This window comes from Pristis pectinata, chromosome 17 (genome assembly GCF_009764475.1).
Source record: "Pristis pectinata isolate sPriPec2 chromosome 17, sPriPec2.1.pri, whole genome shotgun sequence".
NCBI lineage: Eukaryota > Metazoa > Chordata > Chondrichthyes > Rhinopristiformes > Pristidae > Pristis > Pristis pectinata.
The window spans coordinates 34,825,337-34,933,970 of record NC_067421.1 but is presented as its reverse complement, the minus strand read 5'-3'; the positions used below and the strand labels follow the sequence as shown (position 1 = coordinate 34,933,970).

General features: G+C 47.3%; 1 protein-coding gene across 1 annotated transcript; it reads left to right on the top strand.

Moving 5' to 3' along the window:
* Positions 1–9,451: 9,451 nt before the first annotated feature.
* sgsm1a (small G protein signaling modulator 1a) lies at positions 9,452–106,563 on the top strand. Its single transcript, XM_052031975.1, has 25 exons — positions 9,452–9,545; positions 9,683–9,726; positions 30,389–30,464; positions 46,938–47,100; positions 48,999–49,151; positions 50,852–50,919; positions 52,111–52,256; positions 56,129–56,260; positions 59,602–59,726; positions 61,211–61,278; positions 63,082–63,245; positions 67,626–67,755; positions 69,993–70,131; positions 72,536–72,600; positions 76,190–76,335; positions 80,280–80,408; positions 81,696–81,878; positions 83,545–83,616; positions 86,661–87,845; positions 89,660–89,784; positions 91,403–91,485; positions 93,134–93,243; positions 97,849–97,945; positions 99,305–99,472; positions 100,598–106,563. Exons 1-25 carry the CDS (start codon positions 9,539–9,541, stop codon positions 100,684–100,686), a joined length of 3,867 nt encoding a protein of 1,288 aa, XP_051887935.1. The 5' UTR covers positions 9,452–9,538; the 3' UTR covers positions 100,687–106,563.
* Positions 106,564–108,634: the final 2,071 nt, after the last annotated feature.

Here is a 108,634-nt window from a genome sequence, read left to right as displayed (position 1 = left end):
GCATTACAATTTATCCACTGTGTCTTAATCCCAGAGTTGAACAACTGGCTAATCTTTATTTGTTTCTGATTTATACTCTCTGGCATTTTGATTGTTACCTGTCTTTGGTTTCTGCTTCCTTTTAATTCAATTAGATGCACATGAATTTCCCAGGGAATTTGATTATTGCAGTAAGTATTGTACTTATCGTTTTGCACTTCACAGTTGCTTCTCATCGTGAAGATGGTGGATGATTATGGGAGTGGGCAGGATTTTGTCGAGAGTTCAAATCCCACCATGGCAATAAGTTCAAGTTAGTCTGATCACTAATTCATCCTCAAATTCCTGGACTCATTCTTGTAAACCACCTCTGGACCCTCTCCAATGCTGAAGGGCCTGTTCCTGTGCTGTACTGGTCTATGTTCCATATTAACAAGGCTGACTTGGTCTGGGGCACTGTTTCCGAGCAAAATTACAGTTATATTGAGCACTGGTGAGACCTCATCTGGAGTACCGTGTTCTGTATTGGTCTCCTTATTTAAGGAAGGATGGTTATGGGTTGTAAGTCATTCTAGGAAGGTTTACTGGATTGATACCTGGAATGGGTGGGTTTGTCTACAGAGGAAATGTTAGACAAAATAGGTGTGCATCCACTGGAGTTTAATAGAGTGAGAAAGGGGCTTGATTGAAACATAAATTCCTGAGGGGTGTAGACAGGGTGGATGTGAAGAGGATGTTTCCTCTTGTGGGAGAATTAGAAACAGGGGTCGCTGTTTAAAAATAAGGACATAACCATTTCAAACAGAGACAAGGCAAAACTTTTTCTCTCTCAGAAAGTCACAAGTGTTTGGAACCCTCTCCTTCAATGAGCAGTGGAAGCAGAATATATGTTTTTAAGGCAGAGGTAGATGGATTCTTGATAAGGAACGGGAGGTGAAAGGTTACCACAGTCAGATGGGAACACAGAGTTGAGGTTGCTGAATGATCCCATTGAATGGTGGAGCACGCTTGAGGGGCGAAGTTAGCTACTCTTGTTACTAATTCAGATGTTTGTGTGTGGACAGAAGAGTTTGGGTGGCACAGTGGCACCAGCTGCTAGAGTTGCTGCCTCATAGCTCCAGTGATCTGGGTTCAATCTTGACCTTGGATGCTGTCAATGTGGAGTGGCTGAGCTTGTGGTGTGGGGCAGGAGGTGGCAGTCCTTCTACCACTTACGCAAGGCTTCTGTGTCCTCCTGAACCATGGCCTCAAGGTCCCCAATCCCATCCCAAATGCTCCTTCTCCACCTTGAGTGGTCATGGGCCAGAGATTCCCAGGAAGCAGTGAGGATGTTGCATTTCCTCAAGGAAGCTTCGAGCACATCCTTGAACCTTTCCCTCAGTCCCATGACAGAACTGGGGCGAGACTGTTCCCCTGGGTATGTGGCAGTTTTTGACGGGCTACTTTGGAAGGAATCTCAGAGCCAACCACGCAAGAGACTGCAGACGCTGGAATCTGGAGCAACAAACAAACTGCTGGAGGAACTCAGCGGGTCGAGCAGCATCCGTGGAGGCAGAGGGATGGTCAACATTTCGGGTCGACACCCTGCATCAGAACTCAGACCCAACCGTCCTGCTGCAGGGTTTCAACCCAAAATGGTGACCAACCCCCACCTCCACAGATACTGCTCAACCAGCTGAGTTACTCCAGCAGTTTGGTTTTTGCATTCTTCTATAGAGTGAGATATGACCTAAACTGGGCAAGAACATTAAATAACGGATTAGTGAACCAGATGGGTCCTTATTGACAATCCACTATGTTCATAGATCGTTGCTGACAAGAGCTTTTCAGAGTTCTTCAATGAGGTGAATTTAAGCTCCCTGTCTGTCAAGCTGAGATTTGAGCTGAGTTTCTCAATTAAAGTCCAGTCACATAATTGATAGGCTACAATAGGTTCAAGCTGGGAGCTTTGTGATGGTGAGAGTGCTCGAGTTTGCAGCATGAATATTTAAAGCCCTTGGAAACCGTGTCAGTCGAGCTGCCTTCGAGTTAGGAGGTTAAGTATGGTTAACACCTGAGCTGCTCAGGGATAAGGTTGCAAAGTGGTCAAGGTGCACGATCAGCATCTAGGTGCCAGTAGCGTCAGCTTCATAACAATAAAGGGAAACACATTTACCATTCCTCGAACTGGTTGAACCATTCACTGAAGGTAAAAGAAAAGATTCACAGGCTCTAGAGGGCGCTCTCGGCCAACCTTGCGCCTGTTGTCAGGTCTGAGGGAAGCTTGGTCTCTTTCAACAGAACTTAATTATCAAAAATAAAAGAGGAAAACTCAAAGAACGCACATAGCCCTAAGGGGAAAGATGCACCGTGAATCTGGATGGCATAATGGATCTCCTCCTGACAGAAGGAAGGGCATAGATAGAGTGGACAAACAGCACCTTTTCCCCAGGGTGGCAATGGCCAATACCAGAGGACATCAGTTTAAGGTCAGAGGAGGAAAGCTTAGGGGAGATGTCGGAGGTAGGTTTTTTACACAGAGAGTGGTGGGTGCCTGGAACGCACTGCCTGCAAAGGTTGTGGGGGCAGATACATTAGGGACATTTAAGAGACTCTTAGATAGGCACATGGATATAAGAAAAGATATAAAAGATTTCTTTATTAGTCACATGTACATCGAAACACACAGTGAAATGCATCTTTTGCGTAGTGTTCTTCGGGCAGCCTGCAAGTGTCGCCACGCTTCTGGCGCCAACACAGCGTGCCCACAACTTCCTAACCTGTACATCTTTGGAATGTGGGAGGAAACCGGAGCATCTGGAGGAAACCCACACAGACACAGGGAGAATGTACAAACACCTTACGGACAGACAAAATGGAGGGTTATGGGCTGTGTAGAAGGGAAGGGTTAGGTTGATCGTGGAGTAGGTTTATATAGGTTGGCACAACATCGTGGGCCGAAGGGCTTGTACTGTGCTGTACTGTTCTATGTTCTATTAGAATGTAAGGTGGATATTTTCTTACCAAAGCCATCATGAGTACAAAGAACAAACTGCTGGAGGAACTCAGTAGGTCGAGCAGTATCTGTGGGCGGGGGGGGGGGGGGGGAGGAATTGTGGACATTTTGGGTGGAGACCCTACAGCAGTCTTGATCCAAAACACTAGTGCTAAAGGCAGCGCTGAAACCAGAAGGGTCAAGTGAATGATGCAGCTGAACTTCCTCCAGAGATCCGCACTGTTGGAGAATCCAGCCTTTAGCCGATTTGATTCACCCCATGTGATATTAAGAAATGGCTGAGATCACTGGGAAGAGTGTCAGAGAGAGATACACCATGGAAACTGGCCCTACGGCCCATCAAGTCCCTGCCAACCATCAAGTCCATCTACAAGTTTGCAGATGACACCACTGTGGTGGGCCGTATCTCGAATAACAATGAGTCAGAGTACAGGAGGGAGATAGAGAGCCTAGTGACATGGTGTCGTGACAACTACCTTTTCCTCAATGTCAGCAAAACAAAAGAGCAGGTCACTGACTTCAGGAAAGAGGGCGGTGTACATGCTCCTGTCTACGTCAATGGTGCTGAGGTAGAGAGGGTTGAGAGCTTCAAGTTCCTGGGAGTGAACATCACCAATAGCCTGTCCTGGTCCAACCACATAGACGCCACGGCAAAGAAGATAAGATGAGATAAGAAAAGATATTTATTTATTAGTCATATGTACATCAAAACACACAGTGAAATGTGTCTTTTTGCGTTACTGAGAATGTGCTGGGGGCAGCCCGCAAGTGTCACCACTCTTCCGGCACCAACATAGCATGCCCACAGCTCCTAACCCATACATCTTTGGAAAGCTCACCAGCGCCTCTATTTCCTCAGGAGGCTAAAGAAATTTGGCAGGTCCCTGTCGACCCTCACCAATTTTTATCGATGCACCATATCTGGATGCATCACGGCTTGGTACGGCAACTGCTCTGCCCAGGACTGCAAGAAACTGCAGAGGGTTGTGGACACAGCCCAGCGCATCATGGAAACCAGCCTCCCCTCCATGGGCTCTGTCTACACTTCCCGTTGCCTCGGTAAAACCACCAGCATAATCAAAGACCAGACCCTTCTCTCTTCTCCCCTCTCCCATCGGGCAGAAGATACAAAAGCTTGAAAGCACGTACCAACAGGCTGAAGGACAGCTTCTATGCCGCTGTTATAAGACTATTGAACGGTCCCCTAGTACGATAAAATGGACTCTTGACCACATAATCTACCTCGTTATGGCCTTGCACTTTATTGTCTGCCTGCACTGCACTTTCTCTGGAGCTTTCACTCTTTATTCAGCATTCTGTTATTGTTTTACCTTGTACTACCTCAATCCACAGAGTAATGGATTGATCTGTACGAACGGTCTGTACGACAAGTTTTTCACTGCACCTCGGTACATGTGACAATAATAAACCAATTCCAATTCCATCCATTTACCTTGGTGCCACCTGTTTTATTCTCCCCACTCTCTCTTCAACTCCCCCCGATTCTATCACTCACCTACGTACTTGCAACAATTTACAACGGCCAATTAACCTCCCAACCCGATGGGATGCGGGAAGAAACTGGAGCATCTGGAGGAGACCCAGGCCATCACAGGGAGAACATGCACACTCCGCACAGTCAGTAACCAGGGGTTAGGATTGAACCTGGGTCTCTGGCGCTGTGACTAGCTACACCACTGTGCCACCCTTAAGGTATATCCCAGCAAGGGTTATGGAATCAAGCAACATTCCAGCAGCAGCACTGAAAACCTAGTCTCCGAAACTAACTGTGCCTCTAGACAAGCTGCTCTAGTACAGTGACAATGCTGGCATCTGCCTGGAAACATGGAAACTTGCCCAGGGTGTGCTCCCCACACAGAAAGCAGGACATTCAATCTGGATAACTACTGCCCAATTAATCTCCTCTCAATCACCAGCAAAGTGATGGACGATGTCATCCACCATGCTGCTAGGTGGGACTTTCTCACTGATAATCCACCCACTGAATCCCAGTTTGGGTTTCACAGCACCGTCACAGCCTTGTTCCAAGCGCTGAGTTCCAGAGGTGATCCGAGACTGCCCTGTACATCAAGGCAGCATTCGACTGGCATCAAGCTGCCCTGGTAAAACTGAGGTCCACGTACATCAAGGGGAAAACATTCCAGTGGTTGGAATCTACCTCACACAAAGGAAGGTGGTTGTTGACATTGGAGGTCAATTATCCTAGCTCCAGGACATCGCTGCAGGAATTCCTCACTTTTCACCCCTGTTTGCACAAACCTACACCACTGGTTGAGGCAGGTACATTAACAATATTTAAAAGGTACTTGGACAGGTAAATGGATAGGAAAGGTTTAGATAAGATAGATCTTTATTAGTCACATGTACATTGGAACACACAGTGAAATGTATCTTTTTGCGTAGAGTGTTCTGGGGGCAGCCCGCAAGTGTCGCCACGCTTCTGGCGCCAACATAGCATGCCCACAACTTCCTAACCCATATGTCTTTGGAATGTGGGAGGAAACCGGAGCACTCGGAGGAAACCCACACAGACACGGGGAGAACGTACAAACTTTTCACAGACAGTGGCCGGAATTGAACCTGGGCCTAAATGGGAATCTCGGTCGGCATGGACCAGTTGGGCCATTTCCCTGCTGTATGACTCTCTGACTCCCCAGCCCCACGTTGCTTCCAGTTTAAAGTTCTCCATCTGTTTATGTGGATCGGACCTGAATACAACCTTGAAGTATCAAGCAGCAGAACAGGTAGGAGGGGCCGAATGGCCCGCTCCTGCTTCTAAAGCTGTGATCTGCTTTGGGTGAGCTGCTTCTTCTTTGCAGGCGGTCCCTCAGGGTTGAGGAGAACTTGCTCCCACTCTGATGTTGCGAGGTGGTTGAAGGCGACAGTAGCAAGTCTGTGGACTCTTCCACAGATGGGACGAGAAGAACCAACAGCGTGGGCAGGTATGTGGGCAGGCTGGGATGCTGTGACCCGCTTCTGCTCTTTGTGCTCGGCCCATTTGTGTTCCCAACCCAGAGCCTCGTGGTGCTCTGTGTCTTCCCAGATGCTCCTTAGAACATCGAACAACACAGAACAGTACAGCGCAGGAACAGACCCTTCAGCCCATCGTGTCTGCGCCTGAACACAATGTCAAATTATACTAAACCTCTTCTGGCTGCACATGATCCATATCCCTCCATTCCCTGCATATTCCTGTGTCTAACATCCTCGATCGTATCTGCTTCTTCCACCACCCCTGGCAGCCCGTTCCAGGCACCCACCACTTTCTGTGTAAGAAAACTTGCCCCACACATCTCTCTTCAACTTTCCCCCTCTCGCTTTAAATGCACGGCCTTCTTCACCTTGACCAGTCACGGGCCAAGGAATTCCACGTTACATTTTCTTCAAAGAGTCTCTTGAATCTTTTTCCTTTGTCCACCTGGCAGAGCCCAAAGGGGAGTGCCTGTTCGGGACACTGGGATGTGGGAGATGCAGCCTGCCCACTGGAGCTGGCTGAGTGTAAGCAGAGACTCAGCGTGGTGTTGTTGGCCTGAGGAAGCCGACATCACCCCCCCCAGTCCTACCTCAGCAACAGAACACCGTAGATTGCCTTTTGCACTACCACTGACCTGTCTCCACTTGTGCTTTTACTTGCACTAGTGTCTCGTTTGGCACAATCTCTTTTCTTCTTCACTGTCTTGTAATAATTTATGTATAACTTATGTTCTGTATGTTATTGTGATGCTGCTTGCGAGCATGTTTTTAATTGCACCTGTACCCCACCATATTTGTGCACATGACAATAAACTCGTCTCCGCTTGGTTCATACTCCTGTAATGGATTTGGAAGATTTTGTTGAGGCGGTGTTGCTGGTATCTCTCCAGTTCTTTCAGGTGCCTGCTGTGAACTGTCCATGTCTCTGAAGCAAGCAGGACGGTGGAGCTCACTGCTGTTCTGTGAACCATGGGCTTAGTGCCAGATATGAGGTCTTGGTCAAACACTCTCAGTCACTGAAGGCTGCGCTGGTGCTCTGGAGGAGGTGGTGAATTACTGAAGTCCGGCCTCGCTGAGAGGTAATCCCTGAGGTAGGGAATGTCATTTACATTTTCATGGTCTTCTTTGTGGATTTTGATTGTTGGGATCAGTGTTGTGTGATGGTCACCAGCTGGGAGGAGGAAAATATGAGGTAATCTCAGAGGTGCTGGAAGTGTGACCCATCCAGAGGACAGGAGATGTCTCGTTCCTGTAATTACCACCTGCCAAAGGGAAAATCACCACAAGGATCTTTCCTAACTGTGTCCTCCTAATGGCCTGACACCTCCTCCCAGAGTCACAGTGCTGATCCCATCCAGCAAGGACGACAACAGACATGATGTGCATCACATGGCAAATCCAAGCAAAATGTAGAAGCAGCACAACCACCATGTATGGTCTTCAACAACCTCTCAAAAGCCTTTGTCTCTACCAACCGACAGGGATTATCAATAGTCCTTCCCAGTTGCCTCTTGGGAATTTGATATCACTCTGGGTCTGATACACAAGAACATGCAGGCCATGATTCTAATCAACGGGTCCACCACAGATGCAGCCCCAGCGCAGACTGGGGTCAGGCAAGACTGTGTCATTGCACCAACCCTCATCTCAAACTTCCTCTTGCTCCTCAAGTCCAAGTAGCTTCCTGCTGGAATGGAGTTAGTTGACAGGACAAATGGAAATTGTTTGACCTTCGTTGACTCCACACCAGAACCAAGATCACTTCAACCTCTGAAGAAAGGACATCGGCCTATTTCTCTCTCCCCAGACGCTACCCGACCTGCTGAGTATTTCCAGCATTTTCTGCTTTTATTTCACTCCACCTCACAGGTGGCACAGTGACGTGGTCAGTAGAACTGCTGCCTCACAGCTCCAGCAACCCGGTTCAATCCCGATGTCCGGCACTGTCTGTGTGAAATTTGCACATTCTCTGAATTTCCTCTGGATGCTCTGGTTTCCTCTCTTATCTCAAAGAGCTATACAGCACAGAAACGGGCCCTTCAGCCTAACAGGTCCATGCCGACCAAGGTGCCCATCTAAACTAATCCCATTTGCCTGCATTTGGCCCATTGCCCTCTAAACCTTTCCTATCCCCTATCCATTTACCTGTCTAAGTGTCTTTAAAATGTTGTTATTGTACCTGCCTCAACCACTTCCTCTGACAACTCGTTCCAGGCATGCACCATGCTCTGCATGAAGAACTTACCCCTCAGGTCATTTTCAAATCTCTCCCCTCTCACCTTAAACCTATGCCCTTTAGTTTTTGATTCCCTTTCCCTGGGAGAAGGACTGTGTACTTTCACTCTTTCTATGCCCCTCATGATCTTATACATCTCTATAATGTTACCTCTCAGTCTCCTGTGCTCCAATGAATGAAGTCCTAGCCTGCCCAACCTCTCCCTATAACTCAGAGCCTCGTGTCCTGGCAACATTCTCATAAAACTTCTTTGCACTCTTTTCAGCTTAATGACATCTTTCCCTTAGCAGGGTAACCAAAACTTTACACAGAACTCCAGGTATAGCTTCACCAATGTCGTGTACAGCTGCAACATAACGTCCCAGTTCCTGTACTCAGTGCCCTGACTGATGAAGGCCAGCGTGCCAAACGCCTTCTTCACCACCCTGTCTACCTGTGATGCCACTATCAGGGAACTATGTACTTGTGCTATGGAGTACAACTATGTACTTCTACTCCTAAGTCCCTCTGTTTTACTACACTCCCCAGGGCACTACCATTCACATATTTGTTGGTTAGTTGGCTACTGTAAGTTAACACTAGTGTAAGGGTGAGCGGTGGAATCTGGGGGCGGGGGGAGTTGGTGGGAATGTGGGGAGAATAAAATGGGATTAGTGTAGGATTCATATAAATGGGGGCCTGATGGTTGGCTCTGAGGACTGAAGGGCCTGTTTCTCTGCTGTATGACTGTCAGTCAAATGGCCACAATACCTGGAGGCTAAACTGCAAGTCAGTGAAGCGTAAGACAGGATGGGACTTTAGGATACCTTACAGGATTAACAACAACTTGCAGTCCCAGTGCTCTTAGCAATGGGATGCATCGCCAAGCATATTCAAAATAATGGATTATGTTGCCAAGCACGGGAAGAAGGGTGGATTTCAAGAATAACTGCAAAGGATAAGACGCCCAGGGACATTCCAGTTGCCATTGATTAATAATAGCCTATCTCATTTCAACTTCAATTGTGAATTTACATTACTTTGATTTCACTTGGGGGGATAATTATTTTACCTACACTATGATTCCAGATGCTTTTAAATGATCCATTAATTAATGTTAAATAAGATAAAGCAGTATTAGTAAAAAAAACTATTGTTAGGACTCAATTCGCAGCGGTCCTGTCCCTTTAAATCTGGGCTCACAAGGCTTTGATTGCCGAGGCTGTCAATCAAAGGCGCACGCGGGGACGTTTCGTGGGGATCTTGACGTCACACGGGTTAGCTGTCAATCAAACAACCCAGCGCTGCAGCTGCTTCGAGGAGCCGAAGGCTTCGGTCACGGTACCTGCTGGATCATGGCAGGTAGGGACAAAAATCAGACGGCTTTGATATCAATCCAGCAGTCAGACTTATTTTGCTAAAAAAAAATAAGATGATATTTGCAAATTGTGTTTCTCTGTTGCTTATATTAAAAAATAACATCTGTCCTGTTGCAATAGATGCAGAGATGCGTCAGAGGTTGCTGCGCACAGTCAAGAAGGAGGTGAGTTGGTTTGTGTACATTGTAAGGAAATGTCGTGAATTGGAACCTCGGTACCGAGCCGTGTAACAGCTGAAACACAAGCACATCTCTGCACAGTACTTCATGCAGACTGCTAGCCATTGACAAGGACCTTTGGGGTTATCATTGCCGTGTGGTTATTCCCATTCCAATGAGTTTTCCCTTTTATTAATCCCATTAATTTGGGAGATAATTGCTTTACTTAGTTTATTGACAGGTGCATTCCATCCCACAACCCGGTGCATTTTAAATATAGGTGTGGGACATGTCGAGTGTCCGACATAATTCTACCAGGAGGGGCGATTGGTTCTCAATTCAATCATTTTGGAAAATTGAAAGGAATAAACGAGGCCTCAGATCTGTGGGGTCGTGGAAGGTGTCTCAGGTCTGCGTGTTGAGGTTGGGGAGGGAGTTCCGGAAAGAAAATAGTGAATAAATATTTTATTTATTTAAATAAAAACATGAGATCCGGGCTTTCTGCAGCATTTGAGTCCAGTGTGAGTTAAAGATTTGGGGAGGAGTGTTCCACCTGCTCGCGGAGTGTGTGGGCAGTGGGGATTGGTAAGACTTTGAGTCTGAAGCCCACTTGGATTTATTGTTTTAATGCAAAATTACACGCTTTGCATTTGGTGTGACATTTAAAGAGATGGTCAAGGCCAAAATCTCATTCTGCTGGTGAATTTGAATTGTTTGATTTGGGCAAAATTAACTATTGCATCCATAATTGATCCTCAAAGCAGAAGATAAAGATATCTTTATTAGCAGCATTTACATCGAAACACACAGTGAAATACACCTTTTTACATAGTGTTCTGGGGGCAGCCCGCAAATGTCGCCATGCTTCCGGCGCCAATGTAGCATGCCCACAACTTCCTAACCTGTACATCTTTTGGAACGTGGAAGGAAACCGGAGCACCCGGAGGAAGCCCACGCAGACACGGGGAGAACGTACAAACTCCTTACAGACAGCGGCCGGATTTGAACCCGGGTTGCTGGCGCTGTAAAGCGTTACGCTAACTGCTACGCTACCGTGCCTGCCCTCAATTCAAATTCATCAACAACCAAAAACTCACTTTTCCATGTCTATTGTATCTCCATGTATATTGTAACATGCAATGGGCCATAGTGGCTGAAGTCCGATCCCATGTGTGTGGGGGATATTGGAGGCAGTGCCAGGTGGTGCACAGATTGGGAAGCTTATCAGATGTTCTCAAAACTGAGAGAATTTCCCAGCTCCTTCTCCTTCCAACTGTGTTTATTTACATGATATCCTTCATAGGTTAAGTATCATCAGTGTGCATTCTGTTTGTACCATCTGCTTGTCAGTTACATAAGGGGTATGCTGAATTCCTTCGTGCATGGATTACATGGATTACAGTGCAGCAGGAACAAGCAGGAGCCTGGGGTGTTTGTGTGGATGGGGTTTGCTTCAGGGGCTGAGTATTTAGGATCTTACCTTGTCTCACTGGCAAGGATAGCAGAAATAAATTCGAGGGAGGATGTAGTATTGTGAGTGTTTGCAGACACCATTAGGAACGATAGCAATGCTGATAAAACTAATAGGTTTTTGAGGGTGGGGTGGGGGGGTGGGTGTGTGTAAAGGAAGCCTCACAGTGTGATAGTGTTTGATCTGAGAGCCCCTTGGACTCCTCTGAGAAATTCTTGGCCTTAAATTCTGTGGAGAGATGATATGAACTCAGATTGGATTCCCTGGAATATAGAGGGTTAAGGAGCAATTTGATTAATTTTTTTTTGGATTTGGCAATGAGTTGGTGAGATAAATAGAGATTCTCTCCTCCAGCGGGGAGAGTGTAGGGCAAGAAGACGTGACCTTAAATCACAGCCCAGTCATTCAGGAGAGAGACCAGAAAGCACCTCTTCACTTAGAAGTGGTAAAGATCTGTCTCCCCCCTGTCTCTGTCCCCCCCCCTGTCAAAAATCAGCTCTGTTCCATTATTTTAAATCTGTAATCAATAGGTCTTCACTAGACAAGGCTATGAACGGTTATGGAATTAGGGTGGAGATTATCCATGGTGATTGAACAGGCTCGAGGGACTGAATGGCCTATCTATCTTTTTTTGGGAACAATGACCCAGACATTGGTTTAAACCTTCCAACACTGCCTTCAACTGTTCACTGTTAATTCCGAATGTTGCCTTAAACTGTTTGGTCTCTGTTAACTTGCAACGCTGCTTTGAACTGTTTCCTGTTAATTCCCAACACTTCCTTGAATTCTTCAGTATTAATTCCTAACGCTGCCTTAAACTGTTTGGTCTCTGTTGATTTCCAATGCTGCCTTGTAATTAAACTGACCAGCAGTTTCTCAACGATAGGGAGGAGCAAGAGGAGGTGACAGAGCTGTCCCCCAGCTGAGGTGCTGAATTCATGCTGAATACATTGTGTTCTTTCAAGGTCAAGAGACCGTTGACACAAGATTAGAGGGCTGTGGGTGGGGAGGGTTTGTGGTGGTGGTGGCATGCAAGGCCATCGCGGGTATTACGGTGGGACGTTAAGACAAGCCTCCAGAAGTTGTGCATTCTCTTTGCACAGTGGACTGGTACTAGGGTAGGGGTCGGTGAGGTGTCAGCTGTTATGAAAGGGGTCTAACAGAGCAGACTAGGGAAAGGCATTTCCACTTACACCTGAGTCTGGAACTCGGGTCTGTAAATTTAAGAGAGACATGATTAAATCCTGCAGTGAGATCCCCAAGAGGGGGCCAAACGTGGAGTTGCCTACTATGTGGCATAGTGGAGGCGGATAGAAAGGATGGACTTAAGGAACAGCTACACTATAGGAGGATCTGTTGTCCGGTTGGAAGAAGAAGATTGGGAAGAGGCTCTTGTGGAACAAACACTACAGAGATGTTTCAGGCTGAATGGCCTGTGTGCTCTGTAGACACTGACAAAGAATAAATCCAATAGGTTGACCATTCTAGGGCATGGTAGTATAGCAGTTAGCATAATGCTTTACAGCCCCAGAGACCCGGGCGACCTGGGTTCAATTCCAGCCACTGTCTTGAAAGGAGTTTGTACGTTCTCCCCGTGTCTGTGTGGGTTTCCTCTGGGTGCTCCGGTTTCCCCCCACATTCCAAAGACGTACGGGTTAGGAAGCTGTGGGCATGCTATGTTGGCACCGGAAGCGTGGCCACACTTGCGGGCTGCTCCAGAACACTCTACGCAAAAGATGCATTTCACTGTGTGTTCCGATGTACATGTGACTAATAAAGAGACCTCATCTTATCTTCAAAATTCCAGTAGTTATCTCTATGGACATTAAGTTGTTATCATCTGCTTCACTTGCTTGTGTCAGTAGGTGTTAATTTGGCTGTGTGGTTATACTCGCTCTCCCTGAGTTAGTGTGGTTTGGGGCTTGAGTCCAGAGCTCAAGTTGAGTGTCATACCAAGGCAGCGTTCCATTCTCAGAGGTGATCCACCCTTACCAGTTCAACCTACAGATAAAAGGAACATCCACTGGGTGAAAGGAATGTGTCTCCAGGTTAACTTGTTGGTTAAACCCTCAGGATCTGCAAGTGCACTGAGGGACCAAATTGCACTTGAGAACATCAGCAAAGCCACTCAGATCATGTGACACCTTCAGTCTTACCTGTCCGACACCACCCCCCCCCACCCAAACGCCCTTCACTGTTCCAGACACTGACTGATGGGAATGATTCAGAATCCAGTAAGGCTGGATTGGTTCCAGAGAACGAGCTTGGGAATGAGCAAGCGTTTCTCAAACACTACTCCCTCGCTGATTTTAGGATTGATCAGTAGTTTGAATGAACACAGACAAAAGCAGCAAAAAATCTGTGCTCTGTGGCTGAAAAATTGTCCTGCAAGGGTTTGTTGCACAGAGTTGCCTTGGGTCAATTACCCAGGAAACTGTTCCCCTTGCTCGGAGAAGTTTGTTGCTTTGCACGGACTGACTTCCATCACTTTCTTTCTCAGGACATGTACATCTTTAGATAAGGGTGAGTGGGAAGCAGGTTGATGGACAGGGTGAGAAACACGATGATGCTGGTGGAACTCAGCAGGCCAGGCAGCATCCGCGGAGAAAAGCAGTCCTGAAGAAGGGTCCTGACCCAAAACGTTGACCGCCTGCTTTTCTCCACGGATGCTGCCTGGCCTGCTGAGTTCCTCCAGCATCGTCGTGTTTTTCATCTAGATTCCAGCATCTGCAGTCCTTTGTTACTCTTGAGGAACAGGGCAGCTGGAGAGTTCTCTATTATTCACAATGATGCCTTGGGGCATTTAGTTTATGTTGATCTAGTTTGATGCTGCTGGTATCCCCACTGTTACACTGAGACCTTGACCTAGAGAGGGACTTGAACCTACATGGAACTGCATGGAAACAGGCCCTTCAGCCCAACTCTTCCATGCCAACCAAGATTCCCATCTAAGCTAGTCCTATTTGCCCGTGTTTGGTCCATATCCCTCTAAACCTTTCCTATCCATGTACCTGTCCAAGTACCTTTTAAATGTTGTTAATATACCTGCCTCAACCACTTTCTCTGGCAGCTCATTCCATATACTGATCACCCTCTGGGTGAAAAAGTTGCCCCTCAAGTTTCTATTAAATCTCTCCCCTCTCACCTTAAACATTTTCCCTCTAGTTCTTGATTTCCCAACCATGGAGAAAATGACTGCACACTGCCCCTCATGATTTTATACACCTTAAAAAGATCACCCCCCCCCATTCTCCTATGCTCCAAAGAAAAAAGTCCCAACCTCTCTCCATAGCCCAGTCCCTCGAGTCCTGGCAACATCCTTGTAAATCTCCTCTGCACTCTTTCTAGCTTAATAACATCTTTCCTATAGTAGGGTGACCAAAATTGAACACAATATTTCCAAATGCGACCTCACCAATGTCTTGTACAACTGCAACTTAACACCTTAACTTCTATACTCAGTGCCCTGACTGATGAAGGCCAGTGTGCCAAACGTGTTCTTCAACAGAAGACAAAAGTCATGGCAACAACCTTTCCCTCAATAACAGCATAACATAAGAGCTGGTCATTGACTTCAGGAAGGGGGATGGGGCATATGCTCCTGCTTACATCAACGGTGCTGAGGTCGAGAGGGTTGAAAGCTTCCAGTTCCTTGGAGTGAACATCACCAATAGCCTGTCCTGGTCCAACCATGTAGACACCACGGCCAAGAAAGCTCACCAGTGCCTCTACTTCCTCAGGAGGCTGAATAAATTTGGCATGTCCCCTTTGACCCTCACCAATTTTCAGCGATGCACCATAGAAAGCATTCTATCTGGATGCATCACAGCTTGGTATGGCAGCTGCTCTGCCCATGAGTGCAAGAAACTGCGGAGAGTTGTGGACATAGCCCAGCGCATCACGGAAACCAGCCTCTCCTCCATGGAAACCATCCTCTCGCTACCCTGGTAAAGCAGCCAGCAGAATCAAAGACCCTGCCCACCCTGGAAATTCTCTCTTCTCCCCCTTCCCATCATGCAGAAGATACAAAAGCCTGAAAGCACATACCAACAGACTCAAGGACAGCTTCTATCCCGCTGTTATGGTATCCATACGATAAGATGGACTCTTGACCACACAATCTTGCACCTTATTGTCTAACTGCACTGCACTTTCAATGTAGCTGTTATACTTTATTCTGCATTCTGTTATTGTTTTCCCTTGTACTACCTCAATGCACTGTTTAATGTATTGATCTGTATGGATGGCATGCAAAACAAATGTATCTTGGTACATATGACAATAATAAAGCCAAAATGGAAGCCACCTTCTATAGTTGCTTGCTCCAACACAAGAGAGCTACACTGTCAGCCACTGCTGCTAGCCAAATAATTTAAAATGTTGGCGTCATTCCATTACTAGCTCGCATGCCGATCCACTTGTGGGTCTGCATGGTTTCTGCATCAGCAATTCAATAACGGCTTGTTGGGCACAGGGAGGGGCACAAGGGAAAGTCAATGGTAAAGGGTGGGGGCATCGGCACTGTCGGAATGGATTACCAAACTTCAAATGAGACAGTCGCAAAGTCACCTCAAAAAATAACTTTAAAGTATATGTGGATGTTGTTGGAAAGGGAAGAGTTCATTGCCCATTCCTTCTTGCCCTTGAGTCAGTGGCGGTGAGCAGCCTTCTTGAGCCACTGCAGTCCTTCTACTGAAGGTGTTTCCATGATGTTGTTGGGATGGGAGGTCGAAGGTTTAGACCCAGCAACCATGCAGAAACTGGGATGTATTTCCAAGTTGCGATGGAGTGGACTTGCAGGGGGTGGCATCGCTGTGCCTGCTGTCCTTGCCCTTGTTGGTGGCGCTGCCAGAGTAGCCTAGGTAAGTAACTGTGGAGCACGTTTTAGGTGACTCACTGCAGGCACACTGGAGTGAATATTTTGTGGGGTTGATCCACGTTCCCTCATGGAAACAGGACCTTTGGCTCACCGAGTCCATGACGACCATCGAGCACTTATTTATGCTAATCTCATTTTCATTCACCCCATGTTCACCTCAACTCTCCCCAGTCTGACACTCTCTCGCTCTCGCTCTCTCTCTCTCTCTCTCGCTCTCTCTCTCTCTCTCTCTCGCTCTCTCTCTCACTCTCTCGCTTGCTCTCGCTCTCTCTCTCACTCTCTCTCTCTGGTCCTTCCCTTATCAACATCCCCGGAGCCTTCAGAAAGACCCATACGATAACTTGTGCTGATAGGAAATTGGAGCATGTAGGCCATTCGGCCCTTCAAGCTCGTTCTCTCACAGTTCTTCCACTCATCCAGCTGCCTTGGGTCCACATCCTTCAATGCCATTGGCTAGCAAAAATCTATTGATGTCAGACTTCAATGACAAACAGAGCTGGGGTCTGCTTCTTGTTGGAGAGAGAGTTTCCCACTTCTGCCATGATGGGACCTCTGTGCTGGGTGGCCTTGCTTGGGATGGGCAATACCCTGTCCAGAACAGGTGGGAAGGTGTCCAGCAGGATGCCAAAATAATGTGCTTCAACAAGTGGCAATCACCATACAATGAATTCTTCTGAACTTGCTGATGTAAAAAGAAGAGTCTGGTGGATTGTTCCTCTCTCTTCCCTGCCTCTTCATCCCTGTAGTGACGGTGACTGCTGATTACCTGAGTGATTCACACAGAAAATAAATTCTCCCCTGAGAATATCAGTAGGCTAGCGAGGGACTCACAAGGGTGTAGAGTGGCTAACTTACAAGCATACATTACAGAGACTGTGAAAGGTTTTAGCATCTGTGCTTTAGTGGGATTAGAAGCATTTAGCTGTTTCCAGGAAATGGCCATCATCAGCCCTGGATGGGTAGACGGTGGTGTTGAGAGGCTGGTGGGTGTTGCTGTGGCAACCAATGGAGATTAGGCCAAATGGACAGGATAATGGAGGCCCTTGTATCAGAAAAGTCAAAATACAGGAGATGCCATTTATTTAAAAGCCATGAGCTTAAAAACATTCGCACTACACACATCCACAGTTTGTCACGACTTGTTATTTGCTTTGCGCTTTGTAAACCATTTCCCATTTGCTCTCTGTAAGGTTCTGGAGCTAGTTAGCAAAAGAGAAAAGCTTCCCTTCATAATGGGAGCCTTCCTTCAACTGTGTTGTAATTCAGAGGGATATTGGGAGGGAGAGGGGGTTTGACCCCATTGGAGGGTAAACTCGGACAAGGGGTGGTCCCAGTGTTAGAGCAGATCTCGTCAGTTGTATGACAGCTGGGTTAGGTTAACCCTGGCTCTTCCACATTAGTATGGCTCATTTCCAGTTTAGGTACAAATGTGCCAAGTACAGACTCCTGCCTTCGCTTCCGACACCACCTTGTACTGATGTTGCCTGTTGGTGTTTGTAGCCCAACCCATAAAGTCAGCTGCTAATCGAGATTTCCATTCCATTGATATAAAGTGGATTGGAGGGCAGAGTTGAAATATTAATTCATTGGATTAGACACCCGTTTGGTTATCATACTATGAGTGCTAGCTACTTTTCATATATAACCTTCTTTGCACCTTTACAGTTATACAGCATAGAAACAGGCCCTTCGGCCCAACTTGTCCATGATGACCATGATGCCTACGTTAATCCCATTTTCCCTCATTAGGTCCATATCCCCCTGCTTCTGTCCTATCTAAGTACCCGTCCAAATGCCTTTTAAATGTTGTACCACTTCCTCTGGCAGCTCATTCCATGTAACCACCATCCTTTGTGAGCAAAACCTGCCCCTCAGATCTCCTCCAAATTTCTCCCCCTCGCCTAGTTTTAGATTCCTCCACCCTAGGAGAGCACCTACCTACCCTGCCTATGCCCCTCAAAATTTTATAAACCTGGATGAGGTCACCCCTCAGCCTCCTCTGTTCCAGTGAGAACAAACACAGCCTGTGCAATCTCTCCTTATGATAAAGCCGTCCATTTCCAGGCAATATCCTGGTGAACCTCTTTCTATTGCTACTACATCCTTCCTGTAGTGTGACGACAAGAACTGTACTGTACTCCAAGTCTGGCCTGACCAGTGTTTTGTATGGCTGCAACATGACATTTTGGCTCTTATAGTCAATGCTTTAGCCTTTGAAGGCAAGATTGCCAAATGCCTTCTTCACTAACCTATCCACCATTATCAGGGAGCTGTGAACTTGCACTCCAAGGTCCCTCTGTACAACAACGCTGCCGAGGTCCCTGCCATTTTCCTTTTCTAGTCTCTCAGAATTTGACCTCCCAAAGTGCATTACCTCACACTTATCTGGTTTAAATTCCCTCTTCCATTTTCACGTTAGGATGCTTGCCATTTGGTAAAAACAAGGTCGAGGTTTATAAGTCCTCACGTGGTAACGAAAGATTTGTTAATGGTGTTTACCATCTACCTGATTAACAGTAACAGTTAACCTGTCTGTAGCTCTGCAGTTTGTCTCTTCATCCATTTCTCCACCTCTCCTCCCTTCCTGTGGGCAGCGCTCCCTGAGTCAGGAGCCCGTCGGTTTGTCTCACTCCAGAGATTCGGGCACCAAAATGTAGGTTGATATTTCTAGTGTGGTACTGAGGGATCGGGGAGAGTAGGCAGGAGGGCTGCACCCTCAGAGGTGGCGTTTTTCCCAATGAGAACACCGCCCTTCTCGCACGGGTACGGAAACTGAGAGCTGCTGTTTTGAAGAGTTTTCCCCTGGGGCCTGGCCAATGTTTATCTCAAGTTCATTGTCATGAGCGCACATACCCAGGGTATAAATGCCATGAAAATTTGCGTTCTGCAGCAGCAGCACAGTACATGACAAACATAAATGACATAAACTTAAATTATGTATAATTTATGTTAATTTACGCAACAATATAAACAAAAATAGACATAATGACAGTAGTGTAAGTGGACCGATATAAGCACCAGTAGATCTAAGTGGAAGTGGTGTGGAAATAATGGACAGAAACAGAACAAAGGCTTTGACTGATGAGAGAGGAATCAAATATTTACGGCCTTAACCATGCAATTTAAGCACAGGTCAAGCAAAGTCCCATCTCAGTGAGACAAGATGTTAATAATAAGGTATAGAGAGAATTTATTGTTTGCACTGTTTTACACAAGAGCCAGACTTGGCAACGATTTCTTCATTCACGCTGTCTCTGTTCTCCTTCACTGTTTCCAGAAGGCTCCTTGGTTACTGCTAACTGAATGTGTGTCTCTTCCATTATAATCCAAGGAGTTAAGTGTTGGTGTGCTGTTCAACTGGCTGGGACATCAGCCCCAAGCCCAGTGCTGATGTCGATTTGATACCTGCACAAGGGCTCTTTGCGGCAGTGATTAGCACGTTGTGATCTTGATCCTCTGGCTTGTTATATATATTGGCATAGATTGGGAGTGGCTAAAATTGAGAATTGGAATCAGTTTCCGACTGGCAATCAGTAAAGAGTAACACACTGTGATTGCCGGGGCCTACACTAATTCCAGTCTATATTAATGGCTTGGATGAAGGGACAAAGTGAACTGTGGCCAAATTTGCTGATGATAGATGGATGTGTTAGTGAGTTGTGTGAAGGACAGTAAGAGGATGTAGATGGGTTACGTGAGTGGGTGAGAAGCTGGCCGATGGAGTATAATGTGGCAAAATGAGAGGTCATCCACTTTACATGGAATAATAAAAATGCAAATTATTATTTAAATTGAGGCTACAAACTGTTGCAGTACAAAGGGATCTGGGCCGAGGCCCATTTCAACTTCTTCCAATACCTAGCGTCAATAATCTTACTTCATTGCCTGAGTGCACACAGTACAATTGTGGTCTTCCTGCTGACTTTGACCTAGTTTAATTGGAGCCCTGCGATTTTGCTCCCTTTGCCAGAGCTCACCAGACTGTGTTTATGTCCTCCCTCACTGATTCTGCCCTCCCACAAGTAGCCACAAACTTAATATGTACTTTGCTGCCTTCCCCAGTTGCGTTTTGCCGGAATCCAATTAGTGACTCTTGAAGAAAAAGGTTGCAGGATTTGGTTACCAAGCCGTCTGCTCTCCTGCTGCGCATTAAAATGCACTGCACTAATTCATCAATTTGTGTTAAAATTTTCTCCTTTCTAGACAGCATCCAGAATTGAACCTGGGTTGCTGGCGCTGTAATAGTGTTACGCTAACTGCTACACTACCTCTGAGGATGTAACAAGCAGGGTGGATAAATGGGAAGTGGTGCATGTTGGATATTTGGATTTCCAGAAGGCATTCCATTAGTTGCCACATAACGGGTTACTGCCCAAGCTAAAAGCACAAAGAGTTGGAGGTAATCATAACAGAAAATAATGGAAATCAGCCATATCTCCGTGCTGACTTTTGTTTCTCATGCACTAGAGCACCCAGATCCCTTTGTACTGCAACAGTTTGTAGCCTCACTTAATTTAAATAATAATTTGCATTTTTATTATTCCATGTAAAGTGGATGACCTCTCATTTTGCCACATTATACTCCATCGGCCAGCTTCTCACCCAACTCGTGTAACCCATCTACGTCCTCTTACTGTCCTTCACACAACTCACTAACGCATCCATCTTTTTATCATCAGCAAATTTGGCCACAGTTCATTTTGTCCCTTCATCCAAGCCATTAATATAGACTGTAAATAGTGTAGGCCCCGGCAATCACAGTGTGCTACTCTTTACTGATTGCCAGTTGGAAACTGATCTATTTATTTCAATTCTCAATTTTAGCCACTCCCAATCTATGCCAATATATCACCCCCAAAATCAAAATGAAAGTTAAAAGAAATTGGCAAACGCTGGCAATCTGAAATAAATAGGGCAAATGCTGGAAACACTCAGCAGGTCAGGCAGCATCTGTGGAGAGAGAAGCAGTTAATGTTTCAGGTCAAAGGCTTTTCACCTTACAAAGGATCCTGGACCTGAGATGTTAAGATTTTCTCTTTCCACTGATGTTGCCTGACTTGCTGAGTGTTTCCATTACTTTCTGTTCTGATTACCTCCAACTCTTCGTGCTTTTAGCTTGGGCAGTAACCCGTTATGTGGCACCTAATGGAATGCCTTCTGGAAATCCAAATATCCAACATGTACCACTTCCCATTTATCCACCCTGCTTGTTACATCCTCAAAGGTAGTATAGCGGTTAGCGTAATGCTATTACAGCACTAGTGACCTGGGTTGAATTCCGGCCGCTGTCTGTAAGGAGTTTGCATGTTCTCCCTGTGTCTGCGTAGGTTTCCTCCAGGTGCTCCGGTTTCCTCCTACGTTCCAAAGACGTACAAGTTAGGAAGTTGTGGGCATGCTGTGTCGGCGCCGGAAGCGTGGCGACACTTGCGGGCTGCCCCCAGAGCATTCTATGCAGAAGATGCACTTCACTGTGTTTTGGTGTACATGTGACTAATAAAGATAACTCATAAAAATTTGTCAACCATGATTTGCCTTTCATAAAACCATATTAATTTTGCTTAATTGTCTTATGATATTCTAAATGCTGTGCTATTTCTTCCTTAGTAATCAAATCCAGCGTTTTCCTGATGTTAGGAAAACTCACCTATAGTTTCTCGCTTTCTGTCCTGGAGATTGAACGGTAAATTCCAGAGTAAATTATAAATTGTGTCCAATTGTGGCATCCATGCGGACCCAAGAGAGCGGGTACAACAATGATGTATTTTGATGCCATCTAGACGGAGAAAGTACAAAATCATGGCTTGAATGTGTGGGTCTGTATTTGTTAGAGAGGGAGAGAAGTGCTTAAACCAATGAGAAGGTGCAACAGAGTGAATCAAAAGAATGATTGAAAGATCTAGAATAAAAACCTTACTGATGAAGGATTGAATCTAAGAGATTTAGGAGTGAGGGTAGGAGAAATAGTTACCTGAGAAGCAGTGAATACTCTGTTGAAGTTAATGGTTCTTTGCAGGGACTAAGTTGGTATTTAAGGCTGAAATGGACAAAGTTTTGTACTCTTGGAGATTCAAGAGTCAAAGGATCAAGCAGGAAAATGGAACCGAGGCCATTGACTATTTCAACCATGACTTTATTCAATGACATTTACTTCTTGGAGCATAGGAGACTAGGGAGTGATCTCATGGAGGTATATAAAATCATGAGGGGCATTGATAGGGTGAGCGGTCTTTTTTCCAGGGTTGGGAAATCAAAAACTAGAGGACATAGTTTTGAGGTCAGACGTGAAAGGTTTAATAAGAACCTGAGGGGCAACTTTTTTACACAGTGAGTGGTAGATATAGGGAGCCAGCTGCCAGGGGAAGTGGGCGAGGCAGGTACATTAGATACATATAAGAAGTATGTTGATAGGTATATAGATGACAACAGTTGAGACGGATATGGGCCAAGTGCTAGGAAATGGGATTAACTTGAATATACATCTTGGTCAGCACAGACAAGTATAGGCTGAAGGGCCTTTTTCCATGCTGTACATCTCTGACAAAGGGACTAAATGGCTAATTCCACCTCCCATTTCTGGTGTTCTTGTGTACACATAAGTATAGACTGGGAACTGGGCTGATTGCCCTGATACACGATATACAACACTTGTAGCTCTGGACCTACACTTAAGGTCTGTTTCACTGATACTTGCCCAGATTAGCATCTAGTCCTGTTCCCAATCCTCTCCAATCATAGACTGCCATTGAATGACAGGATCAGCCAATTTCCCTGAGACAAGTGAACATCTTCCATCAAAAAAGATCTTGCCAGTCGGGTCTGTGAGAATTCTTTCCTCTTGAAGCCAAAATGTGGCCTTCCTTTGCAGTTGCCAATTGACCACAGTCTGGCGCTCTGTAAATGGGGCAACGTACCTCAGTGATCTGCTTTCACTCATGTCACATCATGATATGCCTGTGTCCTGAGCTTGGCTGACCAACATCGCTGGGATCTTAGTATTGATTGTCGACTAACGATATAATGGATCTGAAACACACTGATTGTCAACATTCATTCCGGACATGAGGTGGGTGTAGAGGAGAGACTTCCTATAGTTTCCAAAGTATTCCAGCGGATCTCCAAGGTATTCCAAGCTGGGCCATTCACTGCTTGAGATGTGCTGGCTCACAAGGACCACAAGGGTTTGAGCTGGAAGGACTGTCCTGCTCTCATTCCCTTGCCTGGTAAGCTCAGGCTGTCAGAACATTGCAGATGATGTTTACACAGACTCGATTCTGCTGAATCTTTTAAATCCATTTTAATACCTACATTCTGAATAAATGTTTAATTAGCAGACAATTGATCTGTGAATGTGAGAATGGGTTGGGGAAGACATTAACCTGGTAACGGCTACAACAAATTGTAAGTCAGTTTCCACAGTTAGCAAAGGAGTTCCTGTAATCCTCTGGAAAGAGCTTTCATTTATCCTTTAATGTGTTAGAGTGAAGACTGAATATTGGTTCTGGTGGCGAAGACAATCTCTGGGCTCCCTGATGATGTATCCTGCTGTTGCTTTGTGCATGACAGGCAGGTACAGAGTAGCTGTCATGATGCCGGGCTGTGTTCCATTGCGGATTACAGTCCCAGAGGCCCTCGGATTTCTCCAGCGGCCGAGGGCGATGGATGAAGAAGATCGCGTGCTCGGTGCCTTGGAGTTGTAGAGCTGAGTCAGTCGATGCACCCTGTTTGAGCTCTGACCCTTTCAGCATCTTGGCTCTGCACGGGTGGTCAGCAGGGGCAAACTCCTCCAGCTTTGTGGTGGCACAGTACGGGGTGGGCCTAGTCTGGGTGCCTTGCTTCAAGTAAAGGCACAGTGGGCTGAATGGACTAAATATTTAGAACGAGTTGGCCAACCTGAGATGGTACTGAATCGGTCCGGCCTTTTCCCAGGAGAAGGATTCCACGTAACTTCCTGAACCTACTTATTTTGAGCTTGAAATGGAGCAAGGAGAGAGAGAGTGGTATCCCACTTGTGGCCTGGTGCATGGTTCAGACCAGAGGCTGCTGTCAGTAGTGGGATTTGTGTCTCTCAGTGGAGTGCTGCCTTCTCTGTATTCCTTACCTGGATGCATCACGGCTTGGTACAGCAATTGCTCTGCCTCAGACTGCAAGAAACTGCAGAGAGTTGTGGACACAGCTCAGCACATCACAGAAACCAGCCTCCCCTCCATGGACTCTGTCTACACTTCTCACTGCCTCAGTAAAGCAGCCAACATAAAGACCCCTCCCACCCTGGACATTCTCTCTTCTCCCCCCTCCCATTGGGCAGAAGATACAAGGCTCAAGGACAGCTTCTATCCCACTGTGATAAAACTACTGAAAGGTTCCCTTATACGATGAGATGGACTCTTGACCTCACAATCTACCTTGTTGTGACCTTGCACTTTATTGTCTACCTGCACTGCACTTTCTCTGTAGCTGTGACACTTTACTCTGTATTGTTATGGTTTTTACCTGTACTACCTCAATGCACTCTGTACTAACTCAGTGTAACTGCACTGTGTAATGAATTGACCTGTACGAACAGTATGCAAGACAAGTTTTTCACTGTACCTCGGTACAAGTGACAATATTAAACCAATACCAATACCAAAAAGAACGTACCACCAGGTTCAAGGACAGCTTCTATCCCGCTGTTCTAAGACTATTGGACAGTTCTCTAGTACGAAAAGATGGACTCTTGGCCTCACAGTCTACCTCGTTATGGCCTTGCACCTTATTGTCTGCCTGCACTGCACTTTCTCTGTAATTGTAACACTTTATTCTGCATTCTGTTATTGTTTTCCTTTGTTCTACCTCACTGTACTGTTGCAATGAAATGATCTGTATGGATGGCATGCAAAACAACGTTTTTCACTGTACCTCGGTACATGTCACAATAATAAGCCAATTTACCAATTTAACTGTTGGGTTCTCATTGTACCATCATGCACTTGTAGAAATCCACTCCAACAGTGCATGCATAGTTCAAATGCTATCTGTTGTGCATCGACAGGATTCTCTAACACGTTTGGCTGCCGTTACCATGGAAATCTCAGTCCTACCAAATCAAATGTAACATTTTTCATGCCTAACAGTGCGAACTGGGTCATTTTATCTTCTAGACCACACACAACCCTGTCTCCTAGTGCATGCTCCAGAAACTCCCCGATGTCACAGTAACCTGATAGGCCCTCACAGTTCACTCACGGTTCCCCCCAGCTCTTGTTTGCATGGATTGAATAAATGGCTCTCTGCTATCGCAGGCGGCTGTGGTTTGAAGTATTCTTCCAACCTCTGCGCTACCTTCACAAGTGTGACATCAGTGAGCGTGGGATACACTTTGGAACTGTTTTCTGCAAGACATATTGCTGTTTTCCATTCCTTCACCACAGCTTTCAATCACTGTGAACTTCCTGCACTTTGTTCTGCCTCAAGTGTAACTAATGGCCATTAACGAAAACTCTGCATCCTCTCCAATGTAAGATGTGAATGATCACAGGCCAATGAAGCCTTGTTTCTGAGACACCATTTTCCTTCTGTTCCCACCTTAATAGCGTTGCAGTGCTCAAGCCTTCTGCATGTTTGCATCTGATCCACCGTTTGCAGACTTAATGCTCTCTTCCTGTAATTTTATTTCAGAAATTAGTTGCTGCAGCTTTGAAATCAAGTGCTGCAGCCCAGTTGCCTACAGTTCTTTCTGTTTGTCTTTGACCCAACCCCTGCGACCCACACAACAGGATGGGCAATGAGTTTATAGTCAGAAGATTAAACTTCAGGGGCTGTTTCTGCATCTTATTTTTCTTGCTGGCGTGACATGTTCCTAAATCCACAACTCTTAAAGCTGTAATGTGTGTTCATCTTAGGATACATGGTAGAGATTCTTCCCATTTCTCCTTGTGTGTTAGGATATAATCATGTTAGTAAGTCATGTGATCAGTGATGTCACCAGGACTGCCCAGCATAAGGCCCTCTAAAAGGTCACAGAAGTAGACGATCTGGTCATTAACATGTTGGTGTTTGTGGGAGCTTGCTGTGCATACCGAGATACCACATTTCCAACTGCAATAATGACCACACTCCAAATGGGGTACACCATGGGCTGTAAGACACACTGTAGCACGTTGAGATTGGGAAAGACCTGATAAAATTCTTTCTTTCACTGGGCATTCAGCTCATGTTACAAAAACCACTCTACTCTAATTCACATACTCAAGGATAATTGACTAGGAATAATGGTTTGGATTTAATCTATTTTTAAAGCTGGGTTTTTAAAAAATATCTTTATTGGTCACATGTACATCGAAACACACAGTGAAATGCATCTTTTGCTTAGAGTGTTCTGGGGACAGCCCACAAGTGTCGCCACGCTTCCGGCACCAACGTAACATGCCCACAACTTTCTAACCCGTACATCTTTAGAATGTGGGAGGAAACCAGAGCACCCGGAGGAAACCCCACCCTCTGTGGGAAATATGTTGTGACATTTGTAATTATGGTGTAAATGGAATTTCAAATCCATAGGGGATAAACTTTGTAAGAGATGAACGCTGGCTGCTGCTACCCATACTTCATGAAAGCACAGACTGTCCAATAACAGTGTACAACTAGGAAGATAATGGGTGGGAAGTTCAAGGGAGATATCAGAAGGAGGTTTTTCACCCAGAAAAACAGGTGCATGGAATGCGCTGCCTAGGGTGGTGGTGGAGGCTGATATGTTGGTCAAGTTCAAGAGATTGTTAGATAAGCATATGGAGGAATTTAAGATAGAGGGATATGTGGGAGGAAGGGGTTAGATAGTCTTAGGCGTGGTTTAAAGGTCGGCACAACATGGTGGGCCGAAGGGCCTGTATTGTTCTATGGAAACCCACGCAGACACGGGGAGAACGTACAAACTCCTTACAGACAGCGGCGGGAATTGAACCCGGGTCGCTGGCGCTGTAATAGCATCGCGCTAACCGCTACACTACCGTGCCTGGTTCTGTCTATGAATTTTCCTCCCTTTCGCTATTTCTCGAAGTTATGAGACAACCTTCTATTAAGCGGTTCTTGAGTTGCCTGCAGTTTAATTCTTAGAGTCGTAGAGTCATACAGCACGGAAACAGGCCCCTTGGCCCAACTGGTCCACGCTGACTGAGGTGTCCATCCAAGCTAATATCTGGCCCATAAACTTCTCAGCCTTGCCTATCCATGTACCCGTCCACCTGTCTTTTATTGTACCTGCTTCAACCATTTCCTCATTCCATTTACGTACCACCCTCTGTATTTTAAAAAAAATGTTGCCCCTCAAATTCCTATTAAATCTTTCCCCTCGCATCTTAAACCTATGCCCTCTGCTCCTTGACTCCCCAACCCTGAGTGTTTTCACCCTATCTATGCCCCTCATGATTTTATACACCTCTATAAGATCTCCTTTCAGTCTCTTCGCTTTTCTCAGTATAAGTGTTGCCGCTGACAGTGACATTGGCCCTGATATAAGGCCATGCTGTGGTGGTAGAGCAGGAAATCTTGCAGCATTTGACCCTCACTGAGAAGCAGGCAGCACAGAGATTCTAGCTCTGGGTCCACATTGAAGGCATTGTACATTGAGTTAACCTATGATCCGCTTAGCTAGGTTAATCTACCCACAATAATGCAATGGGAGCAGAAAAGGACGACCCTGCAGCCTGGGATGTAATTTATTCAAAGTCAAAGTGGAGTTTATTGTCATATACACAAGTCCATGCGTGCACAGGTGCAATGAAAAACTTACTTGCAGCAGCATCACAGGCACATAGCATCAGATAAGCAGCATTCACAAGAAAAACAAACGTAAATTGCACACAATTTTTACAAGAAAAATCATGATTAGAGCAAAAAAAAAGTTCATTGTAGTGCAAAGTGATCAGAGTGGTCCTAGTGTTGCTATATTGAGGTAGTGATTAGGGTTGTGCAGGTTGGTTCAAGAACCAAGTGGTTGAAGGGAAGTAGCTGTTCTTGAACCTGGGACTTCAGGCTTCTGTACCTCCTGCCCAATGGTAGCCGCAAGAAGATGGCATGGCCCGGATGGTGGGGATCTTCGATGATAGATGCTGCCTTTTTGAGTTAGTGCCTCCTGTAGATACTACCGATGGTGGGGAGGGATGTGCCCGTGATGTATTGGGCAGAGTCCACTACTCTCTTATTTTCCTAAACATTCGAATTGCCGTACCAGACCATGATGCAACCAGTCAGGATACCTTCAACAGTACATCTGTAGAAGTTTGTTAGAGCATTTGATGGCATGCCAAACCTCCTTAACCTTCTACCCAAGATTCCAGGGTATGTGATGGATAGGTTCTGGTGAAAGCTGGCAAAAAATTTCAAACTCTGCCCTGAACATTGGGTGCCGTTCTGGTCACCCCATTACAGGAATGATGAGGAGGCTTCGGAGAGGGTGCAGAAGAGGTTCACCAGGACGCTGCCTGGATTAGAGGGTATGAGCTAGAAGGAGAGGTTGGACAAACTTGGGTTGTTTTCTCTGGAGCATCAGAGGCTGAGGGAAGACCTGATAGCTGTTTATAAAATGATGAGAGGCATAGATAGGGTAGATAGAGTCTTATTCCCAAGGTAGAAATGTCAAATACTAGAGGACTCAAGTTTAAGGTGAGAGGGGGAAAGTTTAAAGGAGATGTACGAGGTAAACACTTTTACACAGAGAGTGGCAGGTGCCTGGAACGGTGCTGCCAGGCATGGTGGTGGAAGCAGATACAACAGTGATGTTCAAGCAGTATTTCGACAGGCACATAAACATGCAGGGAGATGGATCATGTGCAGGCAGAGAGGTTTAGTTTGATTTGGCACCATGGTTGGCATAGACATTATGGGCTGAAGGGCCTGTTCCTGTGTTGTACTGTTTTATGTTCTAATATTGGCCCACAACAGCCTAATAGACAATACTGGGTTTTATGAAAGCGTGTTGGAAGCATTGTAGTGTAGGAAACATGGCTCCCTATTTATATCACAGCAAGCTCCCTCATTCTTCAGACAGATAATTTGTTTTAGTCATGGTACTGAGAGGAATAAATAACGGCCTGGTGACTGGATTTAACTTCCCTGTTCTTCTAAACAGTGCCCAAGATCTTCAGCATTCACTTTGGAGAGCAGATAATGGCTTGGCTTACATTTTCATTTTGAAAATGGTGTCTTTGGTAGTCCTGGAGTGTTGGTCTCGATTCTCTGGGGTAAGTGAGGAGGCATCGTGTGTTCTGGGGCTGTGGGGAGACAGAAGTCGACAAGACGATGCAGGACTGGTTGGAAATGGGGTAAGCATGAGAAATTATCTGCACAAATACTTGGGACCTACAGCTCGAGCTGTGGAGACACTGACCTTGCTCCAGGCGCAGTTGGATGCTGAGCTGGGATGAGCGAGCAAGGCTTCTCCAGATGGCCGTCTTTATCTACATCCGTCCCAAAAACGGATGTTGTTTACTGAAATAATTAATGTAATTGGAGACGTTTCATTGAGTTCAGATGTTTATCACTATGCAATTTTGTTCTCATTTGTTGGCTGATTGTGGAGAAATGGCTTCAGAGTTGATGAAAGATGGTTTAGCAGTTGGCAGTCTTCCCAGATCAGTTACTGCACTCTAGTATAGTGCATTAGAAGGAAGGCTAACACTGAACAAAAAGCAGTGTATATGTAGCACCCTTAACGTAGTAAAACATTGCAAACAGCCTTCCAGTTAACTTACACCAGACCACAGCGGGTGATATTAGGGCCAATGTCAAAAACTCGGTCAAAGGGGTAGTTCTGAGGAATTAAGATATCTTTATTAGTCACATAAACATTTAAATATACAGTGAAATACAGCTTTTTGCATAGTGTTCTGGGGGCAGCCCGCAAGTGTCGCCATGCTTCCGGCGCCAACATAGCATGCCCACAACTTCCTAACGCATACCTCTTTGGAATGTGGGAGGACACCGGAGCACCTGGAGGAAACCCACGCAGACACGGGGAGAACATACAAACTCCTTACAGACAGTGGCCGGAATTGAACCCCGGTTGCTGGCGCTGTAAAGTGTTACGCTAGCCGCTACACTGCTGTGTCATAACAGATTGTTTTGCAAGCTCACTGAAGAACAATGGTTGATGCGAAATTGAGCACAGCTTCATATATCCATTTCAAGAAGAAAGTACTTGTCATAAAAACTGGTGAATCCTCACCCCTCTTTCCGCTGACCTGGCCTCCTCTCCCCAACCCCCAACACAGCCGTGAATTAGATTCCCTGCAGTCCAGGGTTCCAGATTCAGGACTGACGCCATCTCTTTGTTGTTTGTGCAGGTGAAGCAGATCATGGAGGAAGCCGTTACCAGGAAGTTCGTACACGAGGACAGCAGCCACATTATCTCCTTCTGCGGTAAGTGCAGGGACGCCCTTCCCTGTTTGTGGGGAGCTCGGAGTGAGGGAAACCCTCTCAGCTGGAAAGGGTGCGGAAAAGGTTCACGAGAACATTACTGAGACTGAAGGACCTGAACTATAAGTAGAGATGGGAGAGGCTGGGATGTTTTCCCCAAGCAAAGGAGGCTGAGGGGTCACCTTATAGAGGTTCATGAAGGGCGTAGATATGGTGGATGGTCGCAATCTTTTTCCCAGGGTAGGGGAGTCTAAAACTAGAGGACACAGGAAAGATTTAAAAGGGAGCTGAGGGAACACTTTTTCACAGAGCGGATATATGGAATGAGCTGTCAGAGGAAGCTGTAGAGGTGGATGCAATTACAACGTTTAAAAGACATTGAGACAGGTACGTGGCTCGGAAAGGTTTGGAGGGATATGGGCCAAGTGCAGGCAAGTGGGACTAGCTTGGATAGACATCTTGGTCGGCAAGGACCGGTGGGGCCAAAAGACCTCTTTCCATCCTGCATACCTCTATGATTCTATGGCCTTTTTGTTCTTCTGTGTCCACATGCGACGGGCAGGCTTCCCCCCAACATTTCCCCCCCACACTCCCCCCATCCATGTGTTACACCAGTAGGGAAGTGGGGCAGGTCAGAAAGGTGATAGTTACTAAGGATGACTTGTGGATAAAGAGAAAGGCCATCTGAAAAATCCAATGACCTTCTCAGCTTAATGTGCTGAATTAACAAAGTGACACAGCCCTGCATTAGATAGTCACCTGAGCCCTCCTTGTACCAGGGGACAGTTAATGGAGATTTATCACATTTTTGGGAAGTCCACATGAGCTGAATTGGGAGGACCTATTTCTTTCTGGCCTGCAGTTCAGTAACAAGGGGGCAGTTAATTAGATGGATTAGAGAGGAGCTGAGAGTCTCACATATTTATTGAGTTGTGGGGGTCTGGAACTCACTGGGTAGGGGAAGCACATTTTAGTCAGTACCACGAAGAGCAACCTCCTGCAGGCCACAAGCCAGAGCTGGGACTCAGATCCCATTCTTAGCCAGAATGGGCTGTGCTGTCAATTTTGATGATTCTGAGTAGAGAACGATATTATTTGAGTTCACATCCTTCCACATCAAGGAACAATTCACATCCACCATCCCTGCAATTGGTTGATGGCCCTGTGCAAATTCTGGCCAGAAGCTTGTGAAATGCAAAGTATTCCAGGGGATAGAAGCAAACCAGAGGAACGGCCATGCTTTCTGATCCTAGGCATTACTTTTCCTCTTTAGATGGAACATATTTTTAACAAGAACGGTGGGATGGATTGTGTAACTGGTTAATGTTACCAGTGAACAGGCACTGCATGAGAAGGGAGTCCACCAAAGGCTAGAATGAGGGGCAGTGCTGGTGGTCTCTGTAGGAACATTCAACAAGAGTCTTGTTATGTGATGTAACTTGCTTCTGTTGGCTGATTACCATACAGAGGGGTTGCAGTGGTACATATAGACCTTCAAAAAAAATGCCTTTGATATTGGTATGTGTGAGAGAGTAGGTATAGATTGGCACCTGGGGGATAGCAAGTGTCTGACACAACACAGGAAAGGGTGAGAGGCAGAAAGCAGGGAGACTTGAACAATTCTCAGCTCTGCAGACACAAGAGACTGCAGATACTGGAATTTGGAGCAACAATCTGCTGGAGGAACTCAGTGGGTCGAGCAACATATCTGGGGGGGGGGGGGGGGGGGGGGGGGGGGGGGGGGGGGGGGGGGGGGGGGGGGGGGGGGGGGAAGGAATTGTAAAATTTTTGGATTGAAACCCTGCATCAGGACTCAGGTTTGTAGAATTTCTGTGTTCTCCCACTTTTGGGGGATCTGTTTCCTAGATACAGAAGTAGTTTGCATGTAAGTGCAGAATGAAGGTCAGCTTGGCAAAGGGAAGGGGTGATGAGGAGCAGGCAGCAGGCTGGAGAATTACATAACCAGCTTCGGGATGGACATCAAAGAGTACAAATTGGGGACCAAAATTAGTGTAGCGGTTAGTGTAACGCTATTACAGCGCCAGCGACCCGGGTTCAATTCTCGCCTCTGTCTGTAAGGAGTTTGTACGTTCCCCCCGTGCGTTCGCGTGGGTTTCCTCCGGGTGCTCCGGTTTCCTCCCACGTTCCAAAGACGTACGGGTTAGGAAGTCGTGGGCGTGCTATGTTGGCGCCGGAAGCGTGGCAACACTTGCAGGCTGCCCCCAGCACACAACGCTAAAGATGCATTTCACTGTGTGTTTCGATGTACATGTGACTAAAAATGAAATATTAATATAAAGACACAAATATTCAGCAAATGACAAAATAGATGGGACTGGGACTTAAGAAATGTGGAGCTACTGAAACCAGGGATGTGGGCGAGAAAAACCTGGGAAGAATGGAATATATGGATCATGAGAACAGTGAAATGATTGTAACTGATCTGTAGTTGGCTTCAAGACCTGAAATGTGTGGAAGGCTGGAAAGCCAATTCCAAGCACCAGCATGCTCCTGGGTATGTGGGTAGATGAAGGCTGATGTAAGGGCCAGCTGAGGCAGGGGGGCCAAATGGTTTCCTTCTGTGATGGATTATTCTGTGTAAAGTGATTTACATTTAGGGAAAATGAGCATTGAGGTCTCAAGGTACTGGACAACTCATTGTTGTTTTCCACCCCAGATATAAAAGAAAGTGGACAGACCTGTGAGCTGCCTAACTGCGAATAAAAAACATCCAGAGACCTAGCATTGTGTTATTGTGTGTTACAGGGTAAAGAGACAACTGGTAATCTCCCAATCCAGTTCAATCAAGCTTTTGTTTTGTTATGGAAAGGTTATCACTATCTAGTGACATCCATTGCCAACTTTGCTCATGGCACATTTAGGGTTAAAATTTGGTAACAGGACGGATGAAGGTGTTTCCTCTGTTTGTGAAGTGTACTTTCGTGGGAAGCTGCGTGTGTGTCCTTCATTTCACAGTGACTTGTTATTTTCGAACAACAAAGCCTTTTCGTCAGCCTTGTTCAGTATTCTGTATTGAGTGCAAGAGTAGAGACTTGTTGCTGCAATTATATGGAGCCCTGGTGAGCCCTGCATTTGTACAGGTCTGGTCACCCTACATAAGGAGGGATGTGTGTAGGAGAGTGAATGGTTCTGGAGAGCGAAGGTTCTCCAGATTGACTCCTGGGATGGTGGGGTTGTCCTGTGAGGTGAGATTAAACAGTCCAGCCTGTACTGTGAAAACCAGATGCTTCAAAACTGAAATAAAAACTGAAAATGCTAGAAACACTCGGCAGGTCAGGCAGCGTCTGTGGAGATAGAAACAGTTAACGTTTCAGTTCCAGGACCCTTCATTAGAACTGGGGAAGCGAGATAATGAGTTGGTTTCAGGTAGCAGAGAAAATGGGGGTGGGTAGAACAGGGGGAATATCTCTGACAGGTTGAGACCAAATGGCAGCGAAGATCAAATTAAGGTTTGTTGTCTGTGCAGCTAATGGTCACCGTGGAATGCGCCAAGCAGACAAGACTCTATAAAGAAAAAGAAGCTATAAAAACTGAGTCAGAATGATGACAGGAAGTCACAGCCAGGGAGATCAGGGTGCGAGTGGAGTTGGTAGAAGGATGGTCCTTCGGATGCGGAGGTTAGTGGGATAGAACGTAGAACAGTACAGGACAGGAACAGGCCCTTCGGCCTACCATGTCTGTGCTGACCGTGATGCCATTCTAACCTAGCTCATCTGCCTGCACATGGCCTATATCCTTCCATTCCCTGCATGTTCATTGGCAGAATGAATCCTTTAGCAGAGCAATGAGCATGGGCAGAGAGCTTTAATGGGGGACCTTAACTTTTACATAGACTGGCTCCTGGCTGAACTGAGGTGAACTTCTGAGATCGATAAGCCTCTTCAATAACATACAATAAAAACAAAATGTTAGAAGCTCTCGGCAGGTCAGGCCGCATCTGTGGAGAGAGGTACAGGATGGCCTGAGGACCTTCCAGTTCTTGAACAAAGGCCCAACCAGTTCCCTTCATTTATAGGGCCAGACTGGAGCAAATTCGCCTTCAACTCCACTCACTGGAAGGTGCAGCTGATGGGAACCCACATGGGTCTAAGCCAGGTCTGCCTTTTGCAGGATACATGGAACATCTTTGTTTCAGTCCAGTGGTGAGGACCAAGGGAATGCTGTTTATGCTCTGTCCTGGAGGAGAAGGGGTAAGAAAGCAGAGATATGAGCAATAGATGAGACCTGGTCAAGGGCTCTGTCCCCTATGGTAGAGGGAAGCCAAGGTTCAGGAAGACATCTCAGAGGAACCTGTGTTGAACTTAGAAGAATGAAGGTGACCTCACTGATTATTCTGAATTCTGATGCAAGGTTAGTGTTTTATCTGGGTACGCTTGCTGGAAGTAAGGGGTTGGCCTTCTAGGATGGAGACGTTGGAATTTCTTCATCCAGATGGTGGTAAAACATTGGAAAAGGGTTCTGGAGGCTCAGTTGCTGAGTATATCCTTCCTTGAAGAAATTGATAGGTTTTTGAATATCAAGGGAAGTAAGGGATATAGGATTAGTGCAGGAAAATGGCACTGAGGTAAAAGATCAGCCATCACCTTATTGAATGGTAGTACTATCATGAAGGGCTGAGTGGCCTTCTGCTTCTATTCCTTATGTTCTTATATCTCCACTGTGGATGATCAGGGACTGGGCTCTGAGGGCCCATGCTGATCAACTTGCTGCTCTTCACTTGAAGTCCAGCAGTGGCGACAACAACAACTTGCATTGATGTAAAGCCTTCAATATAGCAAGATGCCACCTTAATATAGCAAGACGCCACCTTAATATAGCAAGACATCCCGAGGTGCCACCTTGCAGTGAAACTTATCATCAGACCTTGTAAGGAGATGTTAGAAGTCAAGGAAGAAAAAGCTGGAAATAGTCAACATGCATCAGTGGAGAGACAAACAGAGTGAATGGCATGCTTGCCTTTATTAGTTGAGGCAGTAAATTCAAGAGTCAGGAAGTTACGTTGCAGATGTATAAAACTCTGGTTCGGCTGCACTTGGAGTAGTGCATTCAATTCTGGTCGCCCCATTACAGGAAGGATGTGGAGGCTTTGGAGAGGGCGCAGAAGAGGTTTACCAGGATGCTGCCTGGATTAGAGGGCATGTGCTATAAGGAGAGGTTGGACAAACTAGGGTTGTTTTCCCTGGAACGGCGGAGGCCGAGGTGAGGCCTGATAGAAGTTCATAAAATTATGAGAGGCATAGATAGAGTAGACAGCTGGATATCTTTTTGAGGTTGAGATGTCTAATACTAGAGGGCGTAAGGTGAGAGGGGGAAAGTACAAAGGAGATGTGTGGGGCAAGTTTTTTACACAGAAAGTGGTGGGTGCCTGGAATGTGCTGCCAGGGGTGGTGGTGGAGGCAGACACGATAGAGGGGTTTAAGAGGCTCTCAGATAGACACATGAATGTGCAGAGAATGGAGGGATATTGTCCATGTGCAGGCAGAAAGGATTAGGTGTCATTAACTTAATTAGTTTGGCTCAACATTCTGGGCCAAAGGGCCTATTCCTGTGCTGTGCTGTTCTGTTCTATGTTCGATGAATGTTTCATTAGAACTGGGAAAAGTTAGGAATGCAACAGGTTTTAATTTGCAGAGAAAGGTGGTGGGTTTGGGGGTGGGGTGGTGCAGAGTGAGAAATACCAGTGATATGGTGAGGCCAGGAGACACTGAGTGACACAAGGTTGTGGTGCTCGCAGGAATAGGGTGACAAAGGTGTGTGTGCGCAGGAGGTGTAATTAGGAGGAAGTGAATGAAGTCTAAAATACCAGAAGAGAAAGAAAGAAAAACAAAATTGCATCACTATAGAACTCTGGTCAGGCATCATTTAGAGTATTGCGTGCAATTCTGGTCACCTCACTACAGGAAGGATGTTGAGGCTTTAGAGAGGGTGCAGAGGAGGTTTACCAGGATGCTGCCTGGATTAGAGGGCATGTGCTATCAGGAGAGGCTGGTCAAGTTTGGGCTCTTCTCTCTGGAGCGGCGGAGGCTGAGGGGTGATTTGTTAGAAGTGTATAAAATTATGAGGGGCATAGATCGGGTGGACAAGCAATATCTTTTTCCCATTATTGAGCGATCCAATACCAGAGGGCATGCATTTAAAGTGAGAGGGGGTAGCTTCAGAACAGACGTGAGGGGTACGTTCCACAGAGAGTGGTGGGTGCCTGGAATGCGTTGCCTGATAGGGTGTGGAGGCAAATTCATTAGGGGCTTTGAAGAGGCTTGGATGGGCACATGAATGAGAGGAAAATGGAGGAATATGGGCATTCTGTAGGTAAGAAGGATTAGCTATGTTGGCACAACATTGTGGGCCGAAGGGCCTGTTCTGTGCTGTACTGTTCTATGTTCTAAAATGCAAGAGATCTGGAATAGCAAACTGTGTTGGCTGATTATATGAAATTGTTTATTGGCTATTGAGTTCTGAAAGCTGTAATTTGTCAAGTTGGAAGCTGAGGTGCTGTTTCTCCTACTTATACTGGGCTTCGCCGGAACAGTGCAGGAGGTCGAGGTCAGAGGGGGAGTGGGATGGAGAGTTAAAATGACAGGAGGCTAGGAGTTCAGAGGCACCCCTGAGGACCGAACGAAGGTACTTTGCAAATTCTGTGTTTGGTTTCCAAATGTAGAGGAAACCACATTGGGAGCACCAAATGCAGTGAAGAAAATTGGAAGACGTGCAAGAGAATTACTGGAAGGGAGACTAGTGATGTGCACAGTGGGAAAGTGGAGGTAAAAAGGCAAGTATAGAATCTCCTGCAGTGCACGTGTCCGGAGAAGGAGAGTGGGTTTCAGTGGAGGGGGCAGAGCATTGAGGGGGGAGCCTTCCCTCTGCAAGGGGAGGAAAAGATGTGTCTGGTGGTGGAAATCCCCTGCTCTCTGACATGGTGTCAGGAAGAAAGCAGGCAGGGCCTCACCGATGGCACTTCTGACAAAGCTGCACCTGCTCAGTGCTGCACTGAGATCGGCTTCGAATTTTATCCTCAAATCTCTGGCATGGGATTTGAACCTGACTTCACAGGCCTGCAGACTGAAGGACTGCTGAGAGCTACGGAGATGAGCAGAATGATTTTTTTTGAAGTGTTCCTTTTTTTCTCTGTGTTTTTTGAGGGGGGGGGGGGTTGTCAGCACCGGATATCTGGAGATGCTTGTTTTCCATGGTAACCCAGAGTAAGCGGATTGGCTCTCAGGTGGCTCCCAGAGGATTGAGGTAGAATGGCTATCAGGAGAGGGGAGATCGTTGATATTCACCGCAAGCTTTGTACGGGTGGCTGCATTATGAAGGGCCGCAGCCCACCTTGAGTTGGGAGAAATGAGAAACCATTGATAATGAACAGTGCTCTTACTATTTGGGGATGAAGGGTCCCAAGAGCTGACACTAACCCCAGCCTGCCAGCACAGTAAAAGCCACAATCCTGAGTGTATTTTAATTCGATTCAGCCTCATTTACCAAACTGCTTATCACGGCTACTTGGAGGCCCATTTGTTGTAGGATTAATATGACCATGGAGATAGGAGGAGAGAGATGGAGTGGCTAATGATGTGGATTCTTCATTGACTGCACATTAATCTGTCTCTCAGCTCCGTTTAACAACAACACTGCCAGCCCTGTGGAAGCCAGGAATTGAGAACTGTTGTATTCTTGAAAGGAGTGCTGATTTCACAGGCAACACAACAGCTGCACAAGGCAGCCCGTCCAGCTGTTTTTGGGCTGCCAGTTCTTTAAGACACTTCAGGGAAAGTTGGTTGCCAAATCAAGCTAGCTTACGCATTCGTGACTCAGCGGCCTGAATGATGAAAATTGCCTTTGATTTAAACTGGTTTGATTGAAATTCCAATTGAAGATTCCCCGTGGAAGAGAACTGATGTGAAGGAGAGCTTCCTCCACACAAAGCAGAAAGAGAGAGAAAATGGTCGATCGGAGGACTTAAAATTACTGTGCCTTTTCCTCTCTCCCTCTCTCCTCTCTGCGGTATATCTTTACAGCAACAGCATTGCCCACAGAAAATTCCTCGTGTGAGTATCATGATCTTATATCAGGAAGGGACACTACAGCTGATCCCAGTGTCTTCTGTACAGTGAAACCTTCTATTAACATCCCTCCTTGCCCTTCTCCCTTATGTGCTGGTCAATCCCATTGAATGTAAAACCCGCCAAGGCCATTACCCTGCTCCAGTTAGATCTCCCCAACTTTACTCACGCCAACACTGGCAGCCAGGCCTTCAGCTGCCAGGGCCCTGAACTCTGGATCTTCCTCTCTGCCATCTCTCCCCATTAAAGCGTTTCTTGAAACTTCCCTCTTCAAGCTGCTGCTTGAACCCGTATCCCATTAAGTCTAACAAGATGCCTGTGAAGCCTAAGGATTCTTATGGCCGTGGTTTGGCCTGCCGCATTTGGGTGCTTGGCACCCACAGGTTTGCGCGAGTGATGTCAGAACACCGTTGCGACGGTCCTGCAGCTGATGTGGTAATGCATGTCATGTGCATGGAGGGGGTGGCTGTGGATTTTTGGAGGTGCATCACACGCACACTAAATGAGACGATGTTTTCAATAGCATTTAATCGTGAAGTACACAACAAACACTGTGCTGCAGGAAAGAGTTTCCAACCCATGGCCCATTGTGAGGGAACCTGGTCACATTCCATCCAGACCTCCTCCCTGCAGCCCTGCTTGGTGTCCCAACTGATCCTGGAGCTGGAGGGGGTTCATGTTCACCTGGTGAATCTTTCCTAGATTTTTCCTGGGCATCTATATCACCAGCAACCTCTCCTGGTTCTTCCACACTGATGTGGTGTTGAAGAAGGCACATCAGCATATTCACTTTCTTAAGCATCTAAGATTCGGCTTGTCTATGAGGATTCTCTCGAACTTCTACAGGTGTGCTGTAGAAAGTGTCCTGATGGGTTGCATCACAGCCTGGTACGGCGGCTGCTCTGCTCTGCTCTGCTCTGGATGGTCGGAACCTGCAGAGAGGGGTAAACGCTGCCCAGTCTATCACAGGTTTGTCACTGCCTTCCACCCAGTCCATCTTCATGGTGCGTTGTCTCAGGAAGGCTAACGGTATCATCGAGGATGCCCGCCGCCCCGGCCATTCCCTTTTCTCTCTTTCTCCTTCTGGGAGAAGATACAGGAGTTTGAAAGCCCGGACATCCAGACTCAAGAACAGCTTCATCCCCACTGAACCAATCACCTCTCTCACATCCCCTTCCAGGTGGAGCTGCCGTGTTCTCAGACTCTTAACTCTACCTCTCTTGGTTATTCCGATATTGTCACGTTAGCATTTCTTTCTGCACTACTTCAGATTGCACTGCAATCTTTGCACCATTCTGCGGTTTTGTGCTCATTACTGGATTTATTGTTGGATTTATTATTGCCATGTACACTGTTTATTCTGTGAGCTTCACGCGAGCAAGGAATTTCATTGCATCCTGGTGTACGTGACAGTAAACTAACCTGAATCTGAATCTTGTTGCCAGCTGCAATAGCAACCTGGGAACTCCTGCATCCAGTGGTGCTCCAGAGAACAAACCATGTTGATACTAAATTTTCAGAAGCACCCAAGCCTCCACCTTTCCCTTAATGCCAAATGGAGACACTTCTTCCCTTTGTGGCAGCGCCTCAGAGTTGAGGGTAACTTGCGTTGTCTCCTTGTCTGGGGGATCTGAGGGCTGCACAGTGGTGGAGCTGCCCACCGCACAGCCCTGGAGACCCAGTTTCTGGTGCTGTCTGTGTGGAGTTTGCACGTTCTCCCTGTGACCACACGGGTTTCTTTTGAGTGCTCCCACACACCAAAGGTGTGCAGGTTGGTTAATCGGTCACTGTAAATTGCTCCTAGTGTGTAGGTGGGTGGTAGAAGCGGGGAGAATAATTAATGTGGGATTAGTGTAAATGGGTGGTTGATGACTAGCATGGACTTGGTGGGCCAAAGGGCCTGTTTCAGTGCTGTATCTCCCTATAACTCTGACCTCGAGGTGGCTGATGAGGCCAGAGTAGGAACCACAAGCTTCTTCACAGATGGGGGAGCAGATGCTTTGTCGGACGAGGCAGTGGGTTGTTTGCAAGGTGGTGCGCTCCTTCTGCCTGTGCGCTAGGCTTCCTTGCGCTCCTGATGGGGAGACTCAAGGTGCTCAGTGCCTTCCTTGGAGTTCCTTCCCCATTTAGAGCAGTGCTGGGCCAGGGGTTCCCACGAGTCAGTGAGGATGTCCATTTTTGTCCCAAGGAGATTTCGAGAACATCCTTGAATGGTTCTCTCTGTCTTCCTGGTTGTCTCTTGCTATGTTGAAGCTTGGAAGAGAGTTCCTGTTTAGGGAGTTTGGTGTTGGGCAGGCAAGCAAAGTCACCCAGAGTATAACTAGAGCCTTGATGCTGATTAGTAAGTTAAAGGCATGTCCATATTTCCTGTGGCCATTAAACAGGCAAGCAACGTGGCACTGGGAGATCCTAACTGGCAGTGGTTATGTTTACGGCCTGGTGAGGGTGCTGTTCCTCTGCCTCAGGTTCAACCAGGTCCCTAACTCATCACTCTGGCTAACGCAATCCCAGACTCAGTATTACTGGAGTACTGCAGTAGTAATCCGTGCTGAACATTTTGTTGTGGATTCCCATCAGTGTAAGCTGTGCTGGTGAGTCACCAGCTCAGACCTGGTCGCCTTCTCCACACCGATGGTGCCTGGCTGTCTGGGTCTTCCCAGCGTTCCCTGGTCCCTGCCCTCATTGTTCTATTTTACATAATGGAAATGGGATGAATTCATGCAGTAGACATTGCAAACACCCATTTAGCCTGTTTGAAGTTTTGAGGTTGCGCTGTGATATGGTTGGCTCTCACTTCTCAGGATTAAGTTGTACAGTCAAATGAATGTTACCAAATGATTCAGCACCATCAAATACATAAAACAGTTTACAATCAGTTACTTTGTTGTATTTTACATAATGGCGATGGAATTGATTTATCCAGTATACATTGCAAACTGCCATTAAGCCTGTTTGAATCTTTGAGGATGTGTTGTGTTTACACAGCTGAAATGCTTAATAAATACCTTGCACCCATTTCCTAATGAAAGTGAGAAACACCAGAAAGGTGTTAGGTAGCAGTCCTTGGTGCCAAACACTGTGGCTGTCGGTGAGAAACCTTGGAACAATTCTTTGTGGAATGACTGTTTTTGAACAGGCCAGATGTTTTTGGGGATGTTCTCCTTCCCCAGTAATGGCATCGATTGAAAAGTGGACAGGAAAGATTCCTGTGAGATACTGGCTTTATTTTTAAAGGACGAGATGGATATGTGATGCTAGAGAAATGTGCATTGGAGGAATGTGCCCAGATTCCATGCAGAACACAGGTAATGCTTTTATTTCATTGATGCATCAGTTATCAGGCAGGGAGCTCTGTAGTCTCAACAGCACCCCGAATTATTTCTCCAATGCTCTCGTTGGCCATGGTTTATGTTGGCACTTGAAGTACCCAGTCTATACTCAGGACCTGTCTCCACCCTACTCCCCGATCCTCTTACAGCATGAAACTCTGCCCCCTCCCTCCCATCCAAGAGAAGCTAAAAGCAGTACAAAGACCACTCTTGTGTAGTATTTCAGGTCAACACAGAGGTGGGTCTGTGTTTTGTGGGTGGGGGGTGTCAAACTGTGTGCAGTTGAGGAAGAAAATGTCACCTTGGCCACTGTGATGGCAGTGTGATGGGTCCTGGTTGTTACACAGTAGATCTGTGCTTAAAATCATAGGAAATTTACAAGGCAGGAGGCCATTCAGTTCAACATATCTGTGCTGGCCAATAAACCTAACCCACCTTCCAGCACTATGTCCATTTCCCTGCAAGTACACATCCAGCTGCTGTTTCAGTCTGCTCCTCCCACCCTACCTAGCAGTGAGTTCCAGTGAGGAGGTTTGTCTGGTTGAAAGTCAGCCACTGTTGGAGAGCGCGTGGCCCTGTTTCCATCTGTAACTTGCTGTTGGCTTGGTCAATGATTCCGGTCCCAGCAGGCGGGGGACCCTGAGCTCAGAGCCTGCCCATCTAAGGCACCAGCCCCCATGACACCCCCGCCTAAATCACCACTGCGCCCAACGTGTAGTTAGGTAGCTGGCTTGGCCTGGGTTGGCTTGGCCTGTGCTGGAGGGTGTGTGTGGGATAAGGGGATGGGGGAAGGGACACGGGCAATGGTGGAATAAGCAGCTTTCTCCAGCAATCATTTGTGTGCCGCACTTGATGTCAGGCTCATTTTGTCAGCCGGCAGGGAGTTGTGGGTTGAAGTCCCACTGCGGAGGCTTTGGCTCAAGGCTGCGTCTACACCCTACGTGAAACGTTTCCCACTGTGTTGGTCTGAAGGGTGGCTGGAGAGTTCCACAGAGTGCCCTGACCAGTATTTATCCCTCAGTTAATATAACTCAAACACATTATTGGCTATTATCTAAGTCCTGCTTGTGGGAACTTGCTGTGCACAAAATGGCTGCTATGTTTCCCACATTACAACAGTGACCTCACTTGAGTGGGTGAGTGCCTCATCACCATTACCTGCTCTAAGGTGGTATTATGGAATGTACAGAAAGATGTGCCACAGGAAGTGGGCATTTGGCCCATCATATCCTGGCCAGAAAAAGAAGGGGTTTATTGAAGCCATAAGACCATACAATATAGGAGGAGAATTAGGCCATTTGGCCCATCAAGTCTTCTCCACCATTTCAATCGTGGCTGTTTTTTTTCATCCCCATTCTCCAGTAGCCCTTAACCCCCTTACCAATCAAGAACCTATCAAGATTTTCAACCCCATTCTCCTGCCTTCTCCCCGTAACCCTTACCAATCAAGAACCTATCAATCTCTGCTTTAAATACACCCAATGACTTGGCCTTCACAGCCCTCTGTGGCAACGAATTCCGCAGATTCACCATCCTCTGGCTGAAGAAATTCCTCCTCACCTCAGCTTTAAAGGGACGTCCCTTCATTATGGGGCTGTGCCCTCGGATCCCAGGCTCTCCTAATGAAAACATCCTTTCCATGTCCACTCTGGCCAGGCCTTTCAGTATCCGGTAGGTTTCAATGACATCCCCCCTCATCCTTGTGAACTGCATCGAGTACAAGCCCAGAGACATCAAACGCTCCTCGTACGTTAAGCCTTTCATTCCTGGGCTTGTTCTTATGAACCTCCTCTGGACCCTCATGTGAAGCCACATCATTTACTTGTTTGATACTTCCAGTGGTAATTTATTACTGGTTGATGGTTACTTTACCACTGCCCCTAGATGCTGTTCTGGCAGAGGACTGGCCCAGCTGAGGGTCAGGCCGGAGTGCAGGGGCTGGGGCATGTGGTGGCGTTGGACGGAGGAGGGAGGTTTGGCCACGAAGCGGGTGAGGCTGAGAATGGCAGACGGCAGCGGGATGTAGGTGACGGAGCTGAAGAGATGAGACGTGATGGAGATCAGGAGCGGCATTGTTATCTGCAGGAGCTCAGGGCAGCGAGAACTGTTTGTCAGGAGCAGCGGAGATGATGGTTGCCATGGAAACGGAGCGGAAGGAGCCTCAGATAGATCCAGGAAGATTGCTCATGTAATTCCACTTGGAAATTCTCCTTGCCTGCTGGCTGTTCATCAGATTGTATCCAATGGGACAGGGCCACATCTTGCTTGTTTTTCCCTCTCAGCCTGTGAATCTGCTTGCTCACCAGCCCTGACTCAATGCCTTGCTCACACATATCGATCCTGAACTTCTCCCGGGCAGAGTATCGGCTTTATAGCTGTCATGGGTGAATTAATTCCAAATCCAGCTAGCTAGGGGAGGGTGCATCATCACATTACCCCCTACAGTGGGGAACTTGTCATAGATTCACAGAAATTTACAGCACAGGAGTCGAGTTGAGTTTATTGTCTTGTGTACAAGTACGGTGAGGTACAGGTACAATGAAAAAATTGCTTGTGGCAGCGTCACACGTAGGTACAGACAACACACAGAATATAAATTATGCCATACAATGAATAAATAGACTGTGCAAAACCAAGACCTTAGTGCAAAAAAAAACAGACACAATTGAAAACAAGTCCTTGGTAGTGTAAGAGGTGGTCCATAGTGTTCTGTTGCTGAGGTGGGATTAAGATATCTTTATTAGTCACATGTACATTGAAACACACAGTGAAATACATCTTCTTTTGCGTAGAGTGTTCTGGGGGCAGGCCGCAAGTGTCGCCACGCTTCCGGCGCCAACATAGCACGCCCACAACTTCCTAACCCGTACGTCTTTGGAATGTGGGAAGAAACCAGAGCACCCGGAGGAAACCCACGCAGACATAGGGAGAACGTACAAACTCCTTATGGACAGCGGCGGGAATTGAACCTGGGTCGCTGGCGCTGTAAAGCGTTACGCTAACCGCTACACTACCGTACTGCCCTTAGGGTTGTGCAGGTCGGTTCAAGAACCTGATAGCTGTGGGAAAGTAGCTGTTCCTGAACCAGGAGGAGGAGCCCATGATGGAGCTCGTTCGACTGTTCTCACTTCCTGGCCCTTGTGAGTACACCAATCCAAGGATTTGTCAAATGTGGGGAGAGTTTCCACTGCTGTGACAGTGAGATTCACACCCCCACTACCTTTTGGGTAAAAATAGGCTCCAAATTCCTCGAGACCTTCCAACTATTTCCATAACTCCATGCCCGCTAGTTGCTGGGACCATGTCCTTCCTCTTCGTGCTGGCTTGACCACTCGTAATGTCAATTATACCTCCTTTTGGTGTAGGACTGACCAGCATAATCCTCCCATATTAAGATACGGAGGAGACCATTCAGCCCACATGAGCAATCCCATTCCCCCTCTCCTTATTTTCCCTGCAACTTTCTCCCTCAGTTGTCGTTCAACTCCCCTTTGGCCACCCACCTACACTGAGGGGTAATTCACAGTAGCTGGTTGACCCATCAGTACATCCTTGGGATGTTATTGTTACCTGGTCAAGTCTGTGTGTTGCTCCAACCCCACGTCAATAGCATTGACTTTTAACTGCCCAATGAAATGTTCAGCTGTGTGCAAAATGGGCACGTAGGAACTGGCGGGAAATGCCTGCCTTTCCTCTGCTGGCGATGTCCCAGTAATCTTGTTTCAAAATCCACCTCTCCAGGAGGTGTGGAACCAGAGGGATGCAAAGCTCCTGAAGATTGTAGGCCGGGAGTGCCTGAAGAGGCACCAGGGATTAAAGGGTTAATCCTGTGTCATGCTGGGAATAAAAGAGAGATTGGTTTGGATTGATTTATTACTGTCTCACGTACCGAGATACAGCGAAAAGCATTTGTTTTGCGTGCCATCCAGACAGACCACACCTTACATCACGTAGTTACATCGAGGTGGTTAAATGGAAAACAGAATGCAGATTATAGTGTTGCAGTTACAGGGAAAGTGCAGTGCAGGCAGACAAATAAAGTGCAAGGGCCTCGACAAGGTAGATTGGGAGATCAAGAGTTCATCTTTTAGCTTATGAGAGATCTAGTTAATCTCTCTCTCTTGCTCTTGCTCTCTCTCTCTCTGTCTCTCAAATCTGGGAGACAAAAAACATGATGGAGGGGATGTTTAAGAAAATATTTTGTGCCTTTTATATCTTTGAACATTTCTGTTAATCAGCTCAGTAAGTTGAGGAGAGTCAGAGTCATACAGCACAGAAACAGGCCCTTCAGCCCAACATGTCCATGCGGACCATCAGGTACGGGGGGGGGGCGGGGGAAGAGGTCAATAGGCTGGGTGGGGAGTTCAGAGGTCACAAAATAAGCAGTGCAGCAAAACAGCTCAGCCAGTGGTCAGTGGAGCAAGGTTAAAGCTGTTTGTATTGAAGATGAGAGTCCATAAAACCTTACAATATAGGAGCAGAATTAGGCCACTCAGCCCATTCAATCATGGCTGATTACTAACCTCATTCTCCCACCTTCTCCCCTTTGCCAGTTAAGAACCTACCAATCTCTGCCTTAAATACACCCAGTGACTTGGCCTCCACAGCCCTCTGTGGCAACGAATTCCACAGATTCACCGCCCTCCAGCTGAAGAAATTCCTCCTCATCTCAGTTCTGAAGGGATGTCCCTTTATTCTGAGGCTGTGCCCTTGGATCTTGGACTCTCCCACTGATGGAAACATCCTCTCCACACCCACTCTATCCAGGCCTTTCAGTATCGGGTAGATTTCAATGAGATCCCCCCCTTATCCTTTTGAACTCCATCGAGTGCAGGCCCAGAGACATCAAACACTCCTCGCATGTCAAGCCTTTCATTCTTGTGAACCTCCTCTGGACCCTCCCAAGGGCCAGCACATCCTTCCTTCGATATGGGGCCCAAAATTGCTCACAGTATTCCAAATGGGGTCATGGAAAGGTGGGATGGTTGGCAGTTCTTGTCAGGGGTGGGGTAAGGGGTGTCTCCATCCCGGCTCACCTGTGGTCGTCTCTTCCTGCCCCTCCCCAGCTGCAGTGGAAGCCTGCGTATTGCATGGACTCAAGCGCAGGGCGGCGGGCTTCCTGCGGAGCAACAAGATCGCCGCCCTCTTCATGAAGGTGGCGAAGGCCTTCCCGCTGGCCGAGCAGCTGTGCAGGAAGGTGCAGGAGTTGGAGCAGCTGATCGAGAGCAGGTAACCCCCGCGGGGCAGAGGAAATGGCGGCAAAGACTCGGCAGGTTGGGGCTCAGGGCTTTGGAAGGATGGTCTCGGGTTGTGACCCAGTGATGGAGGGGGTGATGGGGTCGATGTAAGGAGGATGTCTTTGGTTGTCATCAAGAGCATAACAAGTGACTATCTGATGGCTGATACAGAATCTCTTAACAATTTCAGGAGAAAGCTTTTCACACAGAGAGGGCAGCTTGATATATTGACATACAGCAGAGAAGGAGGCCATTCAGCCCATCAAGTCTATGCTGGCTCTCAGGGCAATCCCTTCCCCCACTCACTTCCCTGTGACCTAATCTCTCTCGTGTGCACATCTACGCCATCCTGCCACCAACCTACATGAAGGGTTCATTTACCTAGCAACCAATTAACCTGACATCCAGCCCGTCTTTGGGATGTGGGAGGAAACCGGAGTATCTGGGGCGGGGGGGGGGGGGGGAACCCACCTGGTCACAGGGAGAACGTGCAAACTCCACACAGGCAGCATCTGAGGTCGGGATTGAACCTGGGTCACGGGAGCTGTGAGGCGGCATGGTGCCACCCTGTCACTCCCCGGCGTTAAAGGAAATCTCAATAAACACACAAAAGAGGGAAGTAAGAGGATTTTGGTGGAGTCTGTCACCTCCCCAGTAGTTCACAGCCAGTGAAGAACTTTTGAAGTGCAGGAATACAACAGCCAATGAGCACACAGCAAGCTCCCACAAACAGCAGTGATCAGATCATATTTAGAAATGTTAGTTGTGGGATAAATATTGGCCAGGATAGTGGGGAGAACTCCCCTGGTCTTCAGGACAGTGCCAGAATCCATCAGAAAGAACCAGTGGGGACGGATTTAATGTCTCAACTGAAAGCCAGCTCGTCCAATAGTGCAGCACCTCCTGAATGCAGTCCCAGAGTGCCAGCCCAACAGACTGATTTACGGGGAGCGCTGCATCTGATACAGTCGGAAACGTTGTCTGTCCACTTCCCTCCATAGATGCTGCGTGACCTGCTGAATTCGTCCAGCACTTAGTGTGTTGTTAATCCATTACCCATAATTATATTGCATCTTTGGTGTGGTTATACAGCCATAGACACTTCACAGGATGTAATATGACACCTGTCTATACTGCAAAACATTAGAACAGGTGACCAAGATCTTTGAATGGATTTTGGAATAGGTCAATAGGGAGGGCAGGCACAGTAGTGTGTGGGGAGGCACAGTAGTGCAACGCTATTACAGCGCCAGCGACCCGGGTTCAATTCCAGCCACTGTCTGTAAGGAGTTTGTACGTTCTCCCCATGTGTCTGCGTGGGTTTCCTCCGGGTGCTCCGGTTTCCTCCCACATTCCAAAGATGTACAGGTTGGGAAGTTGTGGGCATGCTATGTTGGCGCCGGAAGCGCGGCGACACTTGCAGGCTGCCCCCCAGAACACTTTACCCAAAAGATGCATTTCACTGTGTGATTTGATGTACATGTGACTAATAAAGATATTTTGTGAATGGCCAGGGTGAATGGGTAACAAGCCCCAAGCTGAGGAATTCCATTCCAGGTCTATCTCTCTGTCCAAGATCTTGGTCACCTGTTCGTAATATTTTGCAGTATAGATAGGTGTAATATTACATCCTGCAAAGTGTCTATGGCCGTATAACTACACCAAAGGTATAATATAATTGTGGGTAATAGATTATCAACACACAAAGTGCTGGAGGAACTCGGTGTGTCGGGCAGCATCTATGGAGGGAAATGGACAGTCGATGTTTCGGGTGGAGACCCTTCATCTGGACCGATTAACAAAATGGCTTATTCAGAGCCTGTTGGACGAAATGGCGCTTCCTTGTTAAAATTTCTTTCTTTCTGATGACACACGACTTGCATTCTCCAGAAAGGCCCAAGGTGCCATCCCTCAGGAGAACGCACGGAAGTCCCAGAAGGTGCCAAACCTGTCCGCACAGGCCCTCAAGCACCTGTGGATCCGCACCGCCCTCTTTGAGAAGGTCCTGGACAAGATCGTGCAGCACCTGGTGGAGAACAGCAGGTGGGTGCCCAGCCGGATCGGGGCAGTAGATCCGTTCCTTACTTCATTTTTCTCCTCGAGACAGAGAGGGACGCCATTCGGCCCCTCGAGTCTCTGCCAGCTCTCAGAGCAATATCATCCCCAAATTAATTTTCCCCACATTCCCACCACTTCCCTCAAAATCCCAACGCTCACCCACGCAAGAGGCACAATGTGCAGCTGCCAATTAGTCTACCGACCCACACCCCTGTGGGACGTGGGTGGAAACCGGAGCCCCCAGAGGAAACCCACGTGCTCACAGGGAGAACATGCAGACTCTGCACAGACAGCACTGGATTGAACCCGGGTCGCTGATGCTGTAAGGCAGCAGCTTTTCCAGCTGCACTTCTGTGACACTCTCCTGTGTTCAGTGAACCTGTCCAGCTTCCAGGCTGGTTTAGTCATGGTGCACGGGGACTCTATGGATGATTCTCGTATACTTGAGGAGGGAATAAGTAGGCTCACTGAGAGCAAGGTCCCTTCCATCCTGCCTGTGCGCGTTCTTTGGAAGCTTCACACTGTGCCCCCGTTCTCCGTGGCCCCCGCCTTCCACCCCATCCTGCACCGCCAGCTTTGGACCTGTGACATCGCGGGTGCGCAGCAGGGTCAAGGTGTTCAGCACACGTGCAGTGATGTTGCTGTCAAGGTGTTGAATGTCCGTTGCTCTGGGGACCTGCTGTCAATGACGGGGCCTTCCTGGGTGAAGGAAGCCCAGCAGGAAAACACTGGCCTGTGCCTTGTGGACCACTGGGTCTCTGCATTGCTTCTCCCTAAAACAGGAATCATGGCATTGGTCTTGGATTGAGGACTAATATTATGGGGGAATGGGGACTTGTCAGTGCTTATGACCTGTGGCCCCTCTGTTATTGGTATTGGAATTGGTTTATTATTGTCACTTGTACCAAGGTACAGTGAAAAACTTGTCTTGCATACTGATCGTACAGGTCAATTCACTACACGGTTAATATCTTGGTAGCATGGCTCGTCCTTTTATAAGCTTTGTAAATGAAGACAATGTTTATTCATTCATGGGATGTGTGTGTGTGTTAGCAAGCCCAGTATTTATTACTTATTCCACATGGTAACAGTTAACTATCTCCAACCTTTCTCCATTATACAAACAAAGTCCCAACAGCTCACTGTTGGCTGAGATACTTGAGCCTTTGGCCACCCTCTCCCAACCCATCCCCTCAGTACTTGCTTGGTACCTGGCCCACAGGAGTGCGGTGACCATGCTGGACTTTGCTTCAGACACAGAGGAGAGATTGTCTCTCCAGTGGGAGTTGGGAATAAAGAAAGGAGAAAAGAACAAGAGGTCCTTGTCTTAAGGTTTCACTGGAGTGCAGTCCTGCCATTTAAGGGTCAAATGGTGGAGGCAGAAGCCCGTACCATATTTGAAAGGTACTAGGATGAGCACTTGAAGAGCTATAGCCCGGATGGCCAAGGAGGGAAATGGGAGTAAGCAAGGTCCTGATGTTCCCTGAAGCTAGATAACTCCCGGCACAGGGCAGAATATTGGTGCAGTCCACTGGCCGAAGGAACAAAGATGCCTTTCCCAGAGAACAAGTCTCGAGGTAGGAAAAGGAAATGGTAATATAACATCTTAAAACAAAGATCTCTGCAGAACTAGCAGCAGTTGAGAAAGATGTAATATTTTTTGTGTTCTTTTTTCCTCTCCTCAGTAAATACTATGAGAAGGAGGCTCTACTGATGGACCCTGTGGATGGGCCGATATTGGGTTCTCTGTTAGGTGAGCACTCTGTCATTATAGACCTACCTGATGCCTACGTGAAGTCAAAGATGGCTGCCTTATGGAGGCTCCACAGAACAAGTTGACCTAAAGCTCCTGAAAGTGATGGCCAGCGGCTTGTGTTTGTTTTTCCAGTATGTTAACTCTCCCAAGGTCTAGATGTCATCACAGAAGTTCCAGAAGGTTGAATTTTGGTCAGTCAGATCTCTTTTCTTTCTTGTTCTTATTTCTTATTTCTGGTTCTTATTTTCCTCTTTTTTTCCCTTTGTCAGGACATGGGGATCACTGGCAAGGCCAGCATTTGTTGCCCATCCCTAGTTGCCCTTGAGAGGGTGGAGATCAGCTGCCTTTTTAAACAACTGCAATCCTTCTAGTGCCCGTACCCATGGGGAAGGAGTCCCAGCAGTGATTAACAAGGGGAGTAGATAACAAACATAGAACAATACAGCACAAGAACAGGCCCTTCGGCCCACAATGTCTGTGCTGAACATGATGCCAAATTAAACTAATTCTCTTCTGCCTGCACATGATCCATTTCCTGCATATTCATGTGTCTATCTAACAGCCTCTTAAACACCACTATCGTATCTGCTTCCACCATCCCCGGCAGCCCATTCCAGGCACTCACCACTCTCTGTGTAAAATACTTGCCCCACATATCTCCTTTAAACTTTCCCCCTCTCACCTTAAATGCATGTCCTCTAGTACTTGACATTTCTACCTAGGAGAAAGATTCTGACTGTCTACCCTGTCTCTGCCTATCTTATAAACTTCCATCAGGTCTCCCCTCAGCTTCCAACGCTCCAGAGAAAACAACCCATGTTTGTCCAACCTCTCCTTATAGCGCATGCCTTCCAATCCAGGCTGCTTCCTGGTGAACCTCTTCTACACCCTCTCCAAAGCCTCCGCATCCTTCCTATAATGGGGCGACCAGAACTGCACACAGTACTCTAAGTGCGGCCAAACCAAGGTTTTATATGGTGACATCCTGACTTTTATACTCAAATGGGAACCAGAATCAGCTGTACAAGTGGCGATGAGACACGTGGTTCGCCAGCTCGATGAAGGTTGGGTGTGTTGCGTGTGTTTGGGTGTACCCACTTTATCAGGCTCAAGCTTTTTCCCGTGGGTGCCGTTATAACTGTGATTTGGACACCACCATACCCTCACTGTCCACCTCTCTCTCACCAGTTGGGCCTTGTGCCCTCGAGTACACCAAGATGAAGACGGCTGATCACTTCTGGACAGACCCTTCGGCTGACGAACTGGTTCAGAGGCATCGCATCCACAGCGCACATTGTCGCCAGGATTCACCAACCAAACGGCCAGCCTTGTGTGTAAGTTCACTTCTTGCTACCCTCCCCCGACTCTCTCAGCAGCCTTGGGCAAGGGGAAAGATCCCTGGACCCACAAGAAAAATGGCGGAGGTGTTCAGGACCAGCGACCCACCCTCAAAATAGCTTCCTGGCACCATTACTATGTCCCTGGCAAAACTTCAGAAACCACACCCCTTCATGGTTCAAGACAGCTGATTGGACAGCAGAGTAGCTGACTGACTGTTCCATTGCCCTGCCCCACAGCCGTCTTACTCTGTCAAGGCCAACTGTTAGAGAACAGGTCAAATAAGTAGCCTCAAAAATAACCCAAAAAAATGATCTTCAATTTTGTGAACAATTAAAGCTACCTTTTTAAAAATTCTACCTATTTTAAAAAAGCTAAAAGCAGCATTGGCTGGAAACCTGAAATAAAGCTAGAAACACTCAACAGGTCAGGCAGGATCTGCAGAGGGAGAAAATTGAGTTAACGTTTCAGGTCAATGACGTGAAAAGTTTGGAGTTTGCATGTTTTCGCTGTGACTGTCTGGGTTTCCTCAGGGTGCTCTAGTTTCCTCCCACAACCCAATGACTGTGGGTTGGTAGGTTAATTGACCGCTGTAAATTGCCTCCAGTGTGTAGGTTAGTGGGAGAATCTGGGGAGGATGAAATGAGTTTAATGTGAGGACAGTGAAAATGGGTGCTTGGTGGTTGGCTTGAACTCAGTAAGCCAAGGGGCCTGTTTCCGTGCTGTGTGACTGTGACCGCTCATCAGAAGAGGTCAGTTCTGCCACACACTGGAAAGGCTGGTTATCTGAAATTGTTCAGAATCAGGTTTATTATCACTGACGTATGTCGTGAAATTTGTTGTTTTGCGGCAGCAGTACAGTGCGAGACGTAAAAGTTACTATAAGTTACAAAAATAAATAAATAGAGCAAAATAGGAATAACGGGGTAGTGTTCATGGGTCATGGACCGTTCAGAAATCTGATGGTGGATGGGGAAAAGGCTGTTCCTAAAATGTTGAGTGTGGGTCTTCAGGCTCCTGTACCTCCTCCCCGATGGTAGTAACGAGAAGAAGGCATGTTCCAGATGGTGAGGGGTCCTTCATGATGGATGCCGCCTTCTTGAGGCACCGCCTCCTGAAGATGTCCTCGATGGCAGGAAGAGTTGTGCCTGTGATGGAACTGGCTGTATCTACAACCCTCTGCAGCCTCTTATGATCCTGCACATTGGAGCTTCCATACCAGGCAGTGATGCAACCAGTCAGAATGCTCTCCATTTTACATCTGTAGAAATTTGCAAGAGTCTCTGGTGACATACCAAATCTCCTCAAACTCCTAATGAAGTAGAACCGCTGGCGTGCCTTCTTCATGATCTCCTCATGTGATGGGCCCAAGATAGATCCTCTGAGATGTTGATGCCCAGGAACTTGAAGCTGCTCACCCTTTCCACCGCTGACCCCTCAGTGAGGACTGGTGTGTGTTCTCCTGACTTCCCTTCTGAAGTCCACAATCAATTCCTTGGTCTTGCTGACGTTGAGTATGAGGTTGTTGTTGTGACACCACTCAACCAGCCGATCGATCTCACTCCTGTACGTCTCCTCATCGCTATCTGAGATCCTGCCAACGACAGTGGTGTCATCAACAAATTTATAGATGGCGTTTGAGCTGTGCCTAACCCCACAGTTATGAGTGTAGAGGGAGTAGAGCAGTGGACTAAGCACGTATCCTTGAGGTGCAGCTGTGTTGATTGTCAGCGAGGAGGAGCTGTTACCACTGATCCGCACTGACTGTGGTCTCCCGATAAGGAAGTCGAGGATCCACTTGCAGAGCGAGGTACGGAGACCCAGGTTTAGAAGCCTTGTTGATTAGCATTGAAGGGATGATGGTGTTGAACACCGAGCTGTAATCGATAAACAGCAGCCTGACGTTGAGTGTGTTGAACTAAGTGTTTGATCTTGAGGGCTGAAATGCCAAGTCAGAAGATGATGTGCTGCTTCTCCGTAATGCTGGGCTTTATTGGAACCGTATAAGGGGGCAAAGATGGTGGGTGGTGGGGGGGGGGCTAAGACTGGCAGTGTAAGTAAAGTGAAAGTTCAGGTCCACCTTGCAGACTGAAAAGTGGTCACCTATTTTGCATTTGGTTTCTCATGGTAGAGCAGACCATTTTGTGAGCACTGAGTGCTTGTAATTAGCCAGTGGCCTCAGGGGGTGTGGTGGGGAGCAGACCGAAGGAACCTCAGTTGAAGTATAATTGCCTTCCCTCTTTACCTCAGAAGCAGCGCCTCCCTCTGCTGCAGACACATGACAGAACACCCAGGAACTGAACCCTTAATCTTCAGGACAGCCCCTGCAGAAAAACTCACATCAGGGCAATGTTCTTCTTCATTGAACTCTTTCACATCAATGAACTGGTGCAGGAAAGAGAGTTTGATAGTCAAGAAGCAAACATTTGGGTAGCAGACGGTGTTGGAAGTGGAGGGGGGGAGAGCGAAAGTTGGTGAGAGACAGGTGGATGGTTATCGTACTTCTCCTTCCCAAGATCTGTCTCACGTATTGGTATTGGTTTATTATTGTCACTTGTACTGAGGTACAGTGAAAATTTTGTCTTGCATACCGATTGTACAGGTTGATTCAATTCACAGTGTAGTTACATTGAGTTAGCACAGAGTCAAAATAAAACATAGGGTGCCTATAGAGTAAACCAAACATAGAGGAGTTGAAACCAGCATAGATCAGTGATGATCACACTGAATGGCAGAGCAGGCTTGAGGGGCCTGCTGGCCTACTTCTTCTCCGATTTTCTCATGTTCTTGTATTGGCCACGGTCGGGCTGGTGACCGAGGGAAGTTGTAGCCGTAGTCAGACACTTCTTCCCAGGGTGACAATAGCTAACACGAGGGGACATAATTTTAAGGTGATTGGAGGAAGGTATAAGGGGGATGTCAGGGGTAAGTTTTTTTACACAGAGAGTGGTGGGTGCATGGAACGCACTGCTGGCAGAGATTGTGGGGGCAGATACATTTAGGGACATTTAAGAGACTCTTAGATAGACACATGAATGATATAAAAATAGGGGGCTATGAGGGAGGGAAGGGTTAGATAGATCTTAGAGCAGGATAAAATGTCGGCACAACATTGTGGGCCGAAGGGCCTGTACTGTGCTGTAGTGTTCTATGCTCTAGAATAGCAGTGCACACACTTTAAAAGCTCAGTGGTTGAGAAACACTCTGAGCCACCCTGAGGTTGTGAAGGATGCAGTAAAAATGCAAGATTTATTCCTGACACTTCCCCCTCCCCAAAGTAATTGCCTTTTACTGTTACACTGTGTGGCATCTACAAAAACAGGGTCACCGGTTGTAAACACAGCTGAACACCCGAGAGGGAGTTGGAGCAGCTTTCTGGACAGATCGGCTGAGGTGTCCCCAATGGCATTGCTACCTGATATTGACTTCGTTACTTGCTGAAAGGTTGCCTCAGTGATAATGAGCTGGATGTGGCAGCATAGTGGTTGAGGTGCTGGATTGGTATCCAGTGGCCTAGACATTGAGACATGAGTTCAAGTCCCACCACAGCATCTGGTGAGTTTAAGTATATGTAATGAGAATCAATCGAAGCTGGTAATAGAACAGTTGAAGATGTAATGTTGGTTGTTGTAAAAGCCCATCAGATTAATCAGGCACCTCAGGGGAGGGGGAATCTGCCGTCCTTATCCAGACCGACTCATTGATTCTGAACTGCCCATGAAATGGATGAGCAAACCATTCAGTTCCAGGGTGCATGGTGAGTGATCCCATGCCACGAACACACAGAGGAACATTGGTTCGATCTCCTCCATGTCACGTTCTCTCCTGTTCTCTCATTCACCAACCCTGTTCCTGTGTTTCCCTCCAGATTCAGAAGAGGCATTCAAGTGGCAGCATGGATGACCGGCTCTCGCTCTCCGCCCGTGACTACGTCGAGTCTCTGCACCAGAATTCCCGAGCGACATTGCTCTACGGCAAAAACAACGTCCTGGTTCAGCCGGTGAGTAGGGTTTCGACCCGAAACGTCGACAGTTCCTCTCCTCCCACAGATGCTGCCTGACCCCCTGAGTTCCTCCAGCAGATTGTTTGCTGCTCAAGTAACCGTCCAACTGTGCACAAATGTGCTTCACTGTGCAAACCTGGAGAAGTGCCTCTGCCTGTGGATGTGGTACAGAGGCTGACACTTCTGCTTTCGTCAGAAGGTTGTGGGTTCAATGGTGAGCTTGGGCTTGGCTCCAGTGAAGCAGTGAGGAAGTGCTGAGGAGCTGGTTTTCAGATGAGATGGTTTAGGCAGCACCCTAACCCTACCTCAGCAACGGAACACTACAGACTACCTCTTGCACTACCACAGACTTGTCTCTGATCGTGTTAATTTTGCACTAATGCCTTGTTTTAGAACATAGAACACTACAGCACAGTACAGGCCCTTCAGCCCACAATGTTGTGCTGACATTTTATCCTACTCTAAGATCTATCTAACCCTTCCCTCCCACATAGCCCCCTATTTTTCTATCATTCACGTATCTATCTAAGAGTCTCTTAAATGTCCCTAATGTATCTGCCCCACACACCTTTGCCGGCAGTGCGTTCCATGCACCCACCACTTTCTGTGTAAAAAAAAAACTTACCCCTGACATCCCCCTTATACCTTCCTCCAATCACCTTAAAGTTATGTCACCTCGTATTAGCCATTGTCGCCCTGGGGAAAAAGTCTCTGACTGTCCACTCGATCTAGGCCTCTTATCATCTTGCACACCTCTGTCAAGTCAATAGTCTTGCTGTCTTTTTTTCCTTCACTGTCTTGTATAATTTGTATTCCTTGTGTTGTCTGAATCTACGTGCCTGTGATGCTGCTGCAAGCAAGGTACCTGTACCTCACCGTACTTGTGCGGATGACAACAAACGTGACTTGACTTGACTCAACTTAATGCCCCATCTGCTGTCTGGATGTGAAAGGTTCTGTCGTATTGTTGTAAAGAGCAGCAGGAGCATTTTCCCTGGCCAGTCTTTCTAAACCAGTGTTACTGAACATGATCTATTCATTGTCACGCAGTGGTTTGCTGTTGAGTTCCTGGACTAGCATTCAGAGGCCTGAAATACTGATTGGAAATACAAACCAAAACAGAAGTGGAAACACTCAGCAGGTCAGGCAGCATCTGTAGAGAGAGAAGCAGAGTTCATGTTTCACTTGTTGATGTTAAACATTTCATTTGTTGCCAATGGAATCGGCTGTTGCGAATTTCCACCCAGTCCTCTGTCAAAAATCCTCCTCCTTGACTCAAATCTCTTGGATTTAATCCTTATTCTGTGCCTCTCCCGCGCTCTCCAGACCCTTCTGTCACCAGGAGGAGTTGGTTTCCGTCCACTCCTCGTTGTTGGAGGTTTCTGTTAAACTATCCCGTCATCTCCTCTGCTGTAACCAAGCCAGACTCACTTCCTCGTCCCGACCCACTTCCTGGAACCCCTTCAATCTGATCCCCTCTCCCACCACACGCTTCGTATGATGCAAAACCAAAAGCTGCACACTTTGTTCAGGCTTAATCGTAACGCTCTTTGCCTGTGAGCTAGAATGAGTTTGAGGTTTAACCACTGGTTGAGTGGGTAAAGTAACTTAGTGAAGCAGTATCACTGATCCAGAGTCACAGAGTTAAATAGCAGAGGAAACAGACCCTCACATGTGTGCCAACCATCAAGCACCCAGCTAGACCAATCCCATTTACCAACACTTGGTCTATAGTTCTATACCTTGGCAATTCAAGTGCTCATCTAAATACTTCTTAAATGTTGTGAAGGTCTCTGCCTCCGCCATCTGCTCAGGGACTGCACTCCAGACTCCAGCCACCCTCTGGGTGAAAAAGTTCCTTCTTAGATCCATTTTAAACCTCCTGCAACTTAACCTTAAACCCATGCCCTCCAGTTTTAGACACCCTTACTATGGAGCAATTACCCTGTTCACCTGGCACCACCGCAGCTGAGGAACTCAAAATTCAAGTGATGAAATAAGTCTGGAATAAAAAAATAATTATAATTGTCAATACAAAACTGTGGGATTGTCGTAAAAACCCACTTGATTCACTTCAGAGAAGGAAATGTGCTATCCTTCTCTGCTTAAATCGTATGAAACTTTGGTTAGGCCACATTTAGGGTACAGTGTGCAGTTCTGGTCACCCCATTACAGGAAGGATGTGGAGGCTTTGGACAGGGTGCAGAAGGGGTTCACCAGGATGTTGCCTGGATTGGAGAGTATGAGCTGTAAGGAGAGGTTGGACAAACTTGGGTTGTTTTCTCTGGAGCAACAAAGGCTGAGGGGGTGAGGGACCTGATAGAAGTTTATAAAATTACTTGGGGTAGATAGAGTCTTTTTCCTAAGTTGGAAATGTCAAATACTAGAGGGCATAACTTTAAGGTGAGAGAGGGAAAATTTAAAGGAGATGTGCAAGGCAAGTTTGTTTACACAGAGAGTGGTTGCCCAGAACAGACTGCCAGAGAGATGATAGGAGTAGATATGACAGCAACACTTAAGAGGATTTAAACCACATGCAGGCAGATGGGGTTAGTTTAGATTTGCATCAAGGTTGGAGCAGACATGGTGGGCTGAAGGGCCTGTTCCTGTGCTGTACTGTTCTATGTCCTATAGTCTGCTCTGTATGTGACTCTTACCAGCCCTTTTCAAATGCTTCTTCGCGGAAGTAGGCACGGACACCAAGCTCTGGCCTTGTTGGCAATGACCACAGTCCATGAACAAACACTGTAACCTCAGTGTGGCACTGAGTGAGCCTTGGGGTGAGAAACTGGGGCGAGTCTATCAAATGGATGAAGCTACTCAGAGCAGTACACACGGGCGCTGGAGGAACTCAGCGGGTCAGGAAACATCTGTGGAGGGAAATGAACAGTCGACGTTTGAGGTCGACCTGAAACATCGACTGTCCATTTCCCTCCATAGATGCTCCAGTGTTTTGTGCGTCTCTCCAGATTTCCAGCATCTACAGTCTTTCTTGTGTCTCCACAAAGCTACTCAGAGGCCTGTTGGGTATTGCATGTTACAGCAGGGAGTACAGAATATTATTAAGGAATGACAAAACTCCATAAAGAAAACACAAGTATTTCTTTCTTAAGTAAGAGCTGGGGAAACTAATGGGGACGAATCAGTTCTGGAGTTCCAGGGGATTGTCATTTCACGGTGGGACGTGAGAGCTCCTGGGACTGTCCTGGTCTTTTCTGGGATATTTTAATCCATTTTTCTGAATGGTCCCTGGTCTACAGTCACCTTCACCCCAACTTCAGTCCCTGTCAATCTTGCATGGTCGCTCATTCCTCAATTAAGTTACATTCCTTCCTCAGAAAGATGATATGGAACCCACCCCGGGATACCTCTCGCTCCATCAGACAGCGGACACAATGACATTAAAGTGGACGCCCAACCAGCTGATGAATGGCTCCGTGGGAGACCTGGATTATGAGAAAAGGTAACCACTGTGTTACTGCTGGGATCATTGTAGGTGGCGTTTGCTGTTTATGGCAGGAACATGTCTATTGAGGTCAATATTTAAGTATTCCTCAACCAGCTGTTTTCGGGCAGCACAGTGGCACAGCTAGTAGATCGACTGCCTCGTGGCTGTAGCGACCCAGGTTCAGTCCTGACCTCTGGTGCTGTCTGCATGGAGTTTGCACGTTCTCCCTGTAACTGCGTGGGTTTCTTCCGGGTACTGCGTTTCCCTCCCACGTCTCAAGGATGTGCGGGTTGGTAGGTTAATCCGCGACTGTAATTAATCTAGTATGTAGATGAGGGGTAGGATCTGGGGGGGAGTTGATCAGAACGTGAGGAGGCTAAAATGGGATGAGTGTAGAATTAGTGTAAATTGGTGGTTGGTGTGGACTCAGTGAGCTGAAGGGCCTGTTTCTCTGCTCCATGAATATATGATTCTGTTTCTTTATCTCATAGTTTGTGCTCCATGGAGTTTGCACCTTAAGTGTGACCGATTCTTGCACACACATTGGCTCAGACTCACTCCCATGTGAGGTGTTCAGATATGGGTGACAGCGACATAGTATTACTGGTGTTATTGCCCGTCCCTCGTTGTACTGATGGCACTAGGACCACGTGTTGATTCTGCACATTGACTAGAAGCTGAACCAGGCTCCCTTCGCTGGAGGATCTGCTGCCTTTTTACACCAACCGAGCAACGTTAATGCCCACTCTCTGGTGAACTAACAAGGACCAGACTTACTGCATTTAGTTCTACAAGTTACCTGACTGGGATTTGTCTAAGTTTGTCCTTTTTTGTCCAGTATGTACATAATTTGTCCAGTTGTCTGAGCTGCATGTCTGGTTCTAGAACCACCAGGTTACCTTTCTGTCCTCATCCCATAACCAAATAGATAGGACTGACATCTCAAAGGATAATTTACCTCGTCTCCCTTCAGTTATCCTTTGGGGGTTTTCAAGGAAGGCTGTTAAAGGGGTGAATGGAAGACACATGGTAAATAAGTTGGAACCTGTTTCTGTGCCAGAAGTTATACATTGGGCCAGGTTATACCTTGCTCTGATTAATATTAAACATAAACAGGGATATGTCAGTGTGTCACACCAGGGTAAAAGTTCCTCTAGCCATAGCTGGACTTTAGCCCTCTAAAATGCATCCTACAAGTCATTCTGCATCACTGCCAATGGCAAATGAAGGGAGCTGTGTACTTGCCGCGGCTATTTGTGGCCCCACTGCCCCAAGTACCGAAGGGTGACTGTGGCAGCTCAAGCAGGAGTGGTTCAGTAAACTGGAGCTCTGTGCATGAGTGGACTGGGCGATCATCAGCTGGACGTGCCTGCCCATCCACTAGCGGTGCCGGTGACTGCCGGAGCTCGGGAAATATGATCGGCTCAACCAGTGGGAAATGTCTGTGTGCTGGGAGATGTTGCTGTGTAATCCGCGTGAGATTTGATCTTGTTTTCCAGCGTGTACTGGGACTACGCCATGACTATCCGCCTGGAAGAGATTGTTTACCTTCACTGTCACCAGCAGAGTAAGAAGGAAAGAATTTCTTGTTTGCATGTCGTACCTCTCCCTCCATTACACGACTCTCCAATGTATGTTCCACCCTGATCTACAAGCCAAAAGTTAAATTAAGGATTAATTTACTAAAGCTCAGGTGACCATTTAAGGACCCACAACATGCGGGTGTGCAGACTGAGAACTGAAAAGTGGGATTAACCTAAAGTTTACTTGGGCTGGCATGGACATGTTACTGGGTTGATCCTCCAGAGTACCTTAGTTCAAATCCCACTGAGGCAAGGATTGATCATCCAGAGTTTGAGTTCAAATCCCACAGTGGCAATCTGAGAGTTTGACTTCTCTAAAGTCTATAAAGATTAAATTCTGGTATTAGGTGAAGTGACTGCAAGAGGGTTAACAGATGGTGAAGGAAACCCTGGCTCAAGTAATCCAGGGAAAATTACCCGAATCTGGTGCTGCTTGAGTTTCCAGTCTAACAGTTTGCACAATTTCTGTGATTTTATTCTACGACTTATTGCACGTCCTTTTAATGCCTGAAGGTCTCCTCAGAGGTCCATTCCGGGTCAACCACCTTGGGGTTCATCAGTCTTGGGATGTGGGCGTGTTGGCAGTGCGAGTGTTTATTGCCTCTTCCCTATTTGGGAAGGGTGTGACGGGCCACTGCCTTTGACCACTGCAGTCCATGGGGTGGGGAAAGTCACTTTGCTCCACTAGCCTCCCATCCCTTGATTTCCTTAATATCCAAAAATCTGTGCATTTCTGGTTTGATATCAGCTGAGTAAACCAGTCGGCTCTTCCAACCTGCTCTGAGGACACCTCCGCCTTCTCAAGGACAGTGAGAGATGAGCGATGAATGCTGGCCTTGCCAATGATATCTGCAATCTCTCAATGAATTGAAAAATAAATCAAGTGTTCCTCCACAGACCATAAACCTTCCAGAATTACGAGGTGCAGTTGCAATTCCAGCAATATCAGCAAGGAAATCATCTTGAGCTAAAAATGAAAAAAAAACACCTATTGCCAAGTTTGTCTACTTGCACCGGTTCATCCTAAAGATTGAGACACCAAATCGTTGGCTGACAGTGGTTCCCACTGCTGCCGTCTGGAGTAATCCCGCCACAGATTTAAGTCATTGGATCTTTATCCCCATGGAACATAGAACAGTACAGCACAGGAACAGGCCCTTCGGCCCACCATGTCTGTGCTGACCATGATGCCAATCCAAACTAATCCTACCTGCCTGCACGTGGTCTATATTACCCCCTCACCTTAAACCTATGCCCTCTGGTATTTACCATTTCTAGCCTGGGAAAAGGCTCTGGCTGTCTGTCTATGCCTCATAATTTTATAAACTTCTACTAGGTTCCCCTCAGCTTCTGAAGCTACAGAACAAACGATCCAAGTTTGTCCAACATCTCCTCATAGCTAATATTCTTTAATCCAGGCAACATCCTGGTGAACCTGTTCTGCACCCGCTCCAAAGCCTCCACATTCCTTCCTGTAATGTGGCGACCAGAACTGCACACAGTGCTCCAAATGTGGCCTAACCAAAGCTTTATACAGCTGCAACATGACTTCCTGTTTTCTATGCTCAAAATCTATTCATAGTCCATCCTCAGTCCTCACCCTCACTTAAAGGTTCCCAGAATCAACTGAGATGCAGGTAACAGCAGTCCTGGAGAGTGCCTCCAGCCATGCCAGCTATTGGCCAAAGTCCCTGCCAATTTTAGCAGCTACCCAGTAGCGAGGGATGGATATCAGCGTGCCAGTTCTGGTGATAATTCACTTGTTTCAACCTCCCGTGTGTCCACAGTTGACAGTGGTGGTACGGTGGTCCTGGTGAGTCAAGATGGCATTCAGAGACCTCCGCTGCGCTTTCCCAAGGGAGGGCATCTTCTGGCGTTCCTCTCCTGCCTTGAGAACGGCCTCTTGCCTCGTGGACAGCTGGATCCTCCGTTGTGGTCACAGAGAGGGAAGGTAAAGAGAAGTTCCTCCCACTGACATTCTTAACGGGAAATGATGGTAGAAAAGTATAAACAGAAAATGTTGGAAACACTCAGCAGGTCAGGCAGCATCTGTGGAAGTAGAAACAAAACTAATATTTCAGGACGGTGGAGATTAGCTGTTGATGAGGGCATCCGGTTGATAGGTTAATAGATTTTACTCTCTCTAATTGCCCTCATTAACCTATCAACCAGATGGCTTCACCAACAGCTTAACCCTCCCTGGCCTCGCCCTATCAGAGAGATTCCCTTTGTCCTATCTACCCCACCCCAACCTCTCTACAACCTAAACCGAACTTATTTTCTCTTTCCAAGTTCTACTAAAGAGTCTCAGACCTGAAACATTGACTCCCTTTACTACTCTACTCCCTATACACTCATGACTGTGTGGCCAGATTCTGCTCTAGCTCCATCTACAAGTTTGCAGATGATACCACCATTGTAGGCTGTATCTCAAATAACGATGAGTCGGAGTACAGGAAGGAGATAGCCAGCTTAGTGGAATGGTGTCATGACAACAACCTTTCCCTCAGTGTCAACAAAACTAAAGAGCTGGTCATTGACTTCAGGAAAGGGGGCGGTGTACATGCACCTGTCTACATCAATGGTGCTGAGGTCAAGAGGATTGAGAGCTTCAAGTTCCTGGGAGTGAACATCACCAATAGCCTGTCCTGGTCCAACCACATGGACGCCATGGCCAAGAAAGCTCACCAGCACCTCTACTTCCTCAGGAGGCTAAAGAAACTTGGCATGTCCCCTTTCATTCAATTTTTAACGATGCACCATAGAAAGCATCCTATCTGGATGCATCACGGTACGGTATGACAAGTGCTCTGCCCAGGACAACAAGAAACTGCAGAGAGTTGTGGACACAGCCCAGCGCATCACGGAAACCAGCCTCCCCTCCATGGACTCTGTCTATACCTCTCGCTGCCTTGGTGAAGCAGCCAGCATAATCAAAGACCCCACCCATCCGGGTCATTCTCTCTTCTCCCCTCTCCCATCAGGCAGAAAATACAAGAGTCTGAGGGCACGTACCACCAGGCTCAAGGACAGCTTCTGTCCCACTGTGATAAGACTATTGAATGGTTCCCTTGTACAATGAGATGGACTCTTGACCTCACAATCTACCTTGTTATGACCTTGCACCTTATTGTCTACCTGCAATGCACTTCCCTGTAGCTGTGACACTTTACTCTGTATTCTGTTATTGTTTTTACCCTGTACTACCTCAATGTACTGTGTAATGAATTGATCTGTACGAACGGTGTGCAAGACAAGTTTTTCACTGTACCTCAGTACAAGTGACAATAATAAACCAACACCAATACCCTTCCTCTCTCCACAGATGCTGCCTGACTTGCTGAGTGTTTCCAGCATTTTCTGTTATTACTTCAGCAGCTGCCTTTTTACGATTTTAGTTTGCTTAAAGTCTTGGTTCTAAGTTTTAACAGGTCAGTTCTTATGCATGACCCATGCCATATGATATTACCCATAAGTCCAGCTTTTTGTAACCTCATGTAAACCAGATTAGACTCTAGGTATCTTGGTAGTTGAAGAATTCTCCCTAGCTGTTGAAAACAGCCAGACTACCATTGGGAATGTCAGTTTTATTAGGAAATAGGTTGTAAGCAATGCTGCTTCCCATGGGGACAAACCTTTCTAATCTCAGGAGTGCTGAGTGGTCATCCAAGAGGATGGGATGCCGCCAAAGGAAGTGACAAATCCCACTGTTGCTCTGGACAATGTTCAGCTGGGTGTGCGGACCACCCTAGTGCGGTTAGGGCTTTAGTTCACATCTACTCAGGTCCCAGAGCTGGGGAAATGGTCCATCTCCCTGCAGTGACACCCTTCACTTTGAAAATGAAATCCATGATAACAAGAAAGTCTACAAGATGTTTTCAGACTGTTTGCTCTTTTGATGTGATGCTGGGGATGGACACAGATACCCTAGCCTCAAGGCAGGGGGAATAATTACACGGGAGAATGGTTGTTCTGAAACCACGGTTCACAGCACTGACTGCCCCACATCCCAAGGTGAGGGGACAATGAGGTGGGGTGGGAGGAGGAAGCTGATATCTATGGGACAATGGCCTTGAAAACCCCAGGTCCTCATGAACGTAGTGCATCTTGGTTATACAGGGAGGGCCTGTCAACAGGATTCTTGCACACTGCAGCCCAGTCATGAGGGTTTGAAGCAAAGATGAACTTTGTAAAACCTACGAGAGACTGACCAAAGATAAATTGGCAAAGTGGTAGATTGGTTTATTATTATCACACATACCGAGGTACAGTGAAAAACTCTGTTTTGCATGCCATCCATACACATCATTTCCTCACATCAGTGCATTGAGGGAGTACAAGGGAAACCAATAACAGAATGCAGAATGAAGTGTTACAGTTACAGAGAAAGTGCAGTGCAGGCAGACAATAAGGTGCAAGGTCATAATGAGGTAGATTGTGAGGTCAAGAGCTGTCCTTGAGCCTGGTGGTACATGCTTTCAGGCTTTTGTATCTTCTGCCCGATGGGATGGGGAGGAGAGAGAATGCCTGGGGTGGGTGGGGTCTTTGATTATGTTAGCTGCTTTACCGAGGCAGCGAGAGGGTCCAAGGAGGGGAGGCTGGTTTCCGTGATGTGCTAGGCTATGCCCACAACTCTCTGCAGTTTCTTGTCTCAGAGCCGTTGCCATACCAAGCTGTGATACATCTGGATAGGATGCTTTCTATGGTGCATCGCTAAAAGTTGGTGAGGGTCAGAGGGAAGAATTATGTAGGAGAGCGGTTGTTCTGAAAACATGGTTCACAGCATTCACTGCCTCACGTCCCCAGGCGATATAACTAGCTGATACCCTCTAGAATCATAGAGGCATAGTCTGGAAACAGACCCTTCACCTCTCCAAGTCCACGTTGACCAGCAAGCACCCATTTTCAGTAGTCCTCCATTTTATTCTTCTCTCTTTCCCATTAACTCACCCAGATTCTACCCACACACTCGGGTATATTTACTGTGACCATTAAACTGTTGGCCAGAACATCTGTAAGAAGTGGGAAGAAATCAATTTCCCCATGCATTTCCCTATAATCTTTTCTATGTCACATGTTCGTCAACTTCTCCCCCCCCATTGATTTTCCTATCACCCACCTACACTGGGGGTGATCTTAAGGTAACCAATTAACCTACCAACCAGCATGTCTTTGGGATGTGGGAAGAAACCACAGCACTCCAGGGAAGCCCACACGATCACAGGGAGAACTTGCAAACAGCACCCGGAATTAGGATTCCAGCTCACAGGAGCTACGTATATTACTCTAATGACATTTATAATATGAAAAAATAGCTGGAAGTTTTGGAAATAATCAGTGAGTCAGGCAGCGTCTGTAGGGAGATAAAAAGAGTTAAGTTTCAGGTCAGTGATCTCAGGAGGCTAAAGAAATTTGGCATGTCCCCTTCGACATTCACCAACTTTTATCGATGCACCGTAAGAAAGCATCCTATCTGGATGCATCACAGCTTGGTATGGCAACTGCTCTGCCCATGAGTGCAAGAAACTGCAGAGAGTTGTGGACATAGCCCAGCGCGTCACGGAAACCAGCCTCCCCTCCATGGACTCTGTCTATACCTCTCGCTGCCTTGGTGAAGCAGCCAGCATAATCAAAGACCCCACCCATCTGGGTCATTCTCTCTTCTCCCCTCTCCCATCAGGCAGAAAATACAGGAGCCTGAGGGCACATACCACCAGGCTCAAGGACAGCTTCTGTCCCACTGTGATAAGACTATTGAACGGTTCCCTTATACAATGAGATGACTCTTGACCTCACAATCTACCTTGTTGTGACCTTGCACCTTATTGCACTGCACTTTCTCTGTAGCTGTGACACTTTCCTCTGTACTGTTACTGTTTTTACCTGTACTACTTCAATGCACTCTGTACTAACTCAATGTAACTGCACAGTGCAATGAATTGACCTATACGATCAGTATGCAAAACAAATTTTTCACTGTACCTCGGTACAAGTGACAATAATAAACCTATAACAATACCAATCTTAATTTGCACTGAGCCATCATCATCTGTGGTTTCGTGATTTATTAAATACCCTTTCATGCATGTCAGGAGTTAACTGGAAAAAAAATCCATGAGGAGGATTATTACCTTCCTGACTCACTTCGAACTCATCAAAGTACATTGCACAGCAGGAGTTGTAGGACTGCACGATAGGATTTTTATTCCCCCTTGTTTGTGTGCAAGGGAATTTAATAAACTAACGAACACTGCAAATGTAGACTGGCCACTTTAAAAACATGAGATGGCTTAGTCGGCCCAGTTGCATCTTTCTGTTCGTTTGGTTCCAGGGCAAGGTCTTCCCAAAGCTGCGGAAGAGAAGCCCTCCAGGATCCGCAGAGTCCAACTCCGACAAGGAGGACGAGGAGGCGACTGACTATGTTTTCCGAATAATCTTCCCAGGCACAAACCCCGAGATTGGTAAGTGCTCATATAATCCACTAACGTTAGCCAATCAGTGAACCAATCTGGAGGTCTCTGGTAGTCAGTGTGTGAGCTCAGTGATGTTGAACTAGTGCTTATGTAGAGGGTTGAGATCTCAGCAGGAATACAGTGCCTTTGGAACCGGATTGGTGTCACCTCAAATCATTGACCTACAGATTTGTTCTGAAGGTAGGGGGATCTTGCAATAATGGAATGGGGGAGGAGAGAGAATGTCCGGGGTGGGTGGGGTCTTTGATTATGTTGGCTGCTTTACTGAGGCAGCGAGAGAGACCTGGGCAAAGTGCTAGATAGTATAGCAACACACAAAGAGCTGGAGGAACTTGAGTCAGGCAGCATCCATGGAGGGAAATGGGCAGCCATTTCCCTCGATGGTCGAGACCCTTCATCTGGACTGGATAGTATAGATGGGTAATTGATGGTCAGCATGGATGTGGTGGGCTGAAAGGCCTGTACTCCATGACTGATGAAAGTGACTCCTAACATGTTATTCTGGACCCCCCCCCCCAGAGCGCAGTAATGGGTAATAGAGTCATACGGTCGTACAGTACAAAGGGGCCCTTGGCCCATCATGTCCACGTCTACACTAATCCCATCTGCCCACATTAGAGCTGCAGCCTTCTACGCCTTGGCTATCCAAGTGTCTGGTAGATGCCTCTTGTGATTGCATCTCCCTCCACCACCTCCTCATGGAACATGACGCCATGTTCCAGGTATCAACCACCCTGTGTGAAAAACTTTCCCCTCAGATCCCCTCTAGACTTCCTCCCTCTCACCTTAAACCTGTGCCCTCTTGTCTTAGACACCCTCAATATCGGGACAAAGATTCTTACTATCGACGCCTCTCATAATTTTATATACCTTTATCGGGTCTCTGCTCAGCACCCTTTGCTCCAGGGAAGGTTATCCAGTCTCTCCTTGGATGGAAACATCCGGACAGAGTCTGCCCATCTCCTCACCTGTAGAACAATGGGAGGTAATGGAGAGGAAGGACAATTCTAGGGTTGGATCTCCATGATGGTTTTTAAAAAAAATTTATTCAGTGAGTGAGTCAGGGAGACTGAAGATTTTATGTTCAGTTCCTTAATCTTGGTTCCAAGTGATGGGTGAGATCGTTGACAAGGCCTCAGAACTGAACTGGTGCCAAGCAATGACTATCTCTAATGAGAGAGAGTTTATGCACCAGCCCTTGAGACTTCATCGCCTGCTGTCCCCGATTCCCACACCAGAGGTGTGCTGGGCAAGATCAGCATTGATCAGAAACTTAACTGGCCAAACCACATAAGTACAGTGGTCAGGGGCTGGGTGTCCTGTGGCGAATGACTCACCTCTAAACTTCCCATTATCTGCAGAACACGAGTGAGTAGATTACTCAGTCTTGCCAGGGAGAGTACATCCCTGCAACAATCGAGGCTTGATTGGCAACCCATCCACAACCTGAGGCACTCACTCCCTCTACCACCAGCGCACCCTGGCTGCAGGGTGTGGCACCTGCAGCTGCCTGGCACCTCCCAAGCCCGAGTCTAAATCCTAGCCAACAGCACTGTGGGAGCACTTTCACCGGACTGCAGTGGCTCACCACCGCCTTCTCCCATCCAGTAATGGATGGACAGTAACTTCTGGCTACGTCAGAAAGACCCCCAGTCCATGAGTGAATTAAAATGAATGTGGGAGGTTTGAGGAGCTATCAGAGAGCTGGTGTCCAGTCACTGTGAGGTCGAGGTCAGTTCACCAATAACTAATCTGTCCTCGTCAGCAGGTTTGATAACAATGTGAGTTTGGTCCTTTGTGTGGGGAGCGTTGCAGATTCAAAGGGGGATAAATTGGAGTGAGTAAGGGCAGTGGAAAAATTGAGATGGTCAATGTCAATCTGGAGATTAGCGATGAGCAGATCCGGCGATCCAAGGCAAGGGATCCAGGTGAATCAGGAATTCTGAAGACAGGGGAGAGTCCATGGTCTGAAGGGGTGAAGACTCTTGCCGGGAAAGAGCTTCTCTTATTCCATCCTACAAAACCCCTTTTAATCATCTGACACGCCTTTCTTGGATCGTGCATTACCTAACGTCACCAGAACCATTTAACCCTTTCGTCCCAGGATCGGTCTGTTAGCAGACCTTATACCTTGCTGCTTGCATCCTCTTCTTTGTGCTTGGCTGTCTCACTCTCTGGAGATTGGTGACTGACCATCTATGCTTGGTTCCTGTGTCTTGCTGCAGTCCCCCAGGACCTGATGGATGTTCAGGGGGGTGGGATCCCCCTCATGTGGCAGCCGAACGTCCGGAAATCCTCCTGCTCCTCGTGCTCCCAGAGCGGGTCATCCGACGGAGGGCCGTCCAATGGCTGCAATCATGAGAGGTACGGTCGGGACTGGGATGGGCGGGGCTGCCTCACTTGGGTTGAATAACATTGCATTGGATGGAGGTCAGCTCTTCTCGAGGGGAAAGCTTGCACAGCTTCTTAAAGAGGTCCAAAAGAACTGGCCAGCCCCTATGATTGCACAGAATTGAGAAGGAGGCCCTTCAGCCCATTGAATCTATCCCATCTCCTGGAAGAGCAATTCTAATAGTTCCATTCCCCATTAACGCTGCTAATTATGTTGTGGTTAATGTGACGCTTTACAGCGCCAGCGACCCGGGTTCAATTCCGGCTGCTGTCTGTAAGGAATTTATACGTTCTCCCCGTGTCAGCGTGGGTTTCCTCCAGGTGCTCTGGTTTCCTCCCACATTGCAAAGATGTACGGGTTAGGAAGTTGTGGGCGTGCTATGTTGGCGCCGGAAGCGTGGTGACACTTGCGGGCTGCCCCCAGAACACTCTATGCAAAAGGTGCATTTCACTGCATGTTTTGATGTACATGTGACTAATAAAGATATCTTATCTTACCTTATTCTCTCCCAAGTGCTTGTCCAATTCCCTTTTGAAGGCCCTCATTGTTGTAAGACTATTGAACAGACCTCTTGTGCAATAAGATGGACTCTTGACCTCAGTCTACCTCATTATGACCTTGCACATTGTCTGCCTGCACTGCACTTTCACTGTAACTGTAACACTAGATTCTGCGTTCTGTTACTGCTTTTCCCTTGTACTACCTTGGTGCACTGATGTGATGAAATGATCTGTGTGGATGGCATGCAGAACAAAGTTTTTCACTGTACCTTGGTACTGGTGACAATAATAAACCAATTTACCAATTTGGTTTCCACCATCCAATCAGGCAACAAATTCTAGCTCACAACTACTACCTATGAGTTTCCCTACCTCTCTCCTCCCTTTCCCTCCCTCTCTCCTCCCTTTCCCTCAACTGCCGAATTCCTCAGGGTGAAATGGCCGCACAAATTCTCGTTGCCCTGTCCTCATGAAGTTCACTCTGTGTAAATCTGTATTGGAATTGGTTTAATATTGGTTTTTATTATTTTTTATTTTCGGTTTATTATTGTCACTTGTACCGAGGTACAGTGAAAAACTTGTCTTGCATACCGATCGTACAGGTCAATTCATTACACAGTGCACTGAGGTAGTACAGGGTAAAAACGATAACAGAATACAGAGTAAAGTGTCACAGCTACAGGGAAGTGCAGTGCGGGTAGACAATAAGGTGCAAGGTCAAACAAGGTAGATTGTGAGGTCAAGAGTCCATCTCATTGTATAAGGGAACCATTCAATAGTCTTAGCACCGTGGGATAGAAGCTGTCCTTGAGTCTGGTGGTACGTGCCCTCAGGCTCCTGTATCTTCTGCCTGATGGGAGAGGGGAGAAGAGAGAATGACCCGGATGGGTGGGGTCTTTGATTATGCTGGCTGCTTCACCAATTTCCGGCCTTCCCTTGGTAGTGTTAACATGTGCTTTAAAATGGATTAACCATGGGAAAATTAATCCTTTTCATTAAATCAATTCTGATTCCCTCTGGGTGCGGATAGCCCTTGTTGCTGTGAATGGCAAATAAATGGCAATGCTTGGGAATGTTTTGCTTTCATTTTATCAAAGTTATAGAGCCATTTCTTTAAAACTACAGTTAATGCAATGTCTCCCCAAAGGACCTTCTACCTGATGGGAGAGGGGAGAAGAGAGAATGATCCGGGTGGGTGGGGTCAAACTCAAACCCGATTTTGATCTTGAATGGATTTTAGTTTCCTTGCTATTGTTGCATCTTAGCTGCACAGTGGACGGTTAGATCACTGCCAATGTGTGTCATAGAGAAAGAGAGAGACAGCATGGAAACAGGCTCTTTGGCCCATCAAGTCTATGCCGACCTCAACACCAATCCCACTTTTTATTCTCCCCATATTGCCATCATTTTACCTTAGATTCTACCCCTCACCCTCACACTAGGGACGACTCACAGTGGCTGATTAACCTACCAACCCAGACTTTCTTGGGATGTGGGAGGAAACCGGAGCACCCCGAGGAAACCCACGTTATCACAAGGAGTAAGTGCAGTCTCCCACAGACCGCACCAGAGGTCAGGATTGAACCTGGGTCACTGGCGCTGTGAAGCAGTGGTTCTACCAGCTGCAACACTGTGGCAAGCTGTGACGGTTTGGTCAGTCTCTGCACGGTGTATCACAAGGAAGGGTTTATGCAGAATAATTTGGTTCACTGAACCAATGTTAGGCTGTGAACTGGTAGGGTGGGGCGAGGGTGTTGAGATCCTAGCCTGACCATCGCTCGTACTGACACAAGCCAGCACACAGTCTGCCCCTTCAATGCGATGGTGTTCCTTCCAGTGTGTGGGTTACTCTGATCTTTCTCCATTTTCCTACCAGGGCACCTCTGAAGATGCTTTGCGACAACATGAAGTACCAGATCCTGTCCAGAGCGTTCTACGGATGTACGTGCCGTCATGATCCGGTTCCGTGTGGGGAAGTGCTGGTGTATTGTGCTTCCAGCTCTTTCACTTAACGAGCCAGTGTCCCTTTTCCAAGATATTGTAGCCTTTTCCTCATGGAAAGGACATGGATGTGAACAATTTTGCAAATAAGGGTGGCCTCGTGGTACAGCTGGTAAAGTCGCTGCCTCAGAGCTCCAGTGGTCCAAGTTTGATCCCGACCTCCGGTGCAGTCAGTGTGGCGTTTGCATGTTCTCCCTGTGACGACCCGGGTTTCCTTTGGGTGCTCCGGTTTCCTCCCACATGCCAAGGACGTGCGGGTCTGTAGGTTAATTGGCTGCTGTATACTGCCCCCGGTGTGTAGGTAAGCGGTGGGAATGTGGAGAGAATAAAATATGGGATTAGTGCAGGATTAGTGCAAGTGGGTGCTTGATGGTTTGTGTGGACCCTGAGGAGGGCGTGTTTCTGTGCTGTATGACTCTATGAGCTCCTCCTGTGAGAGGAAGCAGCCAATGCAGCAAGTTCCTGTAGTGGACCCAGCAGCTGATACACCTGGTAACCATGGAGCGCTGGTGGTGGATGAGTGAAGACTCAAAGTAGAAAGAGGGAAACTTTCCACTGGTTGGGAAGTTGAGGGTGGAGTCGGGGATAGGTCAAGCACCCAAGGAAATCGGAGCAGGAGCAGGCCCCTCAGGCCTGCCCCCACCAATTCAGTATGATCATGGCTGATCCATGCTGGCCTCAGCTCCTCTTCTGTGCCATTTCTCCATACCCCTGATTTCCTCGATCTTTCAAATATCTCCACCTTAAATATATCCAATGATCTGGCCTCCATCAGCCTCGAGGGCAGAGAATTCCAGAGGTTCACTACCCTCTGGGAGAAGAAATTTCTACACACCTCAGTGTTAAATGACTGACCTCTTGTTTGTGACTCTCCCCTCTCAACATCTACCCTGTCAAGCCTCCTCAAGATCTTACATGCTTGAATAAGGTCACCCCTCATCCTTCTAAGCTCCAAGGAATACAGAGCCAAATTGTATCTCTTGATAGGACAACCCTCTCATCCCAGGAATTAGCCCTGGTGAATCTTCTTTGGACTTCCTCCGATGTTACTATATCCTTTTTAGGTAAGGGGACCAAAACTGTGTGCAGTACTCCGGGTGTGACCTCACCAACACCCTCTTCAACAGCAACAAGACCTCTCTATTCTTAACTCCAACTCCTTCACAATAAAGGCCAAAATGCCACATGCCTTCTGAACTACTTGTTGGACCTGCCTGCTAACTCTCTGTGATTCATGCCCTAGAATACCTCGATCCCTCTGAACTTCACTATGATGATGGAGGAACTCAGCAGGCCAGGCAGCATCCGTGGAGAAAAGCAGGCGGTCAACGTTTCGGGTCAGGACCCTTCTTCAGGACTGAAGATAGGAAACAGTTTTCACAGAACACCTGCGCTCTGTAACAGCGACCTGCAACTCCCTGTTGCTGGTCACTTCAATTCCCCCTCCCACTCCATCACTGATGTGTCAGTCCTCGGCCTCCTCCACTGCCAGGAGAATTCCAAGCGCAAACTGGAGGAACATCACCTCATTTTCCGTCTTGGAACCTTGCAGCCTAACGGCATGAACATTGAATTCTCCCACTTTAAGTAATCACCACACCCCCCTTCCCCACCCCCACTCCCCCCCCCCAACCATGCTTCTTTTCCTAGCCTATCTCTCTTTTTTCTACCCCCCTCTTTTTTCTGTCCTTACCTTTGACCCATCCTCCACCTGCCTATCGCTATCTCTTACCTGCATCTACCTATCACCACGTTGTGCCCACCCTGCCTCCCCTCTTTTGTCCACCTATCACTGCTCTGCTTTTCCCTCCTATATATCAGGCTTCCTCTTTTCCTATCTTCTGTCCTGAAGAAGGGTCCTGACCCCAAAACTTTGACTGCCTGCCTTTCTCCACGGATGCTGCCTGGCCTGCTGAGTTCCTCCAGCATCGTCATGTTTTTCATCTAGATTCCAGCATCTGCAGTCCTTTGTTTCTCTCTCCCTTTGAACTTCACCCATTTGCAGTCCCTCTCCATTTAGATAATAATCCGCCATTTGATTCCTCTTACCATAGTGCCTGACCTCGCGCTTCCCACATTGAACTCCATTTGCCAGGTCTTTGCCCAGTCACTGAATCTATCTATATCCTGTCGCAGAATCACAGTGTCCTCGTTGCAAAGTGCCTATCCATCTAGTTTTGTAGCATTGGCAAATTTGGACACCTTACATTTCATTCCCTCTTCCAAGTCCTTCAGGTAGTGGTAAACAGTTGAGGGCCAAGAACCAATCCCTGGGGTCCTCCACCAGTTACGCCCCCTCCAGCTTGCAAAGGACGCATTTACTCTAACCCTCTGTTTTCCATGAGCATTTGATGAACATCAGAGTGGAGTTTCTACAGCAGCAATGAGGTTAACCGAAGGAAATATTAAAACCGACCTCAGGACAATAATTTTTTCTGCATCCCAACCGCACATTGCCGTGAATGCAACAATCTCAAACGTGTTGTTGATCAGTGGGAGGATGAGACATCAGTTATTGATGGATGACAGAAGGTGTGTGCAGTAACACAGTTCACACCTCCCTGACCTGAATGAAGTTGTGAGCTGGTCCCCACCTCTCCTGAGCATCAGAATGTACAAGCAGCTCGACCAAGTCCCAGATCTGGACCAGTGCTCAGGTCCCATTGGCCTTGGGTATGTTGCTGGGTCTTCTGCCAATGCAGCTGTTAACTAAGGGACATTAGCTTCTGCAGATGCAGGAATCTGGAGCAGAAGGTAAATAACTGGAAGAACCCGGTCGAACAGCACCTGTGGAGGTAAGGGGATGGTTGACGCTTCGGGTCGAAACCCTGCGTCAGGATCGCTTCTAATTACACAGAATAAAGGGATGTCCCTTTAAAACTGAGCTGAGGAGAAATTTTTTCAGCCAGAGGGTGGTGAGTCTGTGGGATTCGTTGCCTCAGAGGGCTGTGGAGGCCAAGCCATTGGGTGTATTTAAGGCAGAGATTGATGGGTTCTTGATTGGGAAAGGGGTTAAGGGTTACGGGGAGAATGGGGTTGAAGAAAAAATCAGCCATGGTTGAATGGTGGAGCAGACTCGATGGGCCGAATGGCCTAATTCTGTTCCTATATCTTATGGTCTCATTTTGCTTCATATCTACACATGTATGTAAAAAAGATAAGCAAGATCTTCAACCAGGCAATAACCAAAGATCGTACCTGATTCTTCAATACCTTAAGAGCAGATAATTCAGGCCAACCCAACTTCTCATTGTTTTTATTGCTTAGCTTCATCTGCTGACCAAGGTTTGCATGGCTGGAACTCACTCTAGTCAGTGGTGCTGAATGCATTGTACAGTGGCATTGATGCATTGTACTGTGCCTCTGAAGTTCACCCACTGAGGTCAAAAGGAATGAATGAGTTGAGGAAGGAAGCACTGATGTGACGGTACAGCACAGCTAGTATGACTGATCAGGGATGGGTCTCTAGGCCTTTATGTGTAAATGCAGCCGCTGGTTCATCACTCCTGTACATTGCTCTGTTTCCCAGGGCTTGCCTACTGCCGGCACCTCTCCACTGTGAGGACCCACCTGTCCGCGCTCGTCAACCACACCATCATCAGTCCAGCTGCGCCGTCCAATGCAGGCTGCGGCCTCACCAGAGAGATTTGGCACAGCTTCCTCCAGAACAAAATGGTGAGTGGTGAGGGAGGAACAGGTACGACGTTGTTGAGCCTCAGCTGGGGATTAGAGCTGCCTGGGGTTTAATGTCTTTCTTCAGACAGTGAGGGTCTCAATATTTGGTTGGTAGGTTGATTGGCCCTGGGGTGTAGATGAGTGGTGGAGTTGATGCGAAAATGGGGAGAAATGGGGTAATTCATGTTGCAGCTGTATAAAACTTTGGTTAGGCCACACTTGGAGTACTGTGTGCAGTTCTGGTCACCCCATTACAGGAAGGATGTGGAGGCTTTGGAGAGGGTTCAGAAGAGGTTTATCAGGATACTGCCTGGATTAGAGGGTATTAGCTATAAGGAGAGGTTGTACAAAATTGGGTTGTTTTCTCTGGAGTGTCAGGCTGAGGGGAGACCTGATAGATGTTTATAAGATTATGAGAGGCATAGATAGATTAGACAGCTGATATCTTTTTCCCAGGGTTGAAATGTCTAATACCAGAGGGCATGCATTCAAGGTGAGAGAGGGTATGTTCAAAGGAGATGTGTGGGGCAAGTTTTTTTTTTACACAAAGTGGTGGGTGCCTGGAATGCGCTGCCGGGGTGGTGGTGGAGGCAGATGCGATAGAGACGTTCAAGAGACTCTTAGATAGGCACATGAATGTGCAGAGAATGGATGGATATGAACATTGTGTAGGCAGAAGGGATTAGTTTAGTTAAGCATTTAACTGCCAGTTTAATTAGTTCAGCACAACATCGTGGCCTGAAGGGCCTGTTACTGTGCTGTACTGTTCCATGTCATCATCTATTAAGGTGAGATGCGGAGGGCTGAGTGCAGGCTCGTGTGGAGGGTAGACAAGTGGGCTGACAGGCCTGTCTTAATGCTAGATAAGATATCTTTATTAGTCACATGTACATTGAAACACACAGTGAAATGCATCTTTTGCAAAGAGTGTTATGGGGGCAGCCCGTAAGTGTCGCCACGCTTCCGGCGCCAACATAGCACGCCCACAACTTCCTAACCCGTACATCTTTTGGAATGTGGGAGGAAACCAGAGCACCCGGAGGAAAGCCACGCAGGCACGGGGAGAACGTACAAACTCCTTACAGACAGCAGCTGGAATTGAACCCAGATCACTGGCACTGTAATAGCGTTATGTTCACCGCTACACTACCGTGCCTGCCCTACAAACAAAAGATTCCATACAAACAAGTGCCCTGTAAACTGGTCATTGCATGAGCAAAGACATTAGACGATTGGATGAGATACGGCTTATAAATTCATTGGCCTCATGGCTCCAGCAACCCTGGTTCAATCCTGACCTCTGGTGCTGACTGTGTGGAGTTTGCACGTTCTCCCTGTGATCCTCTGGGTCTTCTCCCACATCCCAAAGACATGCAAGTTGGTAGGTTAATTAGCCACTGTTAATTGCCCCTTCTGTGTAGGTGAGTGTTTGAATCTGAGGAGAGTTGATGGAATGTGGGGAGAATGAAACGGGATTAGTGTAGGATTGGTGTGAATGGATAGTTGCTGGTCTGTGCAGACTTGATGGGCCAAAGGGCCTGTTTCCGTGCTGAATGATTCTAGGACATCGATGTGTGGACAGTGCTGGTTTTGGTCCTGAGTTTAGGAGGGTGTGGCCCAAGGAAAGGAGCTAAGTATCTAAAGGCAACCTACCTACATGGGGGTTCCGAGCAACAGGCCGGGACCTGAGAGTGCCCAATGGCAGTCCCATCCGTGAACCATGAGGGACAACACCATTGGTTGAGTGTCCAACATGGAATGTGCAACTCGTGACCAGCTGTCTGGCTGAAGCTCTGGGAATGTGTGATTCAGCCCGGAAGCCATCGGAATTGTGTTGCATTCCAGGGGTGGGAAATGGGTTTCATGCACAGAGTGCCATGCATCTGAGCTCTGGGTAAACATGTTGACAGCTGTGGAATTGGAAGGAATTCCCCAACTGTAGTGGTGATTAGGAGACAAGGGAGAGATTTGTTGTGGCTACTTGGAAAGATCCTTTGGTAAGGAAAAAGAAAGTCAAAGTGACCTTAACCTTAATAGGGAGAGCAGTCCAGGCTCTGAAGATCTTGCCAGAGAATGCCACACTGGTAATTGGTTTATTGTTGCCGCAAGTGCCGAGGTACAGTGAAAAACTTCGTTGTGCATGCCATCCATACAGATCATTTCACCATGAAAAACATGATGATGCTGGAGGAACTCAGCAGGCCAGGCAGCATCCGTGGAGAAAAGCAGGCGGTCAATGTTTCGGGTCCTGAGGAAGGGTCCTGACCCAAAACATTGACTGCCTGCTTTTCTCCACGGATGCTGCTTGGCCTGCTGAGTACCTCCAGCATCATGTTTTTCATCTAGATTCCAGTATCTACGGTCCTTTGTTTCTCTAGATCATTTCACCACATTGAGGTAGTACAAGGGAAAAGCAATAACAGAATGCAGAATATAGAGTTACAGTTACAGAGAAAGTGCAGTGCAGGCAGACAATAAGGTGCAAGGCCATAATGGGGTAGATTGTGAGGCCAAGAGTCCATCCTATCATACAAGAGGTCCATTCAGTAGTCTTACAACAGCGCGATAGAAGCTGTCCTTGAGCCTGGTGGTACGTGCTTTCAGGTTTTATTATATTCTGCCTGATGGGAGGGGGGAGAAGAGACAATGTCCAGGGTGGGAGGGGTCTTTGATTTTATTGGCTGCTTTTCCGAAGCAGTGAGAAGTGTAGACAGAGTGATGATGCCCCTATAAAACCTGAGCTTGTGAGTACATTGTTTATCAGAGAGGAAGTGGTGTCTCTGAAGACTCTCCAGGAGTAAATATTTCACAAATGAGCATATTCTTGACCTGAGGAACCCTATTAGCCAGAACGATTTAGGCATTAAGGATTGCCAGCGATGTCACTGCTACAGCAGCCAGTGCATGAAGATCTCAGCAGTTTAATGCTGGAGAATATTGTAGCAGATTGTGTGGCTGTTGATGGAGTTGAGCAGCTTTATGAATTTAGCAGTGTACCTCTTTAAGTAACAAACTATCTGCTGGAGGAACTCAGCAGGTCGAGCAGCATCTGTGGGGGGACAGAAATGGTTGACGTTTCGGGTCGGAACCCTGCATCAGGACTGAAATGGGAGATAGCTCGTATAAAGAGAAGGGGAGCGGTGAGAAAGGAATCCGAGTTGATTGGTGGACTGAGGAGGGGTGAAAGGTGACAACTTCAGTCCACCAATCACCTCGGACTCCTGTTCATTGACAATTCTTTCCCTCCCTCAGATGCTGCTCGACCTGTTGAGTTCCTCCCGCCGATTGTTTGTTGGTCCAGATTCCACCATCTGAGGTCGTTCGTCCCCCTTGAACTAGTGAGTAAAGCAGTTGGAGACACGAGAGACTGCAGATGCAGAAGTCTGGAGTGACAACCAAAATACTGGAGGAATTCAAGGATTTGCCCTCCATGGATGCTGCCTGACCTTCTGAGTTCCTCCAGCATTTTGTTCGTTACAGAGTGAAGCAGCTAACTGGCATGATGTGCTCCTAGTTTGAGTGAGGTTGTTCCAGTGGCCATGCTGTGGAGCTTTCTGTTCCTGTGTAATCCGGCAAAGGTAGAAATGGGATTCGTGCAAATAGACATCATTGGATGCTCGTCGGACATTGGGAAAAGTTGTGTGTGGAATGCAGCCGGAAGTGCCGGGTCCAATAATAGGATTGGTGCGGTTTCACCCAGAAATGTTTGCTAACTCCAGGTAAGATCGGAACTGTGTGGCCTGACATTGATTTTGTTTCATGATAAGCCATCCAGTTTCTAGGCTGAGAAAGAAACAACAATTCCATGTTTTCCCTGATCAGCGGATTTATAGGGAAGGTTTCTGAGCATTAACTTCTGTGGTCGGGCATTCATTGTTGACCTGTTTCCCGTGACTGGATTAAAGAAATAACTGGGCACGCTCTTTCTTTAAACAAAACTGCAGAGCTACGAGGAACAGGAGCTGCTGCGTCTCATTTACTACGGAGGAATTGAGGCAGAGATTCGGAAGGAAGTGTGGCCGTTCCTCCTGGGACACTACCAGTTTGGGATGAGCGAGGTGGAGCGGAAGGAGGTCGGTAACTAAGAACCACCTTGTTTAGTCTCGTAAATGCTCAGGACTGGGTTTGGTATTGGTTTATTATTGTTACTCATACCGAGGTCCAGTGAAAAACACTCAAGGTCAAGTTCACTGCCATATGCACAAGTACATGTGTGCACAGGTACAATGAAAAACTTGTATGCGGCAGCATCAACAGGTACATAACATTAGAGACACAACATTCACAAGAAAAATGTAAATTAAGCATTAATTATACACAATTATATAGAAAAGAACACAATTAGAACAAAAAATATCCATTGTAGTGCAAAGTGGTCATAGTGTTACTATACAGTTAGTGATTGGGATTCAATCAAGAATTGAATGGTTGAAGGGAAGTAGCTGTTCTTGAATCTGGTGGTGTGGTTTATATCAACGTTCAGGTGCTACGTAGTGGGAATGTTGGACAGGGTGAAAATAAAAAAAAGGTGCAGGAGCTGAAAATCTGAAATAAAAACAGCAGATGTTGGAATCACTCAGCAGGTCAGGCAGCATCTGTGGAAAGAGAAACAGTAAATGTTTCAGGCCTGCTACCTCTTGTGCGACTTAGACTAACCTGTTCCTCTTTCAGTTCTGAAGAAGGGACTCAACCTGAAACATCAACTGTTTCTTTTTCCACAGATAACACAAGATATTTATTTATTAGTCACATGTACATCAAAACACACAATGAAATACGTCTTTTTGCGTTGCTAAGAATATGCTGGGGGCAGCCTGCAAGTGTCGCCATGCTTCTGGCGCTAACATAGCATGTCAACAACTTCCTAACCCATACGTCTTTGGAATGTGGGAGGAAACCGGAGCACCTGGAGGAAACCCACACAGACAGACGGGGAGAACGTACAAACTCCTCACAGGCAGCAGCGGGAATTGAACCCGGGTCGCTGGCGCTGTAATAGTGTTACGCCAACCACTATGTTGCTGCCTGACCTGCTGAGTGTTTAAGGCATTTTCTTTGTTTTATTTAAGTTGCACTGGGTTCCTGATCCTGATCCTCTGACCAGCCCTGCCCTCCTTAAACTGGAGGAAGTAGGGATGTTTGGATTTCTCCATCTAGACATGCAAATGGAGATGAGTCACTTGAATGTCCTCTGTAAGGATGGCAGGGTTGGCAGAATCATTGGAATGAATGCTTTTGGGAGGGTGCCGCTGTGAGTGTGGAGAGGTTGGGGGAGTGAGTTCGGGGTGAGCTGACTTAAAGCAAATGCTCAGAGGTGGCAGGTTCGGTTAAAGGCGGCTCCTGTTCTCCTGCGTTCCCAGGTGGACGATCAGATGCGGAGCTGCTACGAGCAGACCATGGGCGAGTGGATGGCCTGTGAAGCTGTCGTCCGCCAACGAGAGAGGGAGTCTCACGCGGCGGCGCTGGCCAAGTGCTCGTCTGCGGTCAGCCTGGACGCGCAGATCCAGCGGATGATGCACCGAGATTCCACAGTCAGCACTGAGGTACGAGGGAGACAGAGGGAGGGAGGGAAGCCACAAGGCAACAACAACTTGCATTGCTATAGCATTCTAAAAGCGTAAAAACATTTGAGACACTGAACGCTTTTGTTAATTCTGCATTCCTGCTTGATCCAGGTATGTTTGATATTCAGATGACCCAGCATTGTAATCAAAACTAAAATTTGACACTCTGCCCAAAGGGAGATAGAGATTTGGATGTTTTAAAGGAGGGGAAAGTGACAGAGGGTGGAACTACTGCCTCACTGAGCTGGGTTCAGTTCCCTCCTTCAGTGCTGTCTCTGTGGAGTTTGCACGCTCTCCCTGTGACCGCGTGGGTTTCCTCCGGGTGCTCTGGTTTACTCCCAGATGTGCAAGTGGTTAATCAGCTGCTGTAAATTGCCCCTGGTATGTAGGTGAGTGGTAGAATTTTGGGGGGGAGGGAAGGTTTGATGGGAATGTGGGGAGAATAAAATGGAGAGTGTAATTGGGGTGTTTGATTGTCATTGCAAACTTGGTGCACTGTTTGACTCTCCAACTCCAGGTGGAGGGATTGAGGGAGAGAGTTCCAGAGTTCAGGGCTTTGCCAGCAAGTGTTATGTAGGCGTTCCTTCGTGGAAGTTGCAGCTGTGAGATAGATCCCACAACTGTGCAATCTTACTGCAGGTCATCCAGATAGGACACAGTGAATCAGATAAAGTGCAGCATTACACAGGGAAACCTGACAAGGCTGTTTCTAAAATGCAGGAACTTAATGCAATTTATTAAGACAGCGTTAACACTGCTGTAGTGTAAGTACAATGGAATTTCTATTTTAAAGTTTCTTCATTTAAATTTAAATTGCATAAAAATCAAAGGAAAATACTGAGGTGATGTGGCACTATCAGGCCTTCTCTTCTGTCAGGCTCAGTCGATTGATAGCCGGGTAGAGCAACCCCCAAATGGTCTTCGTTTGGCTTCCAAAGGCCCAGTTCCCTCTCCCAGGAGCCGGCTTCATTGAGAAGTTGGAATGCCACGTTGGTGGGATGCTCCCCGGGTGGCTTTAGGTGGGCGGCAGGAACCTTGCTGTTACCTGCTGATTAATTGGCTTTTCTCTCACCTTGTGAAAATAAAGCCCCTTACATCCAGGCATTCACACCTCATGCAGGGCAGAAGCTGCAAGAGATTGGAGATTGCTATCCAGTGTAGGCCATCCCTAGTTACGAGGGCCTGACTTACCTCACCCGTATATACAAACAAGCTCCCAATTCAAAAGTCCGATGTATGTCCATCCATTTGTTCCTACGAATGACAGAACTAGTTTCCACTTTTAGTAATTGTTCTTTCTTATCAGTCTGGTGTGTTTCTAATGCCGTTCATTACAATACGGTGGAGGTATGGTTATCATATCGAGTGATTTTTGTGTATTTTCTGACTTATGGATGTCTGTAAAAGTGGGACTTGTTTGTTCCCCCGGGACAGCTTGTAACTAAAGTCTCATCAGCCACCTCAGAACCCACAGAACTGGAGTTAGAAGCAGGTCTTCCTCCTCCCCAAGAAATTCTCCAAGAAGAAAATAACAGCCCAAAGTTGCTCGGGTGACACGGAGTCTGCAGGAACCCGTCTGATGTTCGTTTGCTGGATTTCCCTTCCTATCACCTCCCTCTGAGTGATTTCGCTCTTTATGTTTCAGTCTTCGCAGAGCTGTGGCTCAGACCGGCAGGACCATGCCCGGCTGCAGAGTGACTCCAGCTCAAGCACACAGGTAAATCCCCTGCTTCCCAGTGTCCCCTGCTTGAGATTCCTGGCTCATCCCTGTGTCCATGTTTCCACTTGTGTTGCTGAGGTGATGCAAGCGGCTGGAACAGAATATTGAAAGGCCCGGATAGAGCGGATGTGGAGAGGATGTTTCCAGTGGTGGGAGAGTCTCGGACCAGAGGGCACAGCCTCAGAATAGAAGCATGTCCCTTTACAACAGAGATGAGGAGGAATTTCTTCAGCCAGTGGGTGGTAACTCTGGAATTCCTTGCCACAGACGGCTGTGGAGGCCAAGTCATTGGGTATATTTAAAACAGAGGTTCTTGATTAGTGAGGGCATCAGGGGTTATGGGGAGAAGGCAGGAGAATGGAGTTGAGAGGGAAAAGTAAATCAGCCATGATAATCGAATGGAGGCGCAGACTTGATGGGCCGAATGGCCTAATTCTGCTCCTGTGTCTTACAGGACAAAGTGCCAGAGCAGCAGGTTAAATCCCATTTTGACTAATTGACCATTTAGTCCAATCATGGTCCAGCCCAGGTGCCTCACACACTAAATGCTGGAGGAACTCAGCAGGTCAGGCAGCATCTAGGGAGGGAAATAAACAGTTGACATTTCGGGATGAGACCCTCCATCAGGACTGGAAAGGAAGAGGGCAGAAGTCAAGAATAAGAAGGTCAGGGGAAGGGGAGGAGCACAGGCTGGCAGGTGATAGGTGAGTCCAGGTGAGAGGGGGAAGGTAGATGGGGGAGGAGGAATGGAAGGGAATGATGTAAGAAGCTGAGAGGTGATGGGTAGAGGAGGGAAAGGGTTGAAGGAATCCAGTGGGAAAGAGCAGTGGACCATGGAAAAAAAAGGTGGGGCATGGGTGGGTGAGGGGAAAGAGAAAGGGGGAGTGGGCCACAAGAATGAGGGGAAAAAAAAGGGGGGGGAGGAAGGGGAGGGGTTATTCTTTTCAGATACTTACACCGTGTTTCTAGGTTCTCATTCACAGCACCTCCCACCACTTTACAAGTGGAGCCTTGCTGCCAAGGCCTGTACATCAAGTAAAGGGTGGCGAGGTCAGGAGGGGGTGGCGCTGGAACTGAGTGTCAGGATGAATACTTGTAGAGCAGAGGAGAGAAGACTAAATGGGAAAGAAAAAGGGAGCCAGAGAAAAGAGCACGGAGTACTTTTATGTTCAAATTCAGTGAACCAGCCCAAGCTCTGTTCCAGTATTGAGATGATATAAATGGAGTGTATTAAGAGATCAAAATTAAGCATAGCTATTTACTTTAGGTGAATTGTTAATAGAGGTTTCCAGTATTTGTACTAAGATGGTAGGTTTAAAGAGCTGTCATCGAGCCTAGCTGCAGATGTGATCGTGTACTGACTGTTGTACTGTCCAGGATTAGACACCTGCTCCCTCTCCCCAACCTTCTACAAAGTCATGCACTTGTTAGGTCTTCTGTTGACACAAGGATCTAACACTTTGAACCACTGTCAACCAGCGTGTGGAAACCAGGGAGAGCCGGTGCGTCTTATCACAGTCGGGCTACATAGGCTGCTTGTCCCCTTTCTATTCAGGCTCCAGGAGTAGGAATGTGTGGAAGATGAGCAGGACATTGACCCTGTAAACTCCAGATGAAAACTTCGCACCACATCTAAATGGTAACATGCAGAACTGTCATCTCTCCTCAGCTTCTGGTTTTATGACCCTCTGAAGGGATTTTCAAGCTTTGCTTAAGAGGAAGATTAGATCCTGTCAAATATTTAATGGTTTTAGTCTGTGTCCCACGGTTGGGAGAATATTAACACATCAGGATGTTGCTCCTCACACACTGCTGTACTGGTGAAGCACTGAAAAGTCGCCAAGTTGTGTAAAATGCTTAAACATAGCTGAGTGGTGGCTTGGATAGATCCTCAGGGAACCCTCTCAGCCAGTTTACATGTAGGAATCTCCAGTAATTACCAATGCAACAGTGATGGGTGGCAGTGTAGACTGGGAGATAAATATTATCCAACACAGCAGGGAGATCTCCTCTGCTCTTCTTTGCAGTGGTGTCATGGGATCTTGTACAACCATCTGGGTGCTTGGATGGGGCCTCCATTTCACATCTCCCCCAAAAAAAACTCCCCTCCAACAATGCTCACTGCACTCCAGTGGCACGTTCCAGAGAGCGGGACTCAAACCCACTGCCAGGAACTGAAAGTCAAAAGACTGCAGATGCTGGAATTTGGAGGTTAAAACAGGAAATGTTGGGTCTACTCAGCAGGCCGGGCAGCATCTGCGGAAGGTGTCCAGGACCTGACACATTGCCTGTTTCTCTTTCCACAGATGCTGCTTGACCTGCTGAATGTCTCCAGCATTTCCTGTTATTATCAAAATCAGGTTTATTATCACTGACATATGATGTGAGATTTGTTGTTTTGGGGCTGCAGTACAGTGCAAAGACATAAAATCTATAAATTATAAAAATAAGTAGTGCAAAACAAAAAGGAGTAACGAGGTAGTGTTCTTGGGTTCACTAACCATCCAGAAATCTGATGGCGGAGGGGAAGAAGCTGTTCCTGCATCGTTGAGTGTGGGTCTTCAGGCTCCTGTGCCTCATCCCCGATGGTAGTAACGAGAAGAGGGCATGTTCCAGATGGCGAGGGTCCTTAAGGATGTAAAAAAATGGCACCGGAGAGAGGCGACTTTTTGTGTGCAGCTCCCAAGGGGATCATCAAACACTCCCGTTTACAACTGTTTTTATTTTAAGCCAACCACCTCCCAGTGCAGAGGAAGGAGTTCCCTCACTGCGACATGGTAGAGAAGTGTGAGTCAGATTTAGGATCCAGCAGTTGAAGAGCGCTCACCTACCATTTAAACATGGGGGGACTGTGTTACCTGTCATCAGGATGAGGTGGTTGTAGGAGAGTAGCTGGTAGTGAGGTGTAGGGCAGGTCAGACCAGAGTACGTGCTACTTGGTGGCTGAGTGGATGGTTCTGCAGAGGGTGACCACTACAGGTAGGATGTTGCTTGCTGCTCTTGCTACAGGTTAACTATCTTTGAATCATCTTTGCTCTCAGGTCTTTGAATCGGTGGAAGATACGGAAGGCGAACAAATGGAAAAAGAAGCCGGGACCAGTGGTGATAAACAGGTAGTGGCCATTCCGAATGGTGCTGTGCCTAACGTCCCCTGCTCCCCTGACTCTGGACACCCATCCTCATGTAGCTTCCCCACAACATCTGACTACTCGGAGCCCAGCTTCAGCACGGAGGAGGCAATGCAGTGCAGCCACCACACAGTCACCGTGAGACACGGGAGGGAGCTAAATAAAGCAGAGTCAAGCTCAGAGGAAGTACTTCTTCCCCAAGGAGTACCTACCCTACACTGGCTACCAGGAGGACTCTCTCTGCAGGATGAATCAGTAGCAGTTCTTGTGGCGGATGGATCTCAAGTAGTTCCTAAGGAGGATGAATTGCAAAGTGTGTGCCGTGCGTCAGATGGATCAGAAGTAGTCCCTGTGGCGGATGGATCGGAAGTACTTCCTAAGGCAGATGAATTTGAAGGTGTGCATTATATGTCAGATGGATCGGAAGTAGTTCCTAAGGCGGATGAATTGGGAGAGGTTCTCCAAATGGTGGATGGATCAGAAGTAGTTCCAATGGTGGATGGATCAGAAGTAGTTCCTCTGGTGGATGGATCTGAAGTAGTTCCTATGGTGGATGGATCTGAAGTAGTTCCTATGGTGGATGGATCAGAAGTAGTTCCTATGGTGGATGGATCTGAAGTAGTTCCAATGGTGGATGGATCTGAAGTAGTTCCAATGGTGGATGGATCAGAAGTAGTTCCTATGGTGGATGGATCAGAAGATATGCCCTGTGTATCAGATGGATCTGAAGTAGTTCCTTTGGTGGATGGATCAGAAGTAGTTCCAATGGTGGATGGATCAGAAGTAGTTCCAATGGTGGATGGATCAGAAGTAGTTCCTATGGTGGATGGATCTGAAGGTGTGCACTGTGTGTCAGATGGATTGCAAGTGGTTCCAGTGTCAGAGTTTGTGAGGCAAGATCCTCCTGGCAGTGAGGGGTCAGAAGGCAACCTTCGTACATCCAAAGCTGAAGGGACGGTGACTGAGGAAGGGCTGCTGGGGCGGGAGGAAGCACTGCCTGTTGGAGAAGGAACAGAAGGCTTCACCCAGCTGCAGACTGTGGCTGAGAGCAGCGTCCCTGTGGCTTCACCAGTCTCATCCACCGGGGTGACATATGCTGTGAGTACCAGGGTTTAGACATCACTGCGTCGTTGCTGTAGAAGAGCCGTGAGAGTCCGCTTATGACCTTCAGTATTTAGTCGAACGTTAGGAGAGAGCAGGAACCTGGTGTTGAGGCCAAGGCTGGATCAGCCATGATCTTATTGAATGATGGAGCAGGCTAGAGGGGCAGAGTGGCCTTCTCCTGCTCCTGTTTCTTATGTTGTTGTACGAGGTGTAAATCCAGTGTCTGTGATGGAGAATGGTAAATATTTTCTGTCCCATCTGGACAGTGTCCATATCCAGCAGATGGCAGTGACGGGCAGGGGACAGTCAGCTCCTCCGCAATGTTAGGCCTCACACTCGTGTTGGCTGGTCAGTCAGATGCCTAATGATGACGATTCATCAGGCTTGTTTGACACCTCCTTCCTAATACATCTAAGACAAGCTATCTTTATTAGTCATATGTACATCGAAACACAGTGAAATGCATCTTTTGCGTAGAGTGTTCTGGGGGCAGCCCGCAAGTGTCACCACGCTTCCGGCGCCAATATAGCCTGCCCATAACTTCCTAACCCGTATGTCTTTGGAATGTGGGAGGAAACTGGAGCACCCGGAGGAAACCCACGCAGGCACGGGGAGAACGTACAAGCTCCTTACAGACAGCGGCCGGAATTGAACCCGGGTCGCTGGCGCTGTAAAGCGTTACGCTAACCGCTACACTACCGTGCCTGCCCACAAGGTTCCCTTGGTACCTCCGTCCACTCTTCTCGTCATAGGTGGCGAGTTAGACTTACTCTACACAAGTACCAGACAGTGATCATCTCCAACAGGACTGACTCGAACCACCTGCTCTTGACCTTCAGTGGTATTATCAATGTTGTCCCCACCATCAATATCTCCAAGGTGACCACTGGCCGGAAGCTCAGCTGGACCAGCCAGATAGATATCGTGGCCACAAGTCAGAGGCTGGGTGTCCTCCAGTGGGTGACTGACCTTCTGATGTCCCAACACCTAAAGCCACCAGTTAGGAGCATGATAGAACACCCTCCACTTGCCTGGATGTGTGCGGTACTTATCAATGTCGTCACCATCCAGGTCAAACAAGTCGCTGCACTGCAGAGTCACTCCCTCCACTGCCAGCGCACTGTCTATAAAATGCAGAGTCACTCCCTCCACTGCCAGCGCACTGTCTATAAAATGCAGAGTCACTCCCTCCACTGCCAGCGCACTGTCTATAAAATGCAGAGTCACTCCCTCCACTGCCAGCGCACTGTCTATAAAATGCAGAGTCACTCCCTCCACTGCCAGCGCACTGTCTATAAAATGCACAGAGTTACTCCTTCCACTGCCAGCGCACTGCTCTGCACTGCAGTGTGTCCTGTCTATAAAATGCACTGCAGTTATTCACACAGGCTTCTCCAACAGTGCCTCCCAAACCCACAACCTCTACTGACAAGGGTGAGGGCAGCAGGTGAATGGAGACCACTTGAAGTCCGATACCATTCTGACTTCGAAGTCACCGTCCCTTCACCGCCACTGGGTCTGACTGCTGGAACTCCCCATCCAACAGCATGCAGTGACTTCACCAGAGGTACCGCTGCAGTTTGAGAAGGCAGATTGCCATTAGGAGTAAGCAAGGAATGCTGGCCTTCAGTGAGCCCAACCCAGAACGTTCCCCATGATCTGGAAGCCTTCTGGAGGTGACCGTGGGTGTGGGCCATGGAGGGTGGGAGACGGGTGGGGTGAGGGGATGGAGCCTCAGGGCCACAGCACCATTTCCGTCAGTGTTGCGGGTAATAACCTACGCCACGCCTTCTTTACGAATCTTTCAGCAAGAACTGCTGGACATGTACACCGTCAACCTGCACCGGATAGAGAAAGACGTCCAGCGGTGTGACCGCAACTACTGGTACTTCACGCCCAGTAACCTGGAGAAGCTGCGCAATGTCATGTGCAGGTACGTGGGCTGCTCCATGCTCCAATGACGTACTGCCCATGGAGTTCGGCGGGAAGAGTAAATCCCAGGATCACGGAAGGTCTGGTGGTCTGGTCAGCCTGGTACAGTTCATACACCTTTCCATGAGCAATCCAGCTAATCCCGCTCACCCACCCGGTCCCCTTAGCTCTTCCAAGTTCTTCCCTTCCAGATGCCGGTCCTGAACACTCCAGTTGAATCTACCTGAAGGCCAAAACCATTGGACCTCATGTCAAGCCTGAAGTCCCACACCACCAGGTTCAAGAACAGTTACTTCCCTTCAACCATTCAGTTCTCGAACCAACCGGCACAACCCTAATTACTATATCAGTAAAGCAACACTGTGACCACTTTGCCCTACAATGGACTTTTTCTTTGTTCTAATTGTGTTCTTTCCTATATAATTCATGTTTAATTTATGCTTTGCTTGTGAATGTTGTGTATTTAGAACATAGAACACTACAGCACAGTACAGGCCCTTCGGCCCACAATGTTGTGCTGACATTTTATCCTGCTCTAAGATCTATCTAACCCTTCCCTCCCACATAGCCCCCTATTTTTCTATCATTCATGTATCTAAGAGTCTCTTAAATGTCCCTAATGTATCTGCCCCCACAACCTCTGCAGGCAATGCGTTCCATGCACCCACCACTCTCCGTGTAAAAAAAACCTACCCCTGACATCCCCCTTATACCTTCCTCCAATCAGCTTAAAACTATGACCCTGATGCTATGTGCCTGTGATGCTGCGGCAAGTAAGTTTTTCATTGCACCTGTGCAGACGTGTACTTGTGCATGTGACAATAAACTCGACTTTGACATTTCCTCTTCTTTCGCCAATCACCTTCTTCTGTAACCATGGAACATTTCTATCTACCCTGTCCATTCCCATTATTCCCACATCTTTATCAGATTCCCTCAGTCTTCTCCATTCCAAGATGATTGTTTAGCTGCTTTCTCAACCTGTCCTGCCTCACATTCCCCAGATTCCTCTGTCCTTGCATCTCTTCTTAGGATGGTGCCTTTTAGTTCTTGCTTCCTCCTCTCATCCCTGCTACCAAACTGGAGCACTCCACGTCTCGGCATTACCTTTCATCTGCCATTTGCACGCCATTTCCGCCATTACTATCCCCTTCACAGTTCACTAGTTTTGAGTCACCTGCAATTGACTGGCACTGGTGCTCAGTTTAAGATGGGTCGACGACCCCTTCCGGCAGGTTTCCCTTCCCAAAGTACAGCTGAGTTTGCTGCTCTCTCTGACCTGGAGTGTCCAGGAAGTGAAGTTTTATATCCAGGACACTCCTGGAGAGAGAGAACTGAATGGTGAGATTGGTGGCTGTGGGGATGGGTGAGGGGTGAGGGTGGTGGGGGGAGAGTCATGGGTGTGGAGATTGTCCTCACTTTCTTTCATTTCTATTGTCTAAGAGTAAATCAGCCAGTCAGCAGTGTCCGTTTGCTTTGTGGTAACTGGGTGCTACCCATATGTAATTGAGACAATACAAAGGTAGTTTGCTCTCCCAGTAACTCTTCCCCCAGCTCCCTCTCTGTGTTAGTGTCCTGTAATGATTGTTTCCTTTAACATCTGTTCATTCATTTTGCAGTTATATCTGGCAGCATTTGGAGATTGGTTATGTACAGGGGATGTGTGATCTCCTGGCCCCTCTGCTTGTTGTTCTGGACAATGGTAAGTTATTTATTTATCATTACCTTTGCTGCTGGTACACTTCTAACTGAGGTCAATTTTTAAATCAGTTCTGATTGTCAGTAATAATTTTAAACCAGATTTCTGAGTTAATATTGAGTGTACTTTCATGAATTTCCTGTTATTCTGTGACTCCAGTTTATTTATATCTGCTTCTGTACTGTCAGGAGAAACTCTCCAAGCTCGTTCCTCTATTCAATTTGGTCGTCATAACTTGTATCATAACATATGTTTGCTCTGCATCCTTTAGCATCCATAAACAATAAAAATCTGTGGATCAATTTTAAAATTTCGGGTCAGGACCCTTCTTCAGGACCGCCTGCTTTTTTCCACGTATGCTGCCTGGCCTGCTGAGTTCCTCCAGCAGCATTGTGTTTTTCACATTGGAGAAACTAATTTGTAGCACCTCCCAAACCTGCTCACCTCTGTCAGTCAGAAACACAAGGGCACCAGGTGCAGGGGAACAATATCGCCTGCAAGTTCCCCTCCAAGTCACATAAACTACCCTGACTTGGACAAATATCGCCGTTCCTTCATCGTCACTGGGTCGAAACCCTGGAACTCCCTCCCAAACGGAGCAGTAGTCCAAGAAGGCAACTCACCACCACCTTCTCGTGGGTGTTTCAGGCTGGGCAATTAATTCTGTTCTTGTCCATTTTCTTATAAAATAAACCTGTGTGGAGAAGTGGTTCCTGACATCACCCTTGAATGGTTCAGTCTGGATGATCAGGCTCTTTCCCTTGCTTTGGACATCCCCATCCATCTGAACTCTGTGCTTCCACAGTGAGTACATTTACAGCCTGGGTTGAAACTATTTCCAATATGTAGATACTAATATTCCACTAAGGGCTGAAGTATTAGGAATACTTTAAGTTAATACCAATCCAAAACCTGACGTTGGAACAGTGCCGCACTTTTTAAGACCATTAGATATAGGAACAGAATTAGGCCATTCAGCCCATCGAGTCTGCACCACCAATCAATCATGGCTGATTCGATTTTCAACCCCATTCTCCTGCCTTCTCCCCGTAACCCTTACCAATCAAGAACCTATCAATCTCTGCTTTAAATACACCCAATGACTTGGCCTCCACAGCCCTCTGTGGCAACGAATTCCACAGATTCACGACCCTCTGGCTGAAGAAATTCCTCCTCATCTCAGTTCTAAAGGGACGTCCCTTTATTCTGAGGCTGTGCCCTCGGATCCCAGACTCTCCTACTAATGGAAATATCCTCTCCACATCCACTGAATTCAGGCTGTTCAGTATCCTGTAGGTTTCAATGAGGTCCCCCCTCATCCTTCTGAACTCCATCGAGTACAGGCCCAGAGATATCAAACGCTCATCGTTCGTTAGGCTTTTCATTCCTGGATCCCAGGCACTCCCAAGTACTCCACTGGCGGTAAAGTGCTTTGGGACATCTTGAGAGGTGCTACCAAAATGCAGCTCGTACACCGTAAAGTGTGTGTTCAGCTCTGTTTCTTCACCAGGGCGGAACTGGAGGAAGCTGCTCCTTGAGAGGTGATTCTCATCCACCCCAACCGCAGCCCCAGAGTCCGTGAGGACATCAGATGAGAGGTGCAGTCTGTCCCCCTCCATACTGACCCTCTTCCATTCTTGCTCCCACACAGAGGCCATGGCGTTTAGCTGCTTCACACAGCTGATGAAGAGAATGAACCAGAACTTCCCACACGGTGGGGCCATGGACACTCACTTTGCCAACATGCGTTCTCTCATTCAGGTACAACTTGCTCCTGGTCCTTGTACCCTTTGGAATTCCAAGTAGTCCTCCACACAAGTTGGGCAGAGCGAAGGAGTGATAACCAAACTTGTACAGAACCTGGCTCAGACCACATGTGGGAGTGCCGGACTCCATATTCAGTAAAGGATGGAGGCCTTGGGCAGGTCTAAAACGGGGCCTGGTTGATGCACGTGGATAAACGTATTTGAGAGGAATCCAGATAAGGGAGAAGGAAGTTTGGGGGTGGGGAGGAGTGGCATTTATTGATGGGGAGAGATGGAGTAAGTTTGGAAGAGGTCTGATGAAGTACGACCATTGGCACGGACCTGGGGCCTGCTTCTTTTATTGCTAATTTATTGGAAAGGGTGTCACTGACAGTGCTGCCATTTATTCTCCGTCCCCAATTTTCCCTGAACTGAGGAGGCAATTAAGAGTCAACCACACGGAGTCACGTACAAGTCTGACTGGGGAAGGACGGCAGTCTGTTATCGCCGCTGCTTCTTCATTGCCGCATCTAAAGCCACTCGACAGCACCATGGGGACTCTCTTCACCAGAGGGACTGCTGTCGTTCAAGAAGGTGGCTCATCCCCACCGTAGAGTCACACAGCACAGAAACCATAGAACAATACAGCACAATACAGGCCCTTCAGCCCACCATGTTGTGCCAACCTTCAAACCACACCTAAGACTATCTAACCCCTTCCTCCCACATATCCCTCTATCTTAAATTCCTCCATATGCTTATCTCTTGAACTTGACCATTGTATCAGCCTCCACCACCACCCCAGGTAGCGCATTCCATGCACCAACCACCCTCTGGGTGAAAAACCTCCCTCTGACGTCTCTCTTCAACTTCCCACCCATTACCTTAAAGCCATGCCCTCTTGTATTGAGCATTGGTGCCCTGGGAAAGAGGCGCTGGCTGTCCACTCTATCTATTCCTCTTAATATTTTGTATACCTCTATCATGTCTCCTCTCATCCTCCTTCTCTCCAATGAGTAAAGCCCTAGCTCCTTTAGTCTCTCCTCATAATCCATACTCTCCAATCCTGGCAGCAGCCTGGTAAATCTCCTCTGCACCCTCTCCAATGCCTCCACATCCTTCCTATAATGAGGCGACCAGAACTGGACACAGTACTCTAAGTGTGGTCTAACCAGAGTTTTGTAAAGTTGCATCATTACTTCGCAGCTCTTAAACTCGATCCCCCGACTTCTGAAAGCTAACATCCCATGATCTTTCTTAATTACCCTATCCACCTGTGAGGCAACTTTCAGTGACAGGCCCCTTAGCCCACCCCATTCATGCTGACCATCAACTACCCATCTGTACTAGTCCAATTTACCTTTCCATGGGCTTTTTGGGATAGGCAACAGTGCTGGCCTTGCCTTCCCCAAAGAATGAATATATTAAAGAATAATTTCTTTTCTGAAGGATATTCATGAACCAAAGGTGATGCCCTCAGATATTCATGAACCTAAGTGACCACACTTAGAGAACAGAGAGATTGGGGTCCAAGTACATAGGTCCCTCAAAGTTGCCTCACAAGTGGATAGGGTGGTTAAGAAGGCGTATGGTGTGCTGGCCTTCATTAGCCAGGGGATTGAGTTCAAGAGCTGCGAGGTAATGTTGCAGCTCTATAGAACTCTGGTTAGACCACACTTGGAGTATTGTGTTCAGTTCTGGTCGCCTCATTATAGGAAGGATGTGGAGGCTTTAGAGAGGGTGCAGAGGAGATTTACCAGGTTTAGAGAGTATGCATTATGAGGAGAGACTAAGGGAGCTAGGGCTTTACTCTTTGGAGAGAAGGAGGATGAGAGGAGAAGTGATAGAGGTGTACAAAATATTAAGAGGAATAGATAGAGTGGACGGCCAGTGCCTCTCTCCCAGGGCACCAATGCTCAATACAAGAGGGCATGGCTTTAATGGGTGCGAAGTTCAAGGGAGATGTCAGAGGAAGGTTTTTTACTCAGAGAGTGGTTGGGGCATGGAATGTGCTGCCTGGGGTGGTGATGGAGGCAGGTACATTGGTCAAATTCAAGAGATTACTAGATAAGCATATGGAAGAATTTAAAATAGAGGGATATGTGGGAGGAAGGGGTTAGATAGTCTTAGGCAAGGTTTAAAGTTCAGCACAACATGGTGGGCCGAAGGGCCTGTATTGTGCTGTACTGTTCTATGATTCAAAGGGTTTTTTTTAAAACAATTCAGGTTATGGTTACCTTAAGGCTAGCTTTTTGTTTATAAAAACATGGGAAACAGGAGGAGAACGACAGCCAGCTCCTCGAGCCTGTACCACCATCCGTAAAGGGTAATGACTGATACAATCTTGGCCTCAGTACCACTTTCCTGCTCTGTCCCCACACTCCTTGACTCAGATGTCTGTCACTCTCCAGTTTGAACGTGGTGGCCTGGAAACGGGATCAGGGTTCCACCAATCACCTCGGGCTCCTGTCTCACCACCTCCCCTTCCCCTCTTTTATATCAGCCCTCTCCCCTCCCCACTCTCAGTCCTGATGTAGGGTTTCGTCCCAAAACGTAGATGATTCCTTTCCCTCGACAGATGCTGCTCGAACTGCTGAGTTCCTCCAGCAGGTTGTTTGTTGCTTCATCTTGACCTCATTCAGTGACTCCCCTTCACAGCTCGCTCGCTCTCTCTCTCTCTCTCTCGTAGAAAATTCCAAAGATTCATGAGCCTCTGAGAGAAGAAATTGCTCCTCTCCATCTGAAATGGGCAACCTGTTATGCTGAACATGTGCCCCCTAGTTATTAGGTACCTTCACTAGGGGAGAAGTCCTCTCAGCATCCATCCTCCAGAGTCTAAGATGTTTCAATCAGATCACCTCTCATTCTTCTAAACTCCAATGAGTATAGGCCCACTTAACCCATCTATATTCCTCTGCCCTCTCTTCGTGTCCTCCTCACAACTTGCCAATACATCTGTTTTTGTATCATCGGCAAATTTGGTTACGATACACTCGGCCCTTTCGTCCAGTCATTGATACATCCGTGATCCTGTTGGTGCAATGTTCCGTTACCTGAAGTAGTGTCAGGATAACACAGCAGATGCATCACCTTGGTTTCCGGCAGTTGTAACAGTTAAATCTGGGGGCTCTCCAGCTCGAGACGTGGCCTCACAGCACCAGAGACCCTGGTTCAATCCTGACCATGGATGCTGTCTGTGTGGAGTTCTCCCTGTGACAACCTGGGTTTCCTCTGGGTGATCTGGTTTCCTCCCACATCCCAAAGGCATATATAGTGGTATAGAACATAAAACACTACAGCACAGTACAGGCCCTTCGGCCCACAATGTTGTGCTGACATTTTATCCTGCTCTAAGATCTATCTAACCCTTCCCTCCCACATAGCCCCCTATCTCTCTATCATTCATGTGTCTGTCTAAGAGTCTCTTAAATGTCCCTAATGTATCTGCCCCCACAACCTCTGCAGGCAGTGCGTTCCACGCACCCACCACTCTCTGTGTAAAAAAACTTACCCCTGACATCGCCCTTATACCTTCCTCCAATCACCTTAAAATTATGTCTCCTCGTGTTAGCCATTGTCGCACTGGGACAAATCTCTGACTGTCCACTCGATCTATGCCTCTTATTATCTTGTACACCTCTATCAAGTCACCTCTCATCCTCCGTCGCTCCAAAGAAAAAAGCCCTAGCTCGCTCAACCTATCCTCATAAGACATGCTCTCAAATCCAGGCAACATCCCGGTAAATCTTCTCTGCACCCTCTCTAAAGCTTCCACATCCTTCCTATAATGAGGCAACCAGAACTGAACACAATACTCCAAGTGTGGTCTGACCAGAGTTCCACCGAGTTGCAACATCACCTCATGGCTCTTGAACTCATTACCCCAACTAATGAAGGTCAACGCACCATACACCTTCTTAACAAACCCATCGGCAATCTGGGGACGTGGACCCCAAGATCCCCCTGTTCCTTCACACTGCTAAGGGTCCTGCCATTAACCTTGTATTCTGCCTTCAAATTCAATCTCCCAAAGTGTATCACTTCACACTTATCCGGGTTGAATTTGACCATTGTATGTATTTGACCATTGTAAGTTGCTCCTGGTGAGTAGGGGTGGGAGAATTTGTGTGGGGGAGGGGGGGAGTTGTTGGGAATGTAGGGAGAATAAAGTAGAAGTAGTGTAAAGGGGTGGTTGATCATCCGCTTGGACTTGGACGGGTCTGTTTCCATGCTGGCTCACTCTATGATCCCCTATGGTTCTCAGTCATGGTGAGGGTAAGGCCGCAAGCATCTGTGTTGTGGAGGAACTGGGACTGCCAAGGGTGGGAGAGAAAAGAAGCAGTTAGCGGTGCAAGGTTTGGACTAGAGGAAGAAAGAAGTTAACAGAGGTCTCCACCCTTTCGAGTTGCTGGCAGCAGAGAAGCAGAGATTGGAATGTAGGTCTTCAGAAAGTGAGGGGCGTGCGGAGGAACACTGGTGCACTTGGAGCTTTGGAGTCAGGGTGGATTGGTGGGGAGCAACCAGCAAGAGTGAATGGTTGGAGAGCAGGGCGTGGTGGTGGGGTGGTGTCGAGCTTACTCTTACAGAAAGGCTGCCCTCCCTAACGAGATCTGTGTCCTAGATCCTGGATTCGGAGCTCTTCGAGTTAATGCACCAGAATGGGGACTACACCCACTTCTACTTCTGCTACCGATGGTTCCTGCTGGACTTCAAGCGAGGTACGTGTTTATGGTGGGCTCTTCTCCCTTTACGTTAAACCTCACTGAACCCCACGTCTGCTACCTGATTCACTCTGCCTCGAGCACCCAGTTGGGCACCGAGAGGCTTTGAGACGAGCAGAATGGAGTGCTCCTCACCCTGGGAAAGTCCATGCAACACCAACCCCACTGAACCAAAGGCAACCATTGTCTTGAGGTTTTATTGTAATTCATTCACAAAGCTTGAGCACCTCCAGCAAGGTGAGGATGTATTACCCATCCCTCATTGCCCTTGGACAGGGCAACTTGCAAACATATTTCAGAGAACATTTTAGAGTCACAAGAGGCCCAAACTGGGCAGGGAGGGCAGATTTCCTTCCCGAATGGACATAGGTGAACTCTGTGAGATTTCAACAAGCTTCATGATCACTGGTGCCATTGGTATTAATTCCTTTCTCTTCAATGGAAACCCAAATTCCTGAAGCAGATTATCTGGGTTTGTCCTGTTGTTGTTTGTTGAAGCTCACTGTGTCTCCTCCAATACAGAGCGACAGCAGTTCCATAAGTACTTTGTTGGCTGTGAAGTATTACGGGACGCCCTGGGGTTGTGAAGGGTGCTCTGGAGGGCGCACAGCAAGTGAAGCTGTTGCCCTACATCTCCACTGACCCCAGTTCAATCCTGAACTCAGGCGCTGTGTGTTTAGAGTTGGCCTGTTTCCCCCCCCCTTTCCCCCCCCCACCGGGGATGGGTTTCTGCTGGGTGCTGCGGTTCCCTCCCATATCCCAAAGACTTGTGGGTCGGTGGAATAATTGGCCGCTGTAAGTTGCCCCGGTGTGTAGGTGAGGGGTAGAATCTTAGGGGAATTGATGGGAATGCGGGGAGAATAAAATGTGATCACTGTAGGATTACCAGTGATGGGAAAGTCACTGGAGGATTACCATAGTGCCCGGTGATGGGAAAGAATCACTTAAAGACCCCACTTTCAGTCCGGTGACTCCAGCTAAAACATGTCTCAATATCACACTGAGGATTTCACCCCCACATCCCCCCACGCTTCAGTAACTTGCTGCCACCCACATAGACAACAGGTTAGTAATGAGGCAGGTTAGTCATAGTAAAACTGACTGGAATGATTACAAATTATAATGGGTGATGACAGTTTCCAAAAAAAGTCTCCTGCACTGTTCACGTATAATATGGGGGAAATTGATGGGAATGTGGGGAGAATAAAATGGGATTAGTGTCAGATTTGTGCAAATGGGTGTTTGATGATGGGAATGGATTTTTGGCTGTGCCTGTGCTCTGTGACTCTGTGAGAAATGCAGGTCTCTCTTTCCCGTGGAGTTTCAGCAGCTTGTCTGTTTTCTCCCTCTGTGCAGAGTTGGTCTATGATGACGTGTTTTCAGTCTGGGAGACCATTTGGGCAGCAAAGTTCACCTCATCCCCGCACTTTGTCCTCTTCATCGCACTGTCAATGGTGGAGCTTTACCGAGACATCATTCTGGAGAATAACATGGACTTCACGGACATCATCAAGTTCTTCAACGGTGAGTGAGAGGACGAGCTGCAGGTTTGTTGGGAGCCCCAAGGAGTCCCCGCTGGGCACAGCTGCGGACAGGCGAGCTGTCTGTAATCATCACCATCAGAGAGGGGAAGAGTAAATGAAGTGCCGCCACTGTGCCTGCACAGTTGGGGAATGGAGGTCACTGCAACCACTGCAGCAGAGGGTTAGAGCAACAGGAGTGGGCCGTTCAGGTCTGTTCTCTCATTGGAGTTGTTCCTGGCCAACAATTACCCTTGATACCCAACTCCATGTATCTTATTCTGAGCAGCTCATCCTGACGGGTAGCAGGCAGTGTTGTTAGAAGAGTGAATTCCACCCTTTTATCCATGTGGAATTCACATAATAACCTGGTTGTAATCTCTCGAAACCTCCCAGCGGAGAAGAGACTTCATTACTTATTACAACACAGACAGAGGCCATTCAGCCTATTGGATCCATGCCAACTCCCAACAGAGGAATCCCATCAGCCCCATCCCCTGCTTACTTCCCCTGTGGCCCTGAAATTTAAGAGATTTATTTATTTATTAGTCACACGTACATCGAAATACATAGTGAAATGCGTCTTGTCGCGTTACTGAGAATGTGCTGGGGTTCTTGTTGGCACCACACTTCCAGCGCCAACATAGCATGCCCACAACTTCCTAACCCGTATGTCTTTGGAATGTGGGAGGAAACCGGAGCACCCGGAGGAAACCCACGCAGTCATGGGGAGAACGTACAAACTCCTTACAGACAGCGGCGGGAATTGAACCCAGGTCGCTGGCGCTGTAATAGTGTTATGCTAACTGCCTTTTTGCCACTTACCTACACAAGGGGCAATTTACAGCGACCAGTTAACCTACCGACGTGTCTTTGGGATGTGGGAGGAAACTGGAGCGCCCAGAGGAAACCTGTGCAGTCACGGGCAGGACGTGCAAACTCCACCCAGCTAGGATCGAACCGGGTCCCTGGGGTTAACAACTGCCCCAACTTGCCATCCACTTGGAATTGGACGAGTTGTTCACGGGGCCAATGGCCAAACACCACCCTGAAGGTTGAAACCCTCCCCCCAGAGCCCCTCTGACTTCTGACCCCCCCCCCCCCCCCCATTTCCCTTCTTGCCTTCCAGAAATGGCTGAACACCACGACACAAAGCAAGTTCTAAAGCTGGCACGTGACCTGGTCTACAAAGTACAGAAGCTGATCGAAAATAAATGAGGAGGAAGAGCCACAGCGAGACGAGGGCATCCAGGCCGCTTCTCGGCAGAGGAATTGTGGGTGAAGCCTTAGGGCGATCTAAACGTTGTCATTTATAGTGTTGCGTTTGTGCTGAGACCTCTGGTTTAGCCACTGCGTGCTTTGGGAGCAATATTAAAGACTCTGTTCCTTTGTTCCTGTGAGGCCGCAGCTTAAACACCCCTGTACTTCTCCATTTAAGTTGCTGAGTCTGCTGTTTCTGCCGGCTCCAGGGGCCCCTGTCCCTCTGTGTGCGGTCTTTTCTGTGTTCTTACTCAGTGCGGCGGAGGATGTTGAGATGCTGGGGACAACCTGTCTAAAGGTGAGGGCACCAGGCTGTAAGGAGATGATCTTTATCATGCAAGGATTATAGAGTTCGATCAGGAATGACAGTCAATGCGGAGAGTGCAAAAGGGTTCAACAGGACAGGGAGTTGGACAATTTCTGAGAAGCCAAGTAAACAGTGGTTGACATATGACAACGATGGATTGAGCTTGTCGGGCTTGTTCTTAATAAGCTGCCATTCACTCCCTATTGTCATCCCATTGTGTGTTTAGGGATTAGTTTTAGTCCAGTGCCAAGATTCTTACACAGTAGCCAGCATTGGGTTCATGGACTGCCATTCCATTGCCTGCTTGGGTAGTGTGTAGGGATCAGCTGCAGGATTCACTAGCCACCACCAGGGGGCTGCAAATGCCATGTATGGGGACTATTTCCGTCTGGTGCTTCTTATTCAGACTGAAGCCCCCAATCCTGTTCCTTGCAGGGTCCGTTCACTCCAGCATTTACCATTTTCCCCTGGTTTTAATTGTCAAGCTTCCTGTGTTCTTTAGAGACTTTCCTCAGGTCCACAGCGAAACCATGCTCTTTCATAAGTTCCCTTAGTTTGAATTCGATTTAGGGTTGGGGTCACAGTGGCTCAGTTGGTAGGCATCTTGCCCTTGACGCTGGAGGTTCTGAATTCAAATTCAAAGGCATCTTTTGGATCCAACCTTCAACCAGGTCAGGAAAGCAAGATTACTTGGTTGCTCTTTAGAAGAAAAGCAAGCAAATTCTAATGAAAGCAGGATTCCGCCATATGTCTCATCGAGCTCACTCTGCCATTCAGTGAGATCACCATTGATTGTGAGTACCCTCAGTGACTGAGCATCCACAGATCTCCAAAGTGGAGAATTCTAAAGGTTTGGAACCCTTTTCCTGAAGAAATTTCACCTCATCTCAGGCTCAAATGTCCGTCCGCTTCTCCTGAACTGACCTGTCTGAGGAAGCAGCCTCTTGAGAAATGTTAGTTCAGTTGCACTAAAAATATAGTACATTTCAATAAGGTCATCTCTCATTCTACTAATTACAGAGAATTTAGACTCAGTCTACTGATGTCTACAGCCAGCTTGGTTGGCATGGACAAGTTGGGCCTGTTTCCGTGCTATTTAGCTTTATGACTCTATGACTCTCCATACAACCTCTCTTGAAAGTTAGCCGTTCCATTCCAGGGATCACACTGAGGACTTGCTCCAGGGGAATTAAATCCATCCTTGGGAAAGGAGGCCAGCACAGAACTCCTGTGTGACCTGACCAAATGCCCCATTTAGGCAACCCCTGCGTTAAGGGGGTTGCCTTCCTAAAAAAACGGGCTGTGTTTCCATTCTCCATAATGCGAGGCCGCCCCATCTTTGCTTGCGTCAAGAAGCGAATGTTGAAAAAAAATTAATTTTATGTTGACTTATTTTCCCCACATTCTTTTTCCCCACACCCTCACACTCTTTTTTCCCCACACATAAGTTCCGTGACAGCGAATTTTGGTACGTAGCTCAAATTCTTGGGTGGTGATTTGTGAACACTGTAAGAGCGAATTTCCATGATCTGAGCAGGCGTAATGTGGGGCTGGCTCACCTATATATTTGCAGTAGCATCCAATCCCTCTTATGATCCAAGCCCTTTCAATATTGGCTAATAAACCACTGGTCTTTTTTAATTGCTCCAACTTCTGTACAAGTACAAGGCCAACAGGTTACGGGTGACCTGACTTGTGGAATTCCAATGTTACGCCAATTCTCCCATACATTCTTAAAGGATTTTTCAAGATAGTAGTAATAATGATGAGATGCTTCATTAATGACTGGATACATGATATATTCCACTAGTTTAATTGTGGGCAGTGTTAGGGTGATTATTTGGTGAAACAGTAGAATTATAGCATGTCGCGCAATACGATATGAGTAGCTATAGTAACCAGACGTTTCTGGCTATTGGAGAAATCAGCTTATGCAGAGTTTTCGGGAACCGAACCCTCACGTAACCCAGGGACTGCCTCTACACTCAGGCACCAGCACAACACTCGCACGCCTTGTAAAATTGAAGCTGCTTTTCTCTCCTTCCAACCCTTCTCTCTCATCAAGGTAAACTCCCTGTCCCTCTACGTTAGTGCTGCTCATGGGATCTTTCTGTGTGAAGGTTCGTACTTCCTACAGTAGGCAAACTAGGAGCAGGAGTAGAGCATTCGGCCCCTCAAGCCTGCCCCGCCATTCAATGTGATTGTGGCTGATCTGCTCAAGGCCTCATCTCCTCCTCTGTGCCAGATCCCCATAGACTCAAATCCCTGATATTTCAAATACTTGTATACCATCACTTTAAATACTTATACTAGCCTCCATAACTCTCTGGGCCAGAGAATTCCAGAGATTCACCACTCTCTAAAAAGGAATTTCTACGCACCTCAGTTTTAAATGACTGGTCCTTTATCTTTTACAACAAGTCAAAGTCAAGTTTATTGTCATCTGCACAAGTACATGTGTGCACAGGCGCAATGAAAACCTTACTTGCAGCAGCATCATAGGCACATAGCATCAGTTAAGCAGCATTCACAAGAAAAACATAAATATTTACAAGAAAGAACACAATTAGAACAAAAAAATACATTTTAGTGCAAAGTGATCAAAGTGGTCATAGTGTTGCTAAACTCTAGTGATTAGGGTTGTGCAGGTTGGTTCAAGAACCAAATGATTGAAGGGAAGTAGCTGTTCCTGAACCTGGTGGTGTGGCACTTCAGGCTTCTGTACCTCCTGCCCGATGGTAGCTGCGAGAAGATGGCATAGCCCAGATGGTGGGGATCTTTGATGATGAATGTTGCCTTCTCGAGGCAGTGCCTCCTGTAGATACTCCCAATGCTGGGGAGGGATGTGCCTGTCATGTCTTGGGCTGAGTCAACTACTCTCTGGAGCTTCTTATGTTCCTGCGCATTCGAATTACCGTACCAGACCATGATGCAACCAGTCAGCTGGGCTCATTGGGAACTGGAGGTTACTGGGGAGAATTGGGATGGGATGTGTTGACAGGAAGAGGGAGATGCGGGCACGAGTGAATGGCTGAGGTCATTCCAATAAAATCCTTAGCAAAGACTCGGTTTGGACACCCAGACGCCCTCTGGAGCACACAGCCAAGGTCTAGGGTGAGTAGGTCATTACCACAGTTCTTCGTAGAGTCGTAGAGTTATACAGCACGGAAATAGACCATTCGGCCCAACTCGTCCATGCCAACCAAGTTACCTACCTGAGCTGGTCCCTTGCCCGCGTTTGGCCCATACCCCTTTCCTATCCATGTACCCGTCCAAATGACTTCTAAATGTTGTAATTGTACCCGCCTCTACCACTTCCTCTGGCAGCTCATTCCATACACCCACCACCCTCTGAAAAACCTGCCCCAGGCCCTCTTTAAATTTTTCCCCTCTCACATTAAACCTCTGCCCTCGAGCCTTAGACTCCCCTACCCTGGGGAAAATACTGTGACCATTCACTTTATCCACGCCACTCATGATTTTACATACCTCTAAAAGGTCACCCCCTCAGCCTCCTACGCTCCAGGGGGATAAAAACCCGGCCTATCCGGTCACTTCTTGCAACTCAAGCCCTCCTGTCCCCAGCAACATCCTTGTGAATCCTCTCTACACTTGTTCCTGCTTAATGAGGTCCTTCCTGGACGACCAGAACTGCACACAGAAGGGGAAATAGACATTGGCTGTAAAAGAAGTGGGAGAGGTGGATTACTTCCTAAGGGCCATCAGATCACTGCTTCACAGCACTGCGGTTTCATTTCCATATATAAAGCCCCTCTTCTACTTGAAAGAAACGGATCCGATGAATTGTGCTCGGTGGTCCTGGGCCCTGAGGTAGTTGGTCTTTGTGCAGAAGTTGTTTTGATCTTTCCCCGTGGTTGTGCTGGCCTGATACGTGGAAATCCAGAGCCAGCTGGTGTTTCTAAGAAATGGCAGATCGATTGCAAGGTGGAAAAATCAACGGCTCGATTCTTGATGAACATACAACGTGAGTCAGCCGCTTTCCAGCTTGTCATTGGCTCTCGGTCTGTTTCGTTGTTGAAGCCGTGGTGAGCTCATGAAGTTCTAGAGAAGGGTTCAGACCATGTGGTGTCATGACGTGTCTATACCACTGGGTGCAGAGGCCGTGAAGCGATGATCCCACCCTGTCCCATTACCAATACCACCTTCCCCAATCACCACCCACAGATGCCCTCCAAACCCATTTCTTGGAAGAAGAGTCTCTGGAAAAGACTGGGGGAATTCTACAGTTCCTTACAGCAATCACACAAGCACAAGGAGACCTTGGTTATCTTAACTAACTTACAGCTTATCCCTCCAACAAGGAATGTTCCCTCCATTCACGGAATGTGTGTTGCAGCCATCTCAGCTGACACTGACTTCCTAGTCTGACTGTCCACACTATCTAATTGGATTGTATCCAGACCATTCAAAATGTTAGCTTCCATCTAAGCCAGCTGTGTATCCCTGACACTGGCAACTGTCTTCAAAACCAAGAACTCTTACGATTTTGTATCATTCCAGACACTTGCCTCATCAGCTGCCCCTGTGCCTTGATTTTGCCCATTATCTGAAGGAACCAAAACTGCAGACAATTTACTCAAAGAGAGAAGTGGGAGGGAGGTATCACACCAGGCATTGTCACTCCCAATCTAAGCCACAAAGAACCTTCTTTATTCCAATATAACACTCTGGATTTTCTGTGATCCCTGCAATCTAAGCTAAAACCATCTCTACTTTCTCTAGGCACCTTCAGTTGCTTGGGCAACTATCACCAGACCCAAGGTTGTTCAGTTACTCTCAGTGGGTCCTGGGGAATCAGGAATTGGGAGAGAGGAACAGAGGAACTCAGGAACATTACAATCACTGAGGAAGTGGTACTGAGGAAATTGGTGGAGGTGAGCGCTGACAGGTCCTGATCGATATCATCCTAGGGTCTTAACAGAAGTGGTCGGCGAAATAGTTGATCCATTGATTGTAATTTTCCAAAATTCTAATGTTACATTAAATTGGAAAATAGCAAATTTAACTCCCTTATTCAAAAAGGGAAGGAGACAGAAGGCAGGAAACTACAGGCCAGTTAGTTTAATATCTGTTGTAGGGAAATTTTAGAAGCTATTATTAAAGACATCACAGCAAGGCATTTTGAAATATTCATGTCATTCAAGCAAAGTCAACATGATGTTGCGAATGGGAAATCACGTTTGAGCAATTTATTGAAGCAATAGATGTTCTCTTGCTGGTATCTGACATTATTGGAGTCCTCTGAAAAAGTAACGTGCTATGGATAAAGGCGAGCTGGTGGATGTTCTATACTAAGATTTATAGATTTACATTCGATGAGGAGCTGCATTGTCGGATCCGGTTATTTTCGAATCCGCAGCTTCTTTCAGGAGTCCAAGAATGAGTTGAAAACAACTTGGTGCTTCACAAAGTTTTATTGGAAAAGTTTAAAACAAAGAAACAGTCACAGCAGATGGCACTAGCTTTACTACTGGGAGATGAGCCGAGACAAAGGAACTAAAGGTGAGCTAGGGCCGGGGGGGGTGGGGGGTGGGGGGGTTGGCAGGTGGTGGAAGAGAGCAAGAGAGAGATTAACAAAAAACATCTTTTATACCTGAGATAAGAGGTACTCCTTAGCTAACAATAGTCCAATCAAGAAACCCTAGATACCTGTGGCCAAACCAACCAATGAGAAAACACGTTTTCACCTGATGGACGAACCAATCAGCTAGGAAGTGGCCATTCCTTGTGCAGCCACTTGTGGTGTATTAAACACTGTACATGTTAAAAAAATTACTTAAAACAGTCGAATCTAACAGCATCAAAAGATATGGCAGAAGATTAAAGCTCATGGTGTAGGGGATAACACTGATGTGGATAGAAGATTGGCTGGCTAATGGATAACATAAATGGATCTTCTTGTGGTTGAGCAAAATGTAACGTGTGGTGTGCCACAGGGATCAGCTTTGTACAATTTCTATAAATGACTTGGATGAAGGCACCAAAGGTACTTAGTTAAATCTGTCGATGACACAAAGCTAGGTAGGAAAGTTGTGAGTAGGGCATAAGGAGATGATATACAAAGTGATATTGATAGGTTAAATCAATGAACAAACATCTAGCATATGAGGTATAGGCAAATGTGAAATCATCCAATTGTCAGAAAAAAAATAGAAGCATATTATCTAAATGACAAGTGATTGTAGAGCTTTGTGGTGTCCTAGTGATTTGCAAATCAAGCACTAGACTGGGAAAGTTAACATTGTTTATTGTGAGGGGAATTGAATACAACAGTAGGGAGGCTATAATTCATTTATGTAGGTGTTGGTGAGACCACATCTGGAGTATTGTGTATGGTATTGGTCTCCTTACTGAGAAGAAAATGTTACTGTGTTGAAGAAATCAGAGAAGGTTTTCTCGATTGATGCCTAAAGGGGGAAGTTGTCTTACTTGGGAAATGTTGCATAGGTTAAGTTTGTCTTCACTGGAACTGGAAGAGGGAGACTGAAACATGTATGAGCCTGAGGGATTGCGACAGGATGGATGTGGAGAGGATGTTCCTTCGTGGAGAATCGAGAACTGGGGGCCCCTGTTTTAAAAATAAGGATTGCCCATTTAACACAGAGGTGAGGGTGAATCTTATTCTCTCAAGGGGTTGTGAGTCTTTGGAACTCTCTTCCTCAGAGGGCCATGGAAGTCGAGTCTTTGAGTATTTTCAAGGTAGAGTGAGAGACTTGAGAAGCAAGGGGAATGGGGAGTTGAAGTTACAGTCAGATCGGCTATGATTTTATAAAATGGCAGAGCAGGTGAGAGGGGTCGAATGGCCTACTCCTTCCCCCTAATTCACTTGTTCTGCATGCATAACCCTGGCCTCCCACCTCAAACATACTTCTGCCGTCTGCCACATGCTGTCGTTCACTCCGCCAGGCGAAACCCCTTCTTGTCATTTGACCGTCTCTGAATTGTGCCAACAGAAACTTCTCTCCAGCTGTGTCTCCTTTCATGCTTTCTGATCACCAGCCCCCAATACAACCCTGCCGTGTCCTCTACCGTTCCCCCAAATACCTGTGGGTGCAGCGGACTTTGGCTGCTTTTGGCAGATGCCACCAGTCAGTTCTCTGATTTAAGGTTCTCGTTGATGTTGCCTGCAGTAGAAGAGTCCGATCAGTGGTGTGGTATCCAGCACACTCTCTTTGGACCAACAACTGGGGCCACATCACCCTGGTGGGAGTGAACTGTGCAAGAGCAGCTCCTTAAGGACCACTCTCACTGTTTTGGACGTTTGGGAAGCCACAAATCAGAGTGACTGCCTGATCTTCCAATCCATCTCGCCTCCTGCGCTTTCCACCCCTGGGCTTTGGGCAGGGGGCCAGAGTAATTCTCAGTGAGATTTAGATTCCCAAGTCTCGGAATTTTGGAAATTGCTCTCCAAAGAGATGTGGATGCTCAGTCTCCGATTATAGTGAAGTCTGATAGTGGTGCAAGCGGAGTCAAGGGATTTTGGGAATGGCCAGGAATTGTTGCAGATCGTGGCCTGTGATCTTAGTGAATGGCCTCTGTATGGCCTTCTCTCCTCCATCATTTGTTCTTAGGAATGGC

Excerpts from the sequence above, each read along its gene's own strand:
- sgsm1a (XM_052031975.1), top strand. Across the intron at positions 9,727-30,388 it reads TGCGCACAGTCAAGAAGGAG|GTGAAGCAGATCATGGAGGA; the intron begins GTGAGTTGGTTT and ends TTGTTTGTGCAG. Across the intron at positions 99,473-100,597 it reads CATCATCAAGTTCTTCAACG|AAATGGCTGAACACCACGAC; the intron begins GTGAGTGAGAGG and ends CTTGCCTTCCAG.